The 144179-nt window shown below is 42.5% G+C and overlaps 2 pseudogenes; one reads left to right on the top strand and one right to left on the bottom strand.

Annotated features, from left to right (window-relative positions):
* The first annotated feature begins 41734 nt into the window (after positions 1–41734).
* On the top strand, positions 41735–44535 carry LOC147466029 (aldehyde oxidase GLOX pseudogene; annotated as a pseudogene).
* A 14010-nt stretch (positions 44536–58545) lies between these two features.
* Positions 58546–128949, bottom strand: LOC147466028 (uncharacterized; annotated as a pseudogene).
* Positions 128950–144179: the final 15230 nt, after the last annotated feature.

The following is a 144179-nucleotide window of genomic DNA, read 5'->3' as shown; positions in this document are numbered from 1 at the left end:
ATTGCATGGCTTGCAGTTCATCATGATGGTATTGTTGAGCAAAAGCTATCACCTGTTATTCATGTTCGTGCTGAATTTTGACCGCCTTTGCTTTCCAGTCTATCTGGACATTGTATGCTTTTTGCCAAGGTTGCCCTAGCATCATTGGGTGTTGTGAGCTTTCATCTGTCACCACATAGAATTTGTGTGGGTAAATATATTGATGTAGTTGTACATGCAATATAGTCCATCCTAATGTTTTCAATGGGTGTGATGTGCTTCTTTCCAGCACTTGGGGAGTAGGATGGAGTTGATCTGTGACTTTGAACTGTTGGTATAATCCGTAAGAGATCAAATTTGCTTGAGCACCCGAATCAAGCAAGGCAATTGATTCAACTCGATTGTTGCCCACTTTGACTGTAATTATTGGCTCTACTGTTTCCTCCTCCAAGTTCATTAGTCGAATGGCATTGACTCTCTATGGTGATTTACTCTGTTGTTGTTATCGCAGAAGCCGTCTTTTTGCAATGCGTTCTTGTGCTTCGGCTTGAGCTTCCTCCCGTACTCTCTCTTTTTCCTTCATTCTTTGCTTTCCGTGATGAATCTGTTGGAGCATCTCTTGTGTGAGGGGTAGAAGATATCTCCTCAGTCGACACCCACTAATCCAGTTTGTCATTTCTTCACCTGCTAATGTAGCAAGCTTGACAGCTCCACTTTGTGATAGATCACTAATCACAAATGGTCCCATCCCTCGCTTTTTAAGTTTCTTGGCATGTTGCTTCAAGGTATAAACAAGTACGTAATCACCTGTTTTGAACTCTTTGGTACGCACATGTTTGTCAAAAAATTCCTTTTGTCTTATCTTTTTAGCATAGATTGAAGCGACAGCTCGTAAGCGGAGTTCATCTAGCTTTTCAAGATCATTAATTCTTGAAGAGAGTTAATGCCCTATCCATTCCAAGCTTGTTGCTACTCGTAGAGTTGGGATTAAAAACTCTATGGGTAGTATAGCATTTAGCCCAAACACCATGTTGTATGGTGTTGTTCCTATTGATGTTTTGTAAGCTACCCTGTATGCCCATAGTGTTGAGTGTAGCTGCTAATCCCAATCGGTTCTTGCTTCTGACACTATTTTAGTGAGAACCGTGCATAGTGTTTTATTTGTGGCCTCAGCTTGTCCATTGGCCTGTGGATGGTATGGTGCCGATTTCCTATGTATGACCATGAATTCCTCTAGTAGATATTCAATGACTTCATTGAGGAAGTGTGTTCCATGGTCAATGAAAATTTCTATTGGTAACCCATAACGTACAAAAACATTCTCATACAAAAATTGAGCCGTGGTGCGTGCATCAACTTTTTGTGTTGCTTTGGCACTCAAATTCTTGTGATATGTTGTGATATATGCTACCTTGATATTTGAGCATATATGAAAATATCATATATCATCTTGTGATATGTTGTGATATATGCTACCTTGATATGCTACCCAATATATCACAAAAAGCATATCAAGGTAGCATCAGCTTTTTATGTTGCTTTGGCACTCAAGGTAGCACTCAAATTCTTCCGGATTTATACATAATCATAGGATTAGGTCAGTCGCAAGATGATACAACCGTCCTGCTATCAACTGGAAGTTTTTTGTTTGTCGAATTGTTTGCTGTTTGGATCTGTATCCTGTATTATCAAACTCACTTCCGAAGGAGAGAATGCTAACTATTTCCTGAGACCATTTGGGTACCATTTCAATGTTGAAAAGATAAGCATCTGGTATGTCATCATCTACCTCTTGAGGAGCTTCCCCGTTGTGTATTCTTGAAAGATGATCAGCTCGCAGATGGGTTTTACCCTTTTTGACCACCACTGTGAAGTCAAATTCTAGCAATATAATAAACCAGCATACGATTCTCCCTGTATTGCAAGGTTTATTTACTAGGTATAAAAGAGCTTGATGATCCGTGAAGAACACAAATTTGTTTGCAAGCAAATAATGCCGAACTTCTTTACATCATAAATCATTCCTAACCCTTCCCTCTCGGTGGTTGTGTAGTTCTTTTCTGCACTATTTAACTGTCGGCTCGCATAGCAAACTGGAAAATCCATTGTTCCGTCTCCAGGTTGAGCTAGAATACTTCCAATTGCATATGCTGAAGCATCAATGTGCACGTGGAATATCTTTTCCCAATCTGGTGCCTTTAGTATAGGTGCTGATATAAGGTTTTCCTTCAGCCTTTTGAATGAGGTTTCACACTCCTTGGTCCATTCGAAATTGACTAGCAACCGATACAGAGTTTGTGCGATAACCGCATACATGTATATGAATCTTCAATAATATCCGCAGTGCCCCATGAAGAATTGCACTTGTTTTGCATTAGTAGGTCTGGGCAGGTCTACAATGACTTTGACTTTGTCTAGGTCTGTGGTTATGCCGTTTCTTGAGACAATGTGTCCTAAGATTCGTCCTTGCTTAACCATAAATACACACTTTTCCGGGTTCAGACAGATTCGATATGTTCTGCACTTTTCAAAGACCTTTTGCAAATGGTCAATATGTTCCTCTCGCGGAAGAGTGTACACACAGGTCATCCATGTAAATTTCTAAGAATATTCTTAGGTATTCCTTGAAATCGTGAGTCATTAACCTCTGGAAAGTGGCTGGTGCATTTGTTAAGCCAAATGGCATAACTCGATATGCATAAATCCCCCATTCTGTGGCAAACGCTATTTTGTGTTGATCCTTCCTTGCTATTGCCAATTGGTTGTATCCTGAAAACCTATCCAGAAAGGAATAAGCCCGTTTCCCAGCCACTCGCTCAAGGACATGTTCTGTAATTGGCAAGGGATAATTATCCCTTATGGTTACTGCATTCACCTTTTTGAGGTTTACACACACTCGCAGTTTTCCATTCTTCTTGGGAACTACCACAATGGGTGAAACCCAATCTGTATGTTCAATTTCATAGATGAACTCTGCATCCATCAGTTTATCAATCTCTTCTTTGATTCGTTTGGCAAAAGTGTCATTATATGTATAAGGACATTGTTTGCTAGGTTTTGCATCCGATTTCAAAGGAATTGTATGTTGGCATATCAATGGATCAACTCCTTTGAGGTCTTTATAGGACCAAGCGAACACATCTTTATACTTCGTGAGAAGTTGTGTTAGCTGTGCTTCCTCCTCAGGTTCTAAATCGTTAGCTATATAGACCGGCTGAGGCTTTTCACCTGGTTCTGCGAGGTCTATTCTCTTTGCATTTTCAGGCCCATCGTAAGATTCTCGGTTGGTTCTCTCCCTGATTGGTGGTGTCATGATGATTTTTCTATCTTGGATAATAAATTTCCGATAGTGTGCTGGTACGTTCATGTTGTCCTTTTCTGACTCCCCTTTACCATCACTATCTTCTTCAGTAATCCATATCTCTCTCAAAGACCTTTTCAATTCTTGGTATTTCTGTTTACGCTCCAGTTTGGTCCGCTCTGGGTCTTTTGTTGGTTCTTTTTTTTTATTTTTCAGATTTTTGTGATTTTGTTTCAGTTTTAGCTTTTCTTACTTGTTTTATTTCGTCTCGCGTTCGTTCTTTTCGATTTTCTGAGAATTTCCCTGATATTTGATCTTTCACACAATCCTTTGCTTTTACAAGCATCAAATAGTGAGTTTTACCTTTGATCCTGGGCATCAGGTTCTCTCTCGCTTGCCTTCCGGCTCTTTTCCTCCTATAGCGTTCTTGGCGTCTAGGGTGTTGATTAGCAAAATCATAAAACTTGATATTTTCGGCTTCATTCCCACACTCACTTGAGGTGTCTGAACACTCATTATCTGCCTCATCATTTACTTCCACTTGTTCAGAGGAGTTGTAAAACTCTTCTTGTTCCGTAGGTTCTACCGTCTCTTTTTCTAACACAACGCTTACCATGTAATAGGGTAGCATGTCATAGCCATCCTTATCGCAAAATTTTTTTGTTGGACTGTCGGTAATGGTACAAACATCTAATGTTGCCAGTATGTGTTCCCATTCTAGAGGTTCCAAGGCATCTTCAGGGAAAGGTTCCGAAATATACTCCTTGTCCTCAATTGCTCTTTCTAAGACGCATTCCTCTTTTCTTAAGCTTCCACAATGTGAAGCTCCGCACATCCATAGCTCTTTTGGTTGCCCTAACCATGCTGGTAGTTCCGATCCTGCTACTGTAGCCGAATCAAACTCTTCCACTGGTGTTTGGTTTACATCTTTGTAACTATGGTCTTTCAGGTGTATTTTAGTTGTTGTCTCGCCATGTCTGAGGTATATGTGGTCATAACCCCAATCTTGGACCATCTTCAGTTGTTGCATGAATGGTCGTCCCAAGATTATCTCATAATTGTTCTTTTTGTCAAAATCGACTATTGCAAATGTATGCTCATACTCGATTCCGCACGAAGTGACAATTACTTTTTCTAAGAGTCCTAGAGGCTTCTCCATGAACCCATCTGCCAACTGCAGCTTCATTCTGGTAGCCCTCAAAGCTGGTTTTCCCCATTTTTTCCAGATTTCCTTGGTGGCGATAGCAACTCCCGCTCCACTGTCAAGAATAGCTTTGGAAACTACTCCTTGGAATTCTACCGGTAGCGTCGTGTTTCCGTCTTCTCCCTCACAATATTCTCCAACCTTATTCAATGGTACCGGCCTAGTGTTCATGTTAGGTCTATCCAACTCCCTGATTCCTTCTTGTAGCTTCAAGGTAGGGTCTTTCACTCCAAATTTTTCTAGGCATTTTCCTACTGTGGTCCACATGTTTGGCCTTAACCTTAGGAGTTCTGCTAACGTGATTTTGCATGCCACCGGGGTGGATAACAGCTCAATCAATCCTTGTGAATCCATCACCTTGTTAGAAGAAAGTCTTTGAGATGGAATTGCTCTCACTTTCGACTTAGCTTCATATTCTCCCAGGTAAGAGGGTAAAGTTCTCAAAGAGTCTGTTTGGCTGTGCCCCGAACTAATAGATCCTTGGTCTCCCCCTTGTGAATGTATCTCAAAGTTCACTTGTGATCTTGCCTCGAATTCTTCAATAGGAGGTAAGATCACATTCTTTTCTATTTTTTTTCTATTCATGAGGTCACTCATCCCATTAGCCTCGTTGGCCTCCTTGATTTGCTTCCACAGATCATCTAGACCGTTACCGTCCTTTCCCAATCCTGCCAATATTTTAGGATGGACCCTGTCACTTGCCTCATCGGTGGTATTTGGTATTATGATAGGCTCTCCTCTGGACTCATAATCATTAGTGAGTCTTTCCTTTTTTTCTTCATGTTTCTCTAACGTTGGCTGGATAGGGGTTGGAGCTTGTGCATCATGACAATTTGCTGGTTTACCCAACGGGTCTTCCATCAATGATTGAGCCGTCTCGATCATCGTTTTACACATATCCAACCTTTGTTTTTCTATTTTTGCATATGGATAAGTCATCCACCTTTGCTCTTGGGTTTGGTTTTTTTTAAGTCGAGCTTCATAAGCTTTTAGAAGCGCATCCAGCTACTCGTTTACCTTGTCTTTTGGGCTTTTGGGCTCCTCCTGATCTTGCACTTTTGGGCTCTGCTATTTCCTTAGGTGCTATGGCTGCTGTGGTGTGTGAGCTTAAGCTAGCTAGATCTTCTAACCGCTCCAATCTGTTCTTTGTATGTTTCAACTCATCGGATAGGGCTGTTTGCTCTCGTTCTTTCCTCGCTTTCCTATGCGCCTTTCTCGCTTTCCAAGTGCTTCTCTGATTTTTCGTTTCTGAACCTTGGGCATCTGTTTTTGGTTCTTCTATTATGGGTTCGTTCATCCTTCTTTGGGCTTGTGCTCGTGTTACCGCCTGAATAGGTATGATTGTTTCATTTTCCGATCCTCCACTGGAAGGTACTGTTTCCAATAGGTTCAAGGTGGTTTTTGCTCCTTTGCTCGGGTTTTTAGGGCAATCGGGAATCAAATGAGTAATTCCACATTCTGGGCAATACGCATTGACTCTAATGATTTCATCATGAGGACAATCTCTCAGCCAATGGTCTCCGCCACACTTGTAACAGGGGCCCTTGGGTTGTTGAGGTGCTCCTTGAGCCCCTCTTTGCTGGTAAGCCTATCTCTGTCCGCCCATGCCTCCATTGGCTATGAACAACAATGTTAGTTCATCTAAGCTATATCTTCCTTCTCCTGCGGCATGTGCAGCAGTTGGAGGTCCTTGATTTCCTATCATGCTCCATGGTTCTGGTGTCGAGGGTTCTTCCGGTGGATAATAGACAGGGTTTGTCGCATATCCATTGGGATCTTCATAATATGCATGCATAGGCACCAAAGCCTTTTCTTCTAATTCAGTTATCGTTGGTGTGTATCTTATACCAATTGGTCGTAAACCTGGTAGGGGTGGTTGTTGCCCCAACACCGGTTGTGGTCTTTCTACACCTATAGGTCCTGGTAAGTTGCCTGCTTGATATCTAGGCATCGGTGGAACTTGAGGGGAAGCTACAGGAGCTTGGGGAGCGTAAGGTCTCTCCCTCACATATCCCTTGTTATAGTAACATTCCTCGGTCCCATGGTTTGTCCATTTTTGTTCAATAGCACACCACTTGGGCTGTTTAGCTTGGGGTTTGGCGTACAAGTTGGTCTTTTTTAATACTTCATCTACAAGTTGCTCCTGGTTTACAGCTATTTCTCCTTTCAGTGTTGTCTTGGAAGACTTGCTCCCACTTTGCTGTGAAGATGAATCGTCATCAAGGTCCTTGAACTCCCCTTCTTTGTAGACCGCACAATTGTCCACAAGGTACAGAGCCTCCTTTGTCAACTCATTCAACGTCGTGCTCCTCTTCATATGTAAGTCTTTCTAGAGATCTTCATTCCTTAGTCCTTGGATGAATATCAGCATAAGTCTGGACTGAGTTGGCAGTTCTTCAACAGGACAGAACTTAACATATCTTTTTAGTCTTAGGACTACCTTCCGTACAGATTCTCCATCTTTTTGTTTGAACTTATGGATTTGTGAGACGGTATTATGAGCTATTCCCTTTTGAGAGAATTCCTCAATAAACTCGTCAAAAACTTCCTCCATCGACTCAAAGTCTCTACGCTCCACAGAGTCAAACCAAGTTGCAGCATCATCCTCTAGGGTTAGTCCAAACCCTGCAAATTGGGTAGGAAAGTCTAACACCTCTTCTGCTCTTATTACACGCACAAAGGCTGCTACATGATCTCTTGGGTCTCTGTTTCCTGTGTATTTCTTGTTTACCCATTTTTGCACTTGAGAAGGTCTAATTCTGCGATGGTCTACAAACCTCATCATTGGATCACCCCGTCCAAGTCTATACACCTCTTCAGGCCTTCTGTAATAGGCTGGTTCCTCGCCCAACGGTGCTCCTAAGCCATAATTTCTAACGGTTCTCGCTGGAGGTGGTTCTTCTCTTCGAACTCGTTTGATGGGAGGTCCTCCAAGCTCGGTCGACCCTTGTGTCTTTGTCTGACTCTCTGCTTGATACCTTGAATAGTGTGGTGGTTCTTGCAAATCCCTGAGCCCTCGTGTGGCTTGATAACCATCTCGGTTTCGGTCTGGTTCCATTGTTGCACTCTGTCGAAGCCATGCCTGCAATGATGGCTGGTTTGCTGGTTGGTCTTGGTTGTTGAATGCTTGTGGTCTGGTGGAATGTGAGGTAGTGTCATACTCATTTGAAAATGGATTTGTTGACTTGCTTGGGGTGTGGATGGCTCTCTGCTTTTCCTCAGGGGCATATGCTGATGCTCCTGGACCTGTTGCTCTTTCTACTTCCTCTGGGAGAATACGTTGGTATTCTCCCCCGTATCTATCAACAAAAACTATGCCCTTCCCCGTAGCAGTTTCATAAGAGAATAAGTAAAGAACCTTGTCTTTGCTTAGTTCGTTTACATATGGTTCTTTGCTGCGAAAGTAAGAGACAATACCCTCGCTCTTGTGTTTGTAGATCCCCACATTCTCGTCATAAGTTGGAATCTTGATTGTTTTCTTATCGTATATAAAAATAGCTCCGTGCCGATCAATGTTTGGTGGCGGCTCTTGAGTTTCTAAAACCATTTTCCCTTTAGCCACGTTATCTCCATATCTGTTGTAATCTTCAGGGTTGCTAACTATTAAATAGTGGTTTCCCTTTTCATCTCGGAATCTATCTCCATCATCATACACGCTGATTATCTCCAATCTTTGTGCTGGCCTCTCTTCGATACAAATGCACTTGCGGCCTCGATAGTCAGAATAGACTAGGGATCCTCTTGAGTTTGTTCCCTCTAAGAAGGTCACCGTAAGCCTGGAATCATTCAAAGGATTTTGGGAGGTGCTTCCTCCTCGCATAGGTCCATCATAGGTGAAACCTCCAGGCTGTTGACTACCCATCATGAAGAAAGATTTTTCTGATGAAGTGTCAGTATCACTACCTTCCTCAATAATCGGTGCTAGCGGATCTAGCCTGGCCTGAGTTACACTCTCTTCGGTGGACACTAAGCTACCTTGGTCACCTGCCACCTTCTGGTCTCTAACAATGTATCTTCCTGATCTTAAATTCATCAAACTTATTAATGCAATTTAGCACAAATTCAACCACTCACCTGGCAACGGGTCAGTTTCTGCACAACTTCTTGCCTTGTTGCTGAATATACCTGAACACAAGAGTTTTAATTTCGGCAATTGAATCAAAGCATTTATCTACTAGAGGTTATCTTAGTAATGATTGGTATAACTGGAGAGTTAATCTCAACCACTACTGTATTTTATACACTGCTGATGTTCTGGATTAGGTTGCTAATCTAAAACGGTACATCTCTCTAATGTTGGCCAATTTACGCGAAAAAGTCTGAATTCAGTCTTTGCTTTGTCAAATGAGCAACCAAGGTCCAAATTCACTTCTGAAAGAAGTTCTAGAACCCTTAAGCCAAATGGAACCTCACTGTCTAGGCCAAGTTAAATTTTCTCTGCAGTCTGCCTTAATAGACATCCTACGCGTAGGATGTCTCTTGCTATATTTTGCTTGGATTTTTACACTGGAGTTTCCCTTTGTTGTGCTAAGCTTACAGCTGCTTTTACTTTTTGATTTGGACTTCTATAAGTTGGTCAATGAGTCCGAAATCTGTTCCGACGGTCTGTTGAGGGTATTGTTCAGTCTAATCAACTCCAAATTGGACCAAAATTGACTAGCATGCTTGCCTTAGGCCATATAACACCTTACAATGCTCAAAGTCAAATTCTGGCTTTATTTGCTTGTATTAGACATCCTACGCGTAGAATGTGTTTTTCTTTAGAATGGCTTCAAACTAAAGGCTCAAGCTCCCCTTGAGTTGCTGATCACCTTGGTATACTCAGATTTCAGTTTTGAGTCCCAAATCACTCAGAAGACATCCTACGCGTAGGATGTCTTATTGGCCTGTTTGACCCCAGATTTGTTCCACAGCTTCCCCTTAATGTGAGTATCCCAGTGGTATGCTTAGGTTTTGATTTTGATGTCAAAAGTCCCAAACTTTAGCTGTTTTTTTCTTTTTCAGTCAAAAGTGCTAAAGTCCACTTTGAACCCAATTTTCTTGCCCCAATGAGGTGAAACCCCTTTCAGTCACTCAATATATCATGCAAGACACACTGATGCAGCCATCTTATGGTTTTGGTCTCAAGTTAATGTTTTGGCACTATTTGGGTAGGATGTCTTGCAATTTCAGTCTATCTGGCCTTATCCTGTCAAGATATGGCCAAATTTCCACTTTCCAGTTGAAATTAGGGTAAATCCTACCTTCTGAACACACTGGTCAACTCAAAATCCCAAAATTCCTTCCAGATTGGCCTGTAGACATCCTACGTGTAGGATGTCTCCTGGCTTAAAATTAAAATTTTTTCTGACAGGAATGCCCCTGATGCTCTGTAGACCTATCAGAAACACTCACAGTACTTTTGGACTTCAATTAGGCTTTCAACCACACTTTTGCGTCTTTTTGTGTCTTTTACAAACTTGTAATGATTCTACCAAGCAAGTGTACATGCATGAAATGCTCTAGATCTGAATCATGATGTCCTACTTACTCTACTCCTACCTATCATGAAGAAATGGTGATAATGGTGTTTTTGGTTGCTTTTTGGCCTCTCCGGACTCTCAAGCTCACCTCTCACCGCTTCTACCACTCAACCTCCTACTCTAAAACTCGACTACTACCTAAAACTACCTAAGTCTACCTCCTCTACCTAAGTCGAAGGATCTAGGCCAGACACACGCTTCCTAGACTCCCTCTAAGACCTAGAGAGTCCTCCGCCCTCTGATCCTATCTAAATGTAAAGCGAGACTCTTGGCAAGCCAAAAATCCCAATCCTCAAGGATTAGTCTTGGTCACCTACCTAAGGTTTTCGTCCCCGGTAGCGGCGCCAATGTTGGACGGATACGCCGTGACAGACGTCAGCACAACGAGAACTCACCTAACAAGTAATGTCAGCTAAGGACGAAGCTCGACCCGCAGGCGCGTGAAGCAAGCATAAGCTGTCAACCTACACTCGACCGACTCCTAACTAATTCTTACAGAGGTCCCTACCAATTGTCTAAGTCACAGTCTTCAAAAGTGCAAAAGAGGAATCTTCCTACAATGCTTGTTAGAGCCGAACACCCATCAAACACTTTTGAAACGCCATAGATCTTGAAGGAGACCCTACTAATACCTATAGGCCGCTCTCCCTAAGGTCTATCAACCAAAATCACGACCCAAAACACCCAGTGCAGAAACACGTAGGATGTCTGGCCGAAATCTGCAGGTCTTTGTTTCCGAAATCTGTAGTGCCTAATGTGTAGCTCTACTCAATGTGAACACATGGATATGCTGCAATGCGAAATCAGATAATGTATGCTCACCCAAACAACCGATGAAGCTCGTAGAAGGAGCTTCCAAAGCCGGACCGTACGCGCGCAATGTTGGTATCGGCTCGTAGCTCTAGTCGGGGGCAACACGTTGCACTTCTCCGCACTCGATTCCGACCACCGTAGCACATGTAGCGTCAAGACGAAGCTCACACTCTCTCTCCCGTACACAGTACGCTCACTCACAGACTTCAAACTTGTTTTTAAAATGACAAAAAGGTTTTTCATTAAGGTCAAAAAGTGGTATATATACCTTACAACTTCTCAAACCCTAAAATTCCAAAATCAACCATCTACTCAATCTAACTATCAAAACTAGGATACAATCTGGAAACTTCTGTAAGTCCCAATATGTACAATGTGAAAAAATCGGGTTGTCCTCAATGAATGAATAATTACAAAAATAATAGTCCTCTGAGTAGTTAGATGCCATGGGGTGTGTCCAGCTTCTAACAAGGAACTCCTCGCAATTCTACATGCCTTAGACTCACGGAAGCACTATTTATTAGGGACTCCTTTCATTCTGCAAATGGATCATCAAAGTCTTAAGTACTTCATGACGCAGACCAAGCTCTCCGACTAACAAATGAGGTGGGAAAATTCTCTTTCACAATTTCATTTTCATATAGCTCACATTGCTGGCAAGCATAATATAGTAGCCGATGCACTCTCAAGACGACCGAGAGTAAACGCAATTTCCATAGCAACTCACAATGATCTATCTTCTATGATCGATGAGTATGCTATTGATCCTGATTTTAGAGATGTGATTTCAGCCCTTGCATTAAGGAACAAAGAGGGGCCATTTACCTTACAAAATGGTTATTTTCTCTATGGCAATAGACTATGCGATACTAACTCACTACATGAGAAAGTAATGTATGAATCTCATGTTCCTCCTTATGCAGGGCATAGAGGGATTTAGTCTACCCTAAAGGGGATTGAAACATATTTCTATTGGCCTACCATGAAAGCAAACATACAAGAGTATGTTTCTAAATGTGTGGTATGCCAAAAGACGAAGTTTGATAGAGGGAAGCAACGTGGATTGCTTCAACCCTTGCCAATACTAATTCACCATGGGAGAGCATATCCATGGATTTTATCTTTGGATTGCCTAAGTCTATCCATGGGAATATGGGAATATGGACGATAGTAGATAGGTTCAGTAACAAGCTCATTTTATACCTGTCAAAAAGACTTCAAAGCCCATCAAATGGCAACCCTCTTCATTTCACAAATCTTCAAGTACCATGGCTTGCCGATGTCCATAGTGTCGGATAGAGATCCTAGAATGACCAGTAATTTCTGGAAGGGTCTCTTTGAGAATTTAGGCACAAGGCTAAACTTCTCTTTGGCCTATCACTTGCAAACGTATGGCAAGAATCCTACGGGACACCAAAAGTACTATGCTAAGTTAGCAAAAAGGTACTATGGTCCCTTCCAGATTCTTAGGCCAATCAATGAGATGGCCTATCAACTCAAGTTGCCCAACTATTGGCTCATACACAATGTTTTTCATGTGAGCCTATTAAAACCTTACTATGGAGAGCCACCCAAGAACCTACTATTGAAAACCCACCGGAGATCGAGGACCAAGAAGAGGTGCTGCAGCCCAAGTCCATCCTCCAACATGAAGACAAGGTACTAAGAGGTGGTAAGTATCCAACGATATCTTATTAAGGTTAAGAATTATCCTTTTGAAGATGCTAGATGGATGCAAGGCATACAATTAAAGGATAACCTAAACCTTGTCAATGCTTACAATGCTTCCCAAGAGTAAGAAAATGTACAAATGTTAAAAATGAAAAAAGATTTTGTCTTAGAAGACTCTCTTTTTCTTTATTGTGCACAAATGTGAAGTAGTATGCATGCTTAGATCAAGTTTGCGGAGACGACGTCTCCCAAACACCAAGTAGAGCTTGTCACTCTACTATGGAAGATTGATAGGACTAATGTGCAGACATGCTTGCGGCAGCTTAGGCTCTCAAGCGCCAAATGGACTAGTCATCCATTCTGGAACGATGTCCTAGGGTAACATAGGGATCCTCTACCCGCTAGAAAAAGGACTAATGAATATGCTTTATCTTCTCTGCCCCATAGTCGAGGACGACTATGATTTCAAGAGAGAGGTGATGTCATAGTAACTAATATCTAATTCTCCTAAATGATTTTCTCATGTTAAACTGATCATTTAATATGGGAAAGTGCCAGGGGAGAAAAAGCTAGAATATTGGTTTAGCTGGCAGACGCCACAGCAGGGATTAAAAAAAGGGAAAATAGGGATCCAAAGGGGGGGGCATCTGCAAAAGGGCTATGGGAAACAATGGGCTCCAAAGACCTTAGGGTTCAACTCATTAAGACTTCCAAAATGCTAAGGTTCCAAAATTCAAAGGTTGTGTCCAATGGTCAATCGCTTAGGAAATTGGATGCTTTGTGTGTGTCCCAAAGGGTCTTCACAAACTCTTACATAGGAGGGGGCGACCCCAAGAAGTAGGGGATGAGAGAGAAACACACACACACACACACAACACACACACACACACACACACACACACACACACACACACACACACACACAAGCTTCCTTTGTACACAAGGGGAAAGAGGGACATGTCAGCTCCCTAGGCCAGATGCCCACAAGATGTACTCAAATCCTATTGGATGGCCTTGGAGGTGGACCAATGAGAATTAGGCTAGAGTAAATGTAGCTTAATTAATTTAAAGACACTTAATAAAAGAACCAATAGGAATTAAGCTCTCTAGAAGACTATTGGACAGTCTCCCAAGGGGTCCAATCAGCATTCAACAGCCCAATGGCTTGCCTAATTCCTATTGGCCAGGAGACAAAGGGGTCCAATGAGAGTTTAATTATATTTATTAATTACCTAAAGCTCTCACAAAAAGGGAAAGGGGGACACATGTCACAAGGCTATCACTTATGCTCCTGAAATCCTATTGGCTAAGCCTGGGGAGGTCCAATGAGGTGCTAGCAAGAGCAATTAGCAAGAGGGGTTGACCAAGAGAGAGAGGGGGACTGATTTTTCAAAGGAAATTATCCACACACACACACTCACACAAGCTCATGTGTAGAGTAACAAGACTCTCTCTCTCTTCTCAAGCTTTAATGGAAAGCTTATCACCTACTCCAAGCTTGTGAGAAGGGAGGCCTACACCAACAACTCTTGGCTTTGTGATGCAAATCCAACCAAGAGCCAAGCTTCAATGCATGATCATCTCATCTACCATGCTAATTACTAAGCTAAGCTATGCTAATATGAGTGATTATGTGAGGAGATGTACATCTTTCTCGTAAGACTACTCCTTCTTCCTCTCAATCTACTCTCATACCCCGCTAGCTCTCACCATCTTCGAAGGTGTGTGAGGTGTTGGGTTTGAGACCATGAGGGAATTGATGTTGTGTTTGATAAGTGTTTTGCTTAGTGCTTGAAGTTTCCATCTTCATTGCACTAGCTAGTATTGAAGGAACACAAAGAAATGTATTGTAAAATGTCTCTCTTGATGGGAGAAACTATAATACAAAGCCTTTTGGAGGGGGGAACAGCTCCATGCAAATCCAGTCCTCCACTATTGTCAATTGATTAATTTCTCTCTCTTTTGAAGTATTGTTCATGCTATCTAACTAGGTGTTATGCTTTTTGTTGCTCTCTCCACCCAAGCACTCTTGTTATTCTCATTAGGAATCTATTCTAATGAAATGCTCACTATGTTCATGCTATTTTCTGCTACTACACACAAGTTACTAGGCCATTAAATGTTACACAAAGTTTGATAGAGGGAAGCAACCTGCATTGCTTCAACCTTTGCCAATCCTTAATTCAGCATGGGAGAGCATATCCATGGATTTTATCTTTGGATTGCCTAAGTCTATCCATGGGAATACGAGAATATGGATGATAGTAGCCAGGTTCAGCAAACAAGCTCATTTTATACCTGTCAAAAAGACTATCAAAGCCCATCAAATGGTAACCCTCTTCATATCACAAATCTTCAAGTACCATGGCTTGCTGATGTCCATAGTGTCGGATATAGATCCTAGAATGACCAGTAATTTCTGGAAGGGTCTCTTTGAGAATTTAGGCACAAGGCTAAACTTCTCTTCGTTCTATCACCTGCAAAAGGATGGCCAAAGTAAAATAGCTAACCTAAAAATTCTTGATCTACTAAAAGCCTATGTAACGGAAGTAGATCAAAGGTCCCAATGGGAGAAGTACTTACCCTTAGTGGAGTATGCCTACAATAATATTGCACATACCTCCACGGGAAAGGCACCTTTTGAGGTAATTGAGGAAAGATCTAAAATTATCCTGCTACTTAAGGTACACAGGAAGATCTTTGTTGCAGATGAATATAGCGGTGACCTACAAGAATCTTTCCAAAAGATTAAGGATGCTATCTCTATCTCACAGCAAAGGCAAAAGGTTGCTACTGATAAGCACAGAAGAGCCCAAGCCTTTAAAGAAAATGATTGGGTCTTGCTTAAATTTCCCAAGGCTCGATTAAGGCACACGATGGGCAAGAATCCTACGGGACACCAAAAGTACTATGCTGAGTTAGCAAAAAGGTACTATAGTCCCTCCAGATTCTTAGACCAATCAATGAGATGGCCTATCAACTTAAGTTTCCCAGTCATTGTCTCATACACAATGCTTTCCATGTGATCCTACTAAAGCCTTACAAAGGAGAATCACCTCAAGAACCAACTATTGAAGACCACCGGAGATCGAGGACCAAGAACAGGTGTTGTAGCCCGAGTCCCATTCTCCGACATGAAGACAAGGTATTGAGAGGCTGTAAGATTATCCGACAGTATCTTATTAAGTTTAATAACTATCCTTTTGAAGATGCTAGATGGATGCAAGGCATACAATTAAACGATAACCTAAACCTTGTCAAGGCTGACAATACTTACCTAGAGTAAGCAAATGTCCAAATGTTTTAAATGAACAAAGTTTAAGTCTTATAAAACTCTCTTTTTCTTTATTGTGCACAAATGTTAAGTAGTCTGAATGCTTAGGATCAAGTTTGTGGAGACAACGTCTTCCAAACAATAAGTAGAGCTTTCACTCTACTATGGAACATTGATAGGACTAATACGCAGATATGCTTGTGGCAGCTTAGGCTCTCAAGCACCAAATGGATTATTCATCCATTCTGAAATGATGTCGTTGGGTAAGATAGGGATCCTCTACCTGCTAGAAAAAGGACTAATGAATAGGCTTTAACTTTTCTACCCCATAGTCGAGGATGACTATGATTTCAAGAGAGAGGTAATGTCATAATAACTATATCTAATTGTCCTAAATGATTTTCTCATGTTAAATTGATCATTTACTATGGGGAAGTACCAGGGGAGAAAAAGCTAGAATATTGGTTAAGCTGGCAGACCGGTCACAATAGGGATCCAAAAGGGGGGAGGGGGCATTTGCAAAAGAGCAATGTGCAAACAATGGGCTTCAAAGATCCTAAGGTTCACCCAATTAAGACTTCCAACATGCTAAGGTTCCAAAATTCAAAGGTTAGGTCCAATGGCCAAAACATAGGGCAAATTGGATGCTTGTGGGAATTCCCACATCCCTATCTTGGAGGGGGCGAGCCTTTCTTGTAGGGGATGAGAGAGAAACACACACACTCTAGCAGGCTCCCTTTACACAAAGGGCATATGGGACACATGTCAGCTCCCTAGCCCAGTTGCCCCCAAGATGCATTCAATTCCTATTGGATGGCCATAGAGGTGGACCAATGAGAATTAAGCTAGACTATATTTAATTTAATTCATTTAAAAACACTTGATAAAAGAATCAATAGAAATTAAGCTCTCTAGAAGACTATTGGACAGTCTCCCAAGGGGTCCAATGAGCATTCAACAACCCAATGGCTTGCCTGATTCCTATTGGCTAGAAGACTAAGGGGTCCAATGAGAGTTTAATTGCATTAAATACCTAAAGCTCTCACAAAATGGGAAAGGGGGACACATATCACAAGGCTATCACTTATGCTTCTTAATTATCATTGGCTAAGCTTTGCAGGGTCCAATGGGGTGCCAACATGAGTAAAAGTCTCTAGGGGTCGACCAAGAGAGAGAGGGGCTGATTTTGGCAAGGCATTATCACACACACACTCATACAATCTCATGTGTGAAGCAAAGAAGACTCTCTCTCTCTCTCTCTCTCCTTCTCAAGCTTTAATGGAAAGCTCGTCATCTAGTCCAAGCTTGTGAGAAGGGAGGCCTACACCAACAACTCTTGGCTTTGTGATGCAAATCCAACCAAGAGCCAAGCTTCAATGCATGCTCATCTCCTCTACCGTGCTAATTATTTAGCTATGCTAAGCTTTTATGAGTGATTATGTGAGGACATATACTTCTTTCTCGTAAGAATACTCCTTCCTCTCAATCTACTCTCATACCCCGCTAGCTCTCACCATCTTCGAAGGTGTGTGAGGTCTTGGGTCTGAGACCATGAGGGAATTGATGTTGTTTTGTATAAGTGTGTGCATAGTGCTTGAAGCTTCCATCTTCATTGCACCAGCAAGTTATTGAAGGAACGCAAAGTATTGTATGATGGGGGAAACCTATAATACAAAGCCTTTTGGAGGGGGGACCGGCTCCATGTAAATCCGGTCCTCAACTGTTGTCAATAGCTTAATTTCTCTCTCTTTTGAAGTATTGCTCATGCCTATCTAACTAGGTGTTATGATTTTTGTTATTCTCTCCATCCAAGCACTCTTGCTATGCTCATTAGGAATCTATTCTAATGAAATGCTCACTATGTTTATGCTATTTTCCGCTACACACAAGTTACTAGGCCATTAAATGTTACACTTGAGCCCTCAAAGAAAGCTTATTAGTCCCACAAACCAACATCGGCACCTGTTGGGGTCGTTTTGGCATAATTAGGCCACCCACTACCCACGGGCACACACTCTCTACATGATGTTCCCATCAACACTCAGTGTTTCTTTGGTGGTTAATATATGCGGTGCCAAGCCCAACCTGAATTTTTCCTGTTGAGGTTGTAGTGTTGCCGAGTGGAGATGTCATCCGCACATATGCTGCTTCCTGATCCTCATGTCAAGGATGGTGGGCTGTAGAGTTGTTGCCTCTCTCTCTCTCTCTCTCTCTCTCTCTCTCTCTCTCTCTCTCTCTCTCTCTCTCTCTCTCTCTCTCTCTCTCTCTCTCTCTCTCTCTCTCTCTCTCTCTCTCTCTCTCTCTCCCCACGTCTCCTCATCTCCCCATCCACATGCTTGGGCATTCAAAATAAAGTATCCTCAATGCTTCGTACCTCCTCTCTCTCTCTCTCTCTCTCTCTCTCTCTCTCTCTCTCTCTCTCTCTCTCTCTCTCTCTCTCTCTCTCTACATGCTTTGGCATTCAAAATTAAGTATCCATGATGGTCGAAAACAAATGGGGGAGGGATTCAGGGTGAAGCTACCGGATGAAGGATTTTCTGCCACGCGTTAGCCTGGATCTCTCCTCCCTTTATTATAGTATAGATTCTCTTAGGTATTCTAAAGTAGAAACAAGGTCCTTTCCAAGGTAACCTCCAGTATTTTGCCACCTTGATTTGGAAATTGGCCTCTACCCTTGTGGTCTCTCACCCCCCCCCCCCCCCCCCCCCCCCCCCTTCATGCCCTTGCAACCTTGTTACCCTTTCCCTCTTTCACGATTGTTGACTGACCCCGGACCCACCGCCCCTTTTCTTTCCCTCTCTCCCATTTTTTTGGCATACATATCGACCAAAGCACGACCAAGTATGATACCTTTCTCCAACTGCTAGTGAATAGCAATCTCCTTATGAATTCTCTCACTAATGTCAATGTCTTGCATAAGGCCACATGTCTTCCCGTATGTGATTGCAGAAGAAAAGCCTTCCATTCCATTCTAGTGCAACGAGTATTACTTCTTCCCTGAAATTAAACCCTCATTGAGTGTGTGTGTGTGTGTGTGTGTGTGTGTGTGTGTGTGTGTGTGTGTGTGAGAGAGAGAGAGAGAGAGAGAGAGAGAGAGAGAGAGAGAGAGAGAGAGAGAGAGAGAGAGAGAGAGAGAGAGAGAGAGAGAGAGAGAGAGAGAGAGAGAGAGAGAGAGAGGGAGGAGAGGAGAGAGAGAGAGAGAGAGAGAGAGAGAGAGAGAGAGAGAGAGAGAGAGAGAGAGAGAGAGAGAGAGAGAGAGAGAGAGAGAGAGAGAGAGAGAGAGAGAGAGAGAGAGAGGCATGAGCGGCCATAAATAAGAGAGACTAGCTTGTGTGTGCATCACATACAAAAAGAGAGTTGCATGCCTCAGCACTATATGGCACACATTAGAGCTGAACAACACCCAAAGCACCAGTCTTGGTAGTGTAGGATGGCTTGGGTACTATCTCTCAGTACCAATTCCATGGGACTAGTATTATCATGTCTCTTTGTAGTATTCTTTGTTTGGTTATCTTAACTTTAGAGTGCCGAGAGTTCCCAGCTTGGGCACTTTACAATGATGTTGCTAGTATTTGCACAGTACCAAGTGAGACTTTGGAACTTTGGTACTTCATCAAATGATTCTTCAAACTTAGAGCTTACCAACACCCAAAGCACCACTCTTGGTACTTTAAGATGGCTTGGGTACTATCTCTCAGTACCAAGTCCACGGGACTGCTATTATCATGTCTCTTTGTAGTGTTTTTGGTTAGGTAATCTTAACTTTAGAGTACCCAGAGTTCCCAACCTTGTACTTCACAATGTTGTGTGTTGTATTTTTCCTTTAGCCACCACGAATCAATTTCTACAGTGCCAATAATATTTTGAGTCAATTATGTCATAAAATCTAATATCTAACCGACCCAAATGATTTGCTCATATTAAAATGATCATTTAATGTGGGAGAATAAACGGGAACAAGGGTTAGAATATAGACACGTGCTTACATATCTATCTCAACAAGGGGCCAATGGTAAAGGGGTCCAAATGAGAGATGGTATGTCAAAGAGCAAGGCTAACCAATGGAGATTAAACGACCTTAGGGTTAGCTTCATTGAAGACCTCCAAAGATTAGTGTTAAAAGTCATTTGACCTTAGGTAAGCTAGGGTTGTGCTTGAGGTGGGAACCCGGCCCAAGCTTGAGGTGCTTATCGTGCCTGATGGCTGAGATTCTTGAAGTGCTTGATGATTGAGATGCTTATGATGCTTGTCACTCTTGTAATGCTAGGGTTGTACTTGAGGTGGGAACCCAGCACAAGCTTGAGGGGCTTAAGGACCGAGATTTTGGTCAGAACTGGGCCCAAGGTTGAGGGGCTTAAGGTGTCAAAAATTCAATGCATATCCCTACAAGGAGGGGGCAAGCCATGCAAGTAAGGGGGGTGGTTGCTTGGCCAGTCTCTCTCCCAAAGTGAACCCCTTGCTCAAGAGGCAAGTAGGACACATGTCAAGCCCCTAGCTAAGTTTCCCTAAAGAAGTTTCCAGAGCTTATTGGGTAGCCTTGGCCACTCCCAAAGGGCACCCCTTGCTCAAGAGGCAAGTAGGACACATGTCAAGCCCCTAGCTAAGTTACCCTGAAGGATGTCCAAAGCCTATTGGTTAGCCTCCCAAGGGGTCCAATAATAATTTAGTAGATTTAATTAATTGTTTTTTCATTTATCAAGTCCTCTCTCTCAAAGGGGAAACGGGGACACTTGTCCCAAGGCTAGCATGCTTGCTTGATATACATCGTGTATGTGATTGGCCAGGCTTGTAGGGGTCCAATGAGCTTCAATCTTATGCTAGAAGAGGGGGTCAACCAAAGCAAGAAGGGGGAATTCTTGAGGGGTATACTCTCCCATACACACTCACATACTCTCTCATTGTGTGAAGTGCAAAGTGCAAGAGCTCCGTCTCCTTCTCCAAGATAGTAGAGAAGTTGAGAGCCTACACCAACACTCTTGGCTATGGAATTCAAATCCAACCAAGAGCCATGCTTCAATGCTTAAGCTTGCCATCTTGTCCACATTCATTACTATTCCATTATGTACGCTAGCAAGAAGAGTGATGATAAGTGAGGAACTAATTCTTTCTCCTATGAAATATTTCTTCTTCCTCTTTCCTACCCTCATTCCCCGCTAGCTTTCTCGACCTTCGAAGGCGTTTGAGCCCTTGGGATAGTTAATGCTTTCCACAAATTTTATGTTATGCTCGTGATGCATGAAGTTTTCCATCTTCATTGCATCACCTAGGTCACAAGGAACACAAAGATTGTATTGTACCAAGTCTCTCTTGATGGGAGAACCTATAATACAAATGCCTGTTTTGGACGGGGAACTGGCTCCACATAAATCCAGTCCTCAACTGTTGTCATGTTCTCTAAACTCTCTCTCTTGCAAAAGTATTATTCATGCCAAGTTAACTAAATGCTATGTTTAAGTTTCTACCATCAATCAAGTTCACCCTCTATGCTCACAAAGTAATTCCACAAAAGTGCTTCTTCTAATTTCCGCTACTCTCAAAGTCCATAGCTGTATCCACCCCTTGGCTTTCACCCATTGTGTACACATCCTGACCCTCCACTTTCTCCTTCCTCCAACTAGACTTCCAAGTTCGTGAGGACGTCTTGAACCCGTTACATACTGGCAAGGTCCTCCACATCCTTAACAAAAGCCTTTCTTCACACACCCATCATGTCTGTTCCTTGCACATCTTGGATTGCAGGTGTCACATCTTCCTCATCTGCAGAATCACAAATGGCTCACTCAATCAACATCGTAATCCAAAAGTAGAAAGCCTCAACATATTGAAAACAATGCCAACTTACCCTTTACAGTATAATGCCCATTGATATATGCTTTTTCCACTGCAGGAATCACCATGCCACACCCCTCTGTCACGCATGTGCCAGTAGTGTGCAAAAGTGCATTGAAGCAGAGAGGGTGGTATTGATGCTTGCACTCTAACATGAAGCTACCCACAACACACGCCGCCTCTAATGCAGCACACGTGCCAAACACATGGATTTTTTTGTCAATATCTACAAAGGGTGGCCTGGGGAAGAGGGTGAACCTCTTTCTATGCTTCACTTCCTTGAGCATCCCATTCAAAAATTGGAAATGGACTTGTCCCTCCTTGCAGGAGGCCTCCAGCTTTCCATAATGTGCCTGCTATACACAACAAAAGAAAAATAATAAATCTCACAAAACACGCCATGCGCTAGACATTGCACAAGAAATATCAATCATTGCACAAACAGTACCCATGCAGATTTTGAATTGCTAACTAGATTCAAAACCACTAAGACTACCAAGCAAAGTATTAAGGCGGTAACTGGGCACTAGTATAATAAGTATCTAGATCAATACCAAAAATAGCCTTGGTACCTTTCCATAGTCTATTGGGTGGTTTTTAACTCCTGCCTACTACTATGCCAAGGAAGTACCAAGGCAGTCCAATCCTACAATGATAAGGTCCAAGGCACTACCAAAACAAAGCAAAGAACCAAAAGTACCTAGAAAAATTGTACCTAAGAGTCCAAGGGTACTGTATGCACCAAAGAGATCAAGAACATACAAAGGGATCTTCTAGTCAAAGGTAGATTTGGTACTATAATAGGGAAGCACCAAGGTAGTACCATCTTAGATGTCTAAGTAGCCAGGAACTTCCAAGACAAAGTAAACATATTAAATCTAGCTAGAAGCAATACCAAATATAGTCGGAGGCAGTACCTATAAATCCCAAAGAGACCATGAAAAAGTACTTGAGACAGCCCTACGATCATTAAAAGTACCAAACGGTATTGTATGCACTAAAGACCAAGGAGATGCCAAGGCAATCCTAGAGAAAGCTATGATTGGTGGTATATCAAGGGAGCTCCAAGGCAGGTATAGACAATACCAGAAATACTAGAAGGCAGGAATTAAAAACTACCAAAGAGACTATGGAAAGGTGCCAAGACTAAATGATTAGCACTATGCCAAGGAGGTACCAAAGCGGTCCCATCCTACAATGAGAAGGTCCAAGGCACTACCAAAACAATGTAAAGGATCAAAACTACCTACAAAAACTACCAAAAGGAGTACCAAAGAGTCCAAGGGTACTTATGCACCAAAGAGATCAAGAACATACAAAGGCATCTTCTAGTCAAAGCTAGATTCAAAACTATAACAAGGAAGCACCAAAGCAATACCATCCTAGATGTCTAAGTACCCAGAAACTTCCAAGACAAATTAAACATACCAAAGCTAGCTAGAAGCAATACCAAATATAGTTGGAGGCAGTACCTATAAATCCCAAAGAGACCATGGAAAAGTACCCAAGACAGCCCTACAATCATTAAAAAGTACCAAACAATATTGCATGCACCAAAGACTAAGGAGATGCCAAGGAAGTCCTAGAGAAAGCTTTGACTGGTGGTATAGCAAGGGACACCAATGCAGCTAAGACAATACCAAAAATACTAGAAGGCAGGAATTAAAAACTACCAAAGAAACTATGGAAGGGTACCAATACTAAATGATTGGCACTATGCGAAGGAGGTACCAATGACGTCCCATCCTAGAATGATAAGGTCCAAGGCTCTACCAAAATAATACAAAGGACCAAAACTACCAAAAAGAGTACCAAAGAGTCCAAGGGTACTTATTCACCAAAGAGATCAAGAACACACCAGGGCATCTTCTAGTCAAAGTTAGATTTGGTACTATAACAAGGAAGCACGAAGGCAGTACCATCCTAGATGTCTAACAAAGTAAACATACCAAAGCTAGCTAGAAGAAATACCAAATACAATGGGAGGCAGTACCTATAAATCCCAAAGAGACCATGGAAAAGTACTTGAGACAGCCCGACAATCATTAAAAGTACCAAAAAGTATTGTATGCACCAAAGACCAGGGAGATGCCAATGCAGTCCTAGAGAAAGCTATGCTTGGTGGTATATCAAGGAAGCCTCAAGGTAGTACCAAGACAAAGCAAACTACCAAAGTTAGGTAGAAGTCGTACCAAAATTAGATGGGGTAGTGTTTATAAATACCAAAGAGACCATGGAAAGGTACCAAAGCCAATACTACTGTTGGGGTATAGGCATCTGTGCCTTGCCCGGCCGCCCAGAGTCTGGGCGCCCACTGACTTGTATACCTTATACATAGCATAAGTGTATAGGGGGCTGCTCACTCTTTGAGTCTCCCCACCCACATCGTGTCTGTCTCCTTCTCTCTCTCTCTCACTCTCCGTCTGTGGTGCTCCCCCAATCCCCTTCAATTGGTAAATCTCATACCACTAGGCAAGGACAAACATACGTCTCCTGCACCCTTAATGTCATACACAACACCATCAGCCATGTGCACACAACCAAGTCTCCCACTAGAAAACGTGCTAAACCACTCACGATGCGACGTGACATGGAAAGTAGCATCTAAATCTAGTAACCAATGTGAAGACAATGTGCAATCCGATATGCAATCCGTAGACATAAGATCGTCTGAAGAGAAGCTAGATGTAAATGTGACATCACCGTCACAAGCATACTTAGTATTCACCATACTGATCTCACTAGCATCTGTCATGCCCAAATCTGAGACGGGATTTGATCTCGATTGGTCAGCTTAGAGATTGTGGATGTCAGATTTTGCTACGAGAGCGAGATTTTGTGATGCATTTGGGTTCGCTAGTGATTGCGAGAGGTGCCAAGAGTGGTACAGGTTACCCATTGCATGTGGATCACGCGAGAGACGGTGTTGTCTCTGTGATCATGCAGCCAGGTAGACAGCGAGAGAGCAGGCGAGTCTCTTTTGCTTGTGGGTTGCAGGATACTTTGCATGGAGTGTAGAGTAGTGAGCTCGTTGTGCACACAATTGCGGCACAACTTGAGCAGTCACACAGAGAGGTGACAGATTCAGACATGCATGCTTTGCTAGTGACTGAGCAAAGCAGAGAGTCAGTTGTGCGAGATAGTTCTATGCAGGATAGACAGGTAGAGCGGTCTTGCTCTAGTGAGTCACGACAGGAGGACGTTGTGCAAGAGTCTATGCATACGGAGTTAGAGCATGAGAGCTCTAGTGAGTCACAGCAGATTGAGTGGTCATGTTTACAGTGGATGATTGTAGAGGAGGCTGAGATGTCAGCGATTATGCAGTCATTCCTTTCTATGCTCGACAGTGATCATGGGGATATAGTTGTGCAGGATATGTCTTCCAGCAGACACCTAGAGCAGCTGGTTTGCTCTGAGGTTGCACGACAGGTTGATGCGTCTTTTGCGGACAATCAGGAGATGCATGTGGCTGACACGCCTTGTCAATCAGAGATGCCTATTGCCAGGGATATATATGTTGATGCATGCTCCTTAGAGCTAGCAGGGCCCGCTAGCATTGCATCGGCATTCGGTGGTCTCATGTATGAGATGTTGATCCTGAGACCGGATATCGCAGCTGCAGTGGGAGCATTTGCAGTTGGGGTTGTCAGTCGTTTGTTGACTGATGATAGCATAGTGCACGAGGGAGATATGCAGGTATTGCGTACATACTTGCAGTACGTGTGTGGTACGTTTGGTGGTGTATGGACTTACACGGGAGCAGGACAGCCGGATGCACACGATCACAGCCAGCCAGTGGGCATCGGTTGAGAGCGGTTTTCTCTCGCCTTTTGTAGTCTTTAGACTAGGTTCCCTTGCTTAAAGGCACAGTCGCCTTTAAGTGGGAGGTTGTTGGGGTATAGGCGTCTGTGCCTTGCCCGGCCGCCCAGAGTTTGGGCGCCCACTGACTTGTATACCTTATACATAGCATAAGTGTATAGGGGGCTACTCACTCTTTGAGTCTCCCCACCCACATCGTGTCTGTCTCCTTCTCTCTCTCTCACTCTCCGTCTGTGGTGCTCCCCGATCCCCTTCAACTACAGTAGTCAATAGTGCCAAAGAGTATTGTATGCACCAAAGGCCAAGGATGTTGATGTACAAGGGAAACCGACCGTATGCACAATCCAAAATTTTGGGATGACCTCAAGGGCACGATCACATCCATGGTTAACCAAGATTTTGTCAAGGGGTGGTTGGATCCTTATGTGAAAAGAGGGCTCATTAAGCCTATCCCTGGGTAGGTGTGTTGATCATATCTTAAGCATTGATACCGTATAACTATGATATATGTGGCATATAAAGTCATCCCCAAAGCAGACACTCTTAGAATAGCTCCCCTCCTAGACAAGGTAATATCTCCTCATCAACACGGGTTCATCAAAGGGAGGTCGATATATGACAATATCTTGGCAGCAATGGTTGGCATTGAGTATGTGGCCTTCACAAAGCAGGAGAGAATCTTGCTTCATCTTGATCTGGACAAGGCATATGATAAGATTATGTGGTCCTTCATTGAAGATGTCATGCAAGCTCTGGGCTTGGGCTTCGCTTTGTCAACTCGTTCACACTTTCAACACAGGATTTGAGCTATTGGTCAATGAAAGAATTGTGGGCTCCTTTGAAGCTAGGAAATCGATCAAACAAGAATACCCCCTATCCCCTCTTCTTTTTGCCATTGGCTCGCATCCCCTAATAATGATGCTTGAAGCCATTGCTATGCGGGGTGAAATTCAAGGTTTAACTCTGCCTGGCAATGTTCAATTCCTCGTCAGGATGTTCGTAGATGACTCCCTCCTTTTCTTGAAATTTTTTCCTTATGTTCTCTAGAAAGCGCTAGAGATCGTACAGACTTTCTTCATGGCTTCAAGGTCAAAGTGTAGCATCGAGAAGTCGAGACTTATCTCTTTTACAAAAATATGACTCATTTGACCCATCAGATTGGTCGAGGGGAGATTGTATCTAAAGGAAGGATTTTTTGACATCTGGGTGCACCCTTAAGGGTGGACGTCACTCACAAGTAAAGGTTCCAGTGGGTCCTGGAGAAGATCCATAAGAAAATGAGAAAGTGGGAGTTTGTGTTGCTTCCCATCCCGAGTCAGAGAAAAATGATCAACTGGTTTATGCTCCCTTACATTGCCTTCACCATCCCTCTCCTCAAAATTGTCAAGTGTAATTGGAAGGAATTTTTGAAACCTGTTAAAAGATTCCTATGGAAGAACAACACAAAAGCCTCATCACCATGGCAATCGGAAAATTTGGAAACTATAGCTCGTCCAGTTAACAAAGATGGCCTCGGAATCCTCAACCTTGCTGTCCATGTTGAGGCTCTCTATGCCAAGTGTGTGGTTTCTATAGCTAAACAAGAACAAGCCTGGGTTATCATGACCAAGGACATGATTAACAAGCCCAAGCTTTTCTCTGAAGGTGTTCAATGGATAAGGATTGAGGTGCACGGCAAACTATTAGCCCCAAGGTGGTCTAGTCTAGAAATGGGTGGCACAACAAGGGAGCTGGTGCAAAACTGCAATAGAGCAACACACGTGCTAGGATGGGGGTAATTAATCAGGTATTTCCTGAACTCCACCTCGCATTGGTCCCTTTGGATGAGAAAAGAAACTGGAGTTAGCCTGAACTCTTATTGGAGGGAAATTGCCAGAAGACTGAACAATAAAGGACTTCAGCGGTCAATCCATGTTCGGGCCCGGTAGATTCACCATGGAAAACTTACCGCACCACGTAAGTGCAGGGGAGGTTTTTTTTTTACAAGCTACTTAAGTGTATAAGTTAGGGGGAGGCTCCCAATAATTTATCTCTCAAGGTTAAAAATAAGTGAGGGGGTTATCGTATTTATGGGGGAGGGGGGGGAAGGAAGGGAGGGGGACGGGGGACCCAGGTTGATTACTTGTAACAATTGGTCAAATGGGTGAAAGCATGTTAACTTGTCATGCTTTTTCATGTCCCGGACAATGCTAACTAGCACAATTTTGACATATGCTAACTAGTACAATAACTTGAGCTACATCTCCAAGATCTATGACATATGATATATCAATAGAAAGCACTTGAAACAAGGAATCCAAATGTACAACCTCCGACAAATTTTGATATTATTTGTAAAAAATTTACCGGACGCCCAACTTTTTGAAGGTGTGCTAACTTGAAACTGCTAACTAGCACAAAAAGCGCGACAGGTTAACATGCTTTCACCCAAATATGTACACTAGAATTCGAATGAATTTAGGGGAAGTTTTGTATCAAGTCACATATCAAATTTTGCATCAAGCCGATCATACATAAAGGTTGATTTGGAGCAGGTCAAGGGTTGATTTACACCAGCTTTGGATGGGTCAGAATTGGATGAGCAGCAGGAGTGCAGGCTAATTGGGCACATAGCTTGAAAGTCAAACTAAGACACATTGAGGGTACATCTAGTTATCAACATAAGTGGTTCCTTAGTACATTGCTAGTCAACATGCTACACATTCTTTGACTAGTTTGACTCAATTAGACCATGTGAGATCTAAATTTTATATGTAAGATAGGGGTATGATATTTATCTTCATTGATTATCGTATAAGCGTAGAAAGGGGGTCATATTCCCTATTATGAGTCGTATATAGGGGTTTTATCAAAGTTGTCCACTCGCAGGTGGCATCCCATTTTGTATATGGAGTGAATCCCCCGGGTTTTTGGGATGAAACAACAAGTGTTGAAAATCTTCTGACTTTCTAGCTGACTAGCTTCAACTAAATGGCAGGGAATAGATGCTTGTATGCAGAGCAATTGAAGGCCTAAACAACGGTCTGATGTGAGTCCGAGAATCCACTTTTGAGTGGAAAGCTTGGAAATGGCCCAAGAGTATTCTTTTCTTTAAACCTCACACCAAGAATGTCTATCAAGATCTCATGCACAAGGATGATTGGTTCTCCCCTTGAACAAACAGTGAGAAAACAATGGTCAGAATCTCGTTGGGCTATGGTCACGATGAACGTTTGGGGGCCACAGTGGCCCCAATATATGAAGGTGTTTCTATGGAAGGTGCTATGGGGGGACCTTGCCGATGGACATCAAGATCCTGCCACGAGGCATAGGATCCGATAGGTGCTCAGGGTACCAAGGGGCTAGCGAAGACCTCAGCACCTTCTCATGGATTGTCTGACTATTAGAGGAATGGCGGGAAAGGTGTGCAAGTGGATACAAAGAACATGGAAGATAGGTTTTCTTAAGAAGGATCTGTGTCTAGGGGGGAAACAATTTCAAAGTCCTTCTTTTCTTGTTTGTACCCAAATTGTTAGATTTTGCTTCTTTTATAAAATCTGGAAGGTCAGGGACTGCCATGTCTTTGATAACAAACTTTATGTGGCTAGCTTCTATATGATTGTACAAGAAAGTGAGGAGCTTAAAATATGTGATAGGTAAAAGTCACAACTCAGATGACTGGCTCAAGGCGACCTATGTACCAAAAGGGTTGTTTGAGAGGATGGGCCATTGTTTATATAGGCCCCTCCAAATGCGGCGCCTCTTTGAAAATCTGGAGGGAATGCCAAGCTCGTCGGGCTACTCATGGGGCCCGATGGGCAAATCAAATATCTCGGTGGAGAAACATAAACTCTCGGCCACTCAATGTGAATTTGATGTTATTAACACTCCCATGGGGTAAATATTAATAACACGAGTTACTACCACTTCACACTTCACATGAAGACTTGAATGAAAACCTTGCAAGTAGTGTATGCTTGCAATGTGGGTACATTAATGTTGGAACTTTGCAAGACATTCACCCAGCTAGTAGGTGTGCCCAATTTTAAAAACGGAGCTTTTTTTGTTTCTCAAAACTCACAATTGTGAGTGATTTGTATTAGAATGTCATAGAGAAAATTACAGATCACTTTCAAGCTCATGCCGAGCCTTGAGGCGCTGAAATTACACCAAATTCAAGCTAATAAACTATTATCAAAAGCATTGTCAAGCGCCGAATGGCACACACTCTAGAGTCCTCACGGGGTCCTCACTAGAGCTAGAACTTGAGGTTTATCCTTGAGCTTTATCATGTAATATTTTTGCATTTTTTTTCCAATAAGAATGTCCACAAATAGTTACCTCCCTTGGGTGTCTATCTGCCCTTGGAAGTAGGTTTGGTGAGGAAGCATTCTCGATGAGGGTTTGAGTGGTGCAAGTGCTTGGGGATCATTTCTATTATTGGAATGAAGCACTCCTCATCACTACACCGACGTACTTGTATTTTATGACTCTTAGGTGTCTATCTGCTTTAAAACATATTTGGGTAGGGAGCATCCTCGTGGAGGTTTAGGTGGTGCAAGTGCTTCTGGCTCATTTCTATTGTTGGAATGGAGCACTCCTTATCACTACAGCGATGTCCTTGTATTTTAGGACTACTTACCTCCCCTAGGTGTCTATCCACGTGGAAGAAGGTTTGGGTAGGAAGCATTCTCACGGAGGGTTTAGGTGGTGCAAGTGCTTGGGGCTCATTTCTGTTTTTGGAATAGATTGCTCCTCATCATTACATCAGCGTACTTGTATTTTACAACTAGTTACCTCGCCTAGTCTATCTGCCTGGAAACAGTTTTGGATAGGAAGCATCCTTTGGAGGGGTTTAGGTGGTGCAAGTGCTTGGGGCTCCTTGGGGCTCAATTCTATTATTGGAATAGACTGTTTCTCAACATTACACCGATTTCATGCTCTTTTTTTTTTTTTTGGACCTACATGTCAAAATTTTCGGACTATTGATGTTGCCCGAAGGGCCCTTGATGCTACTCGGAAGATTTGTGATGTTGCTTAGCAAGCTAAGGCTTTGTACCGGGAGGCAAGAGCGACCGGACCATCTGGCAGGTCACATAGTCATTTTCGTTGTGCATTGAGAATTTTGTTAATTAACATTGTGATCACATGGAAGAAACGTGATTACGTGGACTTGAAATCCTTGACTACTTGATATTTTTAGTAAGTAGGATGTGCAAAATATAGATATTGCGTTTGGAGAACTGGTAGCTTTTGTACCAGTGTAGCGTCTAATTGACCACACAACTTTCAAGTGAATTGCAGAGCTAGCAGTGTAGCACCCAATTCTCATTATTAGACTTAGAGCTAGAGCTAGAGCTAGTGATAGGAGGGATGGGTTGTGTACATTCTCGCAACTAGTAACTTGAGCAACTTCGTTCCTGTGAGAACTGGCAGGGGCTTGTCATTTTTCACAACGAATAATAATAAACTCCCCTTTTCCTTGATGTCATTTGTCGCTTTGCGTGGTTGCGTGCTTGTCCAACCCTATGGATAGGAGCAACCTCGCAACCTGTGTGCGACATGTTTGCAACAAAGTAGAGCTGAGTCACGCTCGCTCTAGTGGGTGGAGTGGGGAGGAAGGAGCATGGCAGGTCACACCTCCTCTCTAGTTTTGTGAGAGAGATTTTTAAGGGTTGAATGAATGCAAGCTGGCAGCTTTTGGTTGGAAGACTAAAACCTAGGGTAAAGGGGCCAGTGGTGGGCCAGCTAAGAGGCGCTGGCCATAGCTCCCTCCCCCGTTATCAGATTCGAGTCGAATGAGGCGCAGAAGATGCGCGCTGAAGAGAGGGTTTCATCGCAAAAATCTGAGCGCAATCTGCCTACGATTGTAGAATAATACATAGCGTAGCTCATTCTCCAATGCAAAATGAAGCCTCTCACATGTTAGAGACATGCAAGGCCCAATAATAATCAGTTTTTCAGCAAATCAAAGAAGGACACATCACCAAGATTCCAAGCATATTCCATTTTTTTGGCTCTATATTGGGGGGAGGTGCAACTTTGTTCTGGTACCCGTCTCCTTATTGGCCCCTTTACCCTACAAACAGGGAGAGGAAAGCTCTTCTAGAAATATAACCTATCTCCTTCCTTTTTTGTAGCACTAACAGGGACAAAATTTCCTTATGTAATTTTCCTCATGGGAACTTGCATGGTTCGCAACTTGTTGCGCAACTGAATTTTCCTCATGGGAACTTGCATAGTTGGCAACTTGTTGCACACAAGTTGCGAACGACCCCGCCATGTGAACTGGCTCCTAGTCATGAGTCCTCCAAAACTTTATCGCTGCATCCTTCATTAAAGCTTAGGAGGAGTACAAAGGCCGCTGCCTCACTACTAACCTTTACTGGTGCAAAATACATGTACACTTCCTACTTTCCAAGTTCCATGTTCATCCTGCATGATTGCATCACATGGCACGATTCTCTCTCCTGAGTCCTACATTGCCTTCTCTGTTTTTGATTAATAGCCCACATAGCCTAATAGGCGCTGCACTGCACTGTGCACAGTGCACGCTCAATGTAACACAACATTGCAACTCTTTACCTTTGCTGAGATATTTTGTGCGAGAAATTGCCCTTTCAAGTTTCAAGTCGTATCGATATTGCCATAGCACTTAGCAGATGAGATGATATAATTGTAGGCTAGGCCTACACGCGTCCGTGCATTCAGCCTTCTATAATTACAGCTACTGGCCGTAGCTCAAACTGGAACCTGGAACCCATATTGTGTGGTTATTCTTATTGGATGATAGATAGTACACTCATTGCGCCAATTCACGAGCTAGCTGGCGCTAGCTGTAAGGCATATAGTGATCAATCATCATACCAGTAACCAAACTAAACCTAATGGAATCGTAATTATTTGCTACTGGGGTTTAACTTTTAACTACGAATTAGGGTTTTTTTTTTTTTTGGGTTTTTTGGGGAAAGAAGCGGAATTTAAATTGAAGGAGAAACAATAACAAAGAGTACATGGGACCCACATGTAAGGAGTGGGTCTGTCCTTACATAGGAGAAATTACATCTCTCATCTTCAACCTATTGGGTCTAGCAACGATCCATTAATTAATTAACGCTACAGATTCCACCCATACTAAAGCGATAATACATTTTAAGACAGTGTGGAGGCGATGCACACGCAGCAGTCGCCCAGCTCCTCTCCTGCACCATGCGCAGCTCCTGCACCCTTACAGCTCGATCGCAGTTCTCTCTCTGCTGCGCAACCTCATGTTGTGCATCCTGAGCATCGTGCTCTGCGTTTTTTCATCCTTGGTCAACGCAGCCACTGCATCATGATCATCCTCGGAGCGTACCCTACTACTACAGGAAGAGGGAGACAGAGGGGATACGCCCCACTCCAAGCCTGCTCTGGACAAGAGAGACGGAGAGAGGCAGAGAGAGAGCGCGAACGCTCAACATGATTTCTTGGGTCACCATATCACAGTCCTGCTCCATCCGCTCTCAGGCCTGCCTCCCCCACGATGCGGCATCGCAACAGCAAAAAAAAATTCTAGACATTCGCCTTGGCATGCGGCATCCCTCTCTCTTCTCTCTCCCCTCTCCCCTCCACGTGCTGGCTCCAGCCTTTTTCTCATCGGACGCATTAGAGCATCTCGTTAGATTTGCCCCAATTTGACCTGCTTGCAAGATTGGGACAACATACTAGCACTATAGAACAAAGGGACTTTATTTCTCCACTGAGTCCAAGGCAGATTTCTTTGAATGACATAGCTAGGGAAATGAGACTCAGCAACATCTTTAGTCTCTTTACAAAGGGATACAAAGATTTTCAACAAATATGTCCATAACAAACACTAGGGGTAGTGTTAAATACAGAATGTAGCCCAGATATCCAAAACTTCCATAAAATTGCTTCTCTACATATTCCACAAGGGAGTATCCCACCCTCTAGTAATATCCAATAGCAGGTCTTTGACTTCCAAACTTTGGGGGTTAAAGTGGAGGAGCAGCTTCTTCAGTACCTGTATAACATAAAGATTGTGTTTGCAGTTGTAGAAAGGTGGGGGATGTCCTCTATATCCCTCTTGCACCTATTGCACATACCATCCCCAATTCCAAATTTTCTAGCTTTGTCTCCACACCAAACTCCCTGATGGATGATTAACCAGAGCAGTACAATGTGCTTACAAGCTATTGGGTAACTCCAAATGCATTAAAAAAAAACCTGTAAGTCCATTGTTTCGCACTCCAAGAGACTTCCATTTTGAGTTAAGTTTCTTCTTCAGCTACTCTTCCACATTAATGGCCTTTGAACTTGAAGCCCCTGTAGATTTCCATAGCCAATTGTTCCATCGAGCCATAAGACTTACTTCTCTTTGCTAGGAGGTGGTGCTTTGATAGAGCAGTTTCAGCTCTCTCATAACACCATTCAACCTTGACTTGTTGTGAGACCCCATATTCTCTTTGGATACTGCCTACTTCTTTACATAGTTGGTTGTCAAAAAGGTCCTTCCAAGCCCTAATCCTTGCTTTAAGACATTTGTGGGGCCTTCTAGAGCGTGAAAGCTTTGCTTTAACTGCAAAATAACCAATCCATGGTGAGTCCATTAGGAAAAAATGAAAGTTAGTTATGGATTTCTTGAAAGGGGTCCACTTTTCCTTCATTGCTTTCCAAGCTGTCCAAAACCTGCACACTAACTTAGAGCCATAAGGGATGAAATTAGGAGGAGCCAAAATCAGATCCCTCAGCTTAAGATCCTTCCAACTTTCCAAGATTTGTAGCTGCTCAAATGTTTGAACTTGTATTTGTTTCTCTTCAACAGGAGAGCCCAATAGTCTTCAAATGAAATAGCCCTTAAAATCCAATTACCTACCAACCTAGTAGAATCCAGGTTGAGGTTAAGCAATCCAAAACCTTCTTTGTCCTTAGGTAAATTACATATATACCAAGATACTTTCTCAATTATAGGGTTCTCAGGATCTCCTCCCCATAGGAAAGACCTGGCCAAGGAGAAAATCTTGTTCAATTGATACTTTGCAGGTTGCCATCAAGACATGAAGTATATGAGAGAAGGGAGAATGTAATGATGGAGAACAAAAACTCTAGAGGGTAAAGAATATTTATATCCTTGCCATCTGAAAAGTTTTTGCTTGAACCTGTTGACAACCCAACCCCATCTTTGAGAGAAGGTTACCTTGAATCCCATATAGGGATGCCTAGCAATTTGAACACTTGACCATCAGGGATCATTTTGCAACCAATATCCAAAATCATCTCAGGGGGGTCATTGTCAGAACATTATTTACTGTGGTTGATCACTGAGCCACTTGCTGTACAAAATGTGTTGAGGCACTTCCCGAAGTAGTCCACCGATTGCACATCACAAGACAATAGGGCATTTGTGTCGTTTGCAAACTATCCCACACATAGGTCTTTATTGGGACCTGGAATCTTAGTACCTTTTGAAGGAGTACGAGCGGAAGTGCGACGCGAGAGAGAGTGCGAGAAGAAGAGCACGACGATATAGTGAACTCGCTTTACTGTAATGTGTAGAGCATAGTGAGTTCTTATTAGGTTTTTACAAAAGAATATGTGTACATACCTGGCGGCCCGCCCACTTACCTAGGCGACCACATTGGGCTTTATACCCCAACAACCTCCCACTTAAAGTCCAATGTGGCACTTTAAGTGTGAGAGAAGCTACTATACAAGCTAATATACAAGAGATGTAGAGAAGTGATGTACTACCCTACACCTAACTGCGTGCGAAAATGGGCAAAGCTCTCTGAGGGAAGTCCTTTTGTAAGTAGATCAGCAGGATTTTTTGTGGTGTGAACTTTGACAAGCTGAATTTGCTTATCCTCGAGCATTTCCCTAATGAAATGATACTTCACATCCACATGCTTTGTCTTTGAGTGATAAACTGGATTGCGAGCCAATTGTATAGCACTCTGACTATCACAATATAACACAGGCATCTCTTCTTTGATTCCGAAATCTGTTACTAGTCGATTAATCCAAATTGATTCTTTGCATGCCTCTGATGCTACAACATATTCAGCCTCTGTAGTAGACTAAGTAACACAATCTTGTAATCTAGAACGCCATGATACTGCTCCACCAGCCAATGTAAAGACATACCCTCACGTAGACCTTCGGTTGTCTAAGTCACCTGCATAATCTGAGTCTGTAAAACCCTTTACACTTAGCTCCTGACTCCCATAGCATATACGCATACTCTTTGTAGCTTTCAGGTATCTCAATATTCCTTTCACTGCCTCCCAATGTTTCTTGCCTGGGTTTGACATGTATCGACTTACTACTCCCACTGCAAATGCAATGTCTGGGCGAGTAGCAATCATTGCATACATCAAACTACCCACTGTAGACGCATATGGAATCTTATCCATTTCAGCCTTTTCTTCCTCAGACACAGGACAATCTTGTTTGCTAAGTTTCACATATGGTGGCAATGGAACACTCAATGCCTTTCCCTTCTCCATATTCAAACGTTGCAAAACCTTGTCAATATACTCTGTTTGAGATAACCAAATCAACTTCTTTGATCTGTCTCTCTCAATGCGCATACCAAGTATATGACTTGCCTCACCCATGTCTTTCATGTCAAACGATTTTGCCATCTTTGACTTCGCAGCTGAAATTTCTTCCAAGTGCTTGCCAGCAATCAACATGTCATCCACATACAAAATAAGGATCAGCCAACTGCCATCCTTAGCCTTCTTTGTATATAGACAGTGATTGAACTCACTACGTTTGTAGCCTTGAGAAAGCATAAACTTGTGCAACTTATGGTACCATGCCCTCGGTGATTGTTTTAAGCCATAAAGACTCTTTAACAACTGGCATACCAAATCTTCCTTGACTTTCTCAACAAACCCTTCTGGCTGCTGCATGTAAATTTCCACATCTAAATCACCATGCAAGAACAATGTCTTGACATCCATTTGGTGCAACACCAAATCTAATATGGCAACCAATGCAAGAAAGAATCTCAATGTAGTCATCTTGACCACCGGAGAGAAGACTTCATCAAAGTCAATGCCTTGTTCTTGCTTCAAGCCCTTGGCAGCAAGCCTTGCTTTGTACTTTGGCTGACTATCATGAGTGGTGATCTTATACCTGTAAACTCATTTACAAGGTAGAGCCTTTTTGCCCTGTGGTAATTTAACTAGCTTCCATGTCTGGTTTTTATGCACAGCTGTCATCTCTGACTGCATGGCCAATTGCCAATTCCCGGAGTCCTTCATTTGCACTGCTTCCTTGTAACATGAAGGCTCATTGCAATCAGTCAACATGACATAGTTCATAGATGGAACAAACCGATCAGGAGGTCGTGAGATACGTCCCGATTTACGCAAAATAGGTGGTTGAGGCTCAGCCACAACCTGTGGTTCCACTCTACCTTGTCCTTGCTCCTCTTGAGCCCTGACATTTTGTCTTGCACGTGCAGGTCCATCTTCTTGGAAGACAACTCTTCAAATCTCCTCAACCCTCTCTGGTTTAGAATGATATTTGGCTTCATTAAAGTGAACATCATTGCTGCGGATAACCTTTCTGGATTCAGGATCCCAAAGTCTGTACCCCATCTCACCAGAATTATCATAGCCTAGAAAGATGCACTTCTACTCTTTGGCTCAAGTTTGTTAGTAAATTCCTTTGGAACGTGAGTATATGCCTCACAGCCAAAGACTCTGAGATGCTTGTATGAGGGCACCTTGCCTGACCATACCATCTCTGCCACTAAATCCTTCTGCAAAACCTTGCTAGGAGATCTATTTATAAGATGAACAACTGTTGATACAGCTTCAGCCCAAAACCCATTTGGCAGCTGTGCATTAGACAACATACTTCTGACTTTCTCTTGTATGGTCCTATTCATCCTCTCAGCAACACCATTTTGAGGAGGATTGTAAGGAGTAGTAAGTTCACGTTTTATACCTTTTGACTCACAAAAGTCCTGAAAGGCCTTTGAAACATACTCTCCACCATTGTCAGTGCGTAAGCATTTAAGCTTCTTGCCACTCTGATTCTCCACAAGTGTCACAAACTTTTTGAAAACACTAAACGCTTCATCCTTGTGCTTGAGAAAGTAAACCCATACTTTCCTCGAGTAATCATCTATAAATGTCATAAAGTAAGAAGCTTCCCCTAGAGATAGGTTAGGCATAGGTCCACACAAATCACTATGAACAAGTGCCAACTGTGTATCTCTTCTACTGCTTCTATGCTTATGTGGCTGCTGTGTTTTCTTACCATACAGACAATGTTCACAGAATTCAAAATCATTAAATGAAAAGCCAAGCAAATAACCAGAACGAGACAAGATTTCCATTCCCTTCTTGGACATATGTCCTAATCGGCTATGCCACAAAGAAACGTTCGACTACTCGGTTACATTGATTACATTTTTAGAGACATTTGATACATAAATCATGTAAAGTCCTGTAGACTTTACTCCATGTGCTACTGTCATAGAACCCTTGGATATCTTCCACATGTTCTGTCCAAAAGTGGTGACGTAGCCAGCATCATCAAGTAAACCTGTGCTGATCAAGCTCTTTGTAATTGCGGGAACATGTCTCACATTTTTCAGCGTGAAAGAAGAGCCATTCTGAAACTTCAATTGAACATCTCCAACACCTAAGATCTCACATGTCTGCCCATTGCCTAGCCGAACATGATCTTTAGTGGTCACATAAGAGGTAAACCACTCCTTGTTTGGAGACACATGAAGTGATGCCTCCGAGTCTATAATCCAGTCACTCAGTGCATTTCCATCAGATGCTGTAAGAAGAGCTAATTCCATTGTATTCTTCAAGAAGTAGATGTCTCCTGACACTAGACTGTCATCCTCTGCAACAGTGTTTGTCACATTTATTTCTTGAATCTTCAATGAGGACTTGTTCTTCTCACCATGGTCTTCAGCTTTCTCTTTGCCTTTTTCTGCTTTCCATTCTCTGCAGTCTCTTTTCATGTGACCCTTCTTGCCACAATGGTAGCATTCTATGTCACTCTTGCCTTTAGCATTGCGGGACTTGCTACGAGACTGATTCCTCTTTCCACCTTTGTACTTTTCTTTGGTCCTTCCCCTGACAACTAAGGCTGTTCCTTTGCCTTTGTCCATTGTCTTTCTGTTGGTTTCTTCAGTAAGCAGACTGCCTTCTACACTTGCTATGGTCAAACCATATGGAGGTGCAGAATTACTCAAAGTTGTGCGAAAAGTGTCCCAACTTTTTGGCAATGTGATCAACAGGAACATAGCTCTAACAGGTTCATCAAACTTGACACCTTGAGCCGACAACTGACTGTAGATGGTGTTGAATTCATTCAGATGATTGGACATAGGTGTCCCTTCTTTCATCTTCAAGTCAACAAGCTTCTTAAGCCAGTATACCTGTGAAGCTGCACTCTGCTTCTCATAAAGATCACTCAGATTTGTCCATGCTTCATAAGCCAACATCTCGTTTGCTACATTGAAGTAAACGCTTTCTTCCAATGTCAGCATAATGGTAGAAAGTGCCAATTCATCTATTTCGCTCCATTCATCTTCGTCCATATCTTCTGGTTTTATCCCCTTGAGCTTTATAGGTTTTATCTGCTTCTTTTATACCAACACGTGCCAAATCTGCTTCTTCCACAATGGGAAATTGGTTCCATCCAGCTTCTTGATATTGTAAAGAGCAGTGTCCTGTGATCCAGCCATAACTACGCTTCACAGTAGTTTACTTTCCTGGGAAAAATTCAGCAGAGTTTCCCCTGTAAACTGACCTCTAAACCAATATCAACCTGTCAAATGAACCAAGAAAGCTTCAGATTCTGCAGAAATTTCGGCAGAGTCTCCTTTGTAAAATGGCTTTGGTGTACTAAAAAACAGACCAAAAACAACTCAAAAAAACCATTGTCTCTCTAACACTGTAAGCTGTGGGTAAACCTATCTTGCACCTGTACTGTCTCTCACTGTCCTGTAAGCATAGACTGCGACAATGCCTCAACGGCAGTAAAACAAAGATGCAATCCCAACTGTCTAACTCATAGTCAATACATCCTAGTTGCCTATCTAAGGGTGCTCGAGGGATTGCTCCAAGACCTGTATCACCGAAAGGGTCTCAACATTCGAGAATCTCCCAGCTCAATAAAACCTCCTCGACCCTCAACAAAGGCTGCAGTAAATTTGACAGTACATAGACTTTCCACAAAGTCATACATCCACAAATTTCCCACTGTATGGTGTAACCGCTGCGGCGGTTGTTTGCTGCGTGACTCACAACAGCAAACCCTCAACATACATACATCATCTCTGACAATACATCCCATGTTGAAGTACCTGCAATGTCAGGATGAAATCTGGAATATCAAGCAGCAAACACAAGCTACCTGATGAACTAGTGGATGTCGCCTACAGTCTGTGTGTCGGTGCGCCCGTGTCGTATGTGACATGCCTCCAAGAACTGTGAGCCGTCCTTCGTTGTGTAGATAGCCACAAATCAGCACTCTGGAAGTGCAGATATCTTCAGCACTTGCAGTCGTAGGCTGAAACCCCAAATTTGCAGAGTTGGATCTGCACCTGCCAAGACCACGTAGTCGAAAATGGCCTGCGCATAGCTTTGTCGAAGCCGAACGGTGGCCGAGATGACCTCAGAATGAAATTCTGAGAACACAGGATTTGGGGCCGTGTCTTCGCCTGTGGAATCTCACTCCAATCTGAGCAGGTGACTCTGGCTACCTACAAATGTTGCCCCGAGCCTCGATCTGAGTTCTGATACCAGTTGAAGGAGTACGATCGGAAGTGCGACGCGAGAGAGAGAGTGCGAGAAGAAGAGCACGACGATATGGTGAACTTGCTCTACTGTAATGTGTAGAGCATAGTGAGTTCTTATTAGGTTTTTACAAAAGAATATGTGTACATACCTGGCGGTCCGGCCACTTACCTGGGCGACCACATTGGGCTTTATACCCCAACACCTTTTATTCTTCTGTTTTCCATGACATCCTTAATGAGCCATCCCAAGGTATCTGAGTAGATAGCAAATATTAAAGGAGCTACTGGGCAGCCCTGTCCTACTGATCTCTTGAGTGGGAAAGCCTCTGTAAATTCACCATTAATTGCTATTTTGGCAAAAGCATTACCAAAGAGAATTACCTGTATGAATCTGATAAATTGCCTTCTAAAACCAATGTAATGCACACTGAAAGATAGTCCCATTCCACTCTCATAAGTTTTATCAGAATCAATTTTAAAGAAAATGAAATCCAACTCCTTTTCAGTCACAAGATACATAGTTTCCCACAAAGTGATTATATCATCTAGAATAAATCTGCCTCTGATGAAACCCTTCTGCTGTAGGAGAATTTTGTCCATGATTTTTCTTAACCTTCTGGCTAGGGAGAGAGCAAAGACCTTATAAATGGAAGTTAGACACATGATTGGTCTCTAGTTAGCTAAGTCCTCGTTGGCCCCTCTCTTGTGGATTAGTCTAATCACACCTGTATTCATATTGGTAGAGAGAGATGGTACCCTAAGGGCTTCTTTCCAAAATTATAATAAATGAGGAATTAGAAATTCATGGTATTCTTTGAAAAAATAATTAGGAATGCCATCCACACCAGGAGATTTTCTAGACTTCATGGAGAGAATAGATTCTCTCAGCTCCCCCTCTGTGAAGGGCTAATCCAATTGCGCATCCATTTGAGTAGGCACCATTTTTTTAAATGATCGTAGCTATCTCAGCTCTAGCTGTGCTATGATCATCCTCTCTTGTGGGAGGAGCAAAGAATATACCAGCAAAGTAATCTTAGGTTGTTTGTTGGCACTACCTTTCGATAGAAAGAGAGTGTAAATACGAGAAAATTTTAGCCCGTGTACAATAGAGTACCTTTCTAATTTTTGAAAGGTATGTTTTATATTTCTCCTCTTTAATATATAGTCTTTCTTTTGCTTCATTTCCTTCTCTCTTGCGTGTCCCCTCCCTCCCTCCCTCCCTCTCTCTCTCTCTCTCTAGAGACAGAGCGAAAGACAGTTGTTAGAAGATTTCAGATCAGCATGCATATTATACATAGTGGCTAATTAAGTGCAAGCAATTGTGGGTCGCGAGCAAGCCCACGTCAACGGAGGGGTGACAGGACACATGCACCTACCTCTCCAGTATCTACTCTACTCTACCCATCGGTTGATCAAATGTGGGTGGACACACGTTCAACTATAGAAGCAGCTGTCTCCAACAGACTCGCTAGCTCAAAGGGTCCACATGCAATTCCAATCCTGCTACAACAACAAAGTTGTTCGATGTGGCACCTATATTCCAAACGCCACGGCTTGAGCGTAATAGCTATTAGGATTCTTCACATAGTTCACCGCTGGGTTTGCAAAATTTGCGTTGTTTGGTGGTTTTATGGTGAGTAACCTTGCCAAATGCTCTCTACATAGACTCCACCGTTGGATGTACGTACATGTGCGCGAAACGGGCTGAGCGGAAGAGACCCGCAATTCAAGGGCCTTTAATTGATCTGGAACTTGGAAGTGAAACTTCCATGTGCGCACCCTTTCACTGCAAGCAGCAGCTGGTCGCCTACGGGTTACCACATGGCACAGAGCACTATAGAGAGAGAGTATTAACTAATATTGGAATGGACAGGCACAACGCCAGCGTCCTTCCGCTCCAAGCCTCCAACACACGCAGCCTATCTTAATACAAGTTGCACGCACCTCCCCATTCTCAATTAGTAGGTGTAATTTACACGATCCATGGCATCCCCATATTATAATCGTGCAAATACGCATGAGAACTTGAGAAGAGGCTGAAGAGCTGCATGGGGTTCCCTGGATATGTCATCAGCTTGTACGTGCAGGTAATTAGGATGGTGCTCCCGCTCCGGATCCGCGCTCTTGCTCTTGCATGTGCAGCTCTCCTAAATTTTCTCAAACTAGATTCCTGTTTAGCTGGCGCCGAGGCAGCAGCTTTGTCAGGCTCATGGCAGCTGCTCGTAGAAAATGGGGGTGTATCTGCCATGCATATGACCCTCACGCCTGCCAACACAGTCCTTATGTATGACAGAACTGACTATGGACCTTCTCAGCTAAAGCTAGCGGGTGGGAAGTGTCGCAACGACCCTAACGATCTTGCTCTCACCACTGATTGCTACGCGCACGCAATCGAGCTCGACCTCTCAACCAATGCTGTCCGCCCTCTTGAGGTTTCTACGGATACATGGTGCTCTTCAGGTGCATTTCTAGCAGATGGCAGGTTTGTCTCTACCGGTGGATGGAATGATGGGGGCCAATCCGTCAGAATTTTCACTCCCTGCAGCGATAAGACTTGTGATTGGCAAGAATTATCCAATGCCCTAGCAAAGCCCCGTTGGTATGCTTCAAATCAAATCCTTCCTGATAACAACATCATCGTTGTTGGTGGTCGAAAAGGCTTTTCCTATGAATTTGCACCTAGAACCACAGGCGCTATCAGTCTCCCTTTCTTGTATCAAACCAATGAGCCCAATACAGAAAACAACCTCTATCCATTTCTTCATCTCTCCTCAGATGGTAACGTCTTTATTTTCGCAAACTCCAAGTCCATCCTTTTAGACTACAGGAGCAACAAGGTTGTGAGGACATTTCCGGAGTTACTGGGAGGAAGTAGAAACTATCCTTCTTCTGGGTCATCGGTTATGCTCCCCTTGTCGGCAGTGGACGATTTTCAGAGAGTTGAGGTGATGATTTGTGGCGGGGCTCCCCATGGGGCATTTCAGAAAGTTGCACAGGGCTCTTATCCTGCAGCATTGCAAACATGTGCAAGGATGACGATAACAGACCCCAATCCAGAGTGGAGCATGGAGAACATGCCATCCAGCCGTGTCATGGGTGACATGATACTTCTACCAACATCGGAGGTGCTCATTATCAACGGGGCCAAGCAAGGTACTGCAGGCTGGGGGAGTGCAGTAAACCCATCTTTATCTCCTTTCCTCTATACACCGAGTGCTCCTACGGAGTCACGCTTTCAAGTGTTGGCTTCTACACCCATACCACGCCTATACCACTCCACTGCCATTCTGCTGCCTGATGGCCGCGTCTTGGTAGGCGGAAGCAACCCCAATGTGGGCTATTCATTCATGGATGTGCCCTTCCCGACCGAGCTTCGTATTGAAGCATATAGCCCCTATTATCTGGCCACTTCGTTTGACAACAAGAGGCCCTCTATTACTGCTCTCAATGGACAGATAGGCTATGGAGTGATTTTCGAGGTGGACTTCATACTTCTTACTGCAGATCATGTGTCAAGTGTGGAGTTCAAGCTGTTTGCGCCCCCATTTACCACACACACCACATCGATGAATCAGAGGCAGCTCATTTTGCAGGCAACCACAATACTGAATGGCACATCGAAGGGCGCAGGCGCAGGCTTCATGGCCATGGTGAAGTCTCCTTCTAGCGCCATAGCTGCACCTCCCGGGTACTATTTGCTGTTCGTAGTGAATCAAGGTGTTCCGAGCCAGGGAGCATGGATCCAGGTTGTCGCTTAATTATTAGGGACCATCATCATGCCTGCTACTCACAGGCGAATCACAGCAAGTGATCCGATCAGTCCGAGTCCTGAGTTATTCTGCACCAGCAAGGCTCTGCACGTACACGTAACAATCACATGAAGGCTCGTGATTCCTCATGAGTGAAGCTACGTACACGTCGGATGTTCTACATCGAGGATTCATTCATCCAGTACTGCATATAAAGCATGGCGCTGTACGTCTACAGCTGTGTGCATTAATTTGAACTGGTCACCCTCTCTCTTGAATAATAATGTATAGTAATAATTCTGCCATTATCATATCTGATATTCAATATCTGATCCGACATGAGCACCATCTGTAGGCTCTGTTTGCTGGATTGCGTCCACAAACAGAGGCGTTTGCCACTTGGCCACGAATCATGGACTCCATCTGTAAATAGAATCCCAGCACGGTGAAGATAGCGTTCTCAATGGTGACAAACGGGCCAGCCACAAACCACTCGACCATTTCATTGCAACAGTAATGTGTTTCCTTCAATTACTTTCAAGGTGTAGTATGTAGGTACTATTCATGGCATCATACTTGATTTGAAGCGTTTTAGCGGGCCAGCCACAAACCACTCCACCATTTCATTGCAACAGTAATGTGTTTCCTTCAATTACTTTCAAGGTGTAGTATGTAGGTACTATTCATGGCATCATACTTGATTTGAAGCGTTTTAGCGCATGTATAAGGGATAGTGCCTCGGCCCTCCAGATTTATATGCCTATTTCGAGCACATTTGATAGCATCTGGGCTGTCCGCGTGACAATTTGACAGCGGTTCGCATAAAATGGAAAGCAGGGATGCGTGACAGGCCGAGCACGCGTGCGTGCGTGCGTGCGAGGTGGGAATGGTGATATGGCCTCAGATCGATATGCATGCGATTAGGTGAGTGGAGTAGTGGCCTGGTGAGAATGGGGATTTATTCAACCCCTCTTGTAAAGGTTGGAAGGCAGGCGGGGCCTCGGTGAGTAACACCTCAATTTTTTAGGGGATACGTGGTCGAAAATCGGCATGGCATGTCGGTGAAGGTCACAACCATTGATCTTGAATGTGAACGTGATGTAAACTAAGTGTAAACTCATGCAAGCGTGAACTCGTTGTGAACTTGCATTTGAACTAGATGTGAACTATATTTGAACTCTCCAAGGTATGTGCAGTGCATTTTGGTAGTGTGAACTTGGCGTAAACTCAAAGTGAACTCGGTGTGAAATATGGACGTGTCAAAACTACTTAATATAATTCGACTTTTTCCCTAACTAACAAAATGTGTGCGCTACTGTAGTGGTAAGAAATTCGCTCCAAGATAGAGAGGCCATGAGGTCAAACTCCACCCAATCCATATTTTTTCTCAAAATGGATTAGATGGTCCACGATGAGCAACGATCTAGGATTGTAGATCCCCTCCAAAAAATGAGGTGTCAATTAGTGTCATGAGGAGGTGTCAATTAGTGTCGGATGGTCCACACTGAGCAATGATTTGAAACTATAGATCCCCTCCAAAAAAGGTGTCAATTAGTGTCGTCAGGGTCGAGGCACCTATGGCAGGTAGGGCAACGTGGGTAATTTTCCTTGATATGGAGAGAAAACCTGAGGGAGTGGCAAACAAGGTGGAGGTAGCATGTGTGGCAGATGTGGCTCGCATAGCAATCCCAAAGAAAAAAGGGTATGCTCGGGACATCTATCTATACTTCTATACTTATAATATGATGCAACTTAAAAATTTTGAGCAAGGAGAAGGTACCCACGTGTCTCATTGGGAGACTTGCATTAGAGTATTAAAACAAATCATCACTTCACTTTTTTAGGAAAGGACAAACCTCTTCAATGCACTCTGCCACTTATTGGAGCCTTCCTTTCACTTCAACTTGACTTGGAATCTTGGATAACAAAAAAGGAAGGCTTCAATCCCACTGACTTGCATTGGGGAGGATTCTCGGAGGAGATTGAATAGCATTGCATGGAAGTTGGCGAGGCTATGTGAGTGAGAGAGAGACTTGATAGCACGGTTGGCTACTGGTGTCCTTTGCATGTGTGTGTGTGTGTGTGTGTGTGTGTGAGAGAGAGAGAGAGAGAGAGAGAGAGAGAGACAAAAACCTGCTCGCTTCTAAGGACTCCGACTCAATGATGATGAGCGATTGTGTGCGAGACAAAGAGAGACAACACTTGAGTTGCAACTATAGAAGTTGGAAGGTGTGTGTGTGTGTGTGTGTGTGCACGCATGCATGCATGCGAGAGAGAGAGAGAGAGAGAGAGAGAGAGAGAGAGAGAGAGCGCAAGTCTTTGATATGGGGTTGCAGGTGTGTGTGTGTGTGTGTGTGAGAGAGAGAGAGAGAGAGAGAAACAATTTGAAACTGTCTTGCATCCGACCGCTCACAGTACTCGAAGGGGTGTGTGTGTGTGTGAGAGAGAGAGGCTTTATGCGACATGTCCTCACTATCTCACACGGGCATGAGTTGCAGGGGATTAATGGCCCACGCCCATTTCGGGGATCGGGTGCGATCTGAGCTGTCTGATGCCGTTTGTGTAGATTCGGGAAAATAGGTAAATTCGCGTGGAGCAAAATTTGTAAATGCGGGTGCCCCCCTCCCTCCCTTACTCTCCGCCCTCAGAATCGAACCTAGAACATTGCCTTTACAAGCCTATCACCTTAACCACCTCACCTATGCGTGTTTGTTGAAAGCATTGGGAGAAGGGGTTCCCTTATGATGAACCCGCCACTGTGTAGACTTGGGTCAATTTAGTAAATTCAAGCAAATTGGTACATTCGGACACGTTGCAACATCGGACAGTCCACGATGCACACGCTTCGAGAAATAGGTGTGGGCCATTGATCCTCTCCTGCCCATGCCCGTGTGAGATAGTGCTGAGGTGGCACTTGGCCCTGCAACTTACTTCGCTCACAATAATTGATGGAGCTTCGTGCAACTCGCACTGCGCAGTTATCAAAGGTGTGTGTGTGTGTGTGTGAGAGAGAGAGAGAGAGAGAGAGAGAGAGAGAGAGAGAGAGAGAGAGACACACACACACACACACACACACACACGCAGAGAAGCTTTATGACACATCGTTATTTTCGGCCATTTCTACCTCCAAAAAAATCATTGTTATTTTTTGTCATTTCTACCTCTAGAAAAATCATTGTTCCAAAACATACATAATTCTTTTCCTTCAAGTCACTATTTTTTCCTATTTTGGGCAGAATTTCTCCCTTTTTTTTTTGACGTCTCTACTTAGGGAAAAGTCATTGTTCCAAACATACAAAATTCCTTTCGTTGAGTTTGCCAAGAGGAGATTTTAAAAAATTACGGTGTTTTACAAGTTTTTACACTATTTTGGGGCAAAATTTCTCCTTTTCCACTTGCCCTCAACCACCATTTTTGAAATTCGGGTTTTTGCACTACTTTTTTCTATTTTGGGATGGAATTTCTCCTTTTCCCCTTGCCCTCAATCGGCCTTTTTGAAATTGGAAACGACACGTGATTAAGCTAAGACACATTTTTTTCGAACACTGTTTACCTTTGAATCATGTCGACGTTTTTGAAATTGGAAACGCCCGCTATTAAGCCCAGGCACATTTCTCCAAAACAATGTTTACCTTTGAATCATGTGTAAATCAACCGTCGATGTGAGAGTATTTTTTTAAATTTTTATACTATTTTTTCTATTTTGGGGTGGAATTTCTCCTTTGCCCCTTGCTCTCAACCGGCATTTTTGACAGATGGGTTTTTGAACTATTTTTTTCTATTCTGGGGTGGAATTTCTCCTTTTCCCCTTGCCCTCAATTGGCATTTTGAAATTGGAAACGACATGCTATTAAGCTAAGGCACATTTTTTTCGAACGCTGTCTACCTTTGAATCATGTGTATATCAACCATGTGTGCGTGTGCATGTGCATCATGGGCCATCAAAGGCAAGTGAAACCAAGACGGATGACGAACGGCCCCAATGCGGTGTAGGCAGACCCGAAGTGGCACAAGCAAATCCGAGGTGGCGAAGGCGAGAGATGGGCAAAAAACTTGACGATGTTTGAAGGTTCTTTTGCACTAATGGTTCTCTATTATTTGTGCTAAACTTGGGTTTTTTTCTCACCTTAAGTTGCATTGAACAGCTAATTCTCAAAATTTAGCGGTGCGATTACACTAAAAGTAGGTTTAATTCCATCTCACGTTCAAGTTACAATGAATAAATAAATCTCAAAATTTATTGGTAGGATTACACTACACCTAAGCTTGCTTCCAATTTAAAATCAACATATGAATAAAAAATTCAACTTTATTGTGTTTCAAGGTTCTTTCCCTAAAATTTGTAGGTTTTCTCATCTTTGAATCACAATCAAAATCGGGAAAGAAATTTAACCGTGAATTTTAAAATTGAGAATGTGGAAATACACAAAACCTACGTTTTTTCAAGCAATCAGATACCACTTAGATACATAATGCTTGCTTGCAGTGGAATGACCAAATCCAAGGTGGCAAAGGCCTGAGATGGACAAAAAATCTTGACACTATTTGAAGGTGTTTACAATAAATTTCTCTAGGATTTGGTCGCCTTAAACTTACAATGAATAGTTGTCGATGAGATTACACTAAACCTAGGTTTACTTCTATCTCACCTTCAAGTAATTACAATGAATAGATAAATGTCAAAATTTATCACTAGGATTGTACTAACCCTAAGTTTACTTCTAGTTTAAAAATCGATAGATGAAAAAATTTAAAATTTACGGCAACTTCATTGTGTTTCAATGTTTTTCCCCTAAACTTTGTAGGTTTCTCATCTTTAAATCGATCCGAAATTGAAATCGAACATAGAATTTAGAGGTAGATTTCAAGATTGAATATATGGGAATACACAAAACCTACATTTTTTTCAGGCAATTGGATACCCACTCAGATACACAATGCTTCTTCTTGGACACTTGAAAAATGTGCATATGAGAAATTTTAGATGCAACCTACTTTTACTTTACAACAATAGAGACAACACCCAATCAGATCATGTGTATGCGCGCGCGCGCGCGCGTGTGTGTGTGTGTGTGTGTGTGTGTGTGTGTGTCTTCATCCTCTCCTCATGAACCTCCTCTCCCTTCACAAGGAGCGCAATAATTGAGAGAGAGAGAGAGAGAGAGAGAGAGAGAGAGAGAGAGAGAGAGAGAGAGAGAGAGAGAGAGAGAGAGAGAGAGGATTTAAGCAGTGGTGTTTGACTCATTATGGGGGAATTTTGAAATATTATCGCTTTCGTATACATAAACGAGTAGATTTGTGCAGCTCTTTATGCATATCTGCGAGTGATCGAGAGCTAAGATATTGTTACAAATTTAAAAGTTGCAGTGGTATTGATAGTGTGCTCTTTTGGTTTGCACCAACATATGGGTCACATACTATAGTTGTTATGTTGATTCAACTTTGATTTTCATGAAAAGCTGATGTTATGATGTTTCTTGGATGAGGTTGAAATGTTCTATTTATAAATGCCACATCAAAGAGGGCATTGGACACTATCTACATTTAGCTGGATGCTTCATCATCCACCATTTCATATCTATGGTAACATCTAAGTATTTCCTTTGTAAAGTTTTCAGCTTGGTGTTCAAACTGACAATTTTCTCATGTAGATCCACCTGGTTGGAGAGGCCCACTCACTACGCACGATGTAGTACATATTATTGAAAGCTTGGAAGTTGTTAGGTAAGGAACATCAATGAAGCACGATGATTTTTAATATTTTGTTTGGTTATTGAACTTATTGTACTTAACCTGTTGCCTTGCAGGAATCACTGTTATCGTGATAACATTTTAATCGAAGTGCATGAGTTTTTGGAGGACTCCAATGATACTTTCACATCAGTGTGGCTATGAATCGTAATGCAGGTTCAGCTCGCATAAGGGTTCACGAGCTCGAAGATCGCTCGCTAACTAATGCATAATGCTCTTATAGGGATATGTATGAGAATTTGAGGATTGTATTGTACACCTTGCGTTAGGGGCATCGTCGTTTTGGTAGGAGCATTCGTTGTGTGGGTCCATGGGTTTGACGAGTACCAAATGCAACATCCGAAGGTTATCATTTTGAAATTGCAACAATTTTGTTAGTTAAGATTTAGTGTCTTTCAGAAAAATTTTTCTTTAGAGACGAATATAAGGTTATTCTTACAAAGACTGAAGGGGATCGGAGAGCACCACAGACGGAGAGTGAGAGAGAGAAGGAGACACAAGACACACAGATATGGGTGGGGAGACTCAAAGAGTGAGCAGTCCCCTATACACTTATGCTATGTATAAGGTATATAAGTCAGTGGACGCCCAGACTTTGGGCGGCCGGCAAGGCACAGACACCTATACCCCAACAACCTCCCACTTAAAGGCGACTGTGCCTTTAAGCAAGGGAACCTAGTCTAAAGACTACAGAAGGCGAGAGAAAATCGCTCTCAACTGATGTCCACTAGCTGGCTATGATCGTGTGCATCCGGCTGTCCTGCTCCCGTGTAAGTCCATACACCACCAGACGTACCGCACACGAACTGCAAGTATGTACGCAATACCTGCATATCTCCCTCGTGCACTATGCCATCATCAGTCAACAAACGACTGACAACCCCAACTGCACATGCTCCCACTGCAGCTGCGATATCCGGTTTCAAGATCAACATCTCATACATGAGACCACCGAATGCCGATGCAATGCTAGTGGGCCCTGCTAGATCTACGGAGCATGCATCAACATATATATCTCTGGCAATAGGCATCTCTGAATGACAAGGCGTGTCAACCACATGCATCTCCTGATTGTTCGCAAAAGACGCATCAACCTGTCGTACAACCTCAGAGCAAACCAGCTGCTCTAGGTGTCTGCTGGAAGACATATCCTGCACAACTATATCCCCATGCTCACCATCGAGCATAGAAAGGAATGATTGCATAATCGCTGACATCTCAGCCTCCTTTGCAATCATCCACTGCAAACATGACCACTCAATCTACTGTGACTCACTAGAGCTCTCATGCTCTAACTCCTTATGCATAGACTATTGCACAACTTCCTCATGTCGTGACTCACTAGAGCAAGACCGCTCTACCTGTCTATCCTGCATAGAAGTATCTTGCACAATTGACTCTCTGCTTTGCTCAGTCACTAGCAAAGCATGCATGTCTGACTCTGTCACCTCTTTGTGTGACTGCTCAAGTCGTGCCCAAACTGTGTGCACAACGAGCTCACTACTCTGCACTCCATGCAAAGCACCCTGCAACCCATGAGCAAAAAAGACTGTCCGGGTCTCTCGCTCTGTGCATGGCTGTAACAAGATTGAGACTCGACCATCTCGCACTAGTACTATGTGCAATGGGTACCATGTGCCAACTCTAGCACCTCTCGCAATCACTAGCGAACCCAAATGCAACGCAAAAGATCACTCAAGCAGTGATACTCGACATCCACTATCCCGTAACTGTCTGACTGAGATCAAATCCCGTCTCAGATCTGGCACATAACGCACATGAAGCAGGGTATATCTCATACCACTGGGCAAGGACAAACATACGTCTCGTTCACCCTCAATGTCATACACAACACCATCAGCCATGTGCACACAACCAAGTCTCCCACTAGAAAACGTACTAAACCACTCACGATGCGACATAACATGGAAAGTAGCATCTGAATCTAGTAACCAATGTGAAGACAATGTGCAATCCTATATGCAATCTGTAGACATAAGATCGTCTGAAGACAAGCTAGATGTAAATGTGACATCGCTGTCACAAGCATACTCAATAAGCACCGTACTGATCTCACTAGCATCTGTCATGCCCAAATCTGCATCACGCATCTGTCGCCTCTGTTGTCTCAAACGCCTGAAACATCGACGCCTAATGTGCCCTCTATGTCCACAATGCCAACATGTCAAGTCTCTATGCCGTCAAGACTTGCATGTGGGACCAATCTCTCCCATGGACATAGAAGTGGGACTAGACTCCCTTGTAGACATGGATGTCGCGTACATAGCATGTAAACTCTGCCATAAAGCATGAGTTGTAGTCTCCCTTGAGACCTGCCAGTAAACAGACTCAACCAGATGCAAATGAATCGTAGACATGGCTAACTCATCAAGATCCTGCTAATCATCATCACGCATAGACTTGGGCTTCTCCGATAAACCACGCAATGGTTTATCCTGCCACAAATCTGCCAATGCAATAAGCATATGCTCCTTCCAAGCAACAGAATTTGCACCATCAAACTGTGTCAGACCATAATGATGGAAGTCAAATGAAAAATCAGCCATAATGCTCGCAAAAGAGCAACCAACAATAAGTAGCAAATGTCAACCAAATCAGCCCTAACTGGCTCGAATCGCATCAACAAAAGTCTGCAAATATGGCTCAAAACCTGATGCAAAATTGCACCAATAACCGTGCAAAACCTTGCACAAAATCACAAGTCAATATGACTCGAATCCGGCTACCTAGCTCGTAGCCACACAAGCATACATCACAATATTCACTCCTGTGAGTGTGCCAAGATAACTGTACGCCTGTCAAACCGTGAGCTAATCACCAAGCCCACACTGTGCGGTATCGATGCATACGCACGCACAAATCTCCCACTTGCAAAGAACACCGCACGCAAATGCTGAGTGCAACCCGCAATCTCTACCTAGATCGCATAAATGATGCACATAAAACTCCTGGGAAAATTTCACCAGAGTTTCGACGCACAATGGCTATCGACACAAAATAACCATTGTCCTGCAAGCTCAATACAATGAGCAATCAATGCGCATCAAACTACACTCAATATACATGCATAAGATCTGCAAACCTATGTCCAACAAATGCTCACAAAGAGTACCACAGGTGACCATACATGTCATCCACAACCAACCTCTGCAGTTGCTCACAAGATCTACTGCTCACCACATAAGCATACATAGAGCATTACCCGCTCAAAGACCATGTATGTAAGCCACAACACTGCAGAAGAACCACTCAACTGCAATTGGCAACACTTGTGGGAGTACTAGACTCAACCTGTACCTGGGATTCAAATCCAATCTTGTAACACCTCATATGTGCGTGCTACCTGCAGTGTGCATGGGTAAGCTGTCTGCAGCAAAGACAACAACAGAGCCCAAAACTGTCCTGAAAAAACAATCTCTGTGTTTTTAATTTCAGACCCACCTGCACTCCGAATCAGAAAACAATTCCTTCTACAAAGTCGTAGAGCTTGAAGCCAGCTCCGTTTTGAACCAATTTTTTTTTGGAATCGGAGCTGTGTAGCTCAAGTTATAAGCAAAACAGTGGACTGCTGTTAAACACTAAAAAAATGAATGACTTTCTTCTCTGCTTCTTTGAGCTCATAAAAAGACTCAAACTCACTTCCCACCTCGATGCGTGAGCTGAATGTATCAATCTCACAATGCTTCCATGTCTATGGAAGCTCCAAGCTCCAATCTGTCACCGATGTAGCCGTTGCAAAGCTTGCCGAGAAGAGGGAAAATGTTGTACACAGTGGGCTGATCTGTAGAGGAACTGTGGACTGATCTGTGACCACTAGGAAGCTCCTGAGAGCTCTCTTGCAAGCCTCTGTATGGCTGCCCACAAGCCTCCTCTATTTCTTTGCTCAGATCTGTGACCTCTCCGCCATAGCCGACGGGTTCATTGCGAAGCCGTCCATCTACGCTCTCACACCTGTCGCTCTGATACCAATTGAAAGGGATCGAGAGCACCACAGACGGAGAGTGAGAGAGAGAAGGAGACACAAGACACACAGATATGGGTGGGGGGACTCAAAGAGTGAGCAGCCCCCTATACACTTATGCTATGTATAAGGTATACAAGTCAGTGGGTGCCCAGACTCTGGGCGGTCGGGCAAGGCACAGGCGCCTATACCCCAACAAAGACTACTTACAATAATGGAAGTGGATTGTTGCTGTTCTTTTAGTCCCCCCCTCCCTCTCTCTCTCCCTCTCTCTCTGTGTCTCTCTCTCTCTCCCCCTCCCCCAAAACGTGCAGTCTTTTAAATTTATGTTCTAAAGTTGTTATGTTCATTCAATTCTCTGTGTACTTTCTGTTGTTGCACAAAGTCGATGTGATTTAGGTTGATGTCATAAAGCATCTAAAACTTTATTGCACATAATAAAACATTTAAGATATGGTTGTCACTACCTTGAATTGGATGCAGAAAGAATACCGACACATGTTATCCCTTTTAAGAAAGGGGGAGGGGGGGTTACCCAAAATTGAATGATACTCCTTCTTGACCGCAACAACGCGCGGGTCAAGTGCTAGTACTATATATAATGCAGCTTAAAATTTTCAAGGAAGAAGAGACCCTCCACATGTCACTCGATGCTTCACTTTAAAGGAAACCTTACAAAATGTCCCATTTCTCTAAGGCTTGGAATCTTGGAAGCTGTGAAACTTTTGAGGCCTTCATTTTTTAACCTTCCAAAGTATAAGAAAAAGGTTTGACTCTACTTTTCCAACTCTACCTTTTTTTTATTGAAGGATGGCTCAACTTTGCTTTTGGAAAGCAAATGGCCATTTGAGAATTTAAGAAATTGTTCATATGCACACTAGGAAAATCGTCGATTTACTTTAAGGTGAACTTGGAATCTAAATAGAATTTTTTATTTAATGCACTAAATCCTAATTTTTATTGAACACTGATCTCGAATAGCTTCAAAATGGAAGGGCATGTGTGTGTGAGTGTGTGTGTGTGTGTGTGTGTGTGTGTGTGTGTGAGAGAGAGAGAGAGAGAGAGAGAGAGAGAGAGAGAGAGAGATCTCAAAGAGAGTGCCAAAAAAATTCTTGATCGATATAATTTTAAAGTAAATCTCTACATATTTAATGGAGCTTAAATTTTCCAAGCAAGGAGAGGTCTTCCACGTGTCATATATTGCAGTTTGCACAAATGTCCACATTTGGAACTCCATGAAATAACCTGCAACCTGACGACCTCAGTGCTTGAAGGTCTTGAATAGCTCCAAAATGGAAGGACATGTGTGTGTGTGTGTGTGTGTGTGTGTGTGTGTGTGTGAGAGAGAGAGAGAGAGAGAGAGAGAGAGAGAGAGAGAGAGAGAGAGAGAGAGAGAGGTCTCAAAGAGAGTGCCAAAAAAAATTTCTTGATCGAAATAATCTTAAAATAAATCTGTACATATATAATGGAGCTTAAATTTTCCAAGCAAGGAGAGGCCTTCCACATGTCATCCATTGCAACTTGCACAAATGTCAACGTTTGGAACTCCATGAAATAAACTGCAGCTTGATGACCTCAGTGCTTGAAGGTCTCAATCCAATCTCGACCTGCAAAAACAGCTTTTCGTGCATGTGTTCGCCTTCATGATGTGTGTATGTGGTGTTCATGTGTTACTGTATGTGTGTGTGTGTGTGTGTGTGTGTGTGTGTGTGTGTGTGTGTGTGTGTGTGAGAGAGAGAGAGAGAGAGAGAGAGAGAGAGAGAGAGGAAACATGATTGGCCGCTGGCTATGTGTGTGTATGAGACTCGAATCTCAACCTACAGTGTGAATGGGCATTATTGGTGGTGTGTGAGAGAGAGAGTCCAATCTAGCTGAGCAAGCCTGTGCGCACACCTAAGGGTGTGTGTGTGTGTGTGTGTGTGTGTGTGTGTGTGTGTGTGTGTGTGTGTGTGTGAGAGAGAGAGAGAGAGAGAGAGAGAGAGAGAGAGGAAACATGATTGGCCGCTGGCTATGTGTGTGTATGAGACTCGAATCTCAACCTACAGTGTGAATGGGCATTATTGGTGGTGTGTGTGAGAGAGAGTCCAATCTAGCTGAGCAAGCCTGTGCGCACACCCAAGGGTGTGTGTGTGTGTGTGTGTGTGTGTGTGTGTGTGAGAGAGAGAGAGAGAGAGAGAGAGAGAGAGAGAGAGAGAGAGAGAGTAGGTTACTAGGAATTTACAAAATGAAGAACCCATTTTTACCATTAAAACACAATGGTCAAGAATGCTAAAAAATACTCTTATTGGAAGCCATTATAATGAAAAAATGCTTGTTTACAAACAATGGAGAGAGAGAGAAAAGCTTAAACTTTGGTAGCTTGAGCTAGATTGCAATGTTTTAGCCAAAGGAAGACCCTGTTACCTGTCATCATCACCATCAAAACAAACATAAAAATGTCAGTAAAAAATGGTGGAAGACAGGTGTCATAGGATAATCCTACATGTCATAGATGTCAAGCTAAAAAAGAACAATCAAAAGCAAGGGTAAGCTACAAACCTGAGAGGAAGATTCCATTTGAGCAGAGTGGTGAGAGGGTGTGGTGAGATTTCTCTTTCTTGACAGCTTGTTTGTGAAAAAAATGTCACCTTAAAACGGACAACCAAACCTCTATATTTATAGGCTAGAGAGAAAGAAGGGTGCAACCTCAAAAACAAAGAGAGGGAAGCCCAAAGGGTGCACGGTTAGGGAGGGGTGTAGTGGGAGTAGTGGAGTCTTTTTTTATTTAAAAAAAATTGGGGAGTGAGGTTGAAGTAAGAGTTACTTCCATCCAAAGTCTTGTAACCTTATAAGCCTCTTGGTCTAGGCTCTAAGGTGTGCACTATATTAGCCTTTAGAGGTGGTTTTTGTGCTAGTGAGAGAGACCCTCCTCCGCCCGCACTAGAAGGATGAGGATTTGTCCCAAAGGGGGCACTAGGCCCCCCAAGGGGTCCTAGTGCCCTCCAAAATCTAGCAAGTCTAAGAGTATAGTTGGGTGGCATGAGAATTTTGAAGCTGAAAACTCTGAAAGGAATCTTCTCACAAGTCTCCAAAGTTTAGCTCTCTCGAAACCATTTTTACAAAAAGAGTGCACAAGCATTTTAATGTCTTTAGAGGCTTCCGTAGCATTGGAGTTACAATAGAGTATTGGTTTGAGCTGTGAGATAATGACCTTATGTGCCCATTCAGATGGCCGGTTGCTGGATCGTTTGAGGTATCTTATGGGTGTGCATGGGAGTTTATCTTCTTTTGGCTTAAGGCTTTTTGTGAGATAGCCAAATTGGGTAGACAGATGGAGGTTTAGAAATTTGGTAGAGTTACCAGAGGTGGTTTCAATGGGTAAGCAACTGGGGTAGATTTTGTGTTGCTCTATGAAGAAAGATGGGTTTGTAGAGTTTACGAGTAAGATATCGTCGTAATATCTAAAGGGATGACCTAAAGTTGAGAGAATCTCCTTAGCATTATGTGTGTTGAGAGTGTTAGAGAGAAACTCAAACTCTAGGGAGTGGAGGTAGAGATTGCACCATAGGGGGGAGCATGCTAGTCTCATTGGGATTCCGTTGGTTTGCCTATAAATTTTCCCTTGACATTGTAAAAACATGTTATTAATGAGCCAATAGTTTAGTTGGAGTACTTCCTTGAGATTAAATGAAAGGCTTGATTTTTATCTATAGGAAGACCAAGTGCCCTCTATGCAATTGGATGGGAATCTTTTGAAAGAGATGAATGTTTTTAAAGATGCGGAGAAGGCATGGGTAATTAACAAGGTAAGATGATGGATTAGGCCTTGTACCCCTGCGTGTGGGATGTTCTCGAAGCATCTTTTTACATCCCCTGAGTAGAATTGTGATGCATGAGAGGGAGATTGAGGATGCAATCGTAAACCGAATCTACAATCCACCAAGATTGTAGATGAAGATGGTGACATAAAAGTGCTTTGTTGTTAAGTTTTTTGGCTCGTTCCTTGAGTAGTGGTATACAAGTTTTTAACAAGCAAGCCATAAGTGTAGAGATTTTTGAGTAGCAAACAGGTAGCCCCACATGTAATCCATCTAAAAGAGGCCTTATGCAGTTTGTATATGCCGGTGAGATAGGGGAGGGAGTGGTGTTCTGGAAAGGTGTATTGAGAGAGAAAAGTTAGCACAAGGGAGGTAACTCTCTCAATCCCTAGAGGAGATGGTGTAAAATCGTTACCTTGTAGGCGTTTTGGGGCTTCAAAAAGAACAAAGGCTTTACAAATGATAATCATATTGTTTGGAGCCTTGTCGATGCAAGTAAGAAAGAATTTGTTCCTTAGTTCTTTAATTTCTCTTGTGAGATCATTATGGATGTGGTGTTGGATTTTAGAAGGGAGGAATTTCCCACAATAAGCTGAGAACGCATTAGTTAATTCTCCGTGTGTTAGGTTAGAAGGTATAGTGATGCAACCAGACTTTATGAGATATAAGAGTGCTTGATTTAGCTCCTCAAAAGCTTCTATGAAGTTAGGTGGTTTAGTTGGTATGTGACCAAGACTGTGGCCACAAAGGTGAGCGAGAGAGGTACTCATAAAATAACAAAAATTTGTGGAGATTACGTGTTGTGTGGTGATTTCCAAGTTACAAAAGCACTCATGGGGTGTGAGAGAGGTGAAAACTTCCTTCGCATTACAGAGTGTTACTTTCAAAGGGGGATCAAAAGCCCAACTGAAAATGCATTCATCCCATAGGGGAGTGGTGGAAATGCCAAGCCCGAAGAAAAACAAGCTAAAAAAAGAGGTGAGATCTTTGATATCAAGCAAGGGGTTGACAAAATGAAGGGGAACAAAGGTTCCCTTCGCCTTGCTCTTGGGGATAAACTGAAAGCGTCCATGCACATCTTTGGAAACCTGCATTAATCATAAAGGAGGGATTTAGCACTAGTTACGCATGCTTGGGTGAAGACGGTTTTGGTTTTTGGAGTTGGGATGGGGGGTGGGGTAGAAGCTTGTGCAAAGAATGGTGGGAAAGTGGGGGTGGGGTTTTGAGGGTGCGGCTACTAGCGGTGGAGTTGGCTGGTGAGGCTGTCTTCCATCTTGGAGGTGTAGTAGAGGTATTTGAGCGTTGAGATGGGAAGTTCCTTCCTCTTTCGCGCGCGGTTTGATTCCCTTCTCCACGCGCTTTTTTGGCCGAACGAGTATCGTGGGATGCCTTTGAAATTGGAGCAACTTCCGCATTCACAAAAGTATCCACTTCCGAGGATGAACTGCAAGAAGGTGCTTTGTGGCTAAACAAAATAGAATGAGTGATAGCATCTTTTAGCTTTTACCTGTAGAATACATGGAGGAGGAGAGCTTTAATCACTTCTTGGGCTTCTTTAGCGACCCAACTCATAAAGGCAATAGTAGACCGTTTAAGGTTTGAGCTTGGGAAGAAGTGAGGTAGTTGATTGAGAACCAACCATAAAGCATGATCGAACCACAAAACATTGTTGTCCCGGCAATGATCCCCTTGTCCAATATGCTCGCAACTGCACTTAAGAAATGTCGGTGCACATTCCATACTTGTGTAGTATAATTAGTATCTCGGTTTGTGGTAGAGATGACACCCTTAACCCCGACCACGCAACCAAAAGTTGCATTACAGCAGCGTGGTTCGAAAAATGACATAGAGAAGGGGGTGGCAATTAGATTGTTTTCGAAGAGGTTGGAGTTATTGGCCTCAAGAATCTTCATAAGACCTTGCTTGACCGCAGTCTTATCATGATCATTAAGTAGAGTAAGGAGAAGATTCTCGGGGAGGGGAGCAAGTAAAGTAAAATTACCGAAGGACCAAGCTTCGTGGTGAGCTTTACCCAAAAACATTTCCAAAAGTCGGCTTGGGATGAAGGGATCAGTGTAGGTTTCAAAGGGCTTTGTGGTGAGGCTTCGACTCGGTGTGGCAATGGTGAAGTCTTTGTTTGTAAGCATCTGCTCCTCTTCGTCAAGATCCATAGGTAAGAGTGAGCTTCCGGTAGCGGTTGGAGGCGTTGTGATGATCTCTGAAAAACCATTAAGTAAATGTCTCTTTCGCTGTCGGGTTAGTAGGTCGTTTCGCAGCCGCTTTCCATTACTCTCCATGAATCGTCACATTAAATTTGGTGCATGCTCGAGCCACTCTTTCCGCTAACGCTCATCTGCATCAATAATTGCGAGTAGATTTGCCGCCAAATCACGTAGGCGGGTAATCGCAGCAGGTGGGTTTTCCCGTGCCATGGCATACAAGCGAAACCATGCGGGAAGGTCAAGAGTGGATAGGATTGTGGTATCTTCAGCCTGCTGAGAAGGGATGGCGCCATCAAGTTCGAGCAGAGTGGAGTGAAAGATAGGGTCACTAATGCAAAGGAGCAAACCCTGGACAATTACAGAGGGGGGGAAATTTTGTGCAGAGTATCCTAGAGCCATAAGGCTCTCATCCCATCCTGAGTAAGCCGCAGCTAGCTGTAAGGCATGGAAAAGAAATTAGATGATTCCAATGCTCATAAAACTTTGAGTCAGCAAATACACTAGAGGTACAAAAGATTCATAAAAAGATTTTTAAAAAAGGTGTTAGGGGTAAGGCATAATAAGGGGAAAAAACCTGCTTGCAAAATAAATGTGCACAGAGAGAGAGAGAGAGAGAGAGAGAGAGAGAGAGAGAGAGAGAGAGAGAGAGAGAGAGAGAGAGAGAGAGAGAGAGAGAGAGAGAGAGAGAGAGAAGAACGCCATAGTTATGGCTTTCCTGGCTTTAGGGATGCAGATACGAAAGAAGGTTGACCCACCAGGTAAACAAGCCAGAGTAGGGTGTTCTTCCAGGTTTCAACTCATCAGAATCAATCGGCTAGCAAGCTTTGGAAAGAAAGGGGGAAAGATACACCAGCGGGTAGATCCGAAAAGGGGAAGAGGTTGTGAGAGTTGCCAGAAAAGGGGCTGCTGGAATCGACAAAGTTGAAAAAAAGGATGTGTGTGGATCGGGTGTTCCTGTAGATGAAGTCCAGCAGCATAGAGGTATTCAAAAAATCCGGAAGCTTGTGCAGAGAAGAAGCAGTAGACGGGTGAGAGTTGCCAATACAGGGGCTGCCATAATAGCTTGTGCAGGTTGTGAGAGAAGCCAGAATAGGGGCTGTCGGAATCGGAAAAGCAGAAAAAAGTGATGTGTGAGGATTGGGTGCTTCTGTAGACCAAGTCCAGCAGCATAGATTGCCTTTTGAGGAATTTAAAAAATCCAAAATCTTGTGCAAAGAAGAAGCAGTAGACGGATTGTACATCATCTCCACAGATCTGGCCAGTCCGTCGAGATTATGGAGGAATTGACGCCATTGAAGCAACAATGCAGAAGACGATTCCTACAGTATCATCAAACTCTTTCCCTTTCCACATTAGACAACAAACCTAAAGAAACGGTTCAGCCTTTGCCTACACCCATTCCCCTGAGCCACAAAGACACGCCCTGCTGAGCGCTGGCCAGTGTCCGTGGAGTCTTGAGTGGTGCAGGCAAGGTCGTAGAGGTAGGTTCAGAAGCTCGCCATGGCATTGTAGGCAAAGAAGAAGGCAATTAATCTTCCTGCTGTAGCGCAGGTAAGCAGGGAGCGACCAAATTGTGTGCGAGCAGTAGGAGGAACGGGCGCGCGTTACACGAGGTAGCAGACCATAGTAAAGGCTACAGAGCGTACGTGAAATTTTTCGGGGTTTCTATGCCTTGGGAGGGAGATAGAGACAAGCCACAACTGTAAAGTGAAAAAAGGAGAGGTAACCCACTGTCCACGGAAGTGAAAGGAGGTGCGTCCGAAAGCCAAAAAAAACCAAACTGAGATAATTATTCAAACAGTTGTGTGTGGAACCCAGCTTTTAATGTTAAAAGGCTCTCATCAAACGGGTGTACCAAAAAGAAGGTGACGTTTCTTTGTAACCGGCCGAAATCTGAGTAAAGGGTAGGTGTAGGTGAAAGTGGAGTCTATGACACCAAAAGGAGAGTATGGGGCATTTAAGGTGTGAAAAGAGATATATCATATGTCCTTACAGATCAGAGGTAGCCCTTTTGTTTAAAAAAGGAAAATAGAATAAAATACTAGCTATTGGGCTATTAAAGGGCTACTCTTACCACTAGAGAGAGAGTAGGTTACTAGGAATTTACAAAATGAAGAACCCACTTTTACCATTAAAACACAGTGGTCAAGAATGCTAAAAAATACTCTTATTGGAAGCCATTATAACGAAAAAATGCTTGTTTACAAACAATGGAGAGAGAGAGAGAGAGAGAGAGAGAGAGAAAAGCTTAAACTTTGGTAGCTTGAGCTAGATTGCAATGTTTTAGCCAAAGGAAGACCCTGTTACCTGTCACCATCACCATCAGAACAAACATAAAAATGTTAGTAAAAAATGGTGGAAGGCAGGTGTCATAGGATAATCCTACATGTCATAGATGTCAAGCTAAAAAAGAACAATCAAAAGCAAGGGTAAGCTACAAATCTGAGAGGAAGATTCCATTTGAGCAGAGTGGTGAGAGGGTGTGGTGAGATTTCTCTTTCTTGACAGCTTGTTTGTGAAAAAAATGTCACCTTAAAATGGACAACCAAACCTCTATATTTATAGGCTAGAGAGAAAGAAGGGTGCAACCTCAAGAACAAAGAGAGGGAAGCCCAAAGGGTGCACGGTTAGGGAGGGGTGTAGTGGGAGTAGTGGAGTCTTTTTTTATTTAAAAAAAATTGGGGAGTGAGGTTGAAGTAAGAGTTACTTCCATCCAAAGTCTTGTAACCTTATAAGCCTCTTGGTCTAGGCTCTAAGGTGTGCACTATATTAGCCTTTAGAGGTGGTTTTTGTGCTAGAGAGAGAGAGAGAGAGAGAGAGAGAGAGAGAGAGAGAGAAACTAAATGGAGTGTTCACTCTTTGTGTGTGTGTGTGTGTGTGTGTGTGTGTGTGTATGTGTGTGTGTGTGAGAGAGAGAGAGAACACGATATCACATTTGGCCATTGTCTACGCACGTGTGTGTGTGTGTGTGTGTGTGAGAGAGAGAGAGAGAGAGAGAGAGAGAGAGAGACTCGTACTCAGTGGTGAGAGAGAATGAGAGAATATGTGGGGATTTAATGGCAAGAGAGAAAGATAGTGAGTACTTTGGCGCGCGCGCACACACACACACACACAAGAGAGAGAGAGAGAGAGAGAGAGAGAGAGAGAGAGAGAGAGAGAGAGAATGTAATTGGTCCCATAGCCAATGACGAACAAAGTTGAGTAAGCCCAAGCTGACAAATCTAGGACATGGAAAAAATCTAGGGCGGATGGCGAGCAATTGCAGGTTGACAACGACAGAAGGCAGAGTAAATTGTTGACTATATTAGAAAAGTTTGTGCTAAATTTCTCTGAACTTTGTAGGCCTTCTCAATTTCAAATTAGAATTTTAAGGTAAATCTCAAAAGTTGTAGGTGGGATTACACGAAACTTAGGTTTTTCCCTATGAACTTTGTAATAAGCTTAGTGTAAAAACACTCAAATATAATAAATCTCGAGATTTATCTATAGATTTTCTAAGATTTTGGGAAAAAGCACTATGTATTGAAGTGCTTAAAAAAACTTAGGTTTGGTGTAATTCCACCTATAAATTTTGATATTTATCTCTAAATTCTAATTTAGAGGTGAGAATGCTATAAACTTCATGTGTTGCCTCACGTTCAAATCTAGAATTTAAAAGTTGTAGGTGGGATTACGCTAGACCTAGCCTTTTTTCGAGTACTCAGATACATATTGCTCTTTTTCACCTTTTTTTGAGTCCTCAGATACATATTGCTCTTTTTCAAAAACTTGAAAAACATACGAGAAAAGTATATTTGAATTACGTGATTTTCCTAAACTTTGAGATATCCTAAACTAAAATTGCTATTCAGGGGCTCTTTAAAAAACCCTTTTTGTTTAAAAATTGTTTTTGGTCAACATGTTCACCATATTTAAATGTAGCCTCTTGGAATGCACTTATGTGGCCCTTAGCACCCCCATTCTTAGGGGTTCTTGCTCTTTGGGCTCACTTTCCAAGGATACAAATTTACTATATTTACATTAAACTTAGATTTTCTTCAAGCACTCAAGTACACAATGCTTTTTTCAAAATTTTGAAAAAACCTAGGTTTTTTTTAGCACTTCAATACACAATATTTTTCCCAAAAAAGTTGGAAAACCTACATATGATTATAGCAAGCGTACACTCAAATAAATTTCTAGGTGGGATTGCAGTAAACTTACCGCTTTTTCCAACATTGAGATACATAATATCAATGTTACAAGAGATGAAATCTTTGAGATTTTTAGTAGAGAGAGGAAGGTGTCGCAGTGCCTTATGCATTATTTGTTGAAAGTGCCATTGATCCAACATCTAATGATGATGGTGAAGAGGGAGATTCTCCTTCTTCATCTAGACCTTGCATAATGTCTAACACATTAATTCTTTCTTGAAGTGCTGGTTTGCGTGAATGTGGGATGTGTATGGAGATGATCCAATGAAGGCCAGCGGCCCAACAACATGCTTCGATGTCCATAAACCATTCTTCATTTCTTCCTACATCAAGTTAGGGGCCAATCCCATGGACTCAAGAATGTCAAGTCTGATGTATAAGTCATACAATGAGCAAACATGAGCTATGTTTCTTTTCATCTCTTCTAAAGGCTTGGAATTACCCATCTTTAGCATACCAACTCGATGTGAGTGCAACCAAGTGGTGATGGTACTCCTCACAAGATGAGCTCATTGGGTGGCAATGTCACTACACATCTTCTTTACTTCCACGGCCAGCTGCATCTCTCAGACGTGGTACACATAGGCACGATTATCTTCCATGTTGACCAAAGATGTGCAGCAGCTCCTTTGAGAATCTATTTAAGGTTGAATTCTCCTTCATCATGGAGATAGTAGGCCCTATGTAGCTCTCTTTTTTCTCAAACAATTAGACTCTGTGTGTGTGTGTGTGTGTGTGTGTGTGTGTGTGTGTGTGTGTGTGTGTGTGTAGCATGCTGCTTAACAAGAAGCAACTTCTGTTGTATGATGAACACCATAAAAGTTGCGGACTTCATGAATTGGGAGAAAAGCTCAAGAAAAAAGTGTAATGTCACCTACAAATTTTGAAACGTTACCTCTAAATTTTAAATTAGAAGGTAAAAAAACCTTCAAAATATGAAGGAATTTAGTATTTAAAGTTTTTTTTGGGCACTAGAGAGGGAGAGAGAATTAAACAACTACCAGCAACCCAGAGAACTATCTAATTAAAGAGAAAGAAGGGAGGAGGACGAGGACGATAAAATATTAATCTTTGTGTGTGTGTGTGTGTGTGTGTGTGTGTGTGTGTGTGTGTGTGTGTTCTCTTCAAAGACTAGGGTTAGAATCCATTTCATTTTCTCTTCCTCTCTGTAGCATCTAGAGCCATCTTCGTTTGGGGCTCATGCAAGCAATGTTGCCTCTCTCTCTCTCTCTCTCTCTCTCTCTCTCTCTCTCTCTCTCTCTCTCTCTCTGTGCACACAACATCGCAATGAGGCAAGCTCATGAAGCGTTCTGCGAAGGTCAAGGAGTGCGAGATGCTACTCCAACGGGCTCTTTTAGTAGCTATTGAGGACGAGGGGTATAGAGGGTCGTGTTGCTGATGAGGAGAAGGGGCACCATCGGTGGCCAAAAATGGTGGCTATTGTGCAGGGGAACAACAAAATGTTCACACACCTTCTACTATGAAAATCTCCAAGTGTTTACCGTGATGTTTTACCGCGTTTTGTAGAGAGAAGGTGTAAATTCAATGAGAGAAACAAGAGAGAGGAGGGCGCGGGTTTTTATTTGTGTTTAAAGTATTATTGTGATTGTATCCGCTGTTATTACCGGTATTATTACCGCATCCATTACTGGCGTTATATCCATTGCCCAAATTTAGCGCCTAAACTTTCAAATTCTGGATTAACTCCCCCCTTCCCCCCCCCCCCCCCCCCCCCCCCCCCCTTTTCAAATTTTGGTGTTTCCCTCCTCTCAATAAAAATTAAAGAGTATTGTATATAATTTTCAATTATAAAAATGAAGAGAAAGAAAGAGAGAGAGAGAGAGAGAGAGAGAGAGAGAGAGAGAGAGAGAGAGAAAGAGGGGGGAGAAGGAGGCGTGGGATATAAGGCCCGGTCCAGACGCTATGGCGGAAATGCTTTCCACAAGGGCGTTTAAGTTGCATTGCAAAAGCCTATTTGCTGCAGTAGATATCACCTTCCACCGGGCCCGCCATTTTTCTTCCGGCACCCCCCCCCCCCTCGGAAGAGCTGCTGGCCTCTCTCCACCTCTCTCTGTTTTTCACTCTTCTTCCTCCAACACCGTTTAGACGAGGCGGCGATAGACCTGCAAAAAGTCTTTCTTCCTCCAGCCTCATCTGAACCAGCCTAAGATTACCCTTGTTTACAACTAAAATAATCATTGTCAATTGATTAACATAATTGAGCATATTCTCAAATCTAAAGAGAGAAAGAGGAGGGAGAGAGAGGTGAATGGATTACACAATTAAAAAACTTCCTAACTAATAAATGTTTATGAATCATCTTCCAAAAGATCTCTACATGAAGCATCATCCAATTCTAAGCCCATGGCTCCTAAATCAATAAAGAGAGAAACGGAATTGTCGTTTGTGGATGCATTGCCAGCTTCATCATCTTCGAGTTCGTCATCCTCCATCTCATCATTTTCATCATCATGAAAATCATCCTTGCTAAGACTTGCTACCGCCGGACTTGATTCATCGACCTCCCTCTCCCTCTGTTTCCACCTCATCCAAAGTCGGAGGTGGAAGAGGGCCGAAGATAGTCTCCACTTCATTAGTGGAAAAAATGGTCCTCCCCCGAGGTGTTACGGGAATTACAAACCAAAGTTTTGGTTGGTGCATTGCTCGGATATAGATGACCTATAAAATAGAATCTCAAAGTTAGTAACATTGGTATAACTAACGATACAACAAGTAAATAAGAATAAAAAAGGTACATGTCACTCACCTGCTCACAATTGCGCGGTAAAACTAAATTGTCATACCTCCCTGTGTGATGTACACTAGAGTCCACCATGTAGAGGCCATTCTCATGTCGTATAGACACATTTGCAAACTTGCAGTCGAAGATGAAGCTATGAAAGGTTCTAAAATTAATCTTTAGTATCCTTTCACTAGTTCCGTAGTACTTGGCTTCATCACCGTTTGTGTCAAAGTTTCCCATGATGGCACAATCCATAATGGTTCTACGCTCGTCAATGTGGCGCGTACGAAAGTGATGACTCTTTGACCACATAGAGTTAAAGGAAAGTCACTACAAAATAGAAAAAAATGTTAATTTATTAAATACATATTAAAGATAATTTCAACAAATAGCGAGATAATATGGTTTAGGTATATGAGTACTCTACCTTTGGTACGCAGCCTCGTGCATACTCCCATTCTTTACTGGTGATGTCTTCTCCGCACGCTTTTGCCTCGGTCATTCTCTCACGAATCCACTCTGCACTAATGAGATCTGGGAAACATACAAGGTGTCTAGGCACTAGGGGCCCTGCTTCCTCCATGTGCTTGTTTCCATGCTTCCCTCTCTTGCAAATGCTTGGACTTTGCCTGTCCACAAGTCCACCCACTTAGTCATAATCTTTGCATTGAGAATGAAAAAGTTATCGACCACTCGGGATAGATTCATATCGATGTTAAGTAGTTTCCCCTTTCCACTTGTCAAGTGTCAAGTTATCCTTGAATCCTCCTCGTCGGACCACATCAACTTGTGCCAAATACTTTGATATGTAAACAAATGCCTCTTGAACAATCCACCCTTCAGCCATACATGCCTCTGGTTGAGACCGTAGCCACACAAAATCTTTGAGAGTCTTTAAAAACCTCTCTAAGAAGAACATCCATCATGCGTGCACTAATCCACATATAGCTATCTCCTCCACCACGTGAACCAAGAGGTGAATTTGACTAAGAAGGACCGATCAAGGAAATGTATCCTCAATGGCACACACAGTTTCTGTTGCAAGTGTTTGAGCAGCAGGGATAGCATCTATTTCGATTTCCTTGGAGCTCACAAATCTGCAAGAAAACACACAAGGATACACTAAGTGCTAGTTGAAATTATTGTGTACATAAAAAAGGTGTAGTCGAGTGGAGTCTTGTGGTGTACCTTACTAGCTCTCCTAATTTGAAAATAGCGTCCACTGACTTTCTTGTCCGGACATATACACATACTCACCGGCAGAATGAACTATGATGTAAATCAGGAAAATGAAAAGTGCGTGATAGTCATACACACAAACTATAGATAGAATAGGGAGTATGAAGAATACCTGAAGCATCTTGTGCCAATCGTGGGACTTCAACCCATACAATTGAACGCTTCCACCATTCTTCGCTTTTGTGAAAGCTCCCTTTAGCGACCTCATGTATCCTATTGGTGTGTTAATAGAGGCAATGGTACCCATCACCTTGTCTAATTGTTCTTTTGCTAGTATCCATGGTGCTTTAGGAAGGACAATCTTTCCATTTGGGGCACGCCGTGGAGTGGCAGAGGCGGGGAGACATTTAAAAAGCCTTAAATCCTCCCTCGCACCCAAAGAGTCCTTCTTCCGAATAATGTGGTCCCATAGTGTTTGGGCTACATTCTTGAATATGTGCATGGGATCCAACAGGTGTTGTATTTGTAAGTCCTTCCAGTATGGAAGCCTTAAAAATATGGAATACCTCGACAACCTTTTGGTGGAGGACACGGAGCCGGATTGTTGTTGTGGTGCTCCTCCCAAATGGTAACCCAATCTGACATTTTGAGCTTAAGAGGAGCCTTCCCATTTGTTGGAGCCTTGTGTTTGCTATGACCTTGGGGTAAGAAACGATGGTTGTTTGGATAGTTTACCTTGCGCAAAGAATATGGCCTCTCCGTCACCAACGCTGGCCCGCAAGTAGGACATGCATTGTGGCTCGATGTGGACAATCTTGCATACATATCATATGGTTAGAGAGATGAGTGAACTAAAGTGAGCTAAAGGGAGCTAGAGAGAGAGAGAGAGAGAGAGAGAGAGAGAGAGAGAGAGAGAGAGAGAGAGAGAGAGAGAGAGAGAGAGAGAGAGAGAGAGAGAGAGAGGACAGGGGGTTACTAGAAATCTCTCCAAGCCCAGGATAGTCGTGGATAGTCCACATAAGGATTACCCTCACTTGAGCCTTTCTCTTCCCCTTTGCAAGTGAGACATCGACAACAGGAATGCCTTTCCATAACTCCTCCAACTCCTCAATGAGGGGCTCGAGGTAAATGTCAATATTTGACACTTTGTACTTCCCTGGCACAAGCAAGGAAAGAAGTATATTGCCCTTCTTGGTTGTCTCCCATGGTGGAATGTTGTAGTTGACAATCACCACAAGCCAAGTGCTCCATTAAGTAGACTTAGTGCCGAAGGGGTTGACACCATCACTTGCTAACCCAAGCCTCAAGTGTCAAGGCTCCAACCTAAACTCTGGCCATTGAGTTTCGATGTGCCTCCATGCAGGTGAATCGGCAGGGACACGCATCATTCCATTATTTGAGCGATGGTTTGCATGCCACGCGAGAAGCTCCACAGTAGACCTGCTTTTAAACATGTGTTGGATGCGAGGAATTAATGGAAAATGTCTTAATACCTTGCGGGATAGGTGTGCCCCGCTCACACTTGTTTTGTATCGTGCCTCCCCACACACGGGACATGAGGTAGCATGTGCATGCTCATTGCAGTATAGCATGCAATCGTTGACGCACGCATGGATGCGCTCATACTCCATTCCAAGTGCAGTGACATACGATCTAGCTCGTCGACGTTCTAGAGGCATATGGTGATCAACTGGCAACATTTTGCCCATCTAACTACAACAAACATGTGTATTAGTATAATTCCTAGAAGACAACACCATAAAGAGAGAGGGAGAGAGTATATAAAAACCACATTCTATACTTACAGAAGAAGTGCATCGACACTTGCATTACTCCAACCGAATTTTGCTTGCAAGTTGAGTACTTCCAACGATGCTTGGAGCACCGAGTACTGTGCACCGTCATAAAGAGGTGTTCAGGCACTCGTCATCAATCTATCCTCCGTTTCGGCAGCCTGTTTAGTGTAGGGATGCAATCTTCTTCGCACACGTCACACTCATGAGCTAGTAACTCATCACACATGTCGAACATGTTCTCATCCTCTACCTCAAAGTGTGAAAAAGACGCCATAGGAGCTGCTGACGTAGAGCCAACAACAGGATCACAATGCGGTGCACCCAAATCACCCAGTCGCTCTTGTCTCTGTCGTTCGGCCTTGCGCGCCGATGCACCACCACTGAACACAGACCAATGGGGCACCTCCTCAAGCGACGGGTGAATCATGCTATCATCTCTCCGAGCACTTTTCCGAGGATGCCAAAGCCCTTCGTTCTCCACGTGCTCCAAAGCAATGCGCCTCAAGCGAGGAATTGCCCTTTTGAACTTGGCGCAAGGACATGGTAGTTTTTCCTTGAGCCAATGATCTCGCTCTGGGCCTCCAGGAGGACCCCGATTATCCCAGTCGATGTCCTGCATAGACGAAAGGTTGTTTATTTATTCATTAGAAAAATTAACTTAATTCCATTAGAAAAATTACATATAGTTAAAGTCAAAGGGAATAAATGACAATGACTGTTAAAATTATTTTATAACTAATTTTTTAAAAAAAATCAATTACTAAACATTTAAAAGTACTACAAAATAAAGTATGCATAAAAAATTAAAAATCTTCATCAAAAAACTCAAAAGGTTAAAAAATGAAATAATGTATAGCTAAGGGTGGGGGGGGGGGGGGGGGGGGGGGGGGGGGGGGGGTGGTGGTTTGTACCCCCCCCCCCCCCCTGTAACCTCGGATTCGCATGTATCCGTTTGAAATGACTGGCCGCGGTAATAGGTGCGGTAATAGTCGCGGTAATAACTGGCGCCTATAAAAAAGGAAAGAAGACAGAATATGCCGCATTTTAGCAGCATACCCTGCGTTTCTTGCTCTCCGCCATCGCTCACAAGCTTCTCCCTCCTCTCCCCTACTCCCCATCTCTCTCTCCTTCAACAAGCCTCCCCTCCCTCCCCCTCCACCTCTCCCTTCCCCCTCTCTCCTTCTCCAAGCTTCTCAAGTTTCGTCGAAGAGGGTTTCGTGCAAGTTTCGGCAAGGGGGTATTCTGCCATCTTCTTTGAACTCTCAACCTATTCGAATCGAAGCTCAACCGCGCTACAATGACGAGGTAAACACAAAAGCACATCCTCCCTCTTCCCTTTTGTTTTCTACCACACACACACACACACACACACATAAATAAAAAAATAGAGAAAATAGAGAATCCATTATAACATACCTCATTCATTAGGAACGGTTGTTTCGCAAGGGTTGTTTGAAATGGTTGTTTTGCTAAGCACGTTTGCAAATGGTTGCTTTGCTACGCACGTTCGAAAATGATTGATTTATCATGCACGTTTTGGGAATGATTGTTTGGATAGTGTTAGATGAAATAGAGAGAGATAGAGAGAGAAAGAGATAAATGAATAAAGAGAGAGATTTAAAGAGAGGGAGAGAAATAGATAAAGAGAGAGAGAGAGAGAGAGAGAGAGGTAGAGAAATGTTGACTAAAGAGAGGTATATGTTAAATAGAGAGAGAGAGAGAGAGAGAGAGAGAGAGAGAGAGAGAAATAGATAAAGGAGAGAAAATGTTAGATAGAGAGAGAGAAATAGATAAAGAAGGAGAGAAAATGTTAGATAGAGAGAGAAATAGATTAAAAAAAGATTTAAAGCGAGGGAGAGAAATAGATAAAGAGAGAGATGTTAGATAAAGAGAGGTTAATGTTAAATAGAGAGAGAGAAATAGATAAAGAAGGAGAGAAAATGTTAGAGAGAGAGAGAGAGATAAAGAGAGAGAGAGAAATAGATAAAGAGAGTGAGAGAGAAAGAGGGATAGAGGGAAACAGGGATAGGGAGAGAGTAGATAGAGGGAAAGAGGGAGAGAAAGAGAGAGATAGAGGGAAATAGGGATAGGGAAAGAGGGAGAGAAAGAAAGAGAGAGATAGAGAAAGAGAGGGAAAGAGGGAGATAGAGGGAAAGAGGTAGGGAAAGAGAGAGAGGGAGAGAAAGAAAGAGAGAGATGGAGTGAGAGTAGATAGAGAGGGAAAGAGGGAGAGAGGGAGATAAAGAGATAGATAGATAGATTTTATTATCGTCCTCGGAGGTCAAATATGACCTATGGGACCAAAGTTACATGTGATGTAGTATGTGTATGGCTGATGAGTGACTCTCGATGCTCCAAAATTGTAGTGATGAGAGTCGCAATGGAGAGCCCACACTTTGGCTGGGAGAGGAAAGTGTGTAGGTCTAAGTTATGGCTGGAAATGTGAGAGAAGCAAGTTCGGATGTGATCAAAAGCTGAGCACTCTAGTAGTCTGTGGTACTCAGACTCTCGAACTTGCAGTGAGCATAATGTGCACAATTGATTTGACTCTTCTCCATTGCCCCAACGCCCTATCTCGCATCGAAGGAAATGGGAGCTAAGCCGAATTGCTACGATAGTGCGTATCGCGGACAAGGGAATAGGCTCAAGCATGTAAGTGTGAGTACGGTTTCCTCTCTCAGCGAAGAACATGGTTTTGTAGTTGGGGGCAATATAGGTGGTGTAATGTATGAAGCGTGACCCACCGGATTTCTCCCAAGCCGTAATACATTGGTGTTGTAGAAAAGCTTCATTCACTTGAGAGTCAATTGAAGCATCATGTAGCAAGTGTAATGCATCCCATCTCCCAAACCACTTCTTTATGTCTTGCATCCATCCCGTGCTCAAGATCTTGCTTTTATGCATCTTTTGAACTTTTTTTCTTGCTTCCCATGCAATTGTAGGAAGTCGATGTGAGGGGTTTTGACGCATCTTTATCATGTACTCCACAACCCTTTCCATGCCCATAACCTCAATTGGAAGAGATCCCGACTCAAGAAGTAGGAGCATATATCGTGTTTGTGTCTTAACTTGGAGAAAGTTTGTAAGAAAACGCTTTTGGACATTCTCAAACTCTTTCCAAGTAGACTTTGAGATGCTCCCGCCCCACACTTCAACTCCATAAAGAAGAACCGGTGTCACCAATGCATCAAAAAGATACTTCTTGAGAACCCAACACTTGATGTTTCCCGCATTACACATGTTCTCAAATGCATAATATGCTCTCTTTACCGCTTCCAATTGACGCATAGCACATTCATGCCACTTGTGATTGGATGGAACCTCAAGGCCAAGGTACTTAAAGCTCTCAACAACTTCAAGTGTCTCGTTGTTGTACACAATGCATGGCTTCTCCTTATGGTTGGTTTTCACAAGCATAACCTTTGTTTTGGATTCATTTACAATCAGCCCACTATGCAAGCAAAAGTTCTCAAGGACAACCATAAGCTTTTGTGCATCTTCTAAAGTGTGTGCTAGAAGCACTACATCATCCGCATACAACAAAAGCATGATTACCGCATTGCAAATAGTGACCTCTTCAATGCCTTCTTCTTGCATAAAGTCAAGTACCATTTGTTCCAATTGATCGATACATAGACCAAAGAGAGTTGGTGACAATGGACATCCTTGTTTAACCCCAATAGTGCTTACAAAAATTTCTGAAATTTCTCTTCCCATGCGCAATTGACAAATCACCTTCTCATAGATTCGAGAAACCGCAAGCATAAACTCACTTGGCACTTGGAGTTCTTCCATCCTTCTCCACAAATTGTTACGTGGAATCATATCAAAGGCTTTCTTAAAGTCCACAAAACAATAATACAATCGCTTGCCTTTCAACCGACTTTCCTCCATGAGAACACGAAGAGTGACAAGATGATCAATGGTGCTATGGCATCTACGAAAACCCGCTTGTCCCTTTGCACGCTTGTCATTCTCTTTAGCCCAATCACTCAATTTCATCTCCATTATGCACCCAAACAACTTTGCCATAAGAGACCCAATCATTATAGTCCGGTAGTTGCTTACATTCTTTACATCCCCTCCTTTATGCAAAGGCTTAACCCAATTAGTACTCCAATCATAAGGCATACCATGTTGAAGTGCAAGGTTGAACATATCACACATCCACTCATGGGTAAAATCTCCCGTCCATTTGATCATCTCCGGCTTGATACCTTGAAGATCTCCCGCTTTGCGAGTGGCCAACTTTTCAAGCCCACCGCATACATTCTCAATAGTAAAAAAAGACAACATACATGGGAGTGAACCATAAAATGATATTTTTTCAGTATTTGCTTGCTCATATAATTGCCTACAATGTGTGTACATATCCACTAGACTCAAGTTACCAAAATTCTCAACCCGCTTGCCTCTCAAGTTTCTCCAAAATCTTCCACATGCATGTGCCTTTTCTTGGACTTGAAATTCTTGTTGCTTTACTTCCCATCGTCTTCTCTTCTTTTGAATCAATGCCTTGTATGTATGCAAATGACTTTGATAGTTGTCTTTGTCCATAGTTGCATCAAGCTTTATCAAGGACTTTCGAGCATCTTGACATTCTTTATCAAACCACCTTTTGCGTGATCTATCTTTGTTGATACCATGGAGATGCTTTATGGCAAAGCATTCTTCCGCACAAGAACAAATAGCTTTCTTGAAAGCTTCCCATTTAGTTTCCAATGGTGCATCACATTGAAGCTTTGTCATCCATAATTTTTGCTCAACCATTTCAATGTACATTGGTGTCCGTTTGAAATCCATACATAGTGATAACTGCTCTTTCCTTTGGCTGAGATTATCATGCTTAGTTGCTTCTCCACATGAAAGGTCAATACATAAGGTGCGATGGTCGGATTCCGGGGTCCATTGACCAAACATAAAACTCTTTATGCGATACATGATGGCTTCAGAGAGTAGCATATAGTCAATCACACTATCCCCATTATGTCTCCTACATGTAAATCCATTGGTTCCACTCCACAAAGATACACCATTGGCAATGAGCAAACCGATGCTATTATACATGTGTAAAAGTAACTTTCCATAGTGATTCGGCTCTTTCTCATCCATTGAAGTACGATCATACAAGTGAACTTCCTCCAACTCCCTTGAAATGTATGGCATATCAAATTGTTGAGTATCATGTTGCAATGTTTTTGTGCGAGCATTCATATCCCCAAATACAATAACATCACCTTCACCTTTGAAATAAGCAATGTCCTCTTCCAAATCAGAAAATGGTTGATCTCTATCCATGCAAGCATAAAAGGGAGAATCATGATGAGGAATGTAGCAACCGGCTACAAAAATGGGTGCTCTTTTTGGTGTCATAATTTTCAGCCATACATAACGTTTGTACTTGTCATCTTTCACAATTGATACAAAATCTTCCAATCCTTTCTTAACCATACATGCTAACCCTCCTTGTCCTCTTCGTTGCTTGAGATTCTTTGACCACATCAATGAATGTACATTGTAATCCTCCAAGCCGTTAATCCTTTGTGTATCATGCTCCCAAGTTTCAACAAGAAGTACAACATCGGCTTTGCTTGTTAGTTCATCAATGCCAACCCCCGCATTCCATGGGTATCCATTACAATTCCAAAAGCATATTTTCAATTGTAACTCGGTCTCATAGGTCACGCATCCCTATTTTCTTGAGAGACTTGCCTCCTCCTTGGGCACATTTTCTTCATGAGAGATCTCCTTGTTTTTATTATTCTTTTCCTCATATGCCTTGCGACGCATATTTTGTTGCTTAATAGTGCGATCTTCACATACAAAACATTTTGTATCCCTCAAATAGATCCAACTATTATCAAGGATAATCTTTCGCTTGGTCTCATCCGGCATGGTGCATACAATTGGCCGTTCTCCTGAGCGAGGAGCTCCTTGCTTCCCCACTCCATAGACCATAACTCCGGACATGCCAAAGTGGGTTTTGAAAAAATCTTCAATAACAATGGCAAGAGAAGGAGGTGTCTCTAACTTCTCTTCGGGAATTCCACGAATAACAATGTTCTTGGAACGTCGCTCCCGTTCCTTCAACTCCTCCACATCCACATTCTCAACATTCTTTGTTTGAACCATAGCTTGCATGAGTGAGGAATTAGAAACCACATTGCTACCACATACATCATCCCAAGACTTGTTTGTGCATACATTTTTCATGTCGCATACATCCCGGCTCATAGTGTCAAATTTCTCCTCTTTCAATACATGGTCATGCTCTACTTTGCTCATCCGCTCCTTCAAAGCATTCAAGTCCACAAGAGAGCGTTTACATTCCTTGACTTCCTCTTCAAGTTGCATCAAACATGTTGTTTGCATCTCAAGTGTCCTCTTGAGATTCTCATTCTCAACCACAAGTACCCTTAGTGTGCCATTCTCCATTGCAAGTGCTCGTAAGTCTTCGCCTTGTTTGTTTACGGTCTCTTGCAATGATACCAAGTACGCCATGATCATGGTTTCCGATGTCGTTGGTTGGGTGGTTGTGTTGTTATCTCCACACTTAGGAGATTTTGAATTATTTTCCACAATGGTTGTGGACCTTGTTGAAGAAGAAGGACCCTTGCGAGTGCCGGAAGACATTGTATGTAAAATAGGAGAGGAGAATCAATTTTGTTGAACCTGTTCACTTCGGAAATGCTGCTACACAGAGAAAGAGAGGGAAAGAGGGAGAGAAAGAAAGAGAGAGATAGAGGGAAAGAGGGAGAAAGAGAGGTAGAGGTAGAGAGAGGGAAAGAGACGGAAAGAGGGAGACAGGGAGAGAAAGAAAGAGAAAGCGAAGGGCAGCCCATCCCAAGGCTTGGAGGGTGTAGGTAGAAGACAATGGGTTCCACTTGTAAAACATGTTGATCTATGTTTTGCAATAATGGGATGAAGCTGTTCGTGGTCCCTGGGGTCGCTTTTGTGGATGTACGCGAAGCCCGAAAAAGTGGTGCCCAAGTCCAAAGCCACCATGACCTTAGCTAAGGCCTCCATGTCTCGGCAGAAGATGTCGTCCATGTTTGGCTCTTCATCTCTGAGAGTGCTTGCTTTACATGGAGGCGCAGACATGACTCTGGGATGGAGAGATAGAGATAGAGTGAGAGAAATAGAATTACTTATTGCATTACATTAGAATTGTAATGTTATGATCAATTGATCACTTAGGCTACATTTACAACCTTAACATATATATATATATATATATGTGTGTGTACATATATATCTGTTTATGCATATATGTAGGCACTAAGTATGGGAGCATAGTATCCGAAGGTTAGACACTTCCTCTTGGGTATAGTCCTTTTTTAATCATGGCGTTGAGGTCATTGATCCACTCATGCATGGATTACCGCAAGGTACCTTTGGTTTACCACGGTTGAGACTGAGATGATATCTAAAGAGGTGCAGTTGACCTTTGTCACTACTAGCCTCTACTTAGGTCTACTAGTATGTGTATGTATCTACGTGTTTGTATGCTAATATATATATCCTCAGGGAGAGAATTGTAATGTTACGATCAATTGATCACTTAGACATTGAGTTTAGATGCAGCCAATACAAAACGATGGCTACATTAACAACCTTAACATATATATATGTTAACATTCTGTTTATGCATGTATGTACGCGAAGCCCGAAAAAGTGGTGCCCAAGTCCAAAGCCACCATGACCTTAGCCGAGACCTCCATGCCTCGCAGAAGATGTCGTCCATGTTTGGCTTCTCATCTCTGAGAGTGCTTGCTTTACATGGAGGCGCAGATATGACTCTGGGATGGAGAGAGAGAGATAGAGTGAGAGAAATAGAATTACTTATTGCATTATATTAGAATTGTAATGTTACGATCAATTGATCACTTAGATGTTGAATTTAGGTGCAGCAACACAAAACGATGGCTACATTTACAACCTTAACATATATATGTGTGTACATATATATCTGTTTATGCATGTACGTAGGCACTAAGTACGGGAGCATAGCATCCGAAGGTTAGACGCTTCCTCTGGGTATAGTCCTTTTTTAATCGTGGAGTTGCGGTCATTGATCCACTCATGCATGGATTACCGCAACGCACCTTTGGTTTTACCACGGTTGAGACTGCGATGATATCTAAAGAGGTGCAGTTGACCTTTGTCACTACTAGCCTCTACTTATGTCTACTAGTATGTGTATGCATCTACGTGTTTGTTTGGTAATATACTTGTGTACGTATATTTAGATTAGTGAGTAGGGTGGAAAGCTTAATCTTATATTGCTCTTTGTAATGTAGATGTCTGACGACAGACCGACTGGTGAGGAGCAGCCATCTGGCTCTTCTTTTGGTTGATTCACATCTCAAGTGGGCTCCACCCGGGGTGGACATCGCCTCTAGTGGACCCGAGTCTTGAGTCGGTGAGAACAAGCAAAGAAATAAAATAATATTTCTACGTAGTTAACCATAAACCATGAGTGTCATAGGGTTTTTTTTTGTTATTTGCAGGCATGGCCATCCTACACCTACCCTTCTCAGATTCCTGCACCAGTCCTAGATCCTGACTTACAGCGGGCTATCTCTCACAAGAGCAGTACCTCCGTTCGGCGGAGGATTTGTTTGGCCGCTACACTCCACAGCAGCTTGCGACCTACGGCATTTCTCTACAGACTACACCATGGGGGAGTTAGGGAGGGACTCCTTGCACCGACGACACCTCCCTCTACTCTCCCTTCCATTCGTCCTACTCCTATTCCATCGCCGGGTCCTACTCTCCTTGCATCGCAGGGTCCTACTCCCATGGCATCACAGGGTCCTACGCCACTCCGGCTTCACCAGAACATCGTCGACGGACTTCCTCTGGGAGCGCACATTGACGCTCGTCTAAGGACAGCGAGCGTCGTGAGAGACGAAGCGGCGGGTGGAGGATCTTGTGGTTTCGCATGTTTTGGTAGTGGCGGGGGAATGGAGTCCCCACTTTCAGAGCGTGCCGTCCCTGACGCAGAGGACGAGGATACTGACATACCCGTGCCAGACACGCATGGGTGCTACTACAAGGTTAAATATGGCGGGGAGGTTGATTTCGGCACAGCACAGGGTAGGGCATTTCGAGGCCATCTACAAATTATTATACATTCAACGTATAAGAATTGTTTTATAAAGTTGAGAGACCAACTACCCGATCACGCATGGTACATTGAGGACGCTCTATTAGCTAGATTTCCAAACGCCCCCGATCAACGTTTTTTACAACAATTGTTGAAGGGCTACATAAAGACATTTCTAAAAAACAAGCAGTCCAGTGTGCGGCGCGCAGCAGCCAACCAGGTCAGAGATCCAGAGAGGAGTTACCACGGTGGCATCATGGCAGACGCGGAGTGGGAGTGGGCAATTCAAGAGAAGAGCGATCAAGTTGCACGACGGGCTCATCATATAGACAACAACGCGAGGCCCGTGCAAGACAAACTCCCACGCACTATGGCTCAGGAGGCAAGGGAGCTTGGAAGGATAAATATGTAACATTATTTGAATTATAACATCGATCGTTGATTGTAAAGATTGTAGTTGATAATTTGGTATTGTTATTGTTAACTTAGGAAAATGTCACTCTCTCTCGACCAACCAGAGAGATGGTTAAGTATCAGGAGCAACATACAGAATTTGATACTTGGCAATGGTTGTTTGAAAACAACCACATCTCTCGCGAGCAGTTTGACGTGGCGGCTGGACCACTACAAGCGGTAAGTTGAAACAAGTAATTTTGTGTCAATTGTTTTGAGCAATGGTGGATAATTGTTTAATTTGGTTTGTGTTTATGTAGAGTCAAAGTGATCCAACATACATGCCTCTGGACGACGGCGACGAGGATTAGATAAAAAAATATTTTGTCAAAACTTTCGTAAGTCCCAATGTGGCACAATGTATATACAACTATTTACTTTTTATTGTAACTTTTTTAAATAATTGATCTTCTACGTTTTTAATTGTCAAGGTAAAAATTTCAGTTCTTTAGTATTTTTTATACTTTTTCAAAAAACAATTTATGTCTTATTGTTTTTATGCAGGTCAAAAGGTGCTCATTTGGGCCACCCAAATTTAGGTGGCCCAAATGAGCACCTTTATTTTTGAACTGGCATTTAGCGGTAATAAACACGGTAATAGCGACGACAAAAGTCGCGGTAATAGCAGCGGATATATTGCGGCGACTATGATCGCGCTTATTACTGACAAACCACTACCGTGTTCATGGCCACGGTTATTGCCGCCCACACAAATTTTTCTCTCTCCTTACTCCTTTGTTTATACGCGGCAATGTTGGCGGTTTTCGACAACTCCTCTTATAGTGTTCCCTACAAGGTGGTGCAGTCTTCTCACCGACTTCTAGCCCTGCATCATGGCCTATTGTACTTCATATAAGCCGACTGCCAACCCTATGTCCCTTTCTTGTGTCATGTCGTCGGAAGGCAGCCAAGTTGCTTGAAGGAGGTTCAATCAAGGTCAAATAGTAGGGTGGTATGGTGGGTGTTGCGGCCAACTGTTGCTTTGTGGCTGATGTTGATGCAGCCCATCGTATCACCCTGCCACACCTCTAATGAGGTGGTGGATTCCAACCCACGTCAGCCCATCATATCACCCTGCACACCTACAATGAGGAGGTGGATTCTCAGCTCTTGCAGCCCGCGACACCTGCAACGTTCCACAGGCTCGCGATGCTACCTTTTCAACATTTTGGGACTTCTATAATGGTATGTTCAACCATCACATCAACGTGGTTTGTCTTCACATCGATGCAGCGGGCACCGCAGCACGAGCCATCCTCTCCCACCCTCCGTTGCTCCACTGAGCTGGTGCTCCTCTGCTCCTTTCTCGACTTCTCAATGATTTCCACACCCTACAATTTTGGGTTGACCTCTATAGTTTAGCTATTTCATGTTTTTTGTCTATATTTGGCATGGTTTGACAATAATAGCGTGTGCACGCACTCATGGTGTTTTTAATTTGAGCAAGGTGTTTGTCTTTGGATGGCTTAAGGGTGTTCATGATCATCTAGATAATCTGTGAAGTCTTGCAATGATGATTTATTTTTTTCATTGAGATTTTAAATGGCTTTTGGAACATACTCATGAGCAAGCTTCTTGCGGTGGGGTTTAAAGTGGGCGGAAGAGTCTGAGATTGGGCTTAAAGCGTTATTTTCCACACTTGTTTCATGTCGTGGGGTGTTGTCGTATGGCGAGTTAATGATGTTCAAGATGATTTAAGACTTGCGATGATGATTTGCTTCTGCCATTGGGGATTTTTCCCGATGGTACTCAAACATACTCATGAGCAAGCTTCTTGCGGGTTCTTGCGACGGGGCAGGTGGTGAGGTGGCTAGAGAGTGTGAAACAGAATCGGAGTTGACTCTCCCGTTGTTATTGAAAGGAGGTTAAGGGTAGATTAAGTAATTATTTACGGTTCTTGCGACAGTGTAGGTGGTGAGGTGGGCTAGAGAGTCTGAAACAGAATTTGGAGTAGATTCTACCATTGTTATTGAAAGGAGGTTAAGTAGATTCTACCATTGTTATTGAAAGGAGGTTAAGGGTAGATTAAGTAATTATCTACGGTTTAATTATGAGCCCTGAGCAACTCTAAAGCCCAAGCAAGCTTTCGTTTTGCTGTGTGCTTGGAAGTAAGGAAACAGCTATTGTGATGCGTGCTTTTCTTGAAAAGTTGATTTGATTGTGAGGTGGAATGGTTTACCTCAAGCTTGGATTTAGACCTTGAATCATTTTGAGAAAACAATAGGATTGAGAATCAAATGTAGATCAAATAAATCTTAGTTTCTATTGACTTAGTGAATAGGGTGCTTTGTGGTGTTAGATCTTTGTTAATTGCAAAGGCAAATTATCTTGTGTTTTTGTTCAAAACCTTTAAGCAAATAGAAATCTAGAATCTTGTGTTTGAGCTTTGTCTTGGAGCGATACCTCTTCTCTTCACGCTATTGCTCTAAAAATTATTTTGGTGGGCAATTATAATTATGATCAATGGCCCCTCTTCTCGTTTGCTTTGGCATCTCTTTATTTCGCTTTCTCTTTCTCTTGGCCACCAACTTTAATATTCTGTCAGGCAAGTGTCCTCTATTCTCTCTCTCTATTGATTTGTCACAAAGTTTTAGGCACATTGATAATCAAGGTTATTTAAGAGTCTCTACCTCTCTCGACACTTATCCATTTTCTTTTTGTATGCTTTAATGAAGGTAATGTTTACTCCCTCTCCCTCTCTCTTTCACACTCTTCCCTCTTTTTGAGGTGCATTAAAGGTGATTTAAGGGTAATGTGGTCTCTCTCTCTCTCTCTCTCTCTCTCTCTCTCTCTCTCTCTCTCTCTTTCGCATGCCCCCTAAAGGTGACTGTTGATTATATACTATCTTGTAATTTTCTTTTCCAAGATCACCTATTAAAGAGCTTTACTCATGAAGATTATACTCCAAATCCACACTCATTAAAGTTTTTTCTCTTAACTACCCAAACTTCTAGCTTCTGTTGAGGGTTATTAATAAGAGTCTTTGGTTCATTGTTACATTTATCCTCAGCTTTTCCTTGAGTATTCACCCTGCACTGTGCCTTATGTGCTCACTATACCATTAGACGAACTATTGTAGAGCTATTCATGTTATCTACCTAAGCTTTATAGCTATTGGGTCTTATGTGCTTGCTAATAGTTAGACGAAACCATTGTAGTGCTATTCCTGTTATCTACTCAAGCTTTAAGAAACATTTCATAGGAGAAAGAATTAGTTCCTCACTTATCATCACTCTTCTTGCTCCCCTAGCTTCCTTGGTCGACCGTCCCTTGTAGCTCATGCTTAAAGCTCATTGGACCCCTCCAGGCCTAGCCAATCACAAGCAGGAGGCATTACAAGCAAAAAGACTACTCTTGTGACAAGTGTCCCCCTTTCCCTTTGAGAGAGAGGACTTGATAAATGTAAAAACAATTAATTAATTCTTCTTAATGATCATTGAACCCCTTGGGTGGCCAACCAATAGGCTTTAGGCACACCATGAGGGCAACATGAGGAGGAACTTGAAAAATGTCCCTTTTGCTTTCTTTGTACCAAGCTTGCCTTGTGTGATTGTGTGTGTGTTCTCTCTCATCCCCCCTCTTGTAGAGCTCGCCCCCTCCTTGTAGGGATTGATGATTGCCTTTTTGACACCTTAGGCCTGGTTCCCACCACAAGCTTGACCCTTAAGCCCCTCAAGCTTGGGTCGGGTTCCCACCTCAAGTACAACCCTAGCATCTCAAGCATGACAAGCACCTCAAGCATCTCAGTCATCAAGCACGACAAGCATCTCAAGCACCTTAAGCTTGGGTCGGGTTCCCACCTCAAGCACAACCGTAACTTAACTAAGGTCAAAGGACTTTTAACACTGACTATTGGAGATCTTCAATGAAACTAACCCTAAGGTCTTTATGCTCCATTGGTTAGCTTTTCTCTTTGATAGACCATCTCTCATTTGGGCCCCTTTACCATTGGCCCCGTGTTGAGATAGATCTATAAGCACATGTCTATATTCTAACCCTTGTCTTCGTTTATTGTCCCACATTAAATGATTAGTTTAATATGAGAAAATCATTTGGGTTGGTTAGATATTAGTTTTTATGACATTATCTCTCTCTTGAAATCATATTCGTCCTCGACTATGAGGTAGAAGAGATAAATCCTTAGTCATTAGTTAATTGTTCTTAGCGGATAGAGGATCCCTTTTTACCCTACAACATCATTCCAAGATGGATGACTAATCCATTTGGTGCTTGGGAGACATAGCTACCGCAAGCATGTCTACTCTTTAGTCCATTCCATTCTCCCAAAGTAGAGTGACAAATTCTACTTGGTGTTTCAGAGACATTGTCATCACAAAACAGCGTGGGCAGGTGCGTAAAGCCCGCCACGAGTGGCAGGTGCTTCGTGCCTCGACTTGTGCGATGGCATCGGCGCAACAACAAAAAAATCCCGCTCGTGGCGGGCTTTACACACCTGCCCATAGAACTAGTCTTATAAGACAAAACATTGGTTATTTAAAAGAAATTTGTACATTTGCTTACTCTAATGTAGCATTGTTTGAAGCATTGACAACGTTCATACTATCCTTAGGCTGTATTCCTTGCATCCAACTGGATAATTTTACCATATCGTAGTACCTTGTCTTCATGCCGAAGAACACTATGAAAATCTTCAAGTGTTTACCGCACTGTTTTACCGTGTTTTATAGAGAGAAGGTGTAAATTCAATGAGAGAAACAAGAGAGAGGAGGACGGGGTTTTTTTTTGTGTTTAAAGTATTACTGCGATTATATCTGCTGTTAATACCGCTATTATTATCGCTGTTATTACTGCGTTCATTACCATCGTTATATCCGTTGCCCAAATTTAGTGCCTAAACTTTCAAATTCTGGATTAACTCCCCCTCCCTCCCTTCCCCCCCCCCCCCCCCCCCCCCCTTCAAATTTTGGTGTTTCCCTCCTCTCCATAAAAATTAAAGAGTATTGTATATAATTTTCAAATATAAGAATGAAGAGAAAGAAAGAGAGAGAGAGAAAGAGAAAGAGGGAGGAGAAGGAGGCAGGGGATATCAAGCCTGCTCCAGACGCTACGTCGGAAATGCTTCCCACAGGGGCGTTTAAGTTGCGTGGCAAAAGCCTATTTGCTGCAGTATATATCACCTTCCTCTGGGCCCGCCATTTCCCCCCCCCCCACTCGGAAGAGCTGCTAGCCTCTCTCCACCTCTCTCTGTTTTTCGCTCTTCTTCCTCCAACACCGTTTAGACGAGGCGACGGTAGACCTGCAGAAAGCCTTTCTTCCTCTAGCCTCGTCTGAACCCAGCCTAAGATTACCCTTGTTTACAACTAAAATAATCATTGTCAATTGATTAACATAATTGAGCATATTCTCAAATCTAAAGAGAGGAAGATGAGGGAGAGAGAGGTGAATAGATTACACGATCAAAAAACTTCATAACTGCAAAATGTTTAAGAACCATCTTCCAAAAGATCTCTACATGAAGCATCATCCAATTCTAAGCCCATGGCCCCTAAATCGATAAAGAGAGACGGAATTGTCGTTTGTGGATGCATTGCCAGCTTCATCATCTTCGAGTTCATCATCCTCCATCTCATCATCTTCATCATCATGACAATCATCCTTGCTAAGTTTTGCTGCCGCCGAACTTGATTCATCGACCTCCCTCTCCTCTGTTTCCACCTCATCCAAAGTTGGAGGTGGAAGAGGGTCGAAGATAGTCTCCACTTCATTAGTGGAAAAAATGGTTCTCCCTCGAGGTGTTACGGGAATTACGAACCAAAGTTTTGGTTGGTGGATTGATGGGATATAGATGACCTATAAAGTAGAAGCTCAAAGTGAGTAACATTGGTATAACTAACGCTATAACAAGTAAATAAGAATAAAAAAGATACATGTCACTCACCTGCTCAAAATTGCACGGTAAAACTAAATTGTCATACCTCCTTGTGTGATGCACACTAGAGTCCACCATGTAGAGGCCATTCTCATGTCATCTAGACACATTTGCAAACCACATGCACTCAAAGATGAAGCTATGAAAGGTTCTAAAATTAACCTTTAGTATCCTTTCAATAGTTCCGCAGTACCTGGCTTCATCACCGTGTGTGTCAAGGTTGCCCATGATGGCACAATCCATGGTGGTTCTACGCTCGTCAATGTGGCACGTACGAAAGTGACGACCCTTTGACCACATAGAGTTAAAGGAAAGGCACTACAAAATAGAAAAATGTATTAATTTATCAAGTACATATTAAAGATAATTTCATCAAATAGCGAGACAATATGGTTTAGGTATATGAGTACTCTACCTTTGGTACACAGCCTCGTACATACTCATTCTTTGTTGGTGATGTTTTCTCCACGCGCTTTTGCCTCGGTCATTCTCTCATGAATCCACTCTGCACTAATGAGATCTGGGAAACATGCAAGGTGTCTAAGGACTGGGGGTTCCCTCCTTCCTCCACTCCTTGTTTCCATGCTTCCCTCTCTTGCAAATGCCTGGACTTTACCACTGGCTACAAGTCCATCCACTTGGTCATAATCTTTGCATTGAGAATGCAAAATTTATCGACCACTCGGGATAGATTCATATCCATGTTAAGTAGTTTCCCCTTTCCACTTGTCAAGTGTGAAGTCATCCTTGAATCTTCCTCGCCGGACCACATGCGAGGCATTGAAGGATCAACTTGTGCCAAATATTCTGATATGTAAACAAATGCCTCTTGAACAATCCACCCTTCGGCCATACATGCCTCTGGTTGAGACCGTAGCCGTACAAAATCTTTGAGTCTTTAAAAACCTCTCTAAGAAGAACATCCATCGTGCGTGCACTACTCCACATTTAATTAATTTAAAAACATTTAATAAAAGAAACCAATGAGAATTAAGTCTCCTAGAATACTATTGGGCAGTCTCCCAAGGGGTCGAATGAGCATTCAGGAGCCCCATGGCTTGCCTGATTCCTATTGGCCAGGAGGCAAAGGGGTCCAATGAGAGTTTAGTTTAATTATTTAATTACCTAAAGCTCTCACAAAAGGGGAAAGGGGGACACATGTCAGAAGGCTATCACTTATGCTGCTTAATTGTAATTGGCTTGACTTGGGGAGGGCCAATGAGGCTTCAGCAAGAGCAATTAGCAAGAGGGCTCGCCCAAGAGAGAGAGGGGGGTGATTTTTACAAGGCATTATCACACACACACTCACACAAGCTCATGTGTGAAGAAAGAGAAGACTATCTCTTCCCAAGCTTTAATGAAGAACTCATCACCTACTCCAAGCTTGTGAGATAGAAGCCTACATCAACACTCTCTTGGCATGTGGATGCAAATCCAACCAAGAGCCAAGCTTCAATGCATGCTCATCTACTTTACCAAGCTAATTACTAAGCTAAGCTATGCTAATATGAGTGATTATGTGAGGAGATGTACATCTTTCTCGTAAGATACTCCTTCTTCCTCTCAATCTACTCTCATACCCTGCTAGCTCTCACCATCTTCGAAGGTGTGTGAGGTCTTGGGTCTGAGAACGGGAATAATTCAAGTTGTGTTTGTTAAGTGTTTTGCTTAGTGCATGAAGTTTCCATCTTCATTGCACTAGCTAGTCTTGAAGGAACACAAAGAATTGTATTGTACAATGTCTCTCTTGATGGGAGAAACCATAATACAAAGCCTTTTGGAGGGGGGACCGGCTCCATGAAAATCCGGTCCTCAACTGTTGTCAATAGCTTAATTTCTCTCTCTTTTGAAAGTATTGTCGATGCTATCTAACTAGGTGTTATGCTTTTTGTTGCTCTCTCCACCCAAGCACTCTTGTAATTCTCATTAGGAATCTATTCTAATGAAATGCCCACTATGTTCATGCTAATTTCCGCTACACATAATTTATTAGGCCATTAAATGTTACATTGGTACCAGAGCTCAAGGTTTCTCTTTTCTTGCTCAAGAAGGGAGGTCCTCAAGCTAGCTACAAATGGTTGGTATTATTAATTGCCTGTGAGCAAGTAGAATAGGGATTTTTCAGCCTTGCAGTGCGCCTGCCTTTGTGGAGTTAACGGGGCATCACTGTCGAGAGCTATGGTCTTAATAGTGGAGTCCTACGGGGCTTGCCTACGGCTTAACCATTATTGAGCTATTAGAAGCTTGATAGGAGCCGGTGTTGTTTTGGTGTCGAAAGACCCTCTCTTCTATTCCTTGCAATTAATGGTATTCGAGCCGCGGGTACAGTAGCTTGAGTGCTTTTTCTAAAGGGGTAAAGAGGAGTAGCAACTAGGGCTTGAAGTGCCAAAGTACACCTAAAAAGTTTACACCTAAAAGTTGTTAGAATGGCTGACAATAGTAAAGAGAGTAAAATTAATGTTGATAACTTTGATTTTGCTCATGAACAAGCTACTAATGATGCTTCAATGCTTGTTAACTATCTTGTTTCTAGGCCTCAACAAGCCATGGGCAATCCATCTCTCCAAAGTGAAGTGCAACGGCAGCTCCGTGCTTACGGGATTCTCCAAGCTAATCACCATGACGGGAGAACACCTAGGAAGCCTCCTTGTGAGACTACCAAAAGAGGTCTCTCTCCGATTCGGGAAGAAGAAGAGAACCCTTATGAAGGGCTCAAGAATTTACTTCTTGATGATGTATCTCCTTCCCAAAGGAGAACTCAAGAGCCTCCACCGAAGGAACGAGAAAGAAGCGAGTCTCCCGCCACCTCGGCGGAGATGGCTCCACGAAGACGGCGGGCTAAACGCTCTCCATCACCATCAAAGCGGAGAAGACCATCACACTCTTCTCCACGCCATAATTCAAAGAGGGATGATAAAAAGCAAGAGAAGAAAAAGGCGAGAAAGAGGACACCCTCTTCTCCATCTTCTTCATCCTCTTCCTCTTATGAAAGCTATGGTGAAGACGACAAAGATCAAGACAAGAAAAAGGTGAGAAAGAGGTCACCCTCTTCTCCACCTTCTTCAAATTCTTCACCCTCTGAAGAAAGTGATGGTGCAACCTTTGAACCATCAAAAAGAAGAGGCCATAAGAAATCCTATGCCGCATGGAAGAGGTCGTCCAAGTTGAAGAAATTCAAAGAGGGAGGGAAGAGCATCTCTTTCCTTACCTATGATGGTACCTTTGGTGCCACGGACAAAGTCTTGGCCTTTATCCAGCAATTCGATGCTGCGTTTGGAGATGAGGGCTTCACAGAGTCCTCTAAGCTACGCCATGTAGCTATGCACTTTCAAAAGTCCACCAGACAATGGTGGTCTAGCCTACGAGCCAACGGTGAAGCTCCACGAACATGGAAAGCTTTAAGAGCTTCCATTATGAAGTAGTTTTTGGCCACCGATGCCAAAGACAAAGTACTCACCGAATGGCGAAGCTTAAAGCTCTCTCCCAATGAATCCATCCACAAATATGTAGACAAGTTTTGGGACCTACAACTCAAAGCCACTGTCTTCAAAAGGTTGGATTTTGGAGAGCAAAAGCAACAATTTTGTGCGGGCTTAACCGAAGAAATGGCGGAGTATGTCAACTCCCAAAGACCACGTACCATATTGGCGGTAATACACCACACTATGGTTGCCTCTCGAATCAATTTCCAAACGGGGGCAAAAAGAAATAATAAGCCCCCGGAAAATACGGGTTCCAATGAGCCTAAGGGGAAGGACAATGTCCAAAAGTCTCCTAAGGGCAACTCCAACAAAGCTAAAGAGAAGGGAGTTTACAAAGGTAAGAATAAACTCTCTCCTGAAGAGCTTGAGATTTATCGTAAGGATAAACGGTGTTTCAAGTGCGGCAAACAAGGGCATGCGTACCACGCTTGTCCCCAAAAGAACAACCGCCAAGATCCTCCTAGAGCTTCCTTGGTTGAAATCCAAGAGGAGGAGACTCACCCAACTCACCACAAAGGATGTCCTCTATGCCATGCTTGGGGAAAGGTAAGAGAACATGATGATTTTATTCTCTTTGACCCTGGTTCTACTCACAATTTTATATCTATAGAGTTGGCCACCAAGCTAGGAATACAATCCTACGAGATGGGAGATGTCCTACCCACAGACAGTGTCTTCAAGGGGCAAGAAGCTTCAGTCACTCCCTTAATCAGGAAATTGAGGCTTCATGTCCAAGGCTATGAGGACAAAGAGGACTTCTTTATCTCTCCTCTCAAACATGAGGATGTAATCCTAGGGGCACCATGGTTTGACCGCCTGGCTGCCGATGTTAAATTTCCTGAAAGGAGAATCTCCTTTAAGTTCAGGGAAAAAGACATGTATATAGATGCTAAGGAAATGGGTAACACCATCCCCATTGTACATACACCAGCTTTCAACAAGTCAATAAAGAGCTCTATTTCCGTGTACATGATTTTTGTTAAAGAATCTCAAAATGAACCTAATGCTTTAGCAAAAGAAAATAAAACCAACCAAAAGGAATTAGAGTTATCCAATTTTCTCAAGGGGTTTCAAGATGTTTTTATTGACGATATCCCTTGTGAGCTACCTCCTAAACGAGGTAATGATGACCATGCAATTGAACTTCTTCCAGGAAGTTCACCGCCTAATAAACCTCCTTATAGAGTTTCTCAAGATCAACAAGAGGAGATTATGCGGCAAGTGCATGAGTTAGTTGAGAAGGGTATGGTTAGGCCAAGCTCATCTCCATTTTGCTCACCTGTGCTATTAGTGCAAAAGAAAGACAGCACATATCGTATGTGTGTCGACTATAGAGCACTAAATAGGATCACTATCAAGAATAGGTTTCCCGTTCCACGGGTAGAAGACCTATTTGATAAGCTACAAGGATTGACCTACTTCAGTAGGGTTGACCTAAAAAGTGGCTATCATCAAATAAGGATAGTTGATCAAGACATTGTAAAGACCGCATTTCGTACTACATTTGGTCTTTACGAATACATTGTCATGCCTTTTGGCTTGACCAATGCACTAGCCACATTCAACCGCTTGATGGAGAAGCTGTTCAGGCCTCATCGAACCTTCACTGGAGTGTTCTTTGATGATATTATCATCTACTCTAATTCATTGGAGGAACACAAGCAACATCTCCAGGTAATATTTCAAGTTTTGAGAGAGAATAAACTTTATGTTAATCGAAAGAAAAGTGAAATTTTCTTACAAGAGATTCAGTATTTAGGTCACATTATCTCTCAAGATGGCATCCAAATGGATCCATCCAAGTTAGAGGTAATAAAAGGATGGCCTAAACCAAGGAAACTTCATGAACTAAGAAGCTTTATAGGTATGTGTGCATACTATAGACGCTTCATAGAAAAGTTCTCACAAATTGCGGGACCATTACATGACCTAACAAAGAAAAGTGTTAGGTATACAAGGTCTGCTAAGGAGAACAATGATTTTGAAAAGATTAAAGAAAATCTTATCTCTCAACCTGTGCTTACACTACCGGATCTCTCAAAACCATTTGAGGTCCAATGTGATGCTTGTGGTGATTGCCTTGGAGCTGTTTTGCTCCAAGAAGGGCACGCCATAGGCTATGAGAGCCGAAGGCTCGACCCTGTTGAGCAAGCTCTAGGCATATACGAAAAGGAACTCCTTGCAGTTCTACGTGCCTTAGACTCATGGAAGCACTATTTATTGGGGACTCCTTTCATTCTGCGAACGGATCACCAAAGTCTTAAGTACTTCATTACGCAGACCAAGCTCTCCGACAAACAAATGAGGTGAGAAAATTTCCTTTCGCAATTTCATTTTCATATTGCTCACATTGCTGGCAAGCATAATCAAGTAGCCGATGCACTCTCAAGACGGCCGAGAGTGAATGCGGTTTCCATAGCAACTCACAATGATCTATCTTCAATGATAGATGAGTACGCTATTGATTCCGACTTTAAAGATGTGATTTCAGCCCTGGCATTAGGGAAGAAAGAAGAACCATTCACTTTACAAGATGGTTATCTTCTCTATGGCAATAGACTATGCGTCACTAACTCACTACGTGAGAAAGTAATGTATGAATCTCATGCTCCACCTTATGCGGGGCATAGAGGCATTCAGTCTACCTTAAAGGGAATTGAAACATATTTCTATTGGCCTACCATGAAAGTGAACATACAAGAGTATGTTTCCAAATGTGTGGTATGCCAAAAGATAAAATTTGATAGAGGGTATCAACTTGGATTGCTTCAACCCTTGCCAATCCCTAATTCACCATGGGAGAGCATATCCATGGATTTTATCTTTGGATTGCCTAAGTCTATCCATGGGAATACGGGAATATGGACAATAGTAGACAGGTTTAGTAAACAAGCTCATTTTATACCTGTCAAAAAGACTATCAAAGCCCATCAAATGGCAACCCTCTTTATTTCACAAATTTTCAAGTACCATGTCTTGCCCATGTCCATAGTGTCGGATAGAGATCCTAGAATGACCAGTAATTTTTGGAAGGGTCTCTTTGAGAATTTAGGGACAAGGCTAAACTTCTCTTCGGCCTATCATCCACAAACGGATGGCCAAAGTGAAATAGCTAACCTAACCATTCTCAATCTACTAAAAGCCTATGTAACGGAAGTAGATCAAAGATCCCAATGGTCGAAGTACTTACCCTTAGCGTAGTATGCTTACAATAACACTGTACATACCTTCACGGGAAAAGCACCTTTCGAGGTAATTGAGGGAAGATCAAAAAGTCCCTTGCTACTTAAGGTACATGGGAAGATTTTCGCTGCAGATGAGTATAGCCGAGACCTACAAGAATCTTTCCAAAAGATTAAGGATGCTATCTCTATCTCACAGCAAAGGCAAAAGGCTGCTGCTGACAAGCACAGAAGAGCCCAAGCCTTTAAAGAAAACGATTGGGTCTTGTTAAAGTTTCCCAAGGCTCGATTAAGGCACACGACGGGCAAGAATCCTACGGGCCACCAAAAGTACTATGCTAAACTAGCAAAAAGGTACTATGGTCCCTTCCAGATTCTTAGGCCAATCAAAGAGATGGCCTATCAACTCAAGTTTCCCAATCATTGGCTCATACACAATGCTTTCCATGTGAGCCTATTAAAGCCTTACAAAGGAGAGCCACCTCAAGAACCAACTATTGAAGACCCACCGGAGATCGAGGACCAAGAGGAGGTGCTGCAGCCCGAGTCCATTCTCCGACATGAAGACAAGGTATTAAGAGGCGGTAAGACTATCCGACGATATCTTATTAAGTTTAAGAATTATCCTTTTCAAGATGCTAGATGGATGCAAGGCATACAATTAAAGGATAACCTAAACCTTGTCAATGCTTACAATGCTTCCCAAAAGTAAGCAAATGTACAAAATGTTAAAAATAAAAAAAGTTTTTGTCTTATAAGTCTCTCTTTTTCTTTATTTGTGCACAAAAATGAAGTAGTATGCATGCTTAGATCAAGTTTGTGGAGACGACGTCTCCCAAACACCAAGTAGAGCTTGTCACTCTACTACGGAAGACTGATAGGACTAATGTGTAGACATGCTTGCGGCAGCCTCAGGCTCTCAAGCGCCAAATGGACTAGTCATCCATTGTGGAATGATGTCGTAGGGTAACATAGGGATCCTCTACCCGCTAAGAAAAGGACTCATGAATATGCTTTATCTTCTCTACACCATAGTCGAGGACGACTATGATTTCAAGAGAGAGGTAATGTCATAATAATCAATATCTAATTCTCCTAAATGATTTTCTCATATTAAACTGATCATTTAATGTGGGGAAGTGCCAGGGGAGAAAAAGCTAGAATATTGGTTAAGCTAGCAGACCGGCCACAGTAGGGATCCAAAGGAGGGAAAATAGGGATCCAAAGGGGGGGCCATCTGCAAAAGAGCCATGTGCAACAATGGGCTAAAAAGACCCTAAGGTTCAGCCCATTAAGACTTCCAAAATGCTAAGGTTCCAAAATTCAAAGGTTGTGTCCAAAGGTCAACCCTAGGGAAAATTGGATGCTTTGTGTGTGCCCTAAAAGTCTTTGCACATCCCTACATGGGAGGGGGCAAGCCCTAAAGGTAGGGGATGAGAGAGAAAGCCACACACACACACACACACACACACACACAGGCTCCCTTTACACAAAGGGAATGAGGGACACATGTCAGCTCCCTAGGCCAGATGCCCACAAGGTGTGCCCAATTTCTATTGGATGACCCTTGAAGTGGACCAATGAGAATTAAGCTAGAGTAAATCTAGTTTAATTAATTTAAAAACATTTAATAAAAGAAACCAATGAGAATTAAGTCTCCTAGAAGACTATTGGGCAGTCTCCCAAGGGGTCCAATGAGCATTCAAGAGCCCCATGGCTTGCCTGATTCCTATTGGCCAGGAGGCAAAGGGGTCCAATGAGAGTTTAGTTTAATTATTTAATTACCTAAAGCTCTCACAAAAGGGGAAAGGGGGACACATGTCAGAAGGCTATCACTTATGCTGCTTAATTGTAATTGGCTTGACTTGGGGAGGGCCAATGAGGCTTCAGCAAGAGCAATTAGCAAGAGGGCTCACCCAAGAGAGAGAGGGGGGTGATTTTTACAAGGCATTATCACACACACACTCACACAAGCTCATGTGTGAAGAAAGAGAAGACTATCTCTTCCCAAGCTTTAATGAAGAACTCATCACCTACTCCAAGCTTGTGAGATAGAAGCCTACATCAACACTCTCTTGGCATGTGGATGCAAATCCAACCAAGAGCCAAGCTTCAATGCATGCTCATCTCCTTTACCAAGCTAATTACTAAGCTAAGCTATGCTAATATGAGTGATTATGTGAGGAGATGTACATCTTTCTCGTAAGATACTCCTTCTTCCTCTCAATCTACTCTCATACCCTGCTAGCTCTCACCATCTTCGAAGGTGTGTGAGGTCTTGGGTCTGAGAACGGGGATAATTCAAGTTGTGTTTGTTAAGTGTTTTGCTTAGTGCATGAAGTTTCCATCTTCATTGCACTAGCTAGTCTTGAAGGAACACAAAGAATTGTATTGTACAATGTCTCTCTTGATGGGAGAAACCATAATACAAAGCCTTTTGGAGGGGGGACCGGCTCCATGAAAATCCGGTCCTCAACTGTTGTCAATAGCTTAATTGCTCTCTCTTTTGAAAGTATTGTCGATGCTATCTAACTAGGTGTTATGCTTTTTGTTGCTCTCTCCACCCAAGCACTCTTGTAATTCTCATTAGGAATCTATTCTAATGAAATGCCCACTATGTTCATGCTAATTTCCGCTACACATAAGTTATTAGGCCATTAAATGTTACAACTCGTCATCAATCTATCCTCCGTTTTGGCAGGCCGTTTAGTGCATGGCTGACAATCTTCTTCACACACGTCATGCTCATGAGCTAGTAACTCATCACACATGTCAAACATGTACTCTTGCTCTACCTCAAAGTGTGAAGAAGACGCCGTAGGAGCTGTCGACGTAGAGCCAACGGCAGGATCACCATGCGGTGCACCCAAATCGCCTAGTCGCTCTTGCCTCTGCCGTTCGGCCTTGCGCGCCAGTGCACCACCACCGAACACAGACCAATGGGGCACCTCCTCAAGCGACGGGTGAGTCGTGCTATCATCTCTCTGAGCGCTTTTCCGAGGATGCCAAAGCCCTTCGTTCTCCACGTGCTCCAAAGCAATGCACCTCAAGCGAGGAATTGCCCTTTTGCACTTGGCGCAAGGACAAGGTAGTTTTTCCTTGAGCCAACAATCTTGCTCTGGGCCTCCAAGAGGACCACGACCCTCCCAGACGATGTCCTCCACACGCGAAAGGTTGTTTATTTAGTCATGTGTCGTAAAAAATACACAATTAAAAAACACTTAATTCGATTAGAAAAATTACATATAGCTAAAGTCAACGGGAATAAATGACAATGAGTGTTAAAATTGTTTTTTTAACTAAAAGAGATTTTAAAAATTCAATTATTAAACATTTAAAAGTACTACAAAATAAAGTATCCATAAAAAATTAAAAATCTTCATCAAAAAACTCAAAAGGCTAAAAAATGAAATAATGTATAGCTAAGGGTAGGGAGGGGGTGGTTTGTACCCCCCCCCCTCCTGCAATCTCGGATTCGCATGTATCCATTTGAAATGACTGGCTGCGGTAATATGGGCGGTAATAGTCGCGGTAATAATTGGCGCCTAAAAAAGGAAACAAGGTAGAGTATGCCGCATTTTTGCAGCATACCCTGCCTTCCCTGCATTTCTGGCTCTCCGCCATCGCTCTTAAGCTTCCCCCACGTCCCCTCCCCCACTCCCCATCTCTCTCTCCTTCAACAAGCCTCCCTCCCTGCCCCCCCCCACTTCTCCCTTCCCCCTCTCTCCTTCTCCAAGCTTCTCAAGTTTTGTCGAAGAGGGTTTTGTGCAAGTTTTGGCAAGGAGGTATTCCGCCATTTTCTTTGGACGCTCACCCTATTCGAAGCTCAATCGTGCTACAAAGAACAGGTAAACACAAAAGCACATCCTCCCTCTTTCCTTTTGTTTTCTACTGCTACTACACACACACACACACACACACACATAAATAAATAAAAATAGAGAATCCATTATAACATACCTCGTTCATTAGGAAACGGTTGTTTCGGATGGCTTGTTTGAAATGGTTGTTTTGCTAAGCACGTCTGAAAATGGTTGCTTTGCTACGCACGTTTAGAAATGATTGATTTTTCACGCCCGTTTTGGTAATGATTATTTGGATAGTGCTGAATGAAATAGAGAGAGAAAGAAAGAGATAAATGAAGAGAGAGAGAGAGAGAGAGAGAGAGAGAGAGAGAGAGAGAGAGAGAGAGAGATTTAAAGACAGGGAGAGAAATAGATAAAGAGAGTGAGAGAGGGAGAGAAATATTAGATAAAGAGAGGTAAATATTAAATAGAGAGAGAGAAATAGATAAAGAAGGAGAGAAATAGATAAAGAGAGTGAGAGAGAAAGAGGGATAGAGGTAGATAGAGAGAGAGAGGGAAAGAGAGGGAGAGAGAGAAATGTTAGATAAAGAGAGAGGGAAAGAGGGATAGATAGATAGAGATAGAGAGAGAGAGAGAGAGAGAGAGAGAGAGAGAGAGAGAGAGAGAGAGAGAGAGAGAGAGAGAGAGAGATAGCAAAATAGAGGGAGAGAGATAAAGATAGAGTGAGAGAGGGAAAGAGGGAGATAAAGAGAGAGAGATAGAGGGAAATAGGGATAGGGAAAGAGAGAGAGTAGAAAGAGAGGGAGAGAGGAAAATAGGGATAGGGAAAGAGAGAGAGTAGAAAGAGAGGGAGAGAGGAAAATAGGGATAAGGAAAGAGAGAGAGAGAGAGAGGGAAAGAAGGAGAGAAAGAGAGAGATAGAGAAAGAAAGAGAGAGAGACAGAGGGAGAGAGGAAATAGACAGAGTAGATAGAGAGGGAAAGAGATAGAGAGAAAGAAAGAGAGGAAGAGATAGAAAGAGGGAGAGAGGAATAGAGATAGAGAGAGGGAGAGATAGAGGGAGAGAGGGAAAGAGAGAGAGTAGATAGAGAGGGAGAGAAAGAGAGGAATAGAGAGGGAGAGAAAGAGAGGAAGAGATAGAAAGAGGGAGAGAAAGAGAGAGATAGAGAGGTAGAGAAAGAAAAAGAGAGAGATAGAGTGAGAGAGGGAAAGAGGGAGAGAAAGAGAGAGATAGAGGGAAATAGGGATAGGGAAAGAGAGAGAGTAGATAGAGAGGGAGAGAGGGAAATAGGGATAGGGAGAGGGAGAGGGAGAGGGAGAGAGAGAGAGAGAGAGAGAGAGAGAGAGAGAAAGAAAGAGAGAGATAGAGAGGGAGAAAGAGAGGTAGAGAAAGACAAAGAGAGAGATAGAGGGAGAGAAAGAGAGGAATAGAGATAGAGGGAAAGAGAGAGATAAAGTGAGACAAAGAGAGAGATAGAGGGAAAGAGGTAGAGAAAGAGAGGGAGAGAGGGAAAGAGGGAGAGAAAGAGAGAGATAGAGGGAAAGAGGTAGAGAAAGAAAGAGAGAGAAAGCGAAGGGCAGCCCATCCCCAAGCTTGGAGGGTGTAGGTAGAAGACAATGGGTTCCACTTGTAAAACATGTTGATCTATGTTTTGCAATAACGGGATGAAGCGGCTAACTCACTTTGTGAGGCCATTCTATGACATGGTGGATGTCCCTGGGGTCGCTCTTGTGGACGTACGCGAAGCCCCAAAAAGTGGTGCCCAAGTCCAAAGCCACGAAAAACATGTTGATCTATGTTTTGCAATAACGGGATGAAGCGGCTAACTCACTTTGTGAGGCCATTCTATGACATGGTGGATGTCCCTGGGGTCGCTCTTGTGGACGTACGCGAAGCCCCAAAAAGTGGTGCCCAAGTCCAAAGCCACCATGACCTTAGCCAAGACCTCCATGCCTCGGCAGAAGATATTGTCCATGTTTGGCTTCTCATCTCTGAGAGTGCTTGCTTTACATGGAGGCGCATACATGACTCTCGGATGGAGAGAGAGAGAGAGAGATAGAGTGAGCGAAATAGAATTACTTATTTCATTACATTAGAATTGTAATGTTACGATCAATTGATCACTTAGATGTTGAATTTAGGTGCAACCAACACAAAACTATGGCTACATTTACAACCTTAATATATATATGTGTGTGTGTACATATATATCTGTTTATGCATGTATGTAGGCACTAAGTATGGGAGCATAGCATCCGAAGGTTAGACGCTTCCTCTTGGGTAGAGTCCTTTTTTAATCCTGGCGTTGCGGTCATTGATCGACTCATGCATGGATTACCGCAATGTACCTTTGGTTTTACCACGGTTGAGACTGCGATGATATCTAAAGAGGTGCAGTTGACCTTTGGCACTAGTAGCCTCTACTTAAGTCTACTAGTATGTGTATGTATCTACGTGTTTGTATGCTAATATATATATCCTCTGGGAGAGGATTGTAATGTTACGATCAATTGATCACTTAGACGTTGAATTTAGGTGCAGCCAACAAAACGATGGCTACATTTACAACCTTAACATATATATATGTGAACATTCTGTTTATGCATGTATGTACGCGAAGCCCAAAAAAATGGTGCCCAAGTCCAAAGCCACCATGACCTTAGCCGAGACCTCCATGCCTCAGCAGAAGATGTCGTCCATGTTTGGCTTCTCATCTCTGAGAGTGCTTGCTTTACATGGAGGCGCATACATGACTCTGGGATGGAGAGAGAGAGAGAGAGAGAGAGAGAGAGAGAGAGAGAGAGAAATAGAATTACTTATTGCATTACATTAGAATTGTAATGTTAGAATCAATTGATCACTTAGATGTTGAATTTAGGTACAACCAACACAAAACGATGGCTACATTTACAACCTTAACATATATATGTGTGTAAATATATATCTGTTTATGCATGTATGTAGGCACTAAGTACGGGAGCATAGCCTCCGAAGGTTAGATGCTTCCTCTTGGGTATAGTCCTTTTTTAATCGTGGCGTTGCGGTCATTGTTCCACTCATGCATGGATTACCGCAACGTACCTTTGGTTTTACCACGGTTGAGACTGCGATGATATCTAAAGAGGTGCAATTGACCTTTGGCACTACTAGCCTCTACTTAGGTCTACTAGTATGTGTATCTATCTACGTGTTTGTATGCTAATATATATATCCTTTGGGAGAGAATTGTAATGTTACGATCAATTGATTACTTAGACGTTGAATTTAGGTGTAGCCAACACAAAAAATTACGAAATTTTTGAGGTTATTTGGAGGGCCATATGAAGGAGAGAGAAAAATAGAGCGCGTCCAATGAGTAGGAGGGCTACGTTATGTAGGAAAGTACGTGGAAAGACTCAAAAAATAGAAAAATACCTTAAAAACTTTCACGAATCTAGGATTGTGGCATCGTAACTTCCTTGCTTTTACCGAGCTGTTAGGTGCGTGTATGGTCCCACTGCTGATATTCTCTTATGGTCATTAACGTACTAGAGGGTGACCATTAAGCCTGCACAAGATATTGGAATTCTAAAACACTTTCCCTCTATTAGAATGCTTTCAAAGTGAATCTCCCTCCACCTAATCTTTTCTCTGAGAGCTATGGCTTCCACGTCGTCTCGCCCAAGAAGCTCTAGGTGTTTATGGTCTCTCACACCAACTACCAACACCTGCACTTTGCCTAGAATGCCAAGTAGTAGCATATCCTCAATTACAATATCAACTTCAATAAGTGCAGAGAACCAATGGGTTGGACAAAGGATAAACAAAGGTTCATGGGTCCTCATGCAACCAAGAAGACCCAAGAGGTCTAGTGCTATCAATGTTTACCGCTCAGCATGGAAGGCCAGAGTGTCGGATTTCAAAGTTCAAATCGGCAAAAGATCTATAAAGGAAGTTCTTGTTCAACATGTGTTTACCCATCCAGACGTGATAGCAAATGGTGGACATGTGTCAGATATACATCAACCACGTTGCAATTGTAAGTATTCTTGACATCTGAACTGCATTTGATTTGTCATTTCACTTATTGATACTCTCATTATAACTTTTCTTCTATATTTTGCAACGTTTATCCCTCTTCTTATGAGCAATGGCTCCATTCTTCACATCTCAAATACATTAGATTTGTCATTTTGACTTATTGATACTCTTAGTTTAACTCTTGTTATATATTTTGTAGATGTTTATCCCTCTTCTTATGAGTAATGGGAGCCTGTGGAGTGCATAATAGGCCTCTTCCTTGTTGTTCATGCCCACATTGGTTCTCTACAGTATTCAGGGAGAAGTAGCAAAATCCTGGCTGATGAAGGAATATTTTTCTATGACCACTTCTACCAACTCAGCCCAGGGAATACGAATGGCGTGTTGGTGAAAGTGCCTCTACCAACCGATTGGAACATTGTGGACTGGCCAGTTCCTGAGGAAACAATGGTGGAGGCAATGTGAAGTAAGCTCTACAAGGATATACAGAGGTCTCTACGTAGCTCTATTCCCACCAAACTGGTTAGAATTGCAAACTTTTGTCATGCTGCACTGTTCATAGAGTTGTTTCATAACTACAATATACGTGTTACCAAAACTATGTTCATGTGCAAGTCATTTCAGCAGTCATCCTGTGACAAACTTCTTGACAGAGGATGGTATGTAAAGGAAGAGATTGGCATACGGTGCGAGGTCGCGCTTGACACTCTAGTTGCTAAGTACATGATTGCAAGCCAATCATTGTTAGTCTCCTTTTGGTATATGCGATCACAAATGCTTAGAGGTAAGTACATTCCTATGGACTAGGTTTCTGCAAGTTTGGAAGATAATCCTGCTGTGGATGTGGAAGTGATTGATAAAGATCAAGGCCTAATGTTGGTGGTTACAATAAGGGAGCTTTGCAGTCTTCTGCAGTTGCGGCACGACATAATTGAAGAGTCAATGGACAGGGACCTTTCAGATTTTTCCTTTTTCCTAGTTGGCCGTAAGCTGATGCGGCGTAGGGAAAAATATATTTTGTGCAAAGAGTTGGATGGTCGGGTTGAAATAGTGTCAATGTAACAGAGATTCTTGTGAACCCAAGTGTATACGAATGACTTCCAATACATGAAGTTTTTTTAGCTCATTTGTCAATTGTGCTCTGTGAATATAAGTGTTCTTGAAATACATTTCTTTAGCCATTGCCACCTCTCTCTCTCTCTCTCTCTCTCTCTCTCTCTCTCTCTCTCTCTCTCTCTCTCTCTCTCTCAATGTTAGGCAAGACAAAGACATGATAGAAGAGTCATCTTAATTCATTAGAAAGTACAAACTCGTCCGTGAACAATGGAATGAGATACAATTTCTGTAAGTATGGAATCAAAATGTCTTCAAGGTAAAAATCAAAGGAATGCCCCTCGAAAGAGGGTGGTGAGATAGTTGTTCCTGGTGGATTTAGTTCTCTCTTTTCAGGAGTATCATCAATCAGTAGTGTATTATTTGCATCAAAGGGTACATCGATTTGGCTAAATGGTTTGTACAAAAGAGGTAAATGTGGTTTTTTAGGGTGGTAGTGGCCCTCGACGGTAGCACATTTTCTTTGAGCATACAAAAAGGAAAAATCTGACGTGTGAGTGCCGCATACACCACAAACTATTGTAACTAGTGGTGACAAGTTTTGCCTTTGCATTGAAGACCATACGGCAACTCTGAAGCGCGAAAGAAGAAACTGAATAAATTCTTTGGTTCCTGGAAGAACCACGACTTGACAAGTTCCCATCCGAAATGTTTGAAAATCCTCGAAGGAGTCTGCTATACCCAAAGGCACGCGCATCAGTAGCAATCCATTGATGTCCAAGATAATCAACCTCTGTAAAAGTTGACAAGTACATATAAGTAGTTAGAAGATGAACATATTTTTCCATACTTGAATATACATTACCGAAACAACCGTATCTGCAGGTAGCAAGGGTCCATACTGGGTCTCTATAGTGTTGTTGTCGTTGTTGCTATCCTTTGCTTTAGCTTCATCGTCATAGTCATCATTCACATCTTCATCAAGGGTCTCCCCCATGGCTCTTTCTGCCTCATTCAGGGTTTCCTCCAAGGTCTTTTCCTCTACCTCTGTTGGTCGGCTTTCATCATCCATATCCTTTTCCTCATCCGTAGACCTGCTTTCCTCCTCCATCCTTGCCTCATCCATATCACTTTGCTCATCCGTAGGCCTGCTTTCCTCATCCATATCCTTTTGCTCATCCATAGGCCTGCTTTACTCATCTAGGGTTTCATCCATGGGCTCTTTTGGCTCCTCCACTGGCTTACTTTGCTCTTTCATTGTCTCCTCCATAAGCCCCTTTAGTTGTACACTAGCACCTTCCATATGCTCATTTGACCTTTCTTCATCCTCGGCTCTTTCATCTTCCGCTGATATGACCCCCTCGGCCCGTTGTGATTCCACTATATTTGATGCAGGGGTTTGTCGTGGTGGCACATCATGTATTGTCATATCAATTGTGCAGTCGTCCAAGCCGCTATCTTCAGGGTCTTTGGGGTTCGACATAGTGAGCAGGTGTTGTATTAGACTTACCCGATATCTTTGCAAATAATCATATGTGTAGTTTTGCAAAGCACTCTGCAAAATTGAAAGACCACATGGTGAGAAGTCTTGTATAAAGGAACCAAAACTGATTGAATGCATTGCCAAATGGTTACCTTAGTCATGAAAGGTTTTAATGCAAAGTAGCTTTGCAGGACATATTTTGCATGGAGAAGACATCTCCAGTCACAATAATTTCCATCGGTTTGATTTGGTACAGGTACATCTTTGATTGGGGCCTTGTATAGTTCATACCTTCTACATAGCTTGCCATAAGCAAGCAACAACCTCTTTATACAACTGCACAAAGTAGTATCAAGATGTTATCTTGAGGCTTCAAATTTACATGGATATCTATAAGAAACACTTTCTGATACATAACACTTAGAGCCTAATTTCAGGATGGGTTCCTTTTATTGAATTGAACACCCACACTGCTGGCTGGTCAACATCAAGGCATATGAGACTCCAGTGATGGTTGTTCTCATATGGAAAGATGATGACAGTTACTTCCAGCATAGCACAGTGGAGAAACCAACTCTCAAATGTGCCAGATGGACTGTTCTTTTGTCTAATAATCACTGACATTTGTGGATAAAGAAGAAACACCTCCATGTGGGTGTGTGGTGGAAGTTGACTTTTGATCAAACTGCAGGGAGTGTACCTGAGTTAGTACACCTATGATGTGAGTTTTCAAAGTTAGCAAGATAGTAACACTTACTTAAGACAAGCATAGATAATTATGTCTGAGATCTGAGCATCTCGATTCAACAATAAATTAATGTCCACTTTTTCGAGAGCCAGCTTCATCTATAAATGGTATCTCTGCAAGCAAACCATCCTTCATTGAAAGTAGAGTTTCTTTGTTGCTTGCCTCTATGGACAGGGTCACATTGCATTCTGTTTGCCTCTGGGACTCCACTGCTACTTTTTCTTTCTCCTTAAGCTCTGCTTCCCTCATGTCCTCTGTTTGGCAAGCAACCGTCTCTGCCCTTGCCCTTGTATTCACATCATGTGTGACATCTACGACTGTGAGTTGTGGCAATAGCTCAGGGGTATAACAAAATTTCCCTCATTTTCTTATCCCTGTAGACATTGGGGACCAGAAGTTTGTCATACCTCCACCTTATCCTTTTTAGTGTCTCACTATCTTTGTCCATTACAGTCACCCTGTGGGCATGGGCTGCTACAATGGTCATGTCACTGAAGTACTCAAGCAGGAAGTCCTCTGCTGCTTCCTGTAGAGCCCTCAATGCAACCACTTTCCACCTTTTAGTGCCCCAGGTAGCTTCTTCACATATGGACCTCACCATCCTCTGAAAGGGCAGCTTTGGGATGCACAAATCAACACATTTCTGTGCCTTCCTGATTTCTCTGAAAAGTCCCATGCAGCTCTGTAACTTCTTCACCCTTGGACCTTTCAAAATTTTATTTGGTTTTTCAGGTCTCTTCTTTGGGGTTGCAGATCTGCTACTTGCCTTAGCTGCTAACCCTGGTCCCTTGCCTGCCTTCCTTGCTGTGGCCTTTGTTCTAGCCATTTCACTGTATAAAAATAGAGGAGTCTCTCTCTCTCTCTCTCTCTCTCTCTCTCTCTCTCTCTCTCTCTCTCTCCCACCTTCCCCAGTCTCTCGACTTTTTCTTCCTCTCTCTATAACACACACACATACACTCCATCTCTCTCACTCGTTCTACTTGCGTTTCCACAGTTCTCCGCGTGCCTTTAGTACACACACACACACACACACACACACACACACACACACACACAGAGAGAGAGAGAGAGAGAGAGAGAGAGAGAGAGAGAGAGAGAGGTTGCGTGTGTGTGTAGACGTCTATGTGTGTATGTGTGTGTGTGTGTGTGTTGTAGATGTCTATGTGTGTATGTGTGTGTGTGTGTTGTATTTGTGTGTGTGTGTGTGTGTAGACGTCTATGTGTGTATGTGTGTGTGTGTGTTGTAGATGTCTATGTGTGTATGTGTGTGTGTGTGTGTTGTATTTGTGTGTGTGTGTGTGTGTGTGTAGGAGAGATAGATATGAAATTTACTGTGAGAGAAAGAGAGAGAGAGAGAGAGAGAGAGAGAGGTTGTGTGTGTGTGTGTGTGTGTAGACGTCTATGTGTGTATGTGTGTGTGTGTGTGTGTTGTATTTGTGTGTGTAAGAGAGAGATAGATATGAAATTTACTGTGAGAAAAAGAGAGAGAGAAAAAGAAACAGAGAGACACAGAGAGAGAGAGAGGGATGTTTGAGAAACAGACATGCTGATAGAGAAAAAGAGAGAGAAGCACAGCTTGACCTTTTGGAGAGAGAGAGAGAGAGAGAGAGAGAGAGAGAGAGAGAGAGAGAGAGAGAGAGAGGGCCAAACCTTCTTAGGACGCAGACCTGCTTTCTATCGGAGATGGGTCCACTCTATTTTGCATGTGCTTTCTATCAGAGACGTAGACAAAGGCTTGAACTCTCTTTCTCTCACTCTCTTTGACGCGGTGTGTCACTTTCTCTCTCATCCCTTTTATATGTGACGTACGAAAGTATTCGGGCCCAATAAATGACCGTACGTGCGGCATCATGCAACTAAATTCTATTTTTTAATAACACGTGGGGCGCCGCCGTGGGTATCTGTTATAAGTGTCATTTTGAGAGAGAGAGAGAGAGAGAGAGAGAGAGAGAGAGAGAGAGAGAGAGAGAGAGAGGGAGAGAGGGAGGGAGAGAGAGAGATTGACAGAGAGAAAGCAACGAGAGAGCAATGGAGAAGACAACTCCCATGGAGTTTCTGCAAACTCCACCAACAAAAGGTGATCTCTCACTCTGTCTCTCTGTATTTCTAACAATAGGTAGCAAATTGTGTGTGTGTTTCTGTGCGTGTGTGGAAACAAAGAAAAACCCATACTGTTCAACACACACACACACAAACTCTCTCTCTCTCTCTCTCTCTCTCTCTCTCTCTCTCTCTCTCTCTCTCTCTCTGTGTCTCTCTCTCTCTCTCTCTCTCTCTGTGTGTGTGTGTGTGTGTGTGTGTGTGTGTGTGTGTGTGTGTGTGTGTGTGTGTGTGTCGTTGTACTAACGACGCGCAGAGACAACCAAATACCGGCTGCATCTCTCTCTGTGTGCCTTCAGTACATTCATGAGACCTGCCTCTCTCTCTCTCTCTCTCTCTCTCTCTCTCTCTCTCTCTCTCTCTCTCTCTCTCTCTCTCTCTCAACTGTACTAAAGGCGCGCGTAGAGAGTTGCAAAGAGACTGTGGTTGTCTCTGCGCGCCTTTAGTACACAGAGACAGATAGAGAGAGGGAGAGAGAGAGAGAGAGAGAGAGTGTGTGTGTCTGTGTGTGTGTGTGTTTTGGACACACACACACACACACAGAGAGAGAGAGAGAGAGAGAGAGAGAGAGTGTCTATGTGTGTTTGTTGGTGTGCTTTGGAGAGAGAGAGAGAGAGAGAGAGAGAACAAAGACTTGTCATGTTTCCTGATGAATAGCATTAAGGTCCAGTAGGCAGAAGAGGCTAAAACCAGACCCAGAGCTTGTGCCAAGATTCCAGCCTTTGCAGGCTCAGTTTCTTAACGTTTCTGCCAAAAGAACGGTTGACTTTTGTCAGGACATTGATCAAGAAGAGTCAATTTGTGAAGATGAGTCAGAGAGGTCAGCAAGCCAAGAGGATCCCTCGCCCTACAAGGGTCCCTCACCCTCTACAGTACAAAAAAATACAAGAAAGAGGAATATAGACTTCTCAGATGATGCAGATCTCCCAGCAAGCAGTCCCTGTGCAAGTAAAGGTAAAGCCAAAGATCCCGTGACTTCTCTAGAAGACCCAGTTGTAACTGATGAGAGGCTGTTCGATTTTGCAGCATCTTGTGGTGCTGGAGACAAATATGATCTAGTTCATTCTATGTTTAACCCAAAATTTGATATTGAAGACCTTTTAGCTCAGCACAGTAAATTCTTGCAGTCCTATAGAGATAAATTTGAACTGATGGTGCAGGTAGGGAGGGTTGTTCTGCCCAGTGTGACTGTTATTCATTTAAATGACTGCGGTGGAAAAGGAAAGGGACTGAAGAAGTATAGGGAATTACCACCTGCTTGCCGACATTCAACCTACCCTTTGCACCAAAAAGAGTGCAAACTTATTCAGGAATCCTTTGGCTTTATGATTTACCTGAACAGCCTGTTTGGATTCCTCATGCAGAATCCTGATGAGGTGTTAGAGGAGCAGGATGCAGCACCAGACGAAGAATGCAAGGAGACAACACATATAGAAGAAGTTGAGGAGGTTGAAGATAAAGTCGACCTTGAGGTTGAGGCAATTGAAGTACAAAGAAGTAAGATGCTCTCTGTGAAAACAACAGAAATCAAACTACCCTTGGATGTTAGTAACTTCACTGAGAAGCATGCTCAGATGATGCTGCCTGTTGTGCTTGACTTCAGGATTGGAGACATGACCTATATCTTTTTACATGATGTGCAAAGCATCTTTTATTTAAGGGAGGACTTCTCCCTGGCTATCATTTCCAGAGTCCAAGAGGAGAGGAGTGGATTTGTTTCAGAGGATAGTAGTGATGATGAGGCAATGGAAACATCCAGAAATCCAATGGAATGCCTTCAAAGATGCTTTGAGAAAGCTGAAAAATACAAGGAGACACTACCTGATGAAGCCACCTTCCAAGCAATAAGACAAAGCCTAAGACCATCAACAAGTCACAAAGAAGTGGAGGATTGGTTTAACCATTCAGGTCACGGGTCAACTACATCTGTAGACCTGTGGTGGCAGGAAAACCTCTTTCTGCAGGATGAGAGCTTCATGGTAACTCTCTCTCTCTCTCTCTTACTCAGACATGATATGTGCAGTCTTGGATTACTGACAAGGATGACTTCCTTCGACGGCGGACTCGAGAGTATCGTGGAAGGGATGCGGCCCTAGCACAGTACCTTTCAAATCTTTGCGAGTCGCCGATAGTAGTTTTTCACAATTCCATGTCACAAGAGGGTTCAATAGCAACTTACACATTAAAGACACTATCACGCTTCTTGGGTGGACCCATGCTGCCCAAAAGTGTAGATGAAGTCATTCTTGTGGAAAAAGTGTTTGCCAGAGATTGTTTTGGTTATTGCCCGGGCTATACAGGTGGTCGGACAGCGTATTACTACACTTACACAGCAATGGCACTAGCTCTTGTGCCAAAAAACAAAATTGAACCTTCAAAATCTTGATACACTTCAAGTAGCAATTGTATAAGATCATGTATTACAGAAATTTTGTACAATGTCATCCACTCAGAGTATCTTTCTCTACTTGTGGTTCACATACACCATTGTCTCTCTCCACCTTCGTTGACTTTCACGAGCACCGGAGTTGTTGTATGCCATTGATCTTTTAACTTTTTGTTGTTGTAAATGTCTGATGGCTTGTGTTGTTGCTGAAGAGGCCAAGACTTCTTTTTCCTGCATTAGATGAATGATTCTACGATACAACCATTCAAATAGTTCTCTCAAACTGTTAGCCTTGATTCGAGAGCCACCATGTCGTGTGTGCCTGAAATAAGCATTTCTTGCCATGTAATGAGACTTTTCCATCCCTTGGGTATTCCATATTGCCGGGTTCCCATACTTTTGTATAAAATATGGTAAATGATTGAAAATGATGTGCTAGATATGAAAACAGATTACTTAGAATGTTTTACACTCACATAGTTACACATAAAAGAGAATCAAATACACAATAATACCATGTAGTGAGTAATCTGGGTGTCTGTCCATGCTGTCTTGAATGATTTTTTCAGAAGATTGAGATTCTCCTTGAACTTGTTCATATCACCTTGTGACCAGTCATCTTTGTCGCACATCAAAAATAGGAATTCTATTGATCGCCAAACCTCAGCCTTCGGGTTACGAGTAGTTGGTTTTTGATCTTTGACTGCAATATGTAGCTTTTTCCAGCTCTGATACTCTACCTTGCTAACATAAGATGTGTTATATATTTTTCCATGTTTTGTTAGCTTTGGATCTCGTATTCCTTGGGGTTTAGATAAAAACCTCCGTGCCTTCACCCCACCGATGGATGGTTTGCATGGGACATCCTTCTCAGTAGTTGATCTCTTTTCATCCCGCTGGATTTTCACATTGCCACCATGAAGCTCCATATCCGACAGTACCAATTCTAAGCACTGCAGGGCCACTCGTCGCTTTGCTGAGTTCTTAATTTTCCAAGCAAACCCGATATATAAGTAGACCAATTTCTCCACAATTCTACAAAGGGCATGCATTGTACAGATGTGGACATTCACAAGTGGTATTTTCAAAATCGGTCGAAAAGCAGGGTCCTCAATGTGACGTGTTGGAGATTTTCTCCACCACTTTGGGTCCATGACCTTTGCAGGCTTCATGCAGAACAAACACGGCGACTTTGCCATTGCACCCATTCCACAATTATACATGCACTTTAATGTTTTGAGGTCACCTCCAAGATGCCACTGAACTTGAAAGTCTCCCCTTCCATCTAGATGTAGTACCTCTCCCTAGTTAGTCTATCGATCAATCACCTCCGGAATATTAGTTCAATGGAACACCCAATATAGAATCTCATGATCTTCTTTCTTTACCTGCAACACAAAATAAATGAGACTTAAGTAGATGTGAACATTTGAGCTTAGCTGAGAATCTCGCTTACCTCAAACACACCAAGCCACCATATGTTAGATTCTGATTGAACACTAAAATACAAAGGATCATCATTGGGACACTTTGAGAGGGCTCTATTCATTAAAGTAATAGTAACACGCTCTAGCTTTTTCTCTTTAACAAGCTCACACTCACCCAGTTTTAACACAAAATGTAATATCCCTCGTGACTCTTCAAATGTGATGTTGTAAAACTCCACCATTCTCTTCTGTAACATCTGCAGGTCCATAAAAATATTATTGAACTCATCCATGGCCACTGTAAGTTGCTTTAATATGAAAGGGTTGTCCAAGATATTCTCCCTGTGCCTCGTTAAGCTGAAGCCTCTCTTTCCAAACACTTGAGACTGATGGTAAAATTTTGGATTTTATACCCTTCTCAACAAAGATGGATGAGACAGATTTTTATATAGCCGAATATCCTCTTTTGCTTACACCAAGTGAATCAAGTGTGCCTTGTATCTCTTTTGCAGGCACTGAGTTCTCTAAAATAAAGCGGTCCACTACATTTCGTTGTAGGACCTTAAACTTCTTGTCATGTACTATATCTGTTGCAAGGCTTCTACTTATAAGTGGTTTCAATCTCTTTCCTATATTGTCTTTGGGGTCAATGTTTTCCTTGTCAGGATAGATTGAATCTCTACATGAAGATAATGCATAAGTAAATAACAGAAAATTTACTTCACTAACACTATTTAAGCACATGAAAACAATGCATAACAAGAAAAAACAAAAAAATTACTTAACTAAGACAATTTAGCCAACCAAGAAGCATCACCTTAATGCTTGGATTCTTTTCTTGAGACCTTCGGATGCAACCTGCAATGTTTCAAGATTGCGCAATTTCTTCTTTCGGATACGACCACCCAAGATGGTGTCCTTCATTTGACAACTTCGTACCTTTCCTTTCAGTCCCTGTACCTCTGTTTTGTGTTGCAAAATGGTAACGTGATCTGTAGAATGTAAATGTGAAAGACGAACAATCTCACATTGCTGAGCTTGGAAAATGCCCTTATAAGTTTCAGCTTCCCTTGTAAGAGATTTACAATAACCCAGAAGGCCCTTTTCTCCATCACCAGCAAAGGTCAATAATCTTGTAGGATTGACAAACGGTGGAGACGCATTAGTCATTGGGTTCTTAGGATAGAGAGATCCTCTCGTCCAGATATCTATGTGTTTAGCTCCCTGAGATCTGAGCGTGTCTATGGATGCGGGAGTTATATGTGTGTTTGCTTTACTACGCTTAATCAATGGTTGGTACTCATTGTCCAAATCAATGTGAAGGTGATATTTGGCTCGTTTCTGCGTAACATTTGTGCCATTTGAGGAGTGCGCCATTAGCCAAATGTGCAGATTTAATAGAAAGTGAATAGGCGGATGCGCCTTCGTCCCTCCATGTTAGCCTCATTCCCTCCATGTTGACAAGGTTCATTCAATGCAACTCAAAAGAAGATTATCCTCAATCATTATGAACGAATGTTCAGAAGAGTAAAGAATCTACTTAAAGTACACTTTTTGAACTTTTACCATGAAAGACCCACCTCTATTATTCGCCATATTTTCTAGAGAGAGAGGGGGCAAAAAATACATTTTCTTAGAAGGCCCTCCAAATGACCTCCGAAATTTCCTAATGCGATGGCTACATTTACAACCTTAACATATATATGTGTGAACATTCTGTTTATGTATGTATGTACGTGAAGCCCGAAAAAGTGGTGCCCAAGTCCAAAGCCATCATGACCTTAGCCGAGACCTCCATGCCTCAGCAGAAGATGTCGTCCATGTTTGGCTTCTCATCTCTGAGAGTGCTTGCTTTACATGCAGGCACGGACATGACTCTGGGATGGAGAGAGAGAGATAGAGTGAGAGAAACAGAATTACTTATTGCATTACATTAGAATTGTAATGTTACGATCAATTGATCACTTCGATGTTGAATTTAGGTGCAGCCAACACAGAATGATGGCTACATTTACAACCTTAACATATATATGTGTGTACATATATGTGTGTTTATGCATGTATGTAGGCACTAAGTATGGGAGCATAGCATCCGAAGGTTAGACGCTTCCTCTTGGGTATAGTCCTTTTTTAATCGTGGCGTTGCGGTCATTGTTCCACTCATGAATGGATTACCACAACGTACCTTTGGTTTTACCACGGTTGAGACTGCGATGATATCTAAAGAGGTGCAGTTGACCTTTGGCACTACTAGCCTCTACTTAAGCCTACTAGTATGTGTATGTATCTACGTGCTTGTATGCTAATATATATATCCTCATGGAGAGAATTGTAATGTTACAATAAATTGATCACTTAGACATTGAATTTAGGTGCAGCCAACACAAAATGATGGCTACATTTACAACCTTAACATATATATGTGTGAACATTCTATTTATGCATGTATGTACGTGAAGCCCAAAAAAGTGGTGCCCAAGTCCAAAGCCACCATGACCTTAGTTGAGACCTCCATGCCTCGACAGAAGATGTTGTCCATGTTTGGCTTCTCATATTTGAGAGTGCTTGCTTTACATGGAGGCGCAGACATGACTCTGGGATGGAGAGAGAGAGAGAGAGATAGAGTGAGAGAAATAGAATTACTTATTGCATTACATTAGAATTATAATGTTACGATCAATTGATCACTTAGATGTTAAATTTAGGTGCAGCCAACACAAAACGATGACTACATTTAAAACCTTAACATATATATCTGTGTACATATGTATTTGTTTATGCATGAATGTAGGCACTAAGTACGGGAGCATAGCATCCGAAGGTTAGACGCTTCCTCTTGGGTATAGTCCTTTTTTAATCGTGGTGTTGTGGTCATTGTTCCACTCATGCATGGATTACCGCAACATACCTTTGGTTTTACCACGATTGAGACTAGGATGATATCTAAAGAGGTGCACTTGACCTTTGGCACTACTAGTCTCTACTTAGGTCTACTAGTATGTATATGTATCTACGTGTTTGTGTGGTAATATACTTGTGTACGTATATTTAGATGAGTGAGTAGGGTGGAAAGCTTAATTTTATATTGCTCTTTGTAATGTAGATGTCTGCCGACAGACCAGCTGATAGGAGCAGCCAGCTGGCTCTCCTTTTGGTTGGTTCACATGTCATGTGGGCTCCCGCCAAGGGTGGATATCGCCTCCAGTGGTCCCGAGTCTTGAGTTGGTGAGAACAAGCAAAGAAATAAATAATGTTTCTACGTAGTTAACCATAAACCATGAGTGTCATAGGTTTTTTTTTTGTTATTTTCAAGCATGGCCATCCTACACCTACCCTTCTCAGATTCATGCACCAGTCGTAGATCCTTACTTACAGCGGGCTATCTCTTACAAGAGCAGTACCTCCGTTCGACGGAGGATTTGTTTGGCTGCTACACTCCACAGCAGCTTGCGACCTACGACATTTCTCTACAGACTATACCATGGGGGATTCAGGGAGGGACTCCTTACCTACAGAGCCTCGCACCGATGGCACCTCCCTCTACTCTCCCTTCCATTCGTCCTACTCCTATTCCATTGCAGGGTCCTACTCCCCTTGCAACACAGGGTCCTACTCCCATGGAATCACAGGGTCCTACGCCACTCCATTCCACTCCGGCTTTGCCAGAACATCGTCGACGGACTTCCTCTGGCAGCGCGCGTCGATGTTCGTCTCAGGACAGCGAGCGTTTGTGAGAGACGAAGTGGCGGCGGATCTTGTGGTTTCGCATGTTTTGGTAGTGGCAGGGGAATGGAGTCCCCACTTTTAGAGCATGCCGTCCCTGACGCAAAGGACGAGGATACTCACGCACCTGTGCCAGACACGCATGGACGCTTCTACAAGGTTAAATATGGCAGGGAGGTTGATTTTGGCATAGCACAAGGCATGGCATTTCAATGCCATCTACAAATTCTTATACATTCAACATATAAGAATTGTTTTATAAAGTTCAGAGACCAACTGCCCGATCATGCACAGTACATTGAGGACGCTCTGTTAACTAGATTTCCAAACGCCCCTGATCAACGTTTTTCACAACAATGGTTGGAGGGCTACTTAAAGACATTTCTAGAAACCAAGCAGTCCAGTGTGCGGCGCGCATCAGCCAACCAGGTCAGAGATGCAGATAGGAGTTACCGCGGTGGCAACATGGCAGACATGGAGTGGGAGTGGGCAATTCAAGAGAAGAGCGACGGGCTCATCATATAGACAACAACGCGAGTCCCGTGCAAGACAAATTCCCACGCACTATGGCTCAGGAGGCAAGGGATATTGGAAGGATAAACATGTAAGATTATTTGAATTATAACGTTGATCGTTGATTATAAAGATTTTAGTTGATAATTTGGTATTGTTATTGCTAACTTAGGAAAATGACACTTTCTCTCGACCAACCAGAGAGATGGTCAAGTATCGGGAGCAACATACAGAATTGATACTTAGCGATGGTTGTTTGAAAACAACCACATCTCTCGCGAGCAGTTTGACGCGGCGGTTGGACCACGACAAGCGGTAAGTTTAAACAAGTAATTTTGTATCAATTGTTTTGAGTTGTGGATAATTGTTTAATTTGGTTTGGGTTTATGTAGAGTCAAAGTGATCCAACATACGTGCCTCTGGACGACGACAAGGATTAGATAAAAAAATGTTTTGTCAAAACTTTTGTAAGGTCCCAATGTGGCACAATGTATATACAACTATTTACTTTTTATTGTAACTTTTTTAAATAGTTGATCTTCTACATGTTTAATTGTCAAGGTAAAGTAAATTCAATTTCAGTTCTTTGGTATTTTTTATACTTTTCCAAAAAACAATTGATGTCTTATTGTTTTTATGCAGGTCAAAAATAAAGGTGCTCATTAATTTGGGTGGCCCAAATGAACACCTTTATTTTTGAACTGGCGTTTAGCGATAATATACGTGGTAATAGCAACGGCAAAAGTAGCGGTAATAGCGGCGGGTATATTGCCTCAACTATTACCGTGCTTATTTGCTGACAAACCACTACCGCCTTCATAGCTGTGGTTATTGCCACCCACACAATTTTTTCTCTCTCTTGTTTCCTTTGTTTTTCTGTGGCAATGTTGGAGGTTTTCGACAACTCCTCTTATAGTGGAATAGCTTTGGGGCGTAGCACCTCTTCTTGGTCTTCAACTTCGGGAGGGTCTTCAATGCTTGGTTCACTTGGTGGATCTCCTTTGTAGGGCTTGAGTAGACTCACATGAAAAGCATTGTGTAGGATCTAATGGTTGGGCAGCTTGAGTTGGTAAGCCCTCTCATTGATAGGCTTCAAGATTTGGAAAGGACCATAGTATCTTTTTGCTAGCTTAGCATAATACTTTAGATGGCCCATAGGATTTTTGCTCGTCGTCTTTCTTAATCGAGCCTTAGGAAACTTAATTAAGACCCAATCATTTTCTTTGAATGTTAAGGCCATTCCGTGCTTGTCAGCATCAGCTTTTTGTCTTTGTTGAGAGATGGATATAGCCTCCTTAATCTTTTGAAAATATTCTTGTAGGTCACGGCTATAGTCATTGGCAGCGAAGATCTTACCATGTACTTTAAGTAGCAAGGGACTTTTAGGTCTTCCGTCAGTGATCTCAAAAGATGCTTTTCCCATTGAAGTATGTACAGTATTATTGTAGGCATACTCTACAAGAGGTTAGTACTTTTCCCATTGTGAGCGTTGATCTACTTCTGTAACATAAGTCTTTAGTAGATCGAGTATCATAAGATTGGATATCTCACTTTGTCCATCCATTTGTGGGTGATAGACCGAAGAGAAATTTTATTTTGTTTACTAGATTTTCAAAGAGACCTTTCCAAAAATTACTGGTCATTCTAGGATCTCTATCTGACATGATGGATGCTGGTAATCCATGGTGTTTGAAATTTTGTGATATGAATAGAGTTGCCATTTGGTGTGCCTTATAGTCTTTTTGACAGGAATAAAGTGAGCTTGCTTGCTAAATCTGTCGACTATTGTCCAATTCCCATATTCCCATGGATAGACTTGGGTAATCCAAAGATGAAATGCATGAATATACTCTCCCATGGTGAATTTGGGATAGGCAATGGCTGGATTAATCCAAGGTACTTCCCTTTATCATACTTGGTCTTTTGCCATACTGCACGTTTTGAAACATACTCTTGTATGTCCACTTTCATGGTAGGCCAATAGAAATATGTCTCTACTCCTCGGAGAGTAGGTTTAATGCCTCTATGCCCCGCATAGGGTGGAGCATGGGATTCATACATAACTTTCTCACGAAGGGAATGGGTAACACATAGCCTATTGCCGTGGAGAAGATAACCATCCTGCAAGGTGAATGGTTCCTCTTTCTTCCCCAAAGCAAGGGCTGACATTATGTCTCTAAAGTGAGGGTTAGTAGCATACTCATATTTCATAGAGGATAGATTGTTGTGAGTAGCTATAGACACCGCATTAACTTTTGGTTGTCGTGAAAGTGCATCGGCCACTTGATTGTGCTTATGAGCAATATGGAAATTAAATTGCAAAAGAAAATTTGCCCACCTCATTTGTTTGTCTGGCAAAGCTTGGTTTGCGTCATGAAATACTTGAGACTTTGGTGGTCAGTTCGTAGAATAAATGGAGTCCCCAATAAATAGTGCTTCCATGTGTCTAGGGCATGTAGTGTTGAGGTATAGGCGCCTGTGCCTTGCCCGCCGCCCAGAGTCTGGGTGCCCACTGACTTGTATACCTTATACATAGCATAAGTCTATAGGGGGCTGCTCTCTCTTTGAATCTCCCCACCCATATCTATGTGTCGTGTGTCTCCTTCTCTCTCTCACTCTCCGTTTGTGGTGCTCCTCGATCCCCTTCATTTGGTATCAGAGCGACAGGTGTGAGAGCGTAGATGGACGGCTTCGCGATGAACTCGTCGGCTATGGCGGAGAGGTCACAGATCTGAGCAAAGAAATAGAGGAGGCTTGTGGACAGCCATACAGAGGCTTGCAGGAGAGCTCTCAGGAGCTTCCTACTGCTCACAGATCAGTCCACAATTCCTCTACAGATCAACCCACTATGTACATCATCTTCCCTTTTCTCGGCAAGCTTTGCAACGGCTACATCGACGACAGATTGAGGCTTGGAGCTTCCATATACATGGAAGCATTGTGAGATTGATACATTCAGCTCACGCATCGAGGTGGGAAGGAAGTTTGAGCCTTTTTATGAGCTCAAAGAAGCACATAAGAAAGTCGTTCAATTTTCGGCAGTTTGACAGCAGTCTACTGTTTTGCTCATAACTTGAGCTACAAAGCTTCGATTCTAAAACTTTTTGGTTCAAAACGGACCTGGCTTCAAGCTCTACGACTTTGTAGAAGGAATTGTTTTCTAATTCAGAGTACAGGTGGGTCTGAAATTAAAAACACAGAGACTGTTTTTCAGGACAATTTTGGGCTCTGTTGTTTTCTTTGCTGCAGACAGCTTACCCCGTGCACACTGCAGGTAGCAGGAACATTTGCAGGTGTTACAAGATCGGGTTTGACTCCCAGGTACAGGTTGAGTCTAGTACTCCCACATGTGTTGTTAGTTGCAGTTGAGTGGTTCTTTTGCAGTGTTGTGGCTTGCATACATGGTCTTTGAGCGGGTAATGCTCTATGTATGCTTATATGGTGAGCAGTAGATCCTTTGAGCAAGTGCAGAGGTTGGTTGTGGATGACATGTATGGTCACCTGTGGTTCTCTTTGTGAGCATTTGTTGGACACCAGTTTGCAGAGCTTATGCATGTATGTTGAGTGTAGTTTGATGCACATTGATTGCTCATTGTATTGAGCTTGCACGACAATGGTTATTTTGTGTTGATAGCCATTGTGCGTCGAAACTATGGCAAAATTTTCCCAGGAGTTTTATGTGCATCATTTATGCGATCTAGGTAGAGATTGCGGGTTGCACTCAGCATTTGTGTGCGGTGTTCTTTGCAGGTGGGAGATTTGTGCGTGTGTATGCATCAATACCGCACAGTGTGGGCTTGGTGATTAGCTCACGGTTTGACAGGCGTACAGTTATCTTGGCACACTCACAGGAGTGAATATTGTGATGTATGCTTGTGTGGCTACGAGCTAGGTAGCCGGATTCGAGCACTAATGGCTTGAGGTTTTTCAGCAGGTTTCATCAGCTACAGGTTTACAAGTTTACAGGCAGGTTTGAGGGCTTATTTAGGCACTGAATTTTTGGCCATTGTTTCCTCTTTGCAGGTGTCCATGTATGGCTCAGTTGTAGGCGGATCTGGGACACGTTTGTGACTTGTTTATGCAGTTGTTTAAGAGCTGAATTTTGGGGCTGTTTTGGGGCTGATTTCAGCCATATTTTACAACCATACAGGAGCTCGGTTTACTCTACAGGAGCCTCGTACACTTGGCATTTGGGATTTGCATCATTGCCATTTGTGGGAGCTTTATGCTCACAGATTGGCCATTTGTGCGTGTGTATGCATCGATACCGCACAGTGTGGGTTTGGTGATTAGCTCACGGTTTGACAGGCATACAGTTATCTTGGCACACTCACAAGAGTGAATATTGTGATGTATGGCTACGAGCTAGGTAGCCGGATTCGAGCACTAATGGCTTGAGGTTTTTCAGCAGGTTTCAACTACAGGTTTACAAGTTTACAGGCAGGTTTGAGGGCTTATTTGGGCGCTGAATTTCATCCATTGTTTCCTCTTTGCAGGTGTCCATGTAGGCTGATCTGGGACACGTTTGTGACTTGTTTATGCAGCTATTTAAGGCTGAATTTTGGGGTTGATTTGCAACCATATTTTATAACCATACAGGAGCTTGGTTTACTCTACAAGAGCCTCATACACTTGGCATTTGGGATTTGCATCATTGCCATTTGTGGAAGCTTTATGCTCACAAATTGGCCATTTGTGCGTGTGTATGCATCGATACCACACAGTGTGGGCTTGGTGATTAGCTCACGGTTTGACAGGCGTACAGTTATCTTGGCACACTCACAGGAGTAAATATTGTGATGTATGCTTGTGTGGCTACGAGCTAGGTAGCCGGATTCGAGTACTAATGGCTTGAGGTTTTTCAGCAGGTTTCAGCTACAGGTTTACAAGTTTACAGGCAGGTTTGAGGGCTTATTTGGGCGCTGAATTTTCAGCCATTGTTTCCTCTTTGGAGGTGTCCATGTATGGCTCAGTTGTAGACTGATCTGGGACACGTTTGTGACTTGTTTATGTAGCTGTTTAAGAGCAGAATTTTGGGGCTGATTTGCAACCATATTTTACAGCCATACAGGAGCTTGGTTTACTCTACAGGAGCCTCGTACACTTGGCATTTGGGATTTGCATCATTGCAATTTGTGGGAGCTTTATGCTCACAGATTGTCTCAGAGATTTTGCATCGTGACTTTTCCATATTCTTGGACAGTTGGCAGGTGCTGAGACATTGATTTGGCTTTCTAGTTTGCTACATTGTGCTCATGGCAGAGACAAGTGATCGCTCAGATTATGATCTCTCCGAAATGCGCATGTTTGATGGGTCAAACTTTGCAGCATGGAGAGAGTGTATGCTTGATGCATTGACACAACGAGGGTTGCATGGACCATTGAGTGGTGATGCAGGTAGACCTTCATGCTTGTCTGACAATCAGTGGCAGGAGCTAGATGAGATGGAAATATCTACGATATGTTTGCACCTTGCGGAGTATATATTTGCTCTTGTTATGTATGAGACGACTACAAGAGCATGTTGGCAGAGATTGCATGAGATGTATGACAGATCTGAGTCATCTGAGACTCTTGTGAGACAACGTCATTCACATATGCGCCGACGGGTTACGTGTTGGTATTGTGGTCATTCATGGCACATTAGACGGCGATGCTTTCGTCGTATGAGACAGCACAGGAGACAGGCTAGTCTCAAGGATGCAGTAGATGCTATAGGCTCCGTTGACTTGATAGTTGCAAGATTAGATACAGTGTCTGAGTACCCTAGTGACAGTGAGGTCACATTTTCTTCCTGTATTACTCCTGATTTTTTGACGTCTGAGGATAGTGCACTTCTTTTGCAGTGGGTGCTAGACAGGGATGCTACTTTTCATGTCACTCAGTATCGTGACTGGTTCAGTAGCTATTCTAGCAGAGTGCATGGTAGTGTGCGATTGGCAGATGGGTCACTGCATGAGATTGTTGGTTCAGGAGATGTGAAACTGTCATTACCGAGCGGTGCATCGTACGTGCTCAGAGATGTGCGTCATGTGCCAGATTTGATGATGAGTTTGATCTCCGTTGGTCAGCTCAGGGATAGTGGATGTCAGGTATCATTGCTTGAGCGATCTTTTGCGTTGCATTTGGGTTCGCTAGTGATTGCGAGAGGTGCTAGAGTTGGCACATGGTACCCATCGTAGTACTGGTGCGAGATGGTCGAGTCTCAATCTTGTTACATCCATGCAGAGAGCGAGAGACCCGGACAGTCTCTTTTGCTCATGGGTTGCAGGGTGCTTTGCATGGAGTGCAGAGTAGTGAGCTCGTTGTGCACACAGTTGGGGCACGACTTGAGCAGTCACACAGAGAGGTGACAGAGTCAGACATGCATGCTTTGCTAGTGACTGAGAAAAGCAGAGAGTCAGTTGTGCGAGATACTTCTATGCAGGATAGACAGGTAGAGCGGTCTTGCTCTAGTGAGTCACAACAGGAGGAAGTTGTGCAAGAGTCTATGCATAAGGAGTTAGAGCATGAGAGCTCTAGTGAGTCACAACAAATTGAGTCGTCATGTTTGCAGTGGATGATTGCAGAGGAGGCTAAGACATTAGCGATTATGCAATCATTCCTTTCTATGCTCGACAGTGAGCATGGGGATATAGTTGTGCAGGATATGTCTTCCAGCAGACACCTAGAGCAGCTAGTTTGCTCTGAGGTTGCACGACAGGTTGATGCGTCTTTTGCGGACAGTCAGGAGATGCATGTGGCTGACACGCCTTGTCAGTCAGAGATGCCTATTTCCAGGGATATATATGTTGATGCATGCTCCGTAGAGCTAGCAGGGCCCGCTAGCATTGCATCGGCATTCGGTGGTCTCATGTATGAGATGCTGATCTTGAGACCGGATATTGCAGCTGCAGTGGGAGCATTTGCAGTTGGGGTTGTTAGTTGTTTATTGACTGATGATGGCATAGTGCACGAGGGAGATATGCAGGTATTGCGTACATACTTGCAGTACGTGTGCGGTACGTCTGGTGGTGTATGGACTTACACGAGAGCAGGACATCCGGATGCACACGATCACAGCCAGCCAGTGGGCATTGGTTGAGAGTGGTTTTCTCTCGCCTTTTGTAGTCTTTAGACTAGGTTCTCTTGCTTAAAGGCACAATCGCCATTAAGTGGGAGGTTGCTGGGGTATAGGCGCATGTGCCTTCCCCCGCCGCCCAGAGTCTGGGCACCCACTGACTTGTATGCCTTATACATAGCATAAGTGTATAGGGGGCTTCTCTCTCTTTGAGTCTCCCCACCCATATCTGTGTGTCGTGTGCCTCCTTCTCTCTCACTCTCCATTTGTGGTGCTCCCCGAACCCCTTCATGTAGAACAGCTGAAAGCTCTTCTTCATAAATGCACAAGACTTGTTCATCCGTATTGAACCTTCGGCTCTCATATGCTATGTCATTCCCTTCTTGAAGCAAAATTTCTCCAAGGAAATCACCACAAGCATCACATTGGACCTCAATGGCTTTGAGAGATCCGAAAGCATGAGGACTGGTTGGGAGGTAAGCTTTTCTTTGAGCTTATCAAAAGCATTTTTCTCCTTAGCAGTCCATACATACTTAATGTTCTTCTTTGTTAAGTCATGTAATGGTCCTGCTATTTGAGAGAATTTTGCTATGAAGCATCTATAGTATGCGCACATACCAATAAAGCTTCTTATCTCATGTAGATTCCTTGTATTAGGCCATGCTTTTATTATCTATAACTTTGATGGATCCATATGGGTACCATCTTGAGAGATAATATGACCTAGGTATTGAATCTCTTGAAGGAAAAATTCGCTTTTCTTTTGGTTGAGCAAAAGATTGTTCTCCCTCAATGCTTGAAAAATCACTTGGAAATGTTGCTTATGTTCCTCCAAAGACTTGGAGTAAATGATGATATCATCAAAGAACACTCCAATGAATTTACGATAAGGTCTAAAAATTTTCTCCATTAGATGATTGAACGTAGTTGGTGTATTAGTCAAGCCAAAAGGCATGACTAGATATTCATAAAGACCAAACGTTGTGCAAAACGTGGTCTTTAGGCTATCTTCATCCACTTCTCTTATTTGATAATGGCCACTTCTAAGGTCAGTCCTACTGAAATAGGTAGAGTCTTGTAGCTTATCAAACACACCTTCTACCCGAGGTAGGGGAAATATGTTTTTGATAGTTATATGGTTTACTGCTTGATAGTCTACACACATACGGTTTGTTCCATCTTTCTTTTGCACTAAAAGGACTGGAGAACAAAAGGGAGACGAGCTAGGCCTCACCATCCCTTAGTCTACCAATTCCTACACTTGCCTCATGATCTCCTCTTGTTGAGCTTGAGAAACTTGATAAGGAGGCTTGCTAGGCGGTGAGCTTCCTGGAAGGAGCTCAATGGCATGGTCATCATCCCCTCGTTTTGGAGGTAAGTCCATAGGGATATCATCGATGAACACATCTTGGAATCCTTTTAGAAAATTAGACAAGTCTAACTCTTCTTGATTCCTACCATTTACATTTGACAAAACATTATGTAATGGAATTGGCCTATTAACTTGAGAGTAACGGAAATTAGAGAGAGTACTTTTGTGAAATTACTTTGTGAGCATAGTGGGTGAACATAATTGATCGTAGCAACATAAACACAGAATTTAGTTAACATGGCAAGAACAATTCTTTTGCAAGAGAGAGAATTTAGAGAACATGACAACAGTTGAGGACCGGATTTATGTGGAGCCGGTCCCCCCTCCAATAGACATTTGTATTATGATTTCTCCCATCAAAAGAGACTTGTTACAATACAATCTTTTTGTTCCTTGTGACCTAGGTGATGCAATGAAGATGGAAAGCTTCATGCATCACAAACATAACATAAACTTTGAGAAAAGCATTAACTATCCCAAGCCTCAGTCCCAAGACCTCAAACACCTTCGAAGGTGGAGAGAGCTAACGGGGAATGAGGGAAGGTAAGAGGACGAAGAAACATTTCATAGAAGAAAGAATTAGTTCCTCACTTATCATCCCTCTTCTTGCTAGCATACATAATAGCATAGTAATGAAGATGGAGAAGATGGCAAGCTTAAGCATTGAAGCATGGCTCTTGGTTGGATTTGCATTCCATAGCCAAAAGTGTTGGTGTAGGCTCTCAACCTCTCTACTTGCTTGGAAAAGGAGAGGGCTCTCTTGCACTTTGCACTTCACACAATGAGAGTGTGTGTGAGTGTGTGTGGGAGAGTATACCCACTAAGCAGGTCCCCTACTTGATTTGGTCGACTCCCCCTTGTAGCTCATGCTTGTTGAAGCTCATTGGACCCCTCCAGGCCTAGCCAATCACAAGCAAGAGTCATACCAAGCAACAATGGTAGCCTTGGGACAAGTGTCTTCCTTTCCCCTTTGAGAGAGAGGACTTGATAAATGCTAAAACAATTAATTAAATCCACTAAATTATCATTGGACCCCTTGGAAGGCCAACCAATAGGCTTTAGGCACACCATCATGAGGGTAACCTAGCTAGGGCAAGGGGGGCCCTTTGGGAGAGAGAGTGGTCAATCAACCACCCCCCCTTATTGCATGAATGGCTTGTCCCCTTCTTGTAGGGATTCATTTTGACTTTTGTGCCACCTCAATCCCCTCAACCTTGGGCCTAGTTCTCACCACAAGCTTGTCCCTTAAGCCCCTCAAGCTTCGGCTCGGTTCTCACCTCAAGTACAGCCCTAGCATCTTAAGCATGACAAGCACCTCAAGCATCTCAGTCACATCAGGCATGTCAAGAACTTTAAGCTTGGGCCGGATTCCCACCTCAAGCACACACAACCATAGCCTACCTAAGGGCAAAGGACTTTTAACACTAACTATTGGAGGTCTTCAATGAAGGTAACCCTAAGGTCTTTATGCTCCATTGGTTAACCTTTCTCTTTGATAAACCATCTCTCATTTGGGCCCCATTACCATTGGCCCCTTGTTGAGATAGATCTATAAGCACATGTCTATATCCTAACCCTTGTTTCCGCTTATTCTCCCACATTAAATGATCAATTTAATATGGGAATATCATTTGGGTTGGTTAGATACTCTATCCTGAAATCATAGTCGTCCTCGACTATGAGGTAGAAGAGATAAAGCCTTAGTCATTAGTCAATCTTACTTAGCGGGTAGAGGATCCCTTTTTACCATATGACATCTTTCCAAGATGGATGACCAATCCATTTGCTACTTATCCGCCACAAGCATGTACGCTCTTTAGTCAATTTCATTCTCCCAAAGTAGTGTGACAAATTCTACTTGGTGTTTGAGAGACGTCATCATCACAAACATGATTCTAAGCATGCATACTATTTAAATTTGTGAACAATAAAAAAGAGAACTAGTCTTATAAGAAAAAAACATGGGTCATTTAAAAGAAAGTACATTTGCGTACTCTAATGTAGCATTGTAAGATTGACAACGTTCATACTATCCTAAAGCTGTATTCCTTGCATCCATTTAGCATCTTCAAAAGGATAAACTTTGAGCTTAATAAGATACCATCGGATAATCTTACCATGTTGTAGTACCTTGTCTTCATGTCAAAGAATAGCTTCGGGTTGTAGCACCTCTTCTTGGTCTTCAACTTCGGGAGGGTCTTCAATGATTGGTTCACTTGGTGGTTCTCCTTTGTAGGGCTTGAGTAGGCCTACATGGAAGGCGTTGTGTATGAGCCAATGGTTGGGCAACTTGAGTTGGTAAACCATCTCATTAATAGGTTTCAAGATATGAAAGGACCATAGTATCTTTTTGCTAGCTTAGCATAATACTTTTGATGGCTCGTAGGATTTTTGCCCGTTGCTTGCCTTAATCGAGCCTTAGGAAACTTAAGTAATACCCAATCATTTTCTTTGAATGTTGAGGCCCTTCTGTTGCTTGTCAGCAACAACTTTTTTCCTTTGTTGAGAGATGGATATAGCCTCCTTAATCTTTTGAAAATATTCTTGTAGGTCACGGCTATACTCATCGACAGCGAAGATCTTACCATGTACTTTGAGTAGCAAGGGACTTTTAGGTCTTCCCTCAATGATCTCAAAAGATGCTTTTCCCATAAAAGTATGTACAGTATTATTGTAGGCATACTCTACAAGGGTAGTACTTTTCCCATTGTGAGTGTTGATCTACTTCTGTAACATAAGTCTTTGATAGATTGAGTATCGTAAGATTGGCTATCTCACTTCGGCCATCCGTTTGTGGGTGATAGGCCGAAGAGAAATTTTATTTTGTTCCTAGATTTTCAAAGAGACCTTTCCAAAAATTAATGTGGTCATTCTAGGATCTCTATCTGACACGATGGATGTTGGTAATCCATGGTGTTTGAAAATCTGTGATATGAAGAGAGTTGCCATTTGGTGTGCCTTATAGTCTTTTTGAGCATTTCATTAAGGCTAGATTCCTAATGAGCATAGCAAGAGTGCTTGGATGGAGAGAGCAACAAAAGCACAACACCTAGTTAGATAGGCATGAACAATGCTAAAAAAGAGAGAGTAATTAAGCTATTGAGACAACAGTTGAGGACTGGATTTATATGGAGCCGACGGTCCCCCCTCCATTAGGCTTTGTATTATAGGTTTCCCCCATCAAGGGAGACATTTTACAATACAATACTTTGTGTTCCTTCAATAACTTGCTAGTGCAATGAAGATGGAAGCTTCGAGCATCAAGATTACACTTGAAAACACAACATCAATTCCCTCACGGTCTCAGACCCAAGACCTCACACACATTCGAAGATGGTGAGAGCTAGAGGGGTATGAGAGATCGAGAGGAAGAAGGAGTATTCTTACAAGAAAGAAGTATGTCTTCTCACATAATCACTCTTAATAGCTTAGCATAGCTTAGTAATTAGCATGGTAGAGGATATCAACATGCATTGGAGCTTGGATCTTGGTTGGATTTGTATCACAAAGCCAAGAGTTGTTGGTGTAGGCCTCCCTTCTCACCAGCTTGGAGTAGATGATGAGCTTTCCATTAAAGCTTGAGAAGGAGATAGTTTTCTTTACCTCACACGTGAGATTGTGTGAGTGTGTGTGTGATAATGCCTTGCAAAAACCATCCCCCTCTCTCTCTTGGTCGACCCCTCTTGCTATTTGCTCATGCTCATGCTGGCATCCTATTGGTCCCTGTAAAGCTTAGCCAATGACAATTAAGAAGAATAAGTGATAGCCTTGTGAGACAAGTGTCCCCCATTTCCCTTTTGTGAGAGCTTTAGGTATTTAAATAATGCAATTAAATTCTCATTGGACCTCTTAGTCTTCTGGCGAATAGGAATCAGGCAAGCCATTGGGTTGTTGAATGCTCATTGGACCCCTTGGGAGACTGTCCAATAGTCTTCTAAAGAGATTAATTTCTATTGGTTCTTTTATCAAGTGTTTTTAAATGAATTAAACTAAATTTACTCTAGCCTAATTCTCATTGGTCCACCTCTATGGCCATCCAATAGGATTTGAATGCACCTTGGGGGCAACTGGGCTAGGAAGTTGACATGTGTCAACTATGCCCTTTGTGTAAAGGGAGCTTGGAAGAGTATGTGTGTGTGTGTCTCTCTCATCCCCTACAAATATGGCTCGCCCCTTCCTTGATAGGGAAGTGGGAAGACTTTTGAGTCTTCCCACAATCATCCAAATTTTCCCTAAGGCTTGACCATTGAGTATTTGATTTAATGTTGGAACCTTAGCATTTTGGAAGTCTTAATGGGCTGAACCTTAGGGTCTTTGAAGCCCATTGATGCACATTGCTCATTTGCAGATGGCCCCCCTTCGGATCCGTATTTTCCCTCCTTTGGATCCCTACTGTAATTGATCTGCCAGCCTAACCAATATGCTAGCTTTTTCTCCCCTGGTACTTTCCCATATTGAATGATCAATTTAACATGAGAAAACATTTAGGAGAATTAGATATTAGTTATTATGACATTACCTCTCTTGAAATCATAGTCGTCCTCGACTATGAAGTAGAGAAGATAAGGCCTAGTCATTAGTCCTTTTTCTAGCGGGTAGAGGATCCCTATTTTACACTACGACGTCGTTCCATAATGGATGACTTATCCATTTGGGCTTGAGAGGCTAAGATGCCGCAAGCATTTTGTTAACAAGCTAGGTTAACAGTGGCCAACAGACCACTCAAAGATGCTATTTACTATTTTTAGTAAATGCTAATGATGCTAGATGATGATGAAGTGAAGACAAGCAAGAGATGCAGAGAAGATCTGAAATTAACGACTATCTATGAAGTTACGGTCACAATCGACGGTCACTTAAGTTCTTATGATTTCCCATCAAATGACCGCAAGTGCGGATTGTAATTATGTTTTGGGCTCATCATGAGTTCCATGTTGTAATCATTGTGCTATATTTAGTGCCTAGGCAGAGCAGATATTAGATTAAGTGAGTCTGGACATTTGGGCGCCCGACCACTTCTAAAAAACCTAGTGAGTATAAAGGTCAAAAACCACAGTGTGAATGTCATTCTTATGCATTTGAGATAGGCTTTGTGAAGAAGGTGATGGCTATGGAGTCCTCAAGCTCTCTACGCGCGCATATGGACGATTCGGCTTCATGCCATAGCTAAACTCTAACCTCTTCTCTCTCATTTACTCATGCTTGTAATCTTTTGCTCGATTAATGAAGATTAGTGGCTGATTTTGTGATTAATCTCTCTCTTTTATCATGTTTCCCTCTTGTTTAAGCTTGCTTCTAAGTGTGTGTAGGCTTGTATAAAGTGTGTGTGCTTGTGTGTGGTCACTCTATGCTATTCTATGTGCATTGTGTGCTTGATTAGAGAAGGATTACTGATTGATTATTGAGTTTTGAGCATGATTAAGCTTGATTGTCAGAGATCAAGCCGAATGGTAGAGTAGTAGTGTGGTTACTCCCCGTAGCATCATCATTCCTTCTCCATAGCTCTCTTTGTGTGTAAATTTCACCTTCTTATCCTCCATTTGGCACGCACATTTCCATGCCCTAGCCGGATCATACTCCTCGGATTTACATTATGTTGGTGTCTCCACTATGCTAGGCCGATGCTCCAACATTGGCGCCGCTGCCGGGGATCGATTGCCTAAGCTAGAGGTGCCATTGGTGTGATTAGAAGAAACTAATTTCTCTAATTTTTAATTGATTTTGCTAGTTTTTTATTATGTGTGTTGATAGATTGAGTGGTTTTTAGTGTGATTGGTGCTTGGATTAGCATTGATTATGCTTGATACATCACAAAACAACCCACACACATCATTAGAATCTTGATTTTCATCACTAATTTTGACCTTCTAATTCACTAATTTTCATTGATTTTCCCTAACTTTTGATGCTAATTTTCCATTGATTGATAAGTATTTTTTGTGCTGCACATGCCTATGTGATCCACACACTCATATCCTACTCCATTTGTGCTCAAATCGTAGCCAAAATCACCCACTAATCACTAATTTCTACTAATCTCATTCACTTATTTCTCACTAATTATTTGGGCATTTTGCAAAGTGCTGATTTGAATCACTTATTTGATGCATTTCCATTATGATTATGTGTTTACATTCATGCTAAACGATGCTACGCATTGATTTTGTGTTGGTTGTGTGTAGGTGATCCTACGGGAAGCGGTACACACACACGCACACACACACACACACACACACACACACTAGTGTGTTGGGCACTAATCAAGTGCTTAATCCCTGAGTTTGTGGATAATTAAGGTGCTGATTTTGATGCTAATTTTTTTATTTTATGTGCAGGTTTAAGCCATAAACCATGTGCATACATTATGTGCAAAACTATGTGCGGTTTATGCCCGCTTGTGTGTAGGTGTAAGTGCCTAATTTGGGGCAATTTGGGGCTGTTTTGGTGTTGAATTTGGTTAGTCAAAGCATGTGATTGCTTATGGTCATCATATGATTTACGGTTTTGATTTCTAATTCCATTTGACTCCAAAATGCTATCGAAATTTGATCGAGTTGAGAGTATCTATGTTTATGTGCATGATTTGATGGATAAAGTGTGTTAATGATTGATTGATTTTGAGGTGTGGATTATCAAATTGATGTTTGATTGATGCAAAGTTTTGTTTTGATTGTGATTAATCATCATTTGAGAGTTGGCAATTTTTGCATTAATTTTAAGCGCAGTTTTGAGACGATTTGTGTGCAAAACACGGGGAGGCCACCTAATAAAAATGTGACCTATCACGTGAGTTCAACAGAAGGGTATTTAATGTTCTTGAAACTTACAGAAATATATATATGGAAGGGCGTTATTTTTTCAAATTTGAAAAAAACTTACAGATTTTAAAAGAAAAGGGTACATTATATTCTTAACAAAATTCACAGATAAGGGGTTTTACAAACATGTCTTGAACGCACGTGATTTGGTAGTTTTACACATAGTGAACCCCCGGAGGTGCAAAACGGCTTATTTTTGTGCTTAAAGAATGATATTTTGTGCAATAGTGATATGTGAATGATTAAGTTTTGCGTTTTGATTGCATAATTGCAAACACAAAGGTCGGTGGATTGATCAAGGATTTTTTGGATAATTTTTGGCTATTTTGGTAATTTCTAGCAATTATTTGTTAATTTTTACATAAAACTGCTAATTTTTAGCCAAAAATTTTGATAATTTATTTAATCAAGAAAATTTCTGGAGTGCCAGGGCAAATTTTTTTAGTTTTCATCAGTTTTTAAAATAAAAAAATATAACCCATACTTATCTGTGCCCTCACCGCCACCCACTGTGTTGCCTTGCAGTACGCGCCAAACCCCCCTGGGCTCTCGCCATAACTTCCCCCACCCTTTTCCTACCCTCACCACCCCTGGGCCCCTCGTCGCTCTGTCATCTTCATGCGCTACTGCATACGACTCCCACCGTCCAGCCCGTGAGCCTCGGGAGCATATTCGTTGTTGCTGCCCATTAAGCCCGGAGCCCACACCATCACTGCCTCGTGGCTTCACCAGCCTCATCACACCCTACGGTCCCAGACTTCATACTTGGCCAGATCACCTATAGCGGCCCTGGCTGCCCACTACCCCGCCACCTCGTCATAGGCTCCTGGCCCCACACTACATACGCTCCTCTGAGCCTCCCTCTCCATCGTCATAGGCTCCTGGGCCCACACTACATATGCTCCTCTGAGCCTCCCTCTCCATCATCATAGGCTCCTGGCCCCACACTACATACGCTCCTCTGAGCCTCCCTCTCCATCGTCATAGGCTCCTGGCCCCACACTACATACGCTCCTCTGAGCCTCTCTCTCCATCGTCATAGGCTCGTGGCCCCACACTACGTACGCTCCTCTGAGCCTCTCTCTCCATCACCATAGGCTCTTAGCCCCACACTACATACGCTCCTATGAGCCTCTCTCTCCATCGTCATAGGCTCCTAGCCCCACACTACATACGCTCCTCTGAGCCTCTCTCTCTCCATCATCATAGGCGTTGGCTGGCACCTCACCACCCTATACCTCCAAACTCTCCCTTTACGTCCTTGCCACGCACTATCCCTAGATGCATTGACTGGACCCTCCACGTCTGCTCTTCATGCGCGCTATCTCGGCATACGGGTGCACCGGGCCCACCTGGTCATGAGGTCTCCATACGCTCTCTAATCTTCCTCCCACCTGAGATCACTTCATACGTGGGTAGACAGCAGCAGCAGCATCAAACTCTCATCACGTGGATGTCCCACGAACTCATCTACATATGCTAATAAGCTACAACTACACTCTTCACTGGCTTAGGCACACACAACATACACGTTGCTCTTCCTTCTCTCTCTTCTCCTATTGGAGCCATATTTAGAAAAAAACAACCGGCTCAAGGAAAGGAGCATAGATTTACATTAAAGTCTAATAGACCATAAGCACTTGGCACTCTGTGACCTAGTCTTCCTGACTCAAAACTGCCTGCAGATTGTAAAACAAGCAACAGTGGGGCCACATAAAAGCCTGAAAACAAAAATGACAGCAACTTGCACTCACAATTGGCTATTAAATCTTCAAAAATCCTAAGAAATGGGCATTGATCTAAACACATGACTAGAAGAGAATTGACCAACAATTTAGCCACGACATAAAGTTGTGTAAATTAGTGTAGAAGGCACATCTCTTTGATAGACTGCATTATTGCAAGTACTCCATATCTGAGTTTGATTGAATGCCATATTTCTTGGTAGAAATTGGACTTAAAACTGCATTAAATTGCTTAGAAATATATCTAGAATTCCGGATGACCTATGGTCACCCGCGTTGCGGTTTAATTTAAATTAAACGCCATAAAAGTGTGCAATCAATGGGCAGATTGACCCTAGAATTGTAGAATTGGGTACAAAGCACATTGCGATCACTAAAAGGCAAAATTTGAATCAGTTCAAATTTTGGTAAAGGAAAAGTGCTTTGCTAACTTGAATTTTGCAGATTTAAGAGCACAGTTCAATGCCAATCAACTAAAACCAAGGCATCACAGAGGCAAGGATTCGTTGCAGTATAGTGGTAAGTAACTTGCCAACTAGTGCTACAACCACACGTTAATCACGCCATTGCAGCTAACAGTCAAAGCAAAGATCACAACTAAAGTTTAGCAGTGAACTCTTGAAATTAGTAAAACCATTGGTCACCTGTGGGAGAGGCTAGAAAAAGAATAAAAGTGCTCAGCCGGTTAGTGAAGGGCCTAAAAGCAAAATGGAGCAGCAGATGCAGCAGCCATAGTCAATGGCAATAAGGGCAAATCAAAGTAGCTATGATGTAGCTTCACGCTCATTAATGACAGTCAAACCAGCTGGAGTCAAGTTAGAATTGATCTGTCATTTCAAAGATTTTCCATGCTATATGGATGATGCAAAACATTGCTATCTAAAGTCCAAGCAAAATGCTTTGAAAAGTCCAACCATACAGGTTGTGGAAGTAGAAGAAGCTACCAGCATGGCCAATCCTCAAAAGAACCTAATGAATGATTGTTTAGGATACGTGTACATGAAGCTAAAACCAGGATTTGACTTAGACATATATATGATGTACAGGCAAGATACCGCTTAGTAATGAGCTTACCCTTAGCTTCCAATACAGATACAGTGGTGTCTCAGACCAAAGAATCCACTCAAATGACGGGGCCTACTGCAAGCCATCTGCTAAAACATGGAGCCTTTGTCAGCAGGAAAGAATTCTTTGAAGCCATTTGTAAACGACAGTTGCCTTCCGCACCATCAAAAGTCAATGAACAGCCTGAACCAATAGCACTCAAATGGATCCAAGAAACGAGATGGAAAGATCCAATCTACTTGGATTCTAATGGACAAAGATGGATCCAAATGACAGGAGTAATGACATTTGGTGAAACGGCTCCAAGGACACTATGGGCCAAGCGCATTAAAGTTCGCAGCTATGATATAGATGGAAGATGCTATTATCTGGATCTTGTTGCGGATAAATTATCAGAACAAGAAGAAGCTTTCATCTTATCACCAGCAATACCAGAAGCCCAAGTTGAGCGACAGACACATGAAAAAATGATACCTCATCATCCCTATTGCACAAAGACATTCACTAGAGGATAGGGAAGTGCACTCTAAAAGCCCTAGGCTTCCACTGACACATGAACAGACTGTAGATGTACCTAAGAAACATTCAAATACTTTCATTACACATATCAGTGCCACAGCACAAGAGCCACAGTTACAAAACACTGCACATGCACCACAAAGTGCACCAACACAAACAATTGCACAATCAAGGGAAGTACCTGCTATTGAGATAGCACAACTTCACAAAGACCTAGCTCAATTAGCAGAGCTAGTGGACAAAGCTCAAGAAATGCTCACATCGGGCATAAGTAAGATGCCTTCTACATATAGGGAACACTCTCGGATGGGGGGAGTCCAGTCTCCACCTAAGTCATTGTCATTTGGACAACCCTATCAACTGCAAACAACAATGGATAATTCTAATACTCTCATGAATTCAAACGGGCAACAGAAGCCACATGTAGGATCGAGCAGACAACATAGTCCTAGGACTATGCAGAAGCCATAGGTAAAGGGTCACATGTTGGTCGCAGACCTACAATTGAAGCTAATCATAGATACAGAGGCTGAAACGACAATCTACCAAGGTGATAATGGAAGCTTTTACAAGCTTCTCAATGATGCAAAAGCGGAAACAATTAAAGATTACCAGGCAAAGCCAACGTCAGTGATGGTATTCAAGTACATACATGTCATTCAAATGACATACTTGTTCAAAGATGCTATGGGCAACCAATATCAACAATATTATGGAGAGCTACCTCGACCAGGTATGGTACAAATAGAAATGGATGGGCACTGCTAAAAATGTGGTATTGACCATCTAATACCCAATTGTCCAGTCAAGCTACACTTATGAAAAATGAAGCAGCAAGGCCAAGCCAATATCAATAAATCAGCACAACTGAATCAACAAAGCAAAGGTCTCCGATGAGGTCCCCAGAAAGAAAGCAAATCTTGTCACAAGACACAAGAGACAGACTTATGACCAGGATACTAGAGGTTAAAGGCATCAATGATGTTCTGATTGAAAATCAAGCTTTCAAAAAAGATCAGCTTAACTAGATGGTCACCAATAGCTTAAAAGATTTAAAGCCTGAGGTCAAAGAAACTGCAGCACACAGTTCAATGTTCGAGGAAGTGGATGAAGAAATTATCTGTGATAAAGATGCAGAGCTAACAAAGGTAGTCAAAGGCTTTCCTTGGATGAAATCACAAATGGCAAACATGGACGTGGAATCAAAGAATCTAACATGACAATGCAACTAGCACAGACAATTCAACGGTCAAAGATGTAGTTAGGAAATTGACACAGACAGAGATCAAGTCTCAAAGCCAGGGAAATGACACTTCAATGTGTACAAAGGATGGCTTGAATTTAGAAGAAGAACTAGCTATAAAGTCAATACCTACTATTGTGTTGCAAGTGGATGACAACAACAAAAAGTCAAAGGTGACACAAATCAAGATTGACTTGAACAATCAAGAGCAAATGGTGTAGCAAGCACAAGAAGCCTATCAAAAGACGACCAAAAAGATCATTAAAGATCAATGTGAACCAGTGGCCATGGTAAGCATTGCAGCTGAAGATAAGAGTCAATATTCTTCTAAAAAGCTATCAGAGGAATCTAAAGACTCAATAATACAATAAAAAATAGAGGCACAAAAGACTGCTCAACTCAGTCCAGATGCAGTTATAACTATATCATGTCTTCCACAAGACAGCATCCAAACTTCCCAGGTCAGTACAAATCAATGCTTATCAGTAAGAGAAAAGCAAAAGTCCAAGAAAGCATATCCTCTTCCTCTACAGAGCAAAAGTCCACCCAGAAGGTCACCAGTGCAAATAAATACTCAAATCAAATAGAAGTGGCTTCCACATCCAAGGAACCTCAAGACCTAAAACCTCGCCAGCAGCCTAAAAAGGTCTTTCAACCAATATACCCAACACTAAGCAAGAAAAGATGCCAGCAGCATTACAAAACTTATGTTACGGCCAATGACGTCAATGTCAAAGATCCAATTTGGGTAATTGATCCTAGTCAAAGCAAATTAGGTAAAAACATGGGATGGATTGCTTCCCATTACAGCTTAAAAGAGCAAGGCTACTATAGTGGTCAACAAAAAGTTTGGTTACCTAAACCAAAGATATCATGCTATATAGTAGCAAGTGGCTTCAAACCACAACAACAACCAGGCAATTCAAGATTAAATCAATCTCAAAACAGGAGGTCAAACAACAAGGCCAAAAACAGGTTCAAAAACAGTTCACAATCTCGAAGGCCTACATATTTTCAAGGGAATGCAACACCCGAAATTCCCAAAGATGGCAAAGAACAGGTACATAGGAATACCAAATCAATGACAAAAAGGTTTGTGCCATCCAACACACTTCAAGCGCAAGGGTACTACAAAGGTCATAATCAAATTTGGCTACCAAAAGCACCAAGCTCAGATTATACAAAGCTTGAAGATAATTACGACTACAAACAGCGACAAATCAAGGATAAAAGTCCAAAAATTACAAATGTCATCTGCAAGAATACGCCAATGACAAGTAGTAGATACATGTGGGTGCCAAAGAAGCAGAATGAAAAGCTGAAGATTGAAGTCATCTCCAACTTCCAACAAAACCAGACAAAAAAGCAACAATGTAATAACAGGAATGGAGCTAGCCAATCTTTTGAACCATTGGACCAAAAACAACAACAAGCAGTTATGACAACAAAGGTCACCCAGGTATGGCAAAAGAAACCTATCTTGCCAATATGGTCCTTTAATAATCCTCTTTTTGAGGATCTGAGCTCCAAATGTTTAGATATATTCTTTGTTGAGAGCTCAACGCAATAGTCGAGTCGATCAAAAAGTCAAGAGTCGGGCAGCTGAGCCAATAAATGAGCAAAGCGTTAGACCTAATCTTCAACTCATCCTAAATATTTTTTTGTGGTCTATGAGTCTAGCTAATTAAGCTATAGCTCAAGCTAGGAGAGTTGAACATAATTAAATTATGTCGCTCATGCTGGATAGGTTAGCATAGTTAAAGTATATTATTTTAATCATGGCGGAGTGGCGGAGTGGTCCAAGAAAAACACTTACGCACTTGTGCACGTGAGGAGAGTGGAAAAACTTCGCAACAAAAGCCCTTCTCCAGAGTGGTCGAAGCGATTAAAGTGAATTTAATTATACTTTTGTAGCTACTTTAACTCTGAGAAGCACCCATCAAAAACTCGTCTCACGTATAGCATAATCTTACCCATGCATGTTTTTGTGCAAGCATATAGAATGTCCCATAATTGGACAATTGCAATAGGAACTCTTTAATGTTCCACCCATGCACTCATCTTGCAGGTACCAGCAACCACAAAACAACTCAAGACTCAAGGAAAGATAATCGGATGACTATTCAAGGGACAAAAGGCTTACAACTATTAACTTCCACATTGTCTATATAAGCCTAATAAAGCTAGTCCCTAGACACTCATGATTGTAAATTCCCATAATAAGATTGTATACCTTTGGAATTTTTTCCCATGAGGTTTTTCCCCATTGGTAATCCAGGTTTCCAGACCCTAATGTAATGTACATAACCCTCTTATTTTACTTTTTCCAATAAATCAAGCCCATTTGCTTCTATTTGAACCAACATGACTATTTCCTATTACACATCCAGCAAGTAAAACCAATAGATTACCGCTCTTCAATACAAATAACATTCACCTCCAATTTCAAAAGTCTTCAAATGCTAGCAACCAAGGCAACGCAAAGGACGTGCACTGAAATTGGATGGGGGAAGTGTTAACCAGCTAGGTTAACAGTGGCCAACAGACCACTCAAAGATACTATTTACTATTTTTAGTAAATGCTAATGATGCTAGATGATGATGAAGTGAAGACAAGCAAGAGATGCAGAGAAGATCTGAAATTAACGACTATCTATGAAGTTACGGTCACAATCGACGGTCACTTAAGTTCTAATGATTTCCCGTCAAATGACCGCAAGTGCGGATTGTAATTATGTTTTGGGCTCATCATGAGTTCCATGTTATAATCATTGTGCTATATTTAGAGCCTAGGCAGAGCAGATATTAGATTAAGTGAGTCTGGCCATTTGGGCGCCCAGCCATTTCTAAAAAACCTAGTGAGTATAAAGGTCAAAACCCACAGTGTGAATGTCATTCTTATGCATTTGAGATAGGCTTTGTGAAGAAGGTGATGGCTATGGAGTCCTCAAGCTCTCTACACGCGCACATGGATGATTCGGCTTCATGCCATAGCTAAACTCTAACCTCTTCTCTCTCATTTACTCATGCTTGTAATCTTTTGCTTGATTAATGAAGATTAGTGGCTGATTTTGTGATTAATCTCTCTCTTTTATAATGTTTCCCTCTTGTTTAAGCTTGCTTCTAAGTGTGTGTAGGCTTGTGTAAAGTGTGTGTGCCTGTGTGTGGTCACTCTATGCTATTCTATGTGCATTGTGTGCTTGGTTAGAGAAGGATTAGTGATTGATTAGTGAGTTTTGAGCATGATTAAGCTTGATTGTGAAAGATTAGGCCGAATGGTAGAGTAGTAGTGTGCTTACTCCTCGTAGCATCACCATTCCTTCTCCATAGCTCTCTTTGTGTGTAGATTTCACCTTCTTATCCTCCATTTGGCATTCTTTGTGTGTTTCCATGCCCTAGTCGGATCATACTCCTCGGATTGACATTATGTTGGTGTCTCCACTATGCTAGGCCGACACTCCAACACATCTCTGCGCATTATTCCTATCAAACTTCCATAGTAGAGTGACAAGCTCTACTTGGTGTTTGGAGGACGTCGTCTCCGCAAACTTGATCAGAAGCATGCATACTTCTTAACAGTTGTGCACAATAAAGAAAAACAGAGTCTTATAAGACAAAAACTTTGTTCATTTTAAAAAATTTTACATTTGCTTACTCTAGGGAAGCATTGTAAGCATTGACAAGGTTTATGTTATCCTTTAATTGTATGCCTTGCATCCATCTAGCATCTTCAAAAGGATAGTTCTTAAACTTAATAAGATACCATCGGATAATCTTATTGCCTCTCAATACCTTGTCTTCATGTCGGAGAATGGACTCGGGCTGCAACACCTCTTCTTGGCCTCGATCTCCAGTGGGTTTTCAATAATTGGTTCTTGAGGTGGCTCTCCTTTGTAAGGCTTTAGTAGGCCCACATGGAAAGCATTGTGTATGAGCCAATGATTGGGAAACTTCAGTTGATAGGCCATCTCATTGATTGGCCTAAGAATCTGGAAGGGACCATAGTACCTTTCTGCTAGTTTAGCATAGTACTTTTGGTGTCTTGTAGGATTCTTGCCCATTGAGTGCCTTAATCGAGCCTTGGGAAATTTAAGTAAGACCCAATATTTTTGTTAAAGGCTTGAGCTCTTCTGTGCCTATCAGCAGTAGCCTTTTTCCTTTGCTATGAGATAGAGATACCATCCTTAATCTTTTGGAAAGATTCTTATAGGTTTCGGTTGTACTCATCTGCAGCGAAGATCTTCTCGTGTACCTTAAGTAACAGGGGACTTTTAGACCTTCCCTCAATTACCTCAAAAGGTGCTTTTCTGGTGGAGGTATGTATAGTGTTATTGTAGGCATACTCCACTAACGATAAGTACTTCTCCCATTGGGACCTTTTTACGTAGGATTTTAGTAGATAAGGAATTGTTAGCTTAGCTATTTCACTTTGACCATCCGTTTGAGAGTGATAGGCCGAAGAGAAGTTTAGCCTTGTCCCTGAATTCTTAAAGAGACCCTTCTAGCAATTACTGGTCATTCTAGGATCTCTGTCTGACACTATGGACATTGGCAAGCCATGGTACTTGAAGATTTGTGATATGAAGAGGGTTGCCATTTGATGGTCTTTGATAGTCTTTTTGACAGGTATAAAATGAGCTTGTTTGTTGAACCTGTCTACTATCGTCCTTGTTCTCATATTCCCTTGGATAGACGTAGGCAATCCAAAGATCCATGGATATGCTCTCCCATGGTGAGTTAGGGATTGGCAAAGGTTGCTTCCCTCTATCAAACTTCGTCTTTTGGCATACCACGCATTTAGAAACATACTCTTGTATGTTTTATTTCATGGCATGCCAATAGAAATATGTTTCTATCCCTTTTAGGGTAGATTGAATCCCTCTATGTCCCGTGTATAGAGGAGCATGAGATTCATACATTACTTTCTCACGTAGTGAGATAGTAACGCATAGTCTATTGCCATAGAGAACATAACCATCTTGTAAGGTAAATGGTTCCTCTTTCTTCCCTAGTGCAAGGGTTGAAATCACATCTCTAAATTTGGGATCAATAGCGTACTCATCTATCATAGAAGATAGATCATTGTGAGTTGCTATGGAAACCGCATTCACTCTTGGCCATCTTGAGAGTGCATCGGCAGCTACTTGATTACGCTTGCCAGCAATGTGAGCAATATGAAAATGAAATTACAAAAGGAAATTTGCCCGCCTCATTTGTTTGTCAAAGAGCTTGGTCTGCATCATGAAGTACTTAAGGCTTTGGTGATCCGTCCGTAGAATGAAAGGCGTCCCCAATGAATAGAGCTTCCATGAGTCTAACGCATGTGGAACTGCGAGGATTTCCTTTTCATATATGCCTAGAACTTGCTCAACAAGGTCGAGCCTTCGACTTTCATAGGCTATGGCGTGTCCTTCTTGGAGAAAAACAACTCCAAGGCAATCACCAAAAGCGTCACATTGGACCTCAAATGGCTTTGAGAGATCCGACAGTGTAAGCACAGGTTGAGAGATAAGCTTTTCTTTAATCTTTTGGAAAGAATTGTTCTCCTTGGTAGACCATGTATACATAATGTTTTTCTTTGTTAGGTCATGTAATGGTACCGCGATTTGTGAGAACTTTTCTATGAAGCATCTATAGTATGCACACATACCTATAAAACGTCTTAGTTCATGTAGATTCCTTGGATTAGGCCCATCCTTTTATCACCTCTAGCTTTGATGGATCCATTTGGATGCCATCTTGAGAGATAATGTGACCTAAATACTGAATCTCTTGTAAGAAAAACTAACTCTTCTTTTGATTAATATAAAGTTTATTCTCTCGTAAGACTTGAAATATTACCTGGAGATGTTGCTTGTGTTTGTCTAGTGGATTAGAGTAGATGATTGTATCATCAAAGAACACTCTAGTAAAGGTTTGGTGAGGCCTAAATAGCTTCTCCATCAAGCGGTTAAATGTGGTTGGTGCATTGGTCAAGCCAAAAGGCATGACAATGTATTCGTAAAGACCAATTGTAGTGCAAAATGCAATCTTTACAATGTCTTGATCAGCTATCCCTATTTGACGGTAGCCACTTTTTAGGTCAATCCTACTGAAGTAGGTCGACCCTTGTAGCTTATCAAATAGGTCTTCTACCCGTGGAACGGGAAACCTATTCTTGATAGTGATCCTATTTAGTGCTCTATAGTCAACACACAAACGATATGTGCCGTCTTTCTTTTGCACTAATAACACGAGTGATCAAAATGGAGATGAGCTAGGCCTAACCATGCCCTTCTCAACTAACTCATGCACTTGCCGCATAATCTCCTCTTGTTGAGCTTCAGAAACTCTATAAGGAGATTTATTAGGCGGTGAAATTCCTGGAAGAAGTTCAATTGCATGGTCATCATTGCCTAGTTTAGGAGGTAGTTCACAAGGGATGTCGTCAATAAAAACTCTAATTCCTTGTGATTGTTTATATTTTCTTTTGCTAAAGCATTAGGTTCATTTTGAGAATCTTTAACAAAAATCACGGAGATAGAGCTCTTTATTGACTTATTGAAAGCTTGCGTATGTACAATGGGTATGGTGTTACCCAAATCCTTAGCATCTATGTACATATCTTTTTCCCTGAACCTAAAGTAGATTTTCCTTTTAGGGAATTTAACATTGGCAGCTATGCAATCAAACCATGGTGCCCCTAGGATTACATCCTCGTGCTTGAGAGGAGAGATAAAGAAGTCCTCCTTGTCCACATAGCTTTGGACATGGAGCCTCAATTTCCCAATTAAGGGAGTGATTGAGGATTCTTGCCCCTTGAAAGCACCATCGGCAAGTAGGACATCTCGCATCTCATAGGCTTGGATGCCTAGCTTGGTGGCCAACTTGGTGGCCAACTCTGTGGATATGAAATAGTGAGTAGAACCAAGTTCAAAGAGAATAAAAGCATCATGTTCTCTTACCTTTCCCCAAGCATGGCATAGAGGAGATCCTTTGTGGTGAGCATCCTCTTCTTGGATTTCGACCAAGGTAGCTCTAGGAGGCCCATTTCATATATTCTTGTGGAGAAAAGCACGATAGGCATGCCCTTGCTCCCTGCACTTGAAACATCGGTTATCTTTACGACAACGCTCAAGCTCTTCAGGAGAGAGTTTATTTTTGCCTGTATAAGCTCCCTTCTCCTTAGCTTTGTTGTTGTTGGCGTTGCCTTTATGAGACTTTTGGACATTGTCCTTCCCCTTGGTCTCGTTATTATGGTCCTTGTTCTCCGTGGGCTTAAGATTTCTCTTAGCCCCTTGTTGGAAATTGACTCGTGGTATGGTGTATGACCGTTAATATGGTGCGTGGCCTTTGGGAGTTGACATACTCCACCAAATCTTCAGTTAAACCCGCACAAAATTGTTGTTTTTTCTCTCCAAAATCCATCTTTTTGAAGACAGTGGCTTTGAGATGTAGTCCCAAAACTTGTCTACATATTTGTGAATAGATTCATAGGGAGAGAGCTTCAAGCTTCACCATTCGGTGAGTACTTTGTCTTTGGCATTGGTAGCCAAAAACTACTTCATGATGGAAGCTCTTAAAGCTTTCCATGTTCGTGGAGCTTCACCATTTTCCCGTAGGCTAGACCACCATTGCCTGGCGGATTTTTGAAAATGCATAGCTACATGGTGTAGCTTAGAGGACTCCGTGAAGCCCTCATCTCCAAACACCACATCAAATTGTTGGATGAAGGCCAAAACTTTGTCCGTAGCACCAAAAGTGCCATTGTAGGTAAGGAAAGAGATGTTCTTTCCTCCCTCTTTGAACTTTTTGAGCTTGGACGACCTCTTTCATGCAGCATAGGATTTCATATGGCCTCTTCTTTTTGGTGGTTCAAAAGCTACACCCTCACTTTCTTCAGAAGAGGAAGAATTTGAGGAGGATGGAGAAGAGGGTGACCTCTTTCTTGCCTTTTGCTTCCCTTGTTCCTCCTTGTCTGCACCATCACTTTCTTCATAAGGGGAAGAGGATGAAGAATATGAAGAAGAGGGTGACCTCTTTCTTGCCTTTTTCTTCTCTTGTTTTCTGACGTCCCTCTTTGAATTATGGTGTAGATAAGTGTGCGATGGTCTTCTCCGTTTAGGGGGTGTTGGAGAGCATTTTGCCCGCCGTCTTCGTGGAGCCATCTCCGCCGAGGTGGTAGGAGACTCACTTCTTTCTCGTTCTTTCAGTGGGGGCTCTACCATTGAAACTTGTGTTCTCCTTTGGGAAGGTGATGCGTCGCCAAGTAGTATATTTTTGAGCCCTTCGTACGGATCGTTTTCTTCTTCCCTTATCGGAGAGAGGCCTCCTTTCGAAGTCTGACAAGAAGGCTTCCTAGGTACTCTCTCTTCTTGGTGGGGAGTTTGGAGAATCCCATGAGCATGTAGCTGTCATTGCACTTCACTTTGGATGGATGGATTGACCATGGCTTGTTGAAGCCTAGTAACAAGGTAATTAACAATCATAGGGGCATCATTAGTAGCCTATTCATTTGCAAAATCAAAGCTATCAGCCTTAATTTCACTCTCTTTACTATTGTCAGCCATTCTAACAACATTTAGGTGTAAAATTTTTAAGTGTACTTTGGCACTTCATGCCCTAGTTGCTACTCCTCTTAACCCCTTTAGAAAAGCACTCAAGCTATTAGAGCCGTGGCTCGAGTATAATTAATTGCAAGGAATAGAAGAGAGGGTATTTCACCACCGAAACAGTAAAGGCTTTTGTCAAGCTTCTAAATAGCTCAATAGAGGTTAAGCCGTAGGCAAGCCCCGTAGACTCCACTATTAAGACCATAGCTCTCGACAGTGATGCCCCGTTATCTGCACGAAGTACGCACACCACAAGGCTGAAAAATCCCTATTCTACTTACTCAATTGCAATTAATAATACCAACCATTTATAGTCAGCTTGAGGACCTCTCTTCTTGAGCAAGAAAAGAGAAACCTTGTGCTCTGATACAATGTAACATTTAATGGTCTAGTAACTTGTGTGTAGCGGAAAATAACATAGACATGGTGAGCACTTCATTAAGACTAGATTCCTAAATGAGCATAGCAAGAGTGCTTGGATAGAGAGAGCAACAAAAGCATAACACCTAGTTAGATAGGCATGAAAAATAGTTCAAAAAGAGAGAGAAATTAAGCTATTGACAATAGTTGAGGACCGGATTTACATGGAGTCGGTCCCCCCTCCAAAAGGCTTTGTATTATAGGTTTCCCCCATCAAGGGAGACATTTTACAATACAATACTTTGTGTTCCTTCAATAACTTGATGGTGCAATGAAGATGGAAGTTTCAAGAATCAAGCTTACACTTGAAAACACAACAGCAATTCCCTCATGGTCTCAGACCCAAGACCTCACACACCTTCGAAGATGGTGAGAGCTAGCGGGGTATGAGAGTAGATAGAGAGGAAGAAGGAGTATTCTTACGAGAAAGAAGTATGTCTCCTCACATAATCACTCTTAATAGCTTAGCATAGCTTAATAATTAGCATGGTAGAGGAGATCAGCATGCCTTGGAGCTTGGCTCTTGGTTGGATTTGCATCACAAAGCCAAGAGTTGTTGATGTAGGCCTCCCTTCTCACAAGCTTGTAGTAGATGATGAACTTTCCATTAAATCTTGATAAGGAGATAGTTTTCTTTATCTCACACATGAGATTGTCTGAGTGTGTGTGTGATAATGCCTTGCAAAAATCAGTCCCCCTCTCTCTCTTGGTCAACCCCTCTTGCTATTTGCTCATGCTAGCATCCTATTGGCCCCTGCAAAAGTTAGCCAATGACAATTAAGAAGCATAAGTGATAGCCTTGTGACATGTGTCCCCATTTCCCCTTTTGTGAGAGCTTTAGGTATTTAAATAATGGAATTAAATTCTCATTGGACCTCTTAGTCTTCTGGCCAATAGGAATCAGGCAAGCCATTGGTCTGATGAATGCTCATTGGGCCATCCAATAGGATTTGAATGCACCTTGGGAGCAACTGGGCTAGGAAGCTGACATGTATCCACTATGCCTTTTGTGTAAAGGGAGCTTGGAAGAGTGTGTGTGTGTGTGTGTGTGTGTGTGTGTGTGTTTCTCTCTCATCCCCTACAAATATGGCTCGCTCCCTCCTTGATAAGGATGTGGGAAGACTTTTGTGTCTTCCCACAAGCATCCAAATTTTCCCTAAGGCTTGACCATTGAGTATTTGATTTAATTTTGGAACCTTAGCATTTTCAAAGTCTTAATGGGCTGAAACTTAGGGTCTTTGAAGCCCATTGATGAACATTGCTCTTTTGCAGATGGCTCCCCTTTGGATCCATATTGTCCCTCCTTTGGATCCCTACTATGACCGGTCTGCCAGCCTAACCAATATTCTAGCTTTTTCTCCCCTGGTACTTCCCCATATTAAATGATCAGTTTACCATGAGAAAATCATTTAGGAGAATTAGATATTAGTTATTATGACAAAGCGTCTATAGTATGCGCACATACCAATAAAGCTTCTTAGCTCATGTAGATTCCTTGGATTAGGCCATGCTTTTATTACCTCTAACTTTGATGGATCCATACGGATACCATCTTGAGAGATAATATGACCTAGGTATTGAATCTCTTGAAGGAAAAATTCGCTTTTCTTTTGGTTGAGAAAAAGGTTGTTCTCCCTGAATGCTTGAAAAATCACATGAGATGTTGCTTATGTTCCTCCAAAGACTTGGAGTAGATGATGATATCATCAAAGAATACTCCAGTGAATTTGCGGTAAGGTCTAAAAAAATTCTCTATTAGACGATTGAACATAGTTGGTGCATTAGTCAAGCCAAAAGGCATGAGTAGATATTCATAAAGACCAAACGTTGTGCGAAACATGGTCTTTAGGATATCTTCATCCACCATCCTTTTTTGATGATAGCCACTTTTAAGGTCAATCCTACTGAAGTAGGTAGAGCCTTGTAGCTTATCAAACAGATTTTCTACCCGAGGCATGGGAAATCTGTTTTTGATATGATGTGGTTTAGTGCTCAATATTCCACACACAAACGGTATGTACCATCTTTCTTTTGCACTAAAAGGACTGGAGAACAAAAGGGAGAGGAACTAGGCCTCACCATCCCTTTGTCTACCAATTCCTGTACTTGCCTCATGATCTCCTCTGTTGGAGCTTGTGAGACTTGATAGGGAGGCTTGTTAGGCGGTGAGCTTCCTGGAAGGAGCTCAATGCGATGGACATCATCCCCTCATTTTAGAGGTAAATCCATAGGGATATCATCGATGAACACATCTTGGAATCCTTTTAGAAAATTAGACAAGTCTAACTCTTCTTGATTCCTACCATTTACATTTGATGAAACACAAGGATCTTTTAGAGACTCTTTGATAAAAATCATGTACGCAAAAACTAAGCTCTTCTTTGA

The sequence above is a fragment of the Adiantum capillus-veneris genome, chromosome 1, assembly GCF_014529385.1.
Source record: "Adiantum capillus-veneris isolate H3 chromosome 1, ASM1452938v2, whole genome shotgun sequence".
Lineage (NCBI taxonomy): Eukaryota > Viridiplantae > Streptophyta > Polypodiopsida > Polypodiales > Pteridaceae > Adiantum > Adiantum capillus-veneris.
The sequence above is the reverse complement of the archived record's forward strand: the minus strand, read 5'-3'. Positions and strand labels throughout refer to the sequence as shown.